The sequence below is a fragment of the Ambystoma mexicanum genome, chromosome 11, assembly GCF_040938575.1.
Source record: "Ambystoma mexicanum isolate Mex_15411 chromosome 11, UKY_AmexF1_1, whole genome shotgun sequence".
NCBI lineage: Eukaryota > Metazoa > Chordata > Amphibia > Caudata > Ambystomatidae > Ambystoma > Ambystoma mexicanum.
In genome coordinates this window covers 1,231,292,603-1,231,436,781 of record NC_090934.1, presented here as the reverse complement: position 1 = coordinate 1,231,436,781, position 144,179 = coordinate 1,231,292,603, and positions in this window count along the sequence as shown.

Here is a 144,179-nt window from a genome sequence, read left to right as displayed (position 1 = left end):
CTTTGAGGCTCTGCTGAGGCCTGAGACCTGCAGGATGCCACACTAGCCCCTGTCCTGGCTGACACTCTCAAGTGTTGAGAAACCACACTTGTCCACCGGCGGGATGATTGGCGAGAAACACTGCTCATGAGGTCGTCCTCGTAATTTACTGCCTCGGAAAGGGCTTGTCCGTTCGGGTACACATGGCCCAGCCCATCTCCTGGGGTCTTCTCTCCAACCGCCCTCGCTTCTACCCAAGATTGCAGGCTGGACAGCAACTCAGGTCTATTAACCTTAGTGCTGTGTGTTTCTTGACATAAGACGTGCATGACATCCTTCATCATGCTGTAAAAGCAAGGAAATATCGAGGCTGAGTACCACAAAAGGAAATACACCAAACACGGGCTATAAAGATTCACAGATCTTTAATATTGCGCAGTTACAAAGAAACACAGATCTGATACAGATAGCTATCTGGCTCTCGACATCCCGCAATGAGTACCAACCCGTCAGAGTGAGGAGGGAGAGTGCTGGACATCTAAACATTTACATTTTTGTACATTTCCTACAATATTGTCCAGCCCCTCTACAGGTTAATAATCTGCGGTCTAGAGTTTGTGCTGAGTTCACATATAGCTCTTACAATAATATGCACATGGATTACATAGATTTGTGTCCCCAACAAGTTACAATGGCGAAGTGTATTCCTGGATTTAGCAGTGAGCCTTAGTGCATATCCCTTCACAATGTAGTTCTGCCAGTGTCCACTCCTCGGCATTTACATAGTATTGTCCTCGATGTGTATTCGTGGACTAAGTTTGTTAATACAGACGATACTAGGACAAGTCAAACTTGGTGCAAGGTCGCATTACCTAGCCTAAACAGTCGGCCCTCGGACAGTCTAACCATTAACAAGGCTCAAAGGTCGGGAAGGCTCGGTTGCAAGTTGGAAAACACAGTCCACCAATTTAGAACAGAGAATTCACATACAAACAGAAATCAAAATGGCAGATGATTCTAAAATGGCGGCGAAGTCGATCCAAAATCGGAACCTTGCAACGCGGTTTTCTTCGCAGAGCGACTAGGCGTAGGCCAATATAAATCAGAAGGAAGCACGATACGATTTCCCATTTAACAATGCGTTTTATAGTCTCCATGTCAAGCTCCATGACTTTTACAATTACCTAGCAGTGACTAAACGTTGTCTGCAACAGTACTTTTATCGTTCGGTGACTAAGCTGTGCGCAGGGCTCCAACTGATCCGACCGCTTTCCACCAATGTGACAAATCAACTTCTGTGGCATCAGTGGTGCAGGGATGAATATCGGTTTTTAAACCATCAATCAACCCCACACCTCTAGTACACCAGAAGGTATCCAAACAGATTGGAATACAAGTAAATTATAAGACCCCCTTGTCCAATTTTGGTAACATGGGCGGAATGGCAGGCTTATCTCTGCAAGGTGGTGGATCATTGGTTAGTTGCAACACAGGGAAAATACAATTATTACCCAATGATAAAAGGGACTGTCCAGTCAAGGTTGTATAAAAATATGTACTTTATTATTACTACAACAGACAGTTTTAGCCCACTACAATTAAACCCCACACTTTAAAGGAACACAGAGGACAGGCAGTTTCACAAAGGAAAGGGATGCACTCTGGATACTGACAGGAGGGTAGTTGGTAATGTAATCAGTTTTATAGTTCAAGATTATTTGGTTCCAGCACCAAAGGGACGTAACTGTCTCTAGGGCCCTTCGAAGAAGGACCATGGGAGGCAGAACCACAATGTACCTGGTGCTGAAGAAGTTCTTGGTGCCCGACAGCATTGAGATGGTTCCAGGTGACTTTGCAGCCCTTTAGACAGAGTTAGTGGAGTTATTATTACTACAACAGACAGTTTTAGCCCACTACAATTAAACCACCCACTTTAAAGGAACACAGAGGACAGGCAGTTTCACAAAGGAAAGGGATGCACTCTGGATACTGACAGGAGGGTAGTTGGTAATGTAATCAGTTTTATAGTTCAAGATTATTTGGTTCCAGCACCAAAGGGGCGTAACTGTCTCTAGGGCCCTTCGAAGAAGGACCACGGGAGGCAGAACCACAATGTACCTGGTGCTGAAGAAGTTATTGGTGCCCGACAGCATTGAGACGTTTCCAGGTGACTTTGCAGCCCTTTAGACAGAGTTAGTGGTGGGAATCAGCTGCGGGTACCAGGCGGCAGGTAGTTCGGAAAGTGAGGCTGGACAGATGTCTGCAGGCTGTCCGACGCGGTGGCAAAGGGCCAATAATCATTGGCTCTGTGCTGTTTGGTGGATCTGGAATGCTGGTGGAGGTGTCCCTGATGGCTCTGGCGACTGCGCGTGACAACAGTCAGCGGTGCAGCTGGATGTGGTTTGAGGACTCGACTGGATCGAAATTGTCCTTAAAAAGATGGATGCTGAATGATGCTTGTGTGGCATTCCTCTTAGCTTCTTCGCATGGCTCGTGTCCTTTCAAGACAGACGGCATAAAGCTCAGGAGGGTGTTAGCAGGCACTTTGTCCTTTGTCCAGAGACACTCTGGCACTTCCCACCTAGGAAGCTTGATGTCAGACCTAGCAGGGCACGCTTTGTGCTGGCTGGGTACCTGTTCTGGAGCTGCTGGACGGGCCCTTTGAGTCCGATGTCTCCCTCTGTTCCCTGGGAGTTTAGGGAGGGATCTGGCTTCCCCCTTGGAACTCGTGGCCTTCCTTCACTGGCAGAAGATGTAAGGTAGACTGTACCTTCAGCTCGGGTCCAAATGAGTCCTTCTTCTTACTCCTTGCAAAGTCTTCAGATGATCTGATGAGTGAGGGGCGCAGCTCTCTTTTGAAGCCAAACAGGGCCCAGGGATTGATGTAGGCCTTAAGTGAGCAAATCCTGGGTCTCCGCCAAAAATCTTTAGTGGTGCTTCAGGTCAGAACCAGGGCACTTGGCACAGACAGGGGAAAGATGACAACATATACTTCTAAGTCCCACCCATCTTCCTGTTTGCAGTACATCAAAGTTTCTCCCTAATTAACTGAGCCCTATGCGGCGCTTGATCACAACATGGACCTCCTTTGAAGTAGGGGATTGCAGGCAGAATTTCGTCTCCTACAATTCACATACTTTACTGCTCTGAAAGGAGTGGTTCCAGACAGGACATTCACTGCCCTTTCATACCAAGGAGGGGTGTTAGTACCAAGTTGACACATTGCATTACAAAGAGGTGTTGGTGTCTGGTCTCCATTGTCACTTCCTACACCCAAGCCTTCCCTGAGGCCTGCTAATTAACATTCTTCAGTATTTGCCGCCACCAGCAAGGTTTGACAATGGAGATGCAAATCCTTGGTGAATTGAAATTCTAATTAGGCTGCCCATGTCCAAAGGCTTTTGATGTACCCACGCTCTCAGGTGTCAGCTACACAAGACAGGGGAGGGCGGCGCTGTTAAGCTGTGTCTTCCTAGAGGACATGACTATTTTTCTGCTGTGTGGTGAGCGTGGAAAATGTGCGCGGGCATGGCTCAATCATTCCTTCTTTTAAACAAGCAAAAAAATCCCAGGTGAGCACACACTTCCCGTGCAGACGGTCGAATTCCTCACAAAAGCATTGTGTTTAAAAGTGGTTGCCATGACAACACCCACCGCCTGGGGCGACTACTTTATTGAAGCTATGCAAAAATGTTACCTGTTGTGAAATACCATGTTGGATTGGCCACTTCAGTTGCAAATGGCACCCGGATCCAGAGGTGTGAAAAGGGTAGGGCCTGAGTGGGCAAGGCCCACCCAAAATCTGTAAATGCCCACTCAGCAGCGCTATGTGGGAATTTACAGATGTCAATGTCGCTGTGGCGGAGCCAATTAGATTAGCTTCATGCCCCACTTGTTAGATAATCCTGGCTACGCCTCTGCCCTCATCTTGCTTGAAAAATCTGTTTTGGGATGAGGCTCAGAGGGGCTATAAATCTCCCCATCAGCTTCCATGCGCTCCTCCAATTGTACATGCATTGTTGTTTGAGCACGAGCCCCCCAATGCCAGCTGCAATGTCCACAGGGACAGTTCCTCGTGCTCCCAGATGCCAGATACTGGGGCTTGCCCTATGAAAAGTTATGGCATGGTACAAGATTTTATACTGTGCAAAAACACCACTCCAGTATTACCAGAGTGCCCAGGCTTGTACATGGAGTGGCGAGCTGTGACCCTGCCAAGAATTTACAAATCTCCACACTAGATTGAAGTTCATTTAAAGAATGCTGCAGCACCGTGGTCCAAATGATGAGGTTTTTAACTTAGTTTAGAAATCAGCAAACCCCACTCTTTTCTTAAGAATCTTAAGCAATCCTAGTTCTCCAAGGAAGTTTTCCATCCCAACATTGACTATCGATATAAAGTGTCTTTAGATACCAGTCAAAACATTTTGGAATGAATGCCATTTCTGGTGTGGCCCGAGGGCAACAGACAGGACAGAGCCCAGAGTTGTGCCAACTCATAGCGCCTATATATCTGCGTTAAAAAAAAACACGCTGTCATACCCGACAGCCAAACAAATGACATGTCAAGGACGGTGGCGTGTCTAGGGAGTGGCCTGGGGTGGCAGGTGCTACCCCCGGAATCTGATTGGCCACCCCAGGTGCACTCCATTATTTATTTATTTTTCATTTTTACAGCGCTCACACAGCCCGCGGGCATCAAGGCGCTGTTACAGGAATTGTTTGTTTTTAGTCGTGTAATTTAACGTGTGTTGCTTCGTGTCATCTTGCTTCCAAGGTGAGCACGTTGCTGCTGAGCTATCGTCTATCACCATTGTGTGTGTGCGCTCGTTCTTCATGCCACACCTCCATAAGTCAGTGCACCACTTCACCCCATTCAAAAGTCTGGACACGCCACTGGCCAAATAGTTGCATGCATATCTGACCCGGGTGGGCGTGTGTGGCAAGTTCCGCATCAGTCACTCTGGCCTTCTGTGGCAGTACTGCCAGCACTGCTTGCACGCATTCTTTTTAGGAGGAAACCGGGCCTGGCGCTTGCTGAGTGTTCCCGTCACTCTGCGCCAGCCGTCGCTGGGCCTCACCCGCTGATCACATCATCCCTGACTCTCTCGGCGCGAAACGACACACTCCGTCTCTCGTGGATACGTGAGGGGAATGGGGAACGGGTGGGGAGCTGGTCGGAATACCAATGTCTCCCGCAGCTGCCATGGCGTGGGAGGAGAGGGTGCGGGGTAACGCGGCTGCCAGTTCCAGGCCTTCTATCCACTTCTTACTTATGACACTTTGACAAATTCCTGCTATCGCTGGCGTAATTATGGGCATAAAAGACAGACAGCCCTTCCATCACTGGCACTCACTGCCGCCATGTTGCACTCTGCGGAGGGCTAATGAGCGCCCCCTGGCAGTGGGAGTCGGCACTGTAGTTTGGGATTAACCCTTTGGGGAGGCCAGGACCATTCTGACACATCTTCTTTGAGGTAAACATGGGCATTGCAGAGTGCACCCAATACTTCAGCTCTTCTTCACGTGGCGAAAACACTCAAATCACGTGAGCTACACATGCAATGTTATGTAAAGTGCCGCGTCCCCAATTTTCGTGGCCTCGTGGCGCTAAAATACACTGCAGACACCGTGTTAGTAATGTCCATATCTCCTGTGAAGGGCTGAACTCTCAGATGTGCTTCAGACTCATAGCAGAAGCAACTCATGTGCACTGGTACATGTAAGATGGGATTCCAGACGGCACTAGGACACAATCAAGGGCCTCACGTGCAGTCGATCATGTGATGTAAACCAATGCCCAAATGCAATCGTTTGTTCAATGAAAAACCCCAGACTGTAAAAGTGGTTTCCTGTTGGCATGTAGCCATCTGGTCATGCCACATACAAGCAATATGTATCTTCTTCATGTGCAGATATCACACACAGGACGCATGCCATCTGCATATGCTAACATAGAAAGGACACACATGCACAATCATTTATGTGCAAGCACAAAGGACGCACGTCTTCTACATGTGCAGATAACACATACAAAAGACACATGGTGAATACATCTTTTTTTATGTTCATTGGCGTTTATTTTTTAAATAATACACACCTGCCCCTGGTGTGAGTGTGCCCTCGTTCCGCCTGGAGGCTGGGAGCGCAGGCCTAAGAGTGCATGCTTAGAATCGCTCCTGTGTGGGTCATGCTGGTTGTCATGTGTGGCCCGGAGAAATGTTTCAATCGTGGTGCTGCATTCTTGTTGTATTGTATTGTATTGTTCTTTTATATAGCGCCTATACACACGAGAGTGTTTCAGAGCGCTCACAGCTGGTTGTTGCTGCATCTAATGCATGACTTTGCAGTCGCAAAAGATTTTCTGCACATATTAGAAATGCGATGCAACAATCTAACCAGATGGATCACGCAGAGAAAGCCTGGGGTGCACGTAGATGCGCATTCTATGTGGCGTCCGAGGGTGTCATCTGGGTACACCAACACAAAGGACACATGTAGAATGCATGAGTTATGTTGATTTTCATTTGTAAAATAGTTCCGCTCTACACTGGTGTGATCTTTTTGTACTGTGAGCTGTATAGTAGGTGAGCTCCACACTGGTGTGATCGTCTTGTACTGTGAGCTGTATAGTAGCTCAGCTCTACAGCTTCTTGTACTGTGAGCTGTATAGTAGCTCAGCACTACTACACTGGTGTGGGCGTCTTGTACTGTGAGCTGTATAGTAGCTCAGCTCTACACTGGTGTGATCTTCTTGTACTGTGAGCTGTGTAATAGCTCAGCTCTACACTGGTGTGGACTTCTTGTACTTTGAACTGTATAGTAGCTCAGCTCTACCACTGGTGTGGTCTTCATGTACTGTTAGCTGTATAGCAGCTCAGCTCCACACTGGTGTAGGCTTCCTTTACTATGAGCTGTATAGTAGCTCAGCTCTATAGCTTCTTGTACTGTGAGCTGTATAGTAGTTCAGCTCTACACTGGTGAGAGTTTCCTGTACCGTGAGTTGTACAGTAGCTCATCTCTACCACTTCACTCTTGTGATCTTTTTGTACTGTAAGCTGCATAGTAGCTCAGCTCTACACTGGTGTGTACTTCTTGTACTGTTAGCTATATAGTAGCTCAGCTCTACACTGGTGTGGGCTTCCTGCACTGTGAGCTGTATAATAGCTCATCTCTACCACTGGTGTGATCTTTTTGTACTGTGAGCTGTATAGTAGCTCAGCTCTATACTGGTGTGGGCTTCATGTAATGTGAGCTGTATAGTAGCTCATCTCTACACTGGTGTGAACTTCTTGTCCTGTGAGCTGTATAGTAGCTCAGCTCTACACTGGTGTGGGCTTCTTGTACTGTGAGCTGTATAGTAGCTCAGCTCTATCACTGGCGTGTATTTCTTGTACCGGGAGCTGTATAATAGCTCAGCACAACACTGGTGTGGAGTAGACTTCTTGTACTTGAGCTGTATAGTAGCTCAGCTCTACACTGGTGTAGACTTTCTTGTAATGGAGGTTTCCCGATATTCAAGGTAAGTTTATTGAGTCTTTATTGTCCAGGTCCAGCTCCTCCATCAAACATTAGGATTGTAGGGGAAACACGGAAGACAAGTAGAAGGGAGAAACAGACAAGTAGAAGGGAGAAACACTGGGACAGCCCCACACCCCATTAACACCTTCGCTCACTAACCAGCCCAACCGTCACTACTAGAACTGCTGAGCATCCACATTCCACAAGATGATACCCTCAACATTCCACCAGCCTAGTTATGAGCCAATGCTCATAAACATACATTATAATACTTCCCCCTCCCTTGGGAAACAAACAAAGAGACGAGGGAACATGACCAGCATTGTACCCGAAATTTACCGGATAAACTAGTAAAGGCTGAGAGACCACCCAAAGAGAAACAACAATTCTTAACAACAAAAAAAGCCACTTTTCCTTGTTTGACTTGTTCACATTGTAACAACTTTGTTAAAGGTGACTTTCTTAATCATCCACAGACCGTGAAAAAAATTAAAGTAAATAATTATGCAACATGCCTCACCTCGGGAGTAATTTACTCCATTAAATGCCCATGTGGACTTTTGTATATTGGCCAAACAACCAGACCAGCCAAGGAGAGGTGGTCCGAACATAAATCAACAATCCAATGCAAAAAAACTAAGTCACCACTAGCAAGACACTTTTTGGAAAACCACCACTCTATAGCTCAACTCAAATTCCAGATTCTGGAAGTGGTGAAGCACCCCCACAGGGGAGGAGATTATCAATCCATCCTATCAAGACGTGAGAAGTATTGGATTCACTACTTGGACACACTAGATCCAAGAGGCCTAAATGAAGAATTCTCACTGATATGTTTTATCTGAGTTAAATGTCCATTTGGGGACATACCACATAAATGTCGCGTGGTGATATTTGAGAGATATTGCCACTCTCTTTTGTACATAATCTTTTCTCTACACATTTTTCACTACTTAAACTCAGCCCCCTTTCCGTCTATATCATGAATTGTAATCTTTAACATTAGCAGACTCCTCAGTAGGTCAGGCAACTGCACAGTGGCACAACCTCAGTAACATCATTACACATTCTCGAAGAGAGTGGCATGATACACTTTGGGTGATTTACTTTCTTTCTCTTTTTAAAAAAAAATGTTCTCTACTAAGTCAAATAAAATCTTTTTTTGATATTGCATTAACCGCAATGAGTGATCAATGATAAGGTTTTGGTCACAATTATATATTTTTACATTTTGATGAATTGTCAATATAGAATGAGTTTGCCAATGAAGCTTCCATTTTCCACTCTGTATAGATTTTGTCTCGTCACAACATTAAGAAACATTGCCACAGTCAGCCTGTTATTATGTGAGATGACTGGTGTAGTAGAATCATAAGATGTGTAATTACGGTTTATTGTGAAAGGGCACCCGCTCCACACCAATAAAGAACATTAATCTGACGTTCATATAATATATCACCATTTACTTTAGAGTTCCTCCTCCAATATGGAACCCATTATAGTAATCCATATAGTAATCCATAACATTTATTCTGCTGTTAGTAACCCTTGAGCCACTTACTTTTCCAATCTAACATGGCCGCCATCACCTCGGGATAGACCGAGCAGAATCACTGTGGCAACCGTTACGCTAGCCACAGTTCAAGCTGCATCAGGCACAGCGTACGCCGCTTTGAGACAGGTAGATGTCCCGCTTACATGTATTTTTTAGAAACTTTTGTTTCGTGATTGGCACAGCATCTGAAATCCCTCGTTCTCTCGTTTCCCCGTTCTTCCTTATAGAAAGCTACGAAGGATTACGGCAAGAAAGTGATTTAGCTACACGGGAGAATGCAATCTAAATTTTAACTACTTTAAGATGCCTTCTGTAATCGTACATGCAGCAGCTAGCACGTTCTGTGCCACTACCCTCGCTGAGTCTGAATCAACTTATATCAGGTACCGTTATGGACAAATAGACATTCTCTCCATATTTCCATTTGCCTGATTGGGAGGCTATGACATACATTTGTTCTGCTTTTCAATTAGAATACGACGACTGGTACGGATTTATATGAACATATAGGAACCCTGGGTCACGTCGCCCAAAAAACATTCTCATCTACGTACTCTTTCCACATTTGAGTACCCGTGGGGTGATGTACACGAGTGAGTTTCATTTCTTAATTTTAGTTGAACCGGCATCTCGTATAAAAAATATTTTGTACACTCATCAGTTACTGGATAAAATGTAAGTTTCCCTTTACATATATTTCCACAGATGTAGTTAGGTTTTCCTAACACAGTTGAATATACTGAAACTACAATCCTTCGGTATAGTAGCTCATCTCTACAGCTTCTAGCTGTATAATAGCTCAGCTCTACCACTGGTGTGGGCTTCTTGTACTGTGAGCTGTATAGTAGCTCAGCTCTACAGCTTCTTGTACTGTGAGCTGTATAATAGCTCAGCTCTACCACTGGTGTGCGCTTCTTGTACTGTGAGCTGTATAGTAGCTGAGCTCCACACTGGTGTGGGCTTCTTTTACTATGAGCTGTATAGTAGCTCAGCTCTACAGCTTCTTGTACTGTGAGCTGTATATTATCTCAGCTCTACCACTGGTGTGGGCTTCTTGTACTGTGTGCTGTACAGTAGCTCAGCTCTACCACTTGTGTGGGCTTCTTGTACTGTGAGCTGTATAGTAGCTGAGCTCTACTACTGGGCTTCTTGTACCGTGAGCTTTTCTGCTGCGGTGGAGGCAGGTTTTGGTGCTAAGGGCAAAAAGCACTGGTCAATACCATTTTACTACTGTGCACACAGGTAGGTGCATGGGTGGGCTGCCCCCAACTCCTCCCCTAGCTCTTCCACTGTCTGAAGGCCTAAGTGCGTGGTTGAAGTGTGTTATGTGGATTTGGGCCAGAGATGTGGTCTGATTGGGGCGCAGTGTTGTTGTCGCTGTGTCTCACCCTGCCTTTGTAAATTATGTAAATATGTATACTTGTAAAACTGTTCTTCACTACATTTACTGCAACTGCCTTAACCCATGTACTCTCTGTAAATTACTGTACAGCACTGTAACCAAGCTGAGAATAACCTTGGTGCTCCTGCGCCTTTATACCCTCGGGTCTGGTGCGCATTATAAATAAACAAGCAATAATGTGCGGTGGTGCAGCTGTGAAAGGTATTAGGGGCAAGCCCTGTGTATCCTGCCAGAAAGGTCACATGGGAGAGGTGTCCAGGCATGAGGTGTGGGGTATGGGAATTTCCTATAGTTGAGAAGTTGTTGAACTCCCAAATAGCCACTAATGTTCTCCGACTGTGGTGATGTGATTGCGTAAATGCAGGCTATGTATGCAGGAGTGGTAGCAGTGTGACCCTTTGATATTTTAGGTTTGCCAGAGATTGTTCATGCCTACAAGTTGCTGTGCACCTCGCCTGACTGCCCAGCTTGCAGTAAATTGCCTGTAGTGGGGGGTGCTGCTGGTTGGTTTGCCTGATAATGGACCATTACCAAGTGTCAAGGAACATTGATTGGCCATTCATATTTCTAAGTGCCCGTGGAATAGCCAGGTATTTAGCGCTGTATGAAAAGTGAAGTGGTGCTGAAAGTTGCACATTTTAGATGGAAGAGAGATTTTCCGAGCTTGCTGGGACTGGAAAGGAATTACTGCTCAGCCGAGATTTTGCAAATATCCACATTACGAACAGATGCTGCATTTTGGGTGGGCACTGGGTGGTATGTACACTAGGGAATAGAGCCATGACCCGCATTGCCTGGTGTGTCCTGCATAGGGCCTAGAAGAGCATGCACGGATAACACAAGAGGTAGTGGGACTCATTACGAGTACGCTGGTGTGGGAAGAAATGTGGTAATCCAGTGGTAACTCCATTATCACCACATTACTACCCATACACACACACACACACACACACACACACACCCCAAATGTAACTTCTACATGCAAGGATGACACACGCTATGAATGCACGTCCAGTACACATGCAGATATTGCAAACCATGGACACGTGTTAAATGAATGTGAAGAGATCACACATCAGGGTTACGTGCTGCCCGGACTACTGAGAATGCACAGAAGAATACCTCAGATGATAAGATCATGAGCAGAAGCTTTTTATTGATTTATATCATCTCAATAAATCGGGAAAGGAAAGTAAGATAACCTACCCAAGTCCCTCACAATGGGTGTGATGACTTCTCACTTCCTGTTGGGATGCGATTGGTTTTCCTAACCTTTTTTTTCCAACCTCATTCCTTAAGTGTTTAGTGTCTCTCGGTCAAGTATTGAGTCTCTTTTATCAGTTGTTCATATGTTCTCATGATCTCTTTTGGGATAGCAACAATCTCAGGGTCATCGCCGCCGTTTCTCTGTTTTGAGGTGCTCCTCTCGCATATCTCACTCAAAACCTCATTCCTCCACCGCTTACACCCTCTCAAGGGGAGACGGTTCTGTGCCTCCCTTAAAGGGGCAGTAGGTACACAGACCCCAGTTTCAGTGCATTTGGAAGAACCTGGTTTCCCCTCTTCCATATAGTCTATGTTTCCCACGTGTATACAGCTGATTGGTCTGTTCAAGTCCCCAAAGCAGGTGCAATGGGGGCCCTGTAGAGACAGGATACCGCTAACAGTCTTAATCCTTGGCCCCTCTAAGAATCCCGTAGGGGAACATCCCTTTCCAAAGAGGAGGGTGTTACATCAGGCCTGCTGTGAATGACCCCTGTTTTGGGATGGGAGTCCAGTGGAAGTTACCACGAGACCCTCCCCATACCACCCCTCAGGCATATCATTCACTAGCTTGGGGATAAATTCGTCCCACTTGTTCACCCCACTATAGGAAGCGCCAGAAATTGAAAAGGAACTTTGACACAACATTGAAAAAAACAAAATGTTTGGGAGTTGAGGTTTTACAATGTTTGTATTCATGTGTATTTGCCTCTAGGTTTTAATTTAAAAGCGTGGTTTAAAACTCAAGAAAAATAAACAAGAGACCATAAAAATAGCAGCTGGGCGCGCGGTATGGAACCCAGTAACATAACCACATATAATATCTCCTATTTAGAACATGACAACGTTAACACTGGTAAGAGGGTAAAACACATTCTAAAGCATTTTTCCTGAATTAAAATGTGCCATATTTCCACTAAAAAGACTTTTTGTCATCCCTCATTGGCATATGCAGCTGCCACTAGGTAAGATCGGATGAAGGTATGAAAAAACTGTTACCGGGTTCTCTCGAAGAAGAGATCATGTCCAGTTGGAGATCCTTTTCTTCTAGACACTTGACAGTGGGCACAATGCTACAGATGGACTTAGTACCTCACAAATCCCTAAAGATGAATCAAGTTTTTTAAAAAAGATTTTCAAATAATTAGGCTTCAGGACGTTTTCTAAAACACATCTCTCTCTCTCACTCGTCTTCCCATGGGCTCCCTCCACCCTGGTCCAAACTCCCCCAATCCCCAGGACGATGGCCACAAGAGACCGGCAACCCCTACTATCTAAACTTGCTGGCCGTGGTTGGAGACCTAAAGTCCAGAGCCTTATCTACCTTTCTCCCTCCGAGTCTTCCTAAGGGTACCCCTAACCTTTTCCCGATATCAAATGATGTCATCAAAATTGTGCCAGTAACGCACGCCCTGGTCCGTTCACTCTCATCTTACTGTCTTCTCCTATTTTCCCTGATCTTACTACCCCTCTTTCCTCCCTCTGTTACTCTATTCCAATACCCCCCTCCTATCTCTGTCTCCCCTTCTCACTGTCTCCCCCTCTCTCCTGTTGCTTTGATGTTGCACACTCTCATCCTTTTCCCCTTACTCCTCCTTGCTCGTTTCATCTCACCACTCCTCACTCCTCTATCTCACCTTTCCCCGCTCCTCTACCCTCACCCCTCCTCAATCAACTAATCTCACTCCACCTCACTCCACTACTCTTATCCATCCTCACTCTGCTCCTTGTACTCCTCCCCACTCTACTTCTTTCACCCCTGCTTACTCCCCTACTCTGGGCCTGCTGCCCAGTTCACCCTCCAGTAATATGGTTCCCTCCTCACCCATCTCTACTAACCTCACTCTCTCCCATCACCCATGTCCTTTCACTCTATCTACTACTGTCACTTACCCACTCTTTTCTCCCATTCTCCCCTCACTACTACCCTCATTCACTGATTCACTTTTACCATAATTGTACCACTCTTCCTCATACTCAGTAACTTACCTACACTCTGCTCTAACTCTGCCACCTCTGTTTTTTGCTTTTGGTCCTGTATTGCATTTCCATTCTTTACTTTCCGGTTCCCTGTTGTGCTTTGTGCTTTGCCGTTGTTCTGTACTGCATCTGATTTGTAGGTCCGTTGTTCTTCTTCTTTGTTGACCAACCCTTACCAACATACTCTTTCTCATTCCCTCTCCAGGCCTTTGGACCCCACCATATGGTCTCTGTTCTCTCTCATTTTTCCTCTTCCCCCATTAATGGTGGCCCACTCCCCTGTCTGGGCTCCCCTCTCCCTATCCCCCTCTTACCTCCCGGCAACCCCTATTGTGCTCTCTCTCTCACCTATCTTTTCAAACTGCTTTTCTCTCAACTATCCTATACATCTCGCTAAGTCTGGCAGGAAGAAGCTCGAAAGTGACATCCTGGTCTCCAACCCAGGCCTCCTCATCGCTGAAGCCTATACCAGTGCTTCCTTCAGACAGACCCTTGCCAACATAATCTTTGTCATTCCCTCTCCAGGCCTATGGCCCCCCATATGGTCTCTGTTCTCTCGCTTTTTCCTCTTTTCCCATTAATGGTGGCACCCGGGTTGGAGTCCTTTATGGCCCCTTTCCACTCCTCTAAAACCATCATTAATGTCTACTTAAATGGCACCGACTTGGTCCAGGACCCTCAGGCCAATCTCCTCCTCTTTGATAGATGCTTCCCGCACCCTATCAACTTCCGTTCCTTTCCTGCTATCCCTTCTTACTCCTCTCTGGCTCCTCTGCTGCTTCCTTCCTCTGACACCTATTCGGCACCCCTGCTGCTTCTCTGGCCACCCTGTTGCCTCCCTCCTCCACCACCCCTCTGGCACTCTCTTCTCCCTCTCTGACTACCCTGCCTGCACTTCCTTCCTCCTCTGCCCATCCTTTGGCACCTCCAACACTTCTGTAGGGTGCACCTCTGGCCTTCACCCTTCCCCAGAAGTCCTTCAAATGTGGCAACGTGCTCCACATCGCTACTCTCATCTCTTGTTCAGCTGTCAAACACTCCTCTACATCTGCCGTCTCCTGGAAGAGGTTGAAAGCTTGATTTGGGTGTACTCAGTCTCACCAAGACTTTTTTATAGCCAGCACTGTTACGAGATTCAACACTCTCCTTCCGATGCCTACAAGATCCTCCCCGAACCCAGAACCAACCATCTCGGTGGGGGTGTAGCCTTGATTTTCCCAGAGTAAATCCCTGCTTCTATCATTCCAATGCAGGACTACTCAGCTGAACCTTTCAAAATCTGCAAGGAGCTGGCCAATCCTCTGCAGTCTCTATCTCCTGTTCCCTCCCAGGTCCTCTGCACAGCCTTGGCCTCTCATTTCACCACTAAAACTCAGGACATCCTGTCCACCCTCTCTTCCTCTACATCCTTTTCCTCCTCCTCTATCACTTCTGGCCCATCTGAGGCCGTCTCCTCCTTTCTCCTGTTCACCCCTGACGATGTTTCTAGACGGACAAGTCCGATCTATGAAAGTATCGTCAAAGCAGGCTCTCCCCTGCACATCCAGAACCATCAAGGACCACATCAACACCCTTGCTCCAGCTTTGGCTGATTTCTACAATCATGTAAAAGTGTGGTTGTTCCCAAGTGGCTTTGGGAACTCCCGTCCCCTGCACACTGTCGAATATCTGTAAATACAGACCAATAACTAAAAGGGGGTTTTAGATACCTGTTTTATACATTATTTCAGGAGATATTTAGCATAAGGTGATCATAGCAGACAATTTTCGTGGTACATACACCATTTTCATTCATCCAAATAAATATTTTGAAGAGCAAATATTTGTAGAGAATATCGTTTTCATTATTTCGCATAGTACATGATGGTGCCCAACGCGTTTCGAGTTAATCAACTCTTCTTCAGGGGCAAATGGCAACATTTTTCAATTTTTCTAAAAAAATGGAGAAGACATAAATCATATTTTAGCCCATTATATGGATTAATAAAAACTGTACATGTTTTTTCATATCACAATGAATTCCCTGGAAACGGCATGGTGGTAATCATTATTTGGACAAAGGATTAATATGCAGGTCTTATTAAGCCCACATTGTCTTATATAAAACAATTGTCATATTTGTTCTTAGATCAACGTATGGAAAAAGTGCTTACTCAACAAGTTCAAACATTGTGTAAGGGTAGGTTTTTTTGGAAGGGTGCCTCGGGATAGAGTGTCAAACTTTCTTTCTTTAAATCTCTATAAGATATATATAAAAAAATAGAGAAAAGGAGTGTCAGAGGAAAAACTCTTAAGTACCAAAAACGGAAAAAAAGGGGGGTCAATGGCCACTTACATGTCATTAAGGAATCGAAAATGCAATTAATGCATATTCCATCTGGTGGCTGTCTCCCAAAATGGAATGGCCGCAGGAAATGCACAGAGGGCGGCAGACGGCTGAATAGTAGAAAGGAGAAGTGAAGGTAATGGTAAGTATCTAGAGTGGCCGATAGACCAGAATGCAAGTATTAAGTACTTAAAAGGAAAAAAAGTACTTACTAAAATCTGTAGACAAGGAGCTGCACGGTGGGTCGCGTCTGCCGGGTTGGAGATCGACTTCACTGTGTGGATCTCCTTTTATACTGTAATCACACGGTTGTTAACACGAGTCATGCGCGGCAGATCGCCGTAATGCGCATGTGTGAATTTCCATCGTCATGTTTATTGGCGGAACAAAATACTGCTACGTGATGTGCGTCAAGGAAGTGACGTCATAATCACGTCTTAGGTGAAAAAAATAAATCAATAAACAACCGCGAACGTAATTTACTTGAAAGTGAGCTGATATGTGACATTATATATTCACTAAAGAATTTCTATCGTCATGTTTATTGACGGACATAAGATGCTTGAAAGTGAGTTAACATGTGACATTATATATTCACTAAAGTAGTCCGAGTAAAAAGCAACAAGCATGAGATGCTCGAAAGTGAACTGTCAGTGTGGCGATGTTCTTATAAGACCTAAAGATATCAAGGTGATTTACATATTCGGATACTATAAATGTCTGTACAGTGTTATGTAATGAACAGTCAACCTGGGTGTATTGTTAATAAAAATAGAGGAAAACGAGTAGGGATACTCAGAATAAATAAAGATGTTAAAAGGGATAGATAAAGGAAAGGTGGTCATCAGTATGGTAGCACTGGTGTAATGTACTCTAAAACAAGGGAGTATAGGTACAGACGTTGAATGATCAGACAATCTGAGTTAAATTAGTCCAGATAATAGACATTGATTTGCCTGTACATTTCAGAATTACATGTTGATATACATCAGGCTACATTACATCAGTAAAGGCTAAGTATATAGTCTCACATTTCCTGTTCCGAATTGGATGCACATTCTTTAAAAATAAGACCTAGTCTTTCCCACAGATGGTAGATGCTGAACGAAGCCAGAGGGGTATTTTGGCAATCTATCTTGTGAAGACACAGTTTAAAAAAAAAAAAAGTAGAAAAAGAGGGAGTACAGGCAATGACTGAAGATGGTAAATTATAAGAAAGGGCCTAAGTAATATCTTCATTCATCCCCAACGGGGTAAGTGAGTCAAGACAATGTATCCAATACAGTTCTCTTCGTGACAGAACATTTTGTAGGTCACCACCTCTTGGAAGTGGGTGCACAATTTCAAGGATTACAACTCTCATTTGGCCCACAGTGTGTTTGTGGTCTCTATAGTGTCTGTAGACTGGAGATTTTGTATTTTTGGTACGGATATTTGATTTATGCTCCGTCCAACGTTCTTTTGCTTTTCTCGCTGTTTTCCCAACGTAGTATAGCCTGCAAGGGCAGCGTATAGCATAAATGACATTTTTTGAATCACAGGTGGCATACTGTCTTAGTGGTATTTTTTGCCAGTGTTAGCATGTCCAATATGGTCTCCCTTTATCACATTGGAGCAATGCTGGCAGTTTAGGCAAGGACAAGTGCCATTTTTTGGTTTGTTTAAAAAGGTCTGGCTAGGAATCTTCCGTTTTTCTGCTTTGATTAGCTTGTCTCGAAATTTCCTACCCCTTTTGTAGGCCAACATAGGTGGTTCTGGGAACAGTCGATTAAGTTGTGGATCTAATTTAATAATGTCCCAGTTTTTATAGATTATCCGTTTTATCTGAAAACTCTGGCTGGAGTATTTCAGTGAGTGTATCAAGTTGGATTTGACTTCCTTAGGTTTAGTATCCAGTAGATCAGTTCTGCTCTGTGCTTCTGTTCTGAGTATGGCTTTGTCGATGAGTTCCATTGGAAAATGTCGATCCTCAAATCTAGACCTCATGATTGAGTATTCCTCTTGAAGTTTGTCAGCCTCTGAGGTGATTCTCTTAAGGCGGAGGAGTTGACTATATGGTAAGTTCTCTTTTAGATTTTTCGGATGAGAACTATAGAAATGTAGGGTACTGTTAACATCTGTGGGTGTTCTGTAGATTTGTGTCTTTAGAGCTGAGTTGGAAATTTCTACAGTTACATCCAAGAAATTGACGGATGGTTTTCCAATTTCAATTGTCAACTTGATTCTGTCGTTGCATTGGTTTAAGTAGTCCCAAAAGGTCAGTAGTTCAGATTCTGTGCCCTTGAAAATGCCAAATATATCATCGATATAACTGTATCATTTTTTGATTTTTTCTTTCCATGTTGGATTCTCCAAAACATAGGTGTATTAAAAAAAATACATAAATATATTGGCATAAGAAGGTGCCACAGAAGACCCCATAGATGTCCCAGAGGTTTGTAAAAAGTATTGTCCGTTGAACCTGAAGTAGTTATTGAATAAGATGATATTGATTAGTTCAATTGCAAAGGTCTTTTGTATCTTGATTTTGTGATGTTTAAGGAGGAACCATTCTAATGCGTCAATTCCTTGGTTGTGTGGGATTGAAGTATATAAAATACTCACATCCATTGTGAATAGTATGAGGTCAGGTTTGTTCATGTCCAGGTCTCCTGTGGCACCTTCTTATGCCAATATATTTATGTATGCAATGCAACGACAGAATGTTAACAGTACCCTACATTTCTATAGATCTCATCCAAAACATCTAAAAGAGAATTTACCTTATAGTCAACTCCTCCGCCTTAAGAGAATCACCTCAGAGGCTGACAAACTTCAAGAGGAATACTCAATCATGAGGTCTAGATTTGAAGATCGACATTTTCCAACGGAACTCATTGTTAGGAAAGATTTCTTAATTGTGGGTAATTTTCCTTCCATGTGGCAACCCCTAAACTTTTTGCTGTTGTTTTCACCATGATCTAGACTTTGCCAGAGAAGTGCAGCCTTCTGCCGCACTCCTCTGGGCTTTCGCTCCATTCTTACGGGGAAACTGACATGCTCTTAAGACAGTCAGTACCGGGAAACGCTGTTTTCCGTAGTTTCTTTATCATGTTGCGGCTTTCGTGCAACATGACACAAGAGGGCACTGTAAGCTAAGTTACTGCTCTCTTGGGTCTCTAGTCTTCTACAGGCCCTAGATACTCTTTTTGGATTGTAACTGATCGGTGCAAGTGAATCACGGACGGGAATGGTGGCAGCGATCGTTTCTTGTGTTTTCAAGCTCCTTTTGGCGTTTTAAGCGCGTTTCTCGCGCTTAGCCCAAAATGGTGGCCTGGCTCCCAAAATGGCCAGACCACGAGGCTCTGTCCTGTCTGCTGACCGTCTTGCCCCCTTCACCTTCCCCAGGTCGAGCCCACCCGGGGCCTTCCTTATTTGGGCATGTACTTTCCCGCGAAACACAGATGCTTTCGTGGGCTTCTACAGGCCTTGTGTGTGCCTTCAGGATGTGGGCTGGGATGTCTGGTCCCAATACACATCCTGGGTGCCAGAGAGTCTAGTGTGGTATGAATGCCTGGGAACACCGTGGTCCGTGATAGGTCCACGTATGGTGTGAGTGTTTGATGAGCGGATCTCCCATTGGGTCCCCTCCGTTTTGGCGCGAAGGGAACCGTGGATAAGAGGGGGCTGGAAACGCCACTAGCATGTCGATCTCCTGAATTCTCACGAACAAAGGAATACAGGAGCCAAGTATCCTGCAACCACGAGGCTGAACCAAGGAATCGCTGGTGACCCGCTGAAGGACTGCTCCTCTGCACTGCTGTCGCTTTGTGAAACCCTTTCTACCTCTGATCGAACCAGAAGGCCTGTACTGGTTCTTCGACCCTTGGAATAGCGGGGACAGCTATTCTCGGCATCTTCACCATCTTCTGCACCTAAACCTTTGGAAGTGTCTCTGGGCCATCCAGCAGACTGACCAGCCTACCCAGGAGTCTTGCTCTGTAACCGCCGCCAGGTTGTGTTGTATTTCGAGTCCTTGTCACTCTCACACGATTCGTACACTTTGCATTCCCAGGTCTGAAGTGAGTAGTGTACATTTGGCTGAGATACACACGGCCGCTCCGTTGCACTGCTGTGGTAACAAACTCTGCGGGTTCACTTCGTTTGGGACATCTTTAACTCAACTCTGCTGCTGCAGAATCTACACGACGACGAGACGTCCCCTGCTCCCCTGAACCTGCCAGCACTGAAACTGACGCGGAGAAGCCTGGGTCTGCTTGCATTGGGGACCGGTGAGTAGCATAGCTAGGAACTGGTCGCCCTCCTGCAGGAGCCAATAGCTTTTCCCCGCTGTGTCAAACAGCACGTCTTTCCGTACTCGCGCTCTGCTTCTGCCCACAGTGGAGGCTGCGCTTGAGTCGCAGAACTCTGTTCTTCTTCATTTGTGCACCAAACTGAACTGCCTGATTCCCTCGAAGAGACTCCCCTTTTTGCCCGTTGGCACCAGCGTGTGCAGGTACTTTTGAGCACAAGGCTCCACTCTTCGTAGGGCTTGGACTTCCTTTCAGTTAGGTGCCTCTGAAGGCGGCCTGGGTCTAATCATTATTTTGCACTGCCTGTTTTCTTCCCCTTCTAGGTGGACTACACATTTCGTGCATCTAACGCTTTAGACACGTTTGTATTTGTATATATATATTGTGTTGGTTTGGTATGTGTTGGTTTACTAGAGTTTTATTGTGATTTCTCGCTACGGTCATTGTTGCAAAGGCCTTGGAATAAATGTGTATATTTTTTTAATATAACACCTGTTTAGAGTAATTTGTAAGTGTCCTTGCTTTGTGTGCTCATTGCGGGCTTTCAGTCACCCTCACCCCTCTAGAGACCTAGTGTTGACCGCCGCGATCGCTACCCTGATTGGTCTGGCTTGTCCAGAGGTTACCCTGTTCCAAGTAATTAGGTTGGCCTTCTGAACTTATGCGCCGCCAGGACAGAGTTCAGAAATCCGTCTTAACACTCATCGACAAAGCCATACTCAGAACAGAAGCACAGAGCAGAGCTGATCTACTGGATACTAAACCTAAGGAAGTCAAATCCAACTTGATACACTCACTGAAATACTCCAGCCAGAGTTTTCAGATAAAACGTATAATCTATAAAAACTGGTACATTATTAAATCAGATCCACAACTTAATCGACTGTTCCCAGAACCACCTATGTTGGCCTACAAAAGGGGTAGGAATTTTCGAGACAATCTAATCAAAGCAGAAAAACAGAAGATTTCTAACCAGACCTTTTTAAACAACCCAAAAAATGGCACCTTTCCTTGCCTAAACTGCCAGTATTGCTCCAATGTGATAAAGGGAGACCATATTAGACATGCTAACACTGGCAAAAAAATACCACTAAGACAGTATGCCACCTGTGATTCAAAAAATTTCATTTATGCTATATGCTGCCCTTGCGGGCTATACTATGTTGGGAAAACAGCGAGAAAAGCAAAAGAACGTTGGACGGAGCATAATTCAAATATCTGTACCAAAAATACAAAATCTCCAGTCTACAGGCACTTTAGAGACCACAAACACATTGTGGCCCAAATGAGAGTTGTAATCCTTGAAATTGTGCACCCACTTCCAAAAAGTTCTGTCACAAAGAGAACTGTATTGTATACATTGGGCCTCATTACAGGTTGGGCAGTCTGGAATTAACAGTGGCGGTAAACCCGCCGCCACTGTCAATTCTGGACTTGCCGATCCCGAGTCCTGCAGGCGGGAGGTGATCTTCCCACCAGGTCTGACCTGGCGGGTTGAACACCTGCCGCCTGTAGGCGGACGTGGAAACACCAGCACCATCACGAGTTGGTGCCGGTGTTTCCACTTCCCCATTCCCATTGAGTCCTATCGGACTGGTGTTTCCGGGAGTCACGGAGGCGGAATGGTAATACGAGTCTGGCGGTAACCAGGCAGTTTTACTGCCGCGGTTACCGCCGGACTCGTAATGAGGCCCATTGTCTTGACTCACTTACCCCGTTGGGGATGAATGAAGACTATTACTTAGGCCCTTTCTTATAATTTACCATCTTCAGTCATTGTACTGTACTCCCTCTTTTTCTCCTTTTTTTTTTTTTGAAAACTGTGTTTTCACAAGATAGATTGCCAAAATACCCCTCTGGCTTCGTTCAGCATCTACCATCTGTGGTAAAGACTAGGTCTTATTTTTAAAGAATGTGCATCCAATTCGGAACAGGAAATGTGAGACTATATACTTAGCCTTTACTGATGTAATGTAGCCTGATGTATATCAACATGTAATTCTGAAATGTACAGGCAAATCAATGTCTATTCATGTTCTTTATCTGGACTAATTTAACTCAAATTGTCTGATCATTCAACGTCTGTACCTATACTCACTTGTTTTAGAGTACATTACACCAGTGCTACCATACTGATGATCACCTTTCCTTTATTTATCCCTTTTAACATATTTATTTATTCTGAGTATCCCTACTCGTTTTCCTCTATTTTTATTAACAATACACCGAGGTTGACTGTTCGTTACATAACACTGTTGTTGTGGCCTCGAAGGACGACAGGACGCTGTAGTGAGTCTACTCTACTTTATTAAATAACAACTGGGTTGGACTGGTATATGTCCAAGTTCTCATCAAGCACGTACTTACAGTTCAGTTAAGTCCAGGGCTTCCCCAGTTGAGTCACTGAGGGAAATGGGTGCACTGGGATGGCACGCTGTAAGCTTCTAGGGCCCCCAGGTAACCTCCTGTGGCTGTGGTGTTACACCCTAGAAGCTGTGCTGTACGGCTGCTGGAAGTTCTTACTTTCTTGGCTCCTCATCAGGAGCAGCGCTGTGGTGCGACCGCTTCATCTGGCGGGCTGCCAGCTCTGAAGCGGGAAACGTTTTCCCACGGAGCGTGGGCTCGCGAGATCACGTTCCGTGCGATCTCGCGAGAACACGCTCCCGCGATTGTGTGATATCCCCACAACTGTACAGACATTCATAGTATCCGAATGTGTAAATCACCTTTATATCTTTAGGTCTTATAAGAACATCGCCACACTGACAGTTCACTTTCGAGCATCTCTTGCTCGTTGCTTTTTACTCGGACTTTAGTGAATATATAATGTCACATGTTAATGCACTTTCAAGCATCTTATGTCCGTCAATAAACATGACGATATAAATTCTTTAGTGAATATATAATGTCACATATCACCTCACTTTCAAGTAAATTACGCTCACGGTTGTTTATTGATTTATTTTTTTTACGTAAAACGTGATTGTGACGTCACTTCCTTGACGCACATCACGTAGCAGTATTTTGATCGGTCAATAAACATGATGATAGAAATTCACACATGCACGTTATGGCGATCTGCCGCGCATGACTCGTGTTAACAACCGTATGATTACAATATAAAAGGAGATCCACACGGTGAAGTCGCATCTCCAGCTCTGCAGACGCGACCCACCGTGCAGCTCCTTGTCTACAGATTTGAGTAAGTACTTTTTTTTTCCTTTTAGGTACTTAATACTTGCATTCTGGTCTATCGGCCACTCTCGATACTTACCTTTACCTTCACTTCTCCTTTCTACTATTCACCTATCTGCCACCCTCTGAGCATTTCCTGCGGCCATTCCATTTTGGGAGACAGCCACCAGATGGAATATGCATTAATTGCATTTTCGATTCCTTAATGACATGTAAGTGGCCATTGACCCCCCTTTTTTCCGTTTTTGGTACTTAAGAGTTTTTCCTCTGACACTCCTTTTCTCTATTTTTTTATATATATCCATAGCTCTCAACTCACCCGCATTTGGCGGGTGTCACCCGCCTTGAAAGCAGATGAATCACCCGCCAATTCCCTCAGGCGCCCATTCACTTCTATGGGCCTCTCACCCGCCAAAAAGAAAATTGGGTGTTTTCACCCGCCTTGGAGACAAAAAAGGTTGGGAGCTATGTATATCTTAGAGATTTAAAGAAAGAAAGTTGGACACTCTATCCCGAGGCATCCTTCCAAAAAAAACCTACCCTTACACAACATTTGATCTTGTTGAGTAAGTACTTTTTCCATTCGTTGATCTAAGAACAAATATGACAATTGTTTTATATAAGACAATTTGGACATAATAAGACCTACATATTAATCCTTTGTCCAAATAATAATTACCACCATGCCGTTTCCAGGGAATTCCTTGTGAATCTTTATTTGTATTCCAACACTACTTTTCAAGTTGGTATCACCTCTCAAATTGTTAGTACCAGTTAAACTGTTGGCTACATTGTCACTTGTTTAGAGTTCCTTATATATATATGAAAAAAACATGTACAGATTTTATGAATCCATATAATGGGCTAAAATATGATTTATGCCTTCTCCATTTTTTTAGAAAAATTGAAAAATTGTGCCATTTGCCTCTGAAGAAGAGTTGATTAACTCGAAACGTGTTGGGCACCATCATGTACTATGTGAAATAAAGAAAACGATATTCTCTACAAATATTTGCTCTTCAAAATATTTATTTTGATTAATGAAAATGGTGTATGTACCACGAAAAATTGTCTGCTATGATCACCTTATGCTAAATATCTCCTGAAATAATGTATAAAATAGGTATCTAAAACCCCCTTTTAGTTATTGGTCTGTATTTACAGATATTCGACAGTGTGCAGAGGACGGGAGTTCCCAAAGCCACTTTGGGAACAACCACACTTTTACATATATGAACCTAACCTAGATGCCAAGGTTGAGCCTTTCTCTCCCCGCACTTCAAATTTATCTCCGAAACCTTTACTTCCATTGATCACTTTACTAAATAACATCATACAAAGGTGTGCTTCTAGGTTCTATATACCTTTCTTATGATTTCTACAATCACTCCTTTGCCACTGGAACTTTCCCCTTCCCCTTAAGCACTCCCTTGTGCCCCCCCTTTTAAAGAAGCACTCGGCTAACTATCGCCGGATCTCCATCACTCCTTTCCTGGGAGAACTCTTGGAACAGCTGGTCATCTCCCAGCTTAATGTACATACTGAATCTGTTGGTTGCCTTGAGGACCACCAGTCTGGCTTCAGAGCTGCCAGAAGCATGGAAACTGCTCTCCTGAACACCCGTGAAGACTTGCTCTCCAATCTTGACTCAAATCACCCTTCTGTCCTCATTCTCCTCTATCTATCATCTGCTTTTGACACAGTCAACCATGCCATCCTGCTCAATCCCCTCCGTGACAACCTTGGTATTACTGATCAGGCCCTGACCTGGTTGACCTCCTTTCTCACTGACCGACCCTCTCAGGTCTAAATGGGGTCTTTCCTCTCTTCTATCTCTCTCTCTACTTATGGTGTTCCCCCGGGGTCTATCCTCTCTCCCTGTCTCTTCAATCACTACCTGGCACCTCTTGCCACCACATCGCTACTTTCTGCCCAAATTTCCAATGTTATGCAGATGACACTCAGCTCTATTTCAGGCTCCCCTCCACCACCTCTGCTTCTTCTCTCATACCAAACTGTCTGGCTGCAATTCAGGAATGGTGTGCCTTAATGATCTCTGCCTTAATGTCAGTAAGACTGAGTTCCTCCTCATTGGGAAATCTTCTCCCTCCTTTCCTCTCTCTCTCTTTCTCTCTGGCCACCAACCCTGGGCCCTCTTCCTGCTCCTTCCTGTGAGGCTAAGAACCTTGGTGTCATCTTCGACTCAACCCTCTTCCTCTCTCCTCACATCTCTGATATCTGTAAGAAGTCAGACTATCAGCTTCAGCTCCTCAGATGTATTCTTGCTTTCCTCACTTCCCCCCAGAAGCTCTTTGTCTCCAGAGCTCTGGTCCTCTCTAGGCTTAACTATTGCAACAGCCTCTTTCTAAATCTTCCTGCCTCGACTGTTCTACCTTTACGACGTATCCAGAACAGGACTGCAAGACTTGTCCTTGGCCTCAAACCCATGTATCGTATCTCCCCAGCTCTGAAATCTCTTCACTGGCTCCCTGTGGCTGCAAGGATCGAATTCAAGACCCTCTGCATCGTCCACAAGGCTTTCTGGGACCTGGGACCGCTCTACCTCCAACTTTCTATTCCAAACATCTTCCTTCTCAAGCTCTCCGCTCATCCACTTCCAACTCTCTGAGGGTCAGACGCTTCTCCAAGCAGAGAGTTGGGGGCAGATCTATCTCCTCAGCTGGGGCCTCCCTCTGGAATAGCGTCCCTGCCTCTCTCAATCATGAGTAGAACCACTCCTACTTCTGGAAGCAACTCAAGACCTTCCTTTTCGCTTCCGCTTTCTCTCTTCCTCTCCCCCTGCTGATGCACCTGACTACTCTGCGCACTGGCCACCTGGTCACCCTCTGAACTCGGACCCAGGCTTCTGCATATTCAGTTGCCTTTGCACTGCCTCCGGGCTCCCCAGCACTTAAGGGTCTGCATCTGCAACCCTACAGTCCCTTCTCTGTGCACTTATGATCCACCCGCTGGTTGCACTTGTGAATTAGCTGCACTTCTTTCTTACCCTCCCCTTACCACTTCTCCCCTTCCATCTTCCCCGCACATGTGCGATCTGAATGATACAAGGCCCAGTAAGATTGTTATTTTGTCCTCCCTTTGTTTCCCCCTCCTTGTCTTGTCGCCCCTAGAAACACTTGTGTAGATGCGCGTTATAAATGCCATATCATATCATATCATATCATAACAGAGGGAGGTAATGTTAATGACATTCATGGCATATAATGGTGGCAGGTTAAGGATTGGGCCCCTTCCCCCAGTGACCCCTCTCACCTCTGGGACAGGGCTAGCTAGCCCTGGTTTATGTCCAGGTATCCCCCCTGTCCCAGGTTGGAAAGGGTCCAAGGTCCTCCCTGACAGGGTCAGGTCTCGACCCTGTCACAACAATCAAGTGCAAGCATTTTACTTTATACATGTCAGAGCGTCATAGGCTTAAAGCATATTAAGTACCCGGTGAGGGACAATCAGATTGTTTCAAACAATATGATAGGCCCTCGCCGGATCCTTACCTGCCCGACAAGGCTCCGCTCACCACCGCAGCCCGGGGTTCGTTCCGCCAGTGGCCGCCATGGAAAGGGAGAAGTGACTACATGTAGTCCCTTTTCCCTTTCCATGGCACTCTTTTTTTTCAATGGTCACCATTGTTCCGTGGCAGGCGTTTTCTATTTTTCTTTTTTTTTAAGTTGAGAAACGCTGACAGCGTGTCGCAACTGAAAAATAGACTATTAGTACTCCGGAGTACTAATAGCAATCAGCCCCTCGCAGGGTGGGCATTGCTGCTTCAGGTAATGCCCTGGGGCCTACGTTAAGACCCCTGCTTCACTCAGGCCTGTAACTATGGGCCCCGGGGTATTATCTGAAGCGGTAATGCCCCCCTGCTTGGGGGTATTGCTTAATTAGATCATTTCATGTGTTGCCTTTATAAGAAGCTCATACTGCATTTCCATTATTTCAGAGTGCTTCATGAGAAGTGAGGTAAGTGGAATGTAGAGAGGAGATGAAGGTCTGATGAGAGAAGACTCTGGGGGAAGAACTGTACACTTTAATGAAGAGGATGTTTGAAGTTACTCCCAAGATGAGGGCTAGTAGCAAAAAGGTTCCAGAGGGCATGAGTCTTGTGAGTGAAAAATTCTACCCCTAAATTGGTTGCATGCAGGTACCGTGGAGTAACTCTGTTTTGCAGTTGGGGCTGTATAAATAAAAATAAAAAAATAAAAAAGGATGCAATTCAAGTCTGCCTTCGGAGGTTGGCCTTTACTCTCTGGTCAGGGATCGTCTCTGCCATCGTTCATAAAAAGTGAGTCGATAATGCCTCCCATGATTTGAACAATCCAAATCCCTGTTAATTTGTGTTTGGAAAATCATCTGAAGGTTAACTGTATCAGCATCAGGGATGTCATTTGGGGGTTGCCAGGGGTCGCACCTGTGACCCCTGAGGTCTCCCTTGCTACCCCTGTGGATTCCCTTGCTAACCCTAAAAAAGAAAAGTGTAAGCTCCTGGGCAGTGGCCAGAACCATGTGGCTCTCTGTTTCTCGAGTGGCTGGCTTCCTTGTTCAGGCCTCTTTAAAAAACAGGGGATTCTACAAGTGTTACACTTGGAACCATGACCTTCAATAAGAAAGAATGACAATAACAAATAATTTGTCTTTCTGAAATTCTATACAATAACTGCTAGGCTCATTAAATGTTTATGGAGCATTTAGAGTAGAATAAGCATCCATTTTGGACTATGTATTTTGTTTTTCGCAAGTTGCAGTTATAGCATGTTTTTTTTTCTGCCGTTATCTCTGTTATGATCATCACAAGACATTCCAGCTTGGTGACCTCGGTCGCTTGATAAAATCCTTACGCCTAAAAGCTTGTGTACAGTGTAGAAATATTTGACCATAGCACATAAAGTGGCCCTTGAATTCATTGGCCCTCATTACGACCCTGGCGCTAAGTGAAACACGATGGCAGTAAATGATTACCGCCATCGTTTTCCGCTAGGTCCGATTATGACCCGTGACCGTTAACTACGATGCCATTAGCGGCATCGTAGTTAACGCTGCCGCTAACTGCTCCAAGGACGCGCGCACGCGACCTCCCACACCGTAATTACCGGCATAGCGGAAAGGTACGCGAATGCCGACCCAAGCGGACATGCACCTAACGCCATCACCCAGCCCGTTAAGTACCTTACCGCCATGGTGCTAATTACGCCATCGCGAACCAACCATAAATGGCCATGTAAAGTGAATCCAGCTGCCACAGGTGCACAGAAACAGCACAGGTGGAGGCAATACAGACTCAGGAAGTACAAAAAGAGCACACCCCACCCCTTCCCACACCCAGTCACACTCCACAATGATACCAATAGGACTAGCAATGTTGGGGCTGGAGGACCTGATAGCAATGCAAGTGCTACAACAACAACAACAACAACAACAACAACAACAACAACAACAACAACAACAACAGGCAGCACAGAGGAGACGCAGGAGGAGAAGGAGGGTAAGGCAGGGCCAGCAAGCCCCACAAGCACAGCCAGTGCCACCACGCAGGCAGCCCCCAATCCCACGCATCAGAGCCAGTCCATTCAACCTCACTGCTGAGCAGATCCACACCCTGTACCGTTTGGACCGGGGCACCATCACCGCCATCGTAGACATGACACACAACGACATCGTCAGCATGATAGAAACACCAACCGCCATCCCACCCCTACTGAAGGTAGTGTCTGTACTCCACTTCCTGGCCACAGGCACCTACCAGCACACAGTGGGGCACTTGCATGGCATTTCACAACCATTATTCTCACGTACACTTATCCAAGTGCTCGATGCCCTCCTCAAGCACACAGACGACCACATCTCATTACCATGGACTGCCCAGGAGATTGCAAACACCAAAGTGGGTTTCCATGCACTAGCCGGCATACCTGGTTGCATTGGTGCCATCGACTGCACCCATGTGGAATTGGTGGTTCCACATGCCATGGAGGTACCGTACCGCAACCGGAAACAATTCCACTCAATCAACGTGCAAATGGTCTGTGACTCCAACAGGATCATCACACATTGTTGTGCCCGATTCCCCGGAGCAACCTATGATTCAATGGTCCTGAGGAACTCCACAATACCACGCTACATGGAGCGAAATGCAGGCCCAAGATCCTGGCTACTACTCCTCCTGGCTGAAAGGGGGTGGAATGATGCATACTCCACCTGGCTGAAAGGGGGGGGCAATGATGCATACTCCACCTGGCTGAAATGGGGGGGAATGATGCATACTCCACCTTGCTGAAAGGGGGGGGGTGATGCATACTCCACCTGGCTGAAAGGAGGGGGGGGAATGATGCATACTTCACCTGGCTGAAAGGGGAGGGGATGATGCATACTCCACCTGGCTGAAAGGGGGGGGGATGATGCATACTCCACCTGGCTGAAAGGCGGCGGGGGTGATGCATACTCCACCTGGCTGAAAGGGGGGGAATGATGCATACTCCACCTGGCTGAAAGGGTGGGGGGATGATGCATACTCCACCTGGCTGAAAGGGGGGGGGAATGATGCATACTCCACCTGGCTGTGAGTAGCAGAGACAACGGAGCCAGATCATACCCTAAAGCAACCCAAACTTCACCCAACACCAGTAAACCCAATACATGATGTATGCAGCCCTACCATGTGAATGAGGTTGTGTCCCAACCATGACACAACCATCTGCAAGTGCATTGTACCAATTCAGACCACATTGACTACAACGAAATGCACCTACATGCACGTCACCAAACACCATCAACCGAAAGGCCTGTCCCCCATAACTGCGCACGAAGGAGGCACATGACGGACAGAAACATCAACACACCATTACACAGACAGCAGGGCCCCCAAAATGTCCCTATCAACATCAGTATTGCTCACTGGGGTCATGATGAGGCCGACAGCAATGTTGCAATGATGTGCGCATTGACATCACAGGACACGTGCCAGGCCACCAAAACAAACGGCATGACCGAACACAGTGGATGGGCACTCACAAGGCACTCGACTACTGAATGCATGCAAAACAGGCCATGAGAGCCATGAGCATATACCGGTCGCATAGTGTGAATCAATGAGTGCATTTAGAAGTGGTCCAAAGTAACAGTTGGATGCAAGCCATGGTGGCACATCATGTTCTGAATTAGACGCCATGACTGACACATACATTCTCGCCCACATACAGGTGTGCAGGCTATCCCCCGAAGAGGTGGCTCCTTACACCAGTCCGGAACCCACAGAACCAGCACGAGGAGGACTTCAACCGTGAACATACACGTACCCGTGTGGTCATTGAGCAGGCATTCGGCCTATTGAAGGCACGGTTTCGCTGCCTCAGCAGGTCTGGTGGGGCACTCCTGTACCGCCATGAGAAGATGGCAAAGATGGTCATGGCATGTGTCATGCTACACAATATGTGCGTCAGACGAAATGTGTCCCTGCCCCCTGACGCAGAACTGCAACCACCTGACGATGAGGATGAGGAGGGTGCAGATGGGACCGCACCTCATGGAGGAGGCAATGCACAGGAGGGGCGTGAAATGCGTCAACATATTATCAACCAATGCTTCTAGCACACACGGCTGGTGTGTATCACATGGAGACGGCACTTGGGGCACTGTGTGTCTCTGGGTCATGCACACTGTGGACTGTACACCAATAAAGCACACATACGCAATGAAAATGTCCACACATTTGATTTGGGAAAAAGGAAAATGTGTATTTCAATTTTAAATTGTTGTGACACACCCCCTCCCCCCTCCCCTCTGAACACCCCAACACACCCCCTCCCCCTGAACACCCCAACACACCCCCTCCCCCTTCCCCCCTGAACACCCCAACACACCCCGTCCCCCCTCCCCCATGAACAACCAAACACACACCCTGTGAGTGGCTAAAGATGCCTGTAACAGTGGGCACACGCTATTGCAAGCCCCCCCTCCCGGCCCCCGGGGCACCCCTGCCTGTGGAGCGCAGGTTCCGTCCTGATCGTCGGACGGGGCTGCTTTGGGCAGAACTGGCAGCGGAGGATGTCCCTGGCTGCTCACGTGCATGCATGTCCTGAAGGGTGTGGGACAGCTTTGAGAGCACACGGCGCACGGCGGCAAGTTCCCCACAAATGTCCCTTGAGGTGGACTGCATTGCAGCCCTCAGGGTCTCCGTGCTCCGCTCAATTTCGGCCCTTAGGATCTCCGTAGATTGTTCTATGGCTGCCCTAGCCCTCCCACATTCCGCAGCATGCTCATTGAGGAGCGTGGACAGCTGTTGCTGACGTGCAATGACATCCTCAAGGGACTGTTGCCTCTGCTGGGCCATGCCCATTGCAGGTGGTGTCACGGAGGGGCTGCTCCCCTCCTGTGGACTTTCAGCGGGGCATGGGGTGGATGGCCAGTCCCCTTCCTCTGGGTGCCCCTGTGTGGGATCCTCATGGGGGCTGGTATGGGACGGACAGGGGGAATGAGGCAGGTCAGTGGGGCGTCCAACACCGGGCTCCTCTGTATCGGAGTCAGAGCATGCTGCAATGGCAGCTGTTTCCCCTATGGTGCTGCTGCCTGCAGAACCAGTGCCTTCTGTGGCGGACAATGTGGGGACGTGTGGTGCTGCTGCTGCTGGCCTGCTGGGGTGCCTGTCGGTGGCCCGTCCTGTGTGTTGGCAGAGGATTTTGCCTGCTGCGGTGTCTGGCTCACTGCAGCTGAGGTGGAGGGTCTGTGCACGGTGGTCTTGGCCCTCTTGGCTTTTTTTGTGGCAGGGGTGTCCTCATCCTCGGGGTTGGATTCTGAGCCTGTGGTGGAGCAAAGGAGGGAGAGCATTATTGATGGGTCTGCGGACATTGGAATGGCAATGATTGACATGATTTTGGTCACTAGATGAGGCACATTTGAGGCAGGGGCATGCAGGTTGTCTCCTTTTTGTATGGAATAAGGATGGAGGTATGTGGGTGCCTGCAGTTAGGGTGTGCCTGCTACATGTATACAGGGTGGAGGTTGCATGTGGCTGTGGGCAGTGTCCAGCTGATGTGTTGCATTTACACTCTAGGGCAACATAACATTGTGCTACACAATGGATGGACTTCAGTGACTATAGCATGTCTTGATTTGAGGCACCTACCTTCATCGCCTGATGTCGGCGCTCCTCTTTCCATCCCTCCTACACCTTCGATGCCTTCCATGCCTATTGTGCTGGCACATATTTCCTCCCATGGTTGGAGTTTGATTGGGGAGTCAGATCCTCCCCCGGTAGCCAGGCCCAGGTTGCGATTAGCAGAGATGATGCTTCTGACGCGGAGCCTCAGGTCATCCCACCGCTTTCTGCACTGCTGTGGGTTGCGGGGTACGGTCCCCACCGCACTGACACGCTCTGCCACCAGGGACCATATGGCCTTCTTTTTGGCTATTGCCGGCCTGGTCTTTTGCGTGGAAAATACTATGGCAGCATTGTCCTGAAGAGTCTCAGCAAGCATGGTCAGTTCCTCCCGAGAAAATCGTTCCTGGCGCTGCCGATTGCATGCCTTCTTCACAACTTTGGGCATTTTTAGGTAGGTAATTGGGTCGGTGATGGGTTGGGACAGGTCTCAGGGCTGGATCTGGTATGGTTGGGGAGGATGGCAATGGATTGTGTTATTCAAGATGGCCGCCGTGCTGTTTCCCGTTCCGCCGCGATGAAGCTACTTCCGGTTCTGCTTATTTACGGTGACCGCTAATTACGGTCACCGCTAACTACGGTCGCCGCTAAGATGGGTGGCGGTAGTGCACCTTGCGCGGCGTACGATGCCGGTAGGGGCCGTTTCCGCCATGGCGTAATTTACATTACCACCATGGCGTAATGCTCGTGCACGATGGGTCGGAATGTGACGCTCTTTCCGCCATCGGTCCACGGCGTAAACGTTCATTACGCCATGGCGGTAATGTCAGATACTTACCGCCTGGGTCGTAATGACCTCCATTGTGCCACAATTAATGCTTAGTTGTAATGTGTCTATCGTTCCTATCTCCATGGCATGCTGTTCAGGATGTTTGTTTGCATGTGTGAAGTAACGAGTGCCCAGAGTTCGGGATGCTGTGTGAGAGTGTGCTGCTCTCCCTGCGCTACTCTAAATTCTTTCATACACAGTTATGAACCCTCCCAATGGTTTGTAATTTGCCATCCTCTGAAGCCTGCAAAGTAGATCCATGCAGGCTTGACATGTGGCCAATTTTGCACCAGACCTGCAGATGAAGTGGCCAACTGTTAAAATCTCAGTTACCACTTTAATGGTATCCACTACAGAGTGTTATTTACTTTCTGACTTTGAGAACTTTCAGACATGTAATTGCTCATTTTACTATAGCCGGTAAGATGGCTAGAGCTGGTAAGACAGCTCAGTGGGTTTAGCGCTCGCTGCTGCGATGTGTGTGTGATCTGCAGGTTGGAGGTTCAAATCCTGGCAAGGCCAACTCTGTCATGCATCCATCTGAGGTTGATAAATGAGTACCAACACAGGTTGGCTGGCATTGTATGTATATTTGTTCTATATAAAGCGCTTAAGCTTAGTGCTATATAATAACACATCTTTATTATTTGGCATTGGACGTCTGCTTGCATTCACAGTCATTTGGTGATATGGTTCTATACACACTGATAATAACTATACATATGGTGATCCATTCTTGTATGAAAAGTATATTACATTACAGTGATATTGCAACCGTATTTTTTGCAGTGTAGTTAGGAACAATACTATGTGATGCTACTTCCTTTTTTGTCAACTGGTGAAAGGTCGTGTTCCATCGCTTCCCATGATGTCACTTCAGGGTGGTGTAAAATTACAGCACTTCCTGTGATGTCATCAGAGGTCAAGGGTCGTGTGATGTCACTTCCGCGACCCCTGGCATTTTGGTGAAATGACCTCCCTAATCAGCACCAATCAAGTTGTTTGATTTTAGCAATGATCTTCCCGGATTGGACCTCAGTTCCAGGCAACCTGAGGTGCTCAGCGCACCTTCCATCTTTTTTTGTTGTATATATGGTAAATTTTCCCAGAGCTCCTCTTTGTTGGTGACCCTCTCTCTTCCCTCTTGCCCTTTTCACCATTGCATTAAGACCCACTGAAAATAGAAAAGGGGATCTGCCATTTGCAAAGGAGCACCGCTTTCAATTCCAGTGCTGGCTATGTTTGCTTTTTTTACATTGAGGGACACATGTTTGCGGTCTGAGCGGATAGCGGCCATGGCCAGAGCAACATGCCCACAGTGGTAACAAATCAGCCTAGGTGCTAGTAACCTTGCACTGCCTCCGGGCTCCCCAGAAAACAGTGCCATATCCCAGCATTTTAAGGCACTTATCTCTCGTTATCCGCCCTCACTTTACTTGGCACATTGACATGGACATGGACTTCATACTTTATCACCTGCGTATATAACAGATAAAGTACCCCCTACCATACACTATAATATTGCAAGTCACCAAGGAGTTCTGTGACCAAAAAGAGCAATGAGGAAGAGGGGATATAGTAGGGAGTATTTTATTACTATAATACATGGCCACACACTGTCAGCCCCTTTAGTACCTGGCCTCATGATTAATCAAGTGTAAGAGGTCTTCTATTTGCTGATCCGTATAACCAATGGAGAATGTGTTTGGCTAAAAAAAATGAAAAAAAATAATAATATGCAGCTTTGAATGTGTTGCACAAAAATAGTTTGAACATTTTAATAAAATGCATTGACATTTCTTTTTCATGTTGTACTTTGAGATAAGTGATAACATGCAGCTTCTTGCTCACATGTGCTAAACCTCAGCAGTGCACACATTTAGAATTCTACCATAAACAGTTCCTTGGCAATTAATCACTGTAAAGTGTTGCGGAAAACTATTTTACAAGCAAGGAATTTGAAAAGCTGTAATGGCTTTAATTTACTGCTGCAGTGAGAACTAGAATTTTTCCATTTGATGACTCGGGCAGCAGGCATTGTGACGTCACAACTGAAGAACAATAAGTGACTAAGGAGCAGTTGTGATGTCATTTTTCTATTACACGCCAGTTGTGATGTCACAATCAGCCTGTAATAAGAACATTATTTCTGGGCTTTCATCCGGATATTGCAAACTGCCATGTGTATAAGGCTATTTTATTTGTTTTCTCTAACCAAGCTGAGATTTAAGGAGAAACGAGGAACTCCTTTGGATCATGGGACATTCCCTTGGCGAGGTAATAATATTCCTAATTCTGTGTGTAAAAAAAGTTGCCAAGGCTGTTTTGTGTCTTTAACATTAATCGCTTTTGTTTGCCTTTTCCAGAGTGCACACTTGTATTGTATTGTAGTTGTCATTTACATAGCACCTTTTACCATCATTATAGTCTCAATGCACTAGTGGTGGAAACGCCCTCGGGGACCCAATTCCAGAGTCTTGGAGATCACGGAGGTGGATTAGAATGCATGTGTGCATTTGGCCATGATAAGGCTTAGCAGGGCTGGCCAGACTGGTAGGAAGCAGGTATATCCTCCTTGGTTGTGCCTTATCCTGTTTTTTTCTTGCTAAAAGATATCGACCCTAGCATTATAGGCTTCCCCCGTTCAGGTATCGTTTATTTCAATCCCGGCTTTGCATTCTTACACTTCATATCAAGCTTCGTCGGTATTATTCTTTGACAGCTTAAGTGGGCGAAGTTTCATTCCGCTTGCTCGCCAATTAAACACGTTCCATTATCTTTTCACAACATTTGATTACTTCGCTTGGCTCATTTCCATTAGGCGCATTATTCTTAAGGCCCCTAAAGCTTTCGACGCTTAGACAAGTTCACTAAGTTCTGAGCATCCGCTGGAGACACCTTTAGAAGCCTGGAGGTTCTCGTCTCCGTGGACTCTGATGCAAATGACTCATTAAAGTTCTCAACGTGCGTGAATGTGTCAATTTTCAAGGAGCACGTAAAAGGTCGACCGTCGCTTTGCTCCAGCGAGCCACTTTCGTAGTCGTGACCTTTTTCCCAAAAATATGGAAAAGTCCATAATAAAACTGTTCTAAATGGCTTGTTGCTAGTCTCCAGGCTTCTTGATCACTATTAAATGTACCTTTGGGAAACACCCAGATGTTTGCCCCTTTGCTTCTAGTGGTCTCCTGACCCTGGTTGTCGTGTGGATAAGGAACACTTCCGTCCCCAAGTACCAGCCAGAGAGAGAGGAAGACCACTCACTAGTCGGGTATTGAGGCCACCGGTAACAGGAAATGGCAGCGGCGGTGCCCCAGGTGGCCGAAAAGAAGAACAGAACAGGTAAGGCAAAATTCAGGGGAATATACAAAGCAAACGGGCAATCAATCTGCAACCTACCAAAAGGAGGACTGGAGTATATATGGAAGCGGGGAAGGATACCAATCTCCAGTAGAAATGGAGGTGCTTCCCCACCCAAAAGCGCTGTGTGAAGTGACGAGGTTCCAGATAGCTGTGAGGATACAGGCAGGGTTGAGTGCAAGGCAGTGCCAACAGAGCTTGATGATTCGGATTCTAATTAGCAGGGTTTTCCTGTAGCAACCGGTGCCGGCAAAATCCAGGAAGTGCGTGGTATACAAAGGGGCAATCCAGTAGCAATCCGTGAACAGACCGAGGTCAGGCACCAGTAGTATTCCAAAAGTGAACAAATCTAACGTGATCCAAAAGGCAGTCCGAAAAACAAAGCCAAGGAGAAAAAAAAACAGATTATCCAAAACGAGAGTCAGAACGAGTAGAGCCGAACGCCGCACTAGCTGGTCCACAAACACAGCTGAGAAGCAGCGCGCGCTTGTTCTTCTTCTTGCTGATAGATTTTTATCCATCAGCGGTGATTTTTGGATACCGAGGCTTGAGCCTCATTACTCCATCTTCTCGGGTTGATTGTGTAGTCGTGGGTTTGTATTCTTCTTGGTCTGTGTGGTCTTGTCACAGTAGGGCTGGTTTCACAGGGTCTTCGCAGTGATGGGCCGCGGGTAGCGGTCGAAGGGGTTTGCAGTGGTGGCAGTGAGTCTTCTGATCAGAGGGTTCGGGTTCTGATCCAGTTCTTGGCAGAAGTTCTTACTCAGCTTCGCTAGATGTTCATCCAACATCTCGATGTCCAGGTCTCTGTGAAGGTCTGCTATCCTTGTGAAGATTGGAGCTCCAGATGATATCCGCAGGGCCTTGTTCTGGACTATCTGAAGACTCTTCCGGTGTCGCTCATGGCAGGTCATCCATGCTGGTGAGGCATAAGTCAGGGTTGGTCTGATGATCGCCTTGTAGACGTTGATCTTTGTCCGGAGGGGCATGGACTTGCTCTTCAGGAGTGGGTACAGCGCTGCCATCTTTCCTGTTGCCTTCTGCTGAGTATTCTCGATGTGGCTTTCCCAGTTGAGTTTGCTGTCCAGGGTCACACCGAGGTAGCGGCTGCTGCTCTCCCATTTGATGGTCTCCCCGTTGAGGCTGATGTGTGGGTGCTCCTTGATCTTCTTTCTGGTGAACAGCGTTGCAGTTGTCTTGCTGGTGTTGAGTTCTATCCGCCAGTCGCTGTACCACTTTGCGATGGTATCCAATGAAGCTTGCAGGTTCTTCGCCACTTCCTTTTCGCTGAAAGACTGGGAGATTACTGCAACATCGTCTGCATACAGCGCCAGGTTCGTCTTGTGGAGATCTGTCGGGATGTCGTTGGTGAAGAGGTTGAACAGGAAGGGTCCGAGGTTCGATCCCTGTGGCACGCCTGCTCGGATGGGATGTGAAGAGGACATCTCAGACCGCATGGCGACATGGAAGGTGCGGCCTCCCAGGTAGCTTGCAATCGTCTTCACTAGGTAGTTCGGAAATCCCAGGCCAATCATCTTGTGCAGCAGTCCCTTGTGCCAGACTCGGTCGAATGCTTTGGCTACATCCAGGAAGACGATTCCTGTGGACTTCTTGATGTTGAATCCGTGGCTGATGGTGTCCACCTCTTTCAGTAGCTGATGAGTCGTTGCATGCTCCTTTCGAAATCCAAACTGTTCCTTTGCTAGTAGATTTCTTTCGGAGGTGAAGTTGCTGAGTCGAGCGAGGAGGACCTTCTCCAGGAGCTTCGATAATCCAGAAAGCAGGCTGATGGGGCGGTAGTTTGCTGGATCCCTCAGTGGTTTGCCGGCCTTTGGAAAAACGATGACCCTTGCTTCTTTCCAGGAACTCGGGAAGTGCTGGAGCCTCATGCATGCATTGAAGATCTCTGTGAGATGTTCCATTGATGCCGGTGGGAGGTTCTTGATTGCCAGGTTGGTTATTCCGTCGCTCCCCGGTGCCTTGCCGTTCGCCAGCTTTTCTGCAAGTCCTGCTACCTCAGAGCTTGTGCACTCCTTGATGTCTTCTGCTCCCAGCCCGGTTCCGTGATCTGTGAGGTACTTCTCAACGGCTTCCTCCACTCCGTCTGAGAGCCTACTTACCTTGTTCGGGGTGAACGAAGCCTCCAGTGTCTCGGCAAGGACCTCTGCCTTATCCTTGTTGCTGCATGCAAGGTGGGTTCGTCCCTGGATTGGTGGGCTTGGCTCCTTCTTGCATTGCCTTCTGGTTGTTTTTAAGTGAGTTGCAACGGCAACAAATCACGTGGTGCCCTACGTTGCCCGTGCAAGCGTCCTGCAGTCGCCAGGGCAACTGCCAGCAAGCTAGCGACAGACGCTGCAAGGGCCATGTTTCCCACAGCCGAGGACTATGCCCCCCAACTTGAGCGGCTGGGTTGGGGGCTGCAAGGGCATCCCTGTGAACGCGGCGGCCGTCAGTGGCACAGCGAGGGTTGAGTGCAATCTGCATTCTCAACCAGGACGGTGTGACATCTCCTGCCTCTGGCATCTCCTTGGTTATTCAATACTTAATGGAACACTCATGACAATGATCTGCTCTTCTTCAGGCACTCCAGGCATTCCTTTGAGTTCACTCGCCATTGAAGTATTCATCCGCACGAAGAAGAGTAGAATCGCTGCAGGTCTCCGATAGGGTCTCAAATTATCCTCTTTATTTTGTGATCTCCATCTTCTAGGGGCAGATGGACATTTATCTAAATAATCACGGCCACCGCCTCTTTCGTACCTTTTAATTGATTAGCCTTAGACTACCTCCAAACAGAAATTTGAGATTCACAGTAGAATGTATCCTGCCCATACTATACTCCGTGAGGTCCCACTTGGTCTGGCTGTACTTCAATATTACTTAATGTCTGATTCCTGGAATCGGTACTTTCGATCTTGTGGATGTTTGTCTCTGTAAGTAACATGCGATCGTGATCATTAACATGCTCTATCACGTTGGGATCGGACATTGTTTATTCTAGATAACTTATGTTCCACAGCAGCATTTTCAATTTTGCAGATTCACAATCAAATCTTAAATCTCTTTTTGTGGTGATATGAGTATCCCAACTATTGGGTAACCCTTACATTTGCCACTGTAGATTTGCATGCTATGCTGGATCTTATGTCTACTTTGAAACCCATGGTGCTGTTGAGATCCAACCGTTCATACCACGTGTTTTAGTTTCCATACCATACGAATTTCACAGTAGGGTCCAGCAACAACGTCTACTTCTGCTGTTCACGTGCTCCCACATCCATCGCCGCACCGCTCTTATTTTTAACTTACTACTATCAGCGCACTGCAAATGCCTCTCCTTCTCTGGTGTTGCCTATTGGCCATACCACGTCCTGTGCATCCAGACAAAGTTAACAGGAGAATGAGACTTCAGCACGCAGGCAGGTAGGATGGAACACCTTAAAGACCAACCTCAGGGTAGAAAGCATCATGTGTGCAGCTCACACTAGGAAGGGAATACAAGCAATAGTGGAGGCACTGAGGGAAAAGGTGAGGATTGCAGAAACCCCTAATGCAGAGACCCCTAATGCAGCGACAAGGTGGGGTGAGCTGGGTGACGAGATTGCCAGTGCTTCAAAGCAACTTGGCCTACAAAAAGGCACACAACAAAATAACAACAAAACAAAAAAGTAACATGCCATAGGCATTCTTCGTCCCTGTAAAGTTCATGATTTTTGACATACCCCTGACAATTCTAAGTTGGGCATTGCCCATGGCTTGGAATGGAGATGCCCTTCTTATGAGTCTGGATCAAGAGCCCCTGCACTGCTGTTAAAGGCCCCGGCAGGTTGATAGGCATCTCATAGGACCGAGAATCTATTTGAAAGAGGTAAAATGGGAAAATAAAAAGTCCAACACATCTTAGAATCTCAAACCTGTAACTGGAGGAGGAACACACTGGTGTCTTTCTTGCTTTTTCCCGGGTGCTATGTGGCCACATCTGTCCCAGTGTGCGCATGTGCATTCTCTACATCTGTCGACATTGCAGTTTATAATTGTATGGCCATCCTAGGAGGGAGATGGGGCATTTGCATTGTGTTTACCGACGGTCCAGATAGGTTATGGTTTCTGGCCTCGTTGGCTATCGCCTCTTTAGAAAAGCCATTTGTAGTCAAAAGGAAGCCTCACTTAAATGTGTGGTCATGGTATGAGAATTAATTAAGTCACTATGGCTTAATGGAACATGAAGGGGATGGATGGGCCTGTGAAGAGGAGGAAAGTGCTGATGCGCCAACACAGAGGCTGATTTAATTCTACTTCAGAAAAAACTACTTTTGGAGATTGAATCACTGTCCATCCTAGAGATGAAATACCCACCTTAGTTCTCCAGATGCCATGTATCGAAGTCACGAAGGGTTGCATTTTTAGATAGGCCGGCCTTGAGTTTTAAGACCAGTGTTGTATTGAGGGAGGGTCAAGAGAGGTTTGTATTGGTGTTTATAAATAAGGTAGAATACACAAATGTATATGTCTATGTACCTAATGTTTCAACTAGAAAAATGTTTGACGCGCTAACGCCCACTTGGTCTAAACTAAATTGTTTCAATGTAATTTTAGGGGGAATGTTTAACTTAGTTCTTAACAGTATTCTGGACCAGTCAAGTGGCAAACACCACTGTCAAGTTGGTAGCTCCCGCTCCTTGCAAAAATGCTAGGCAGGTCTAATCTATGCAAGATATGGTGGATTTTTCATCCCTCGGAATGGAAATGCTCTTTCTACATGTGACATGTGCATGATTAGTTTATAAGGATTTATTATACTTTTGTCTCTAGCTCTAGGAGGTATCATTGATATCTCAATATCTGATCATGCAAATGTCAATTTGGATCGACTCCAATCAGGGCAGTCTGGGTAGGTGGACCTTTCCCCCTTTGCTGGCGGGAGATTTGGTAATTGAGAAATGAATTGCTGAGCATATCAAGCTCTTCTTAGAGGAGAATGAGAACTCACCTCTAGGCAGGTGCTGTAGGACATCTTGAAGACCAATCCCAGGGGATTACTCATCCTTGATGTAGCTCACATGGGAAGACGAGAATAACAAGAATTGAGGGACTGAGGGAAAAGGTAAGGATAACAGAAGTTCATGGTGTAGTGGCAAAGACATGCATGATAAGGTGGGTTTGATAAGATTGAAGGATGAGTTACTCTGTATTTCCCTCGCTTACTGAGAAGATTGAATGGTGAGTTACACCCCGTAATTCCTAAGAGTGCTGAGAGGTCGGTTTTATTCAAACAGCAAATTTACTTTTATCAACCTCAGCGTCAATGGGGTAAGGTTTGTCCTTCCTCCTCGGCAAACTATCTTTTGGCAAGTACAAACCACCTGACATGACAGATAAGCAAGAGCCCTGTACTACTGTTCCTAATGCTCTGGTAAACGAGGCTGATACTTTTGTCCCTGCTAAGATCAGCGTTAATGATCTAAACCTTTGGCTCCATACTTTTTTGCAGACCTCGGGGCACTCAAACAAGCATGCCGCCGCTCAGAACGTAAATGGAGATTTAACTGTGATTCTGAAGCTAAGCAGATTTATAAACAGGTCCTGTCTCACTATCATGATGCAACTAAAGCAGCAAAATCTCCTTTTGGCGCACACCGTATCATATCAGCATCATGCTCTCCACGAGAAGAGTTGCCAAGGAACTATCTGCCCCACCCCCGCCTGCAATTGACTCTTCTCGCTCACAAGCCCAGTGTGATTCCATTAGATCGTACTTCGTAGAGAAAATCCACAAGATATGGCAATCTATTGCCAGTGGTGCTCAGGTTCTTCTGACCTTAAACAATTGGTGCAACCTTTTAATGTGGAGAACTTCTCGGAGCCGTTTCAACTTGAACCGGTACTGATGACGCAGTCCTGGCTGCTTTACGTAAGCTTAAATCAGCCTCTCCAGTTGATCTGATCTCTTTATATGTTATTCAATCCTTCCCTTTAAGATCTATTTCTTTGTTCACTGCAGCTCTTCACCATTCTTTTACCACTGGTACAATACCTGCTCCTTGAAAACATGCCATGGTTACCCCGCTTCTGAAGAAGCCTCATTTGGATCCAGCTTTAGCAGCCAACTATCGGCCTATATCTCTTATTCCGATTCTCATGAAGCATATGGAAGCTATCATTACTCCTCAAATCTCTAATTTTCTTGAATCTAAGCATCTTTTGCATCCTTTTTAATCTGGTTTCAGTCCACTCATGGGCACGGAATCTGTCAGGATCTCCATCTTGGATGATCTTGCTTTGCTTCAGAACCATGGGGATGCCAGTGTTCTGTTTGCCCATGACCTCTCCACAGCCTTTGCTACTATCGATCAAGGCATTCTTCTGGACTGCCTTGAAAAGGCTGGTGTATCTGGTCTTTCTCTTGCATGGTTTTCTTCTTTCCTTAAGTGATTGTACTGAAACAGTATCTCATTTTCTTTTTGAGTCTGCTTCCGTAGCTTTGCCATGTTGTGTTCTTTGAGGACCCTCCGTTTACCCTCTTCTTTTTAATCTTTATCCTCGTCCCCTGGCTGATCTTATTGCTGAACATGAGGTGCGTTTTTACACCTGTGCAGATAACACTCAGCTTCTTTTCCATCTTGATTCACCTGTATCCGAGCCCCCATCTCAACTGAGGAATTGTCTGTTTGCAATTGGTGACTGGATGGCCAGTAATTGGTTGACATTAAACAGAACAAAACTGAGATCCTTGTGATTGGCTCCTCCAGCTCTAGCTCAGCCTGGGGCTCATATTATTGGCCGGATTGTCTGGGTCCTTGTCCTGCCCTTATTGAATCAGTTAAGAGTCTTGGTGTCAAACCTTCAGGCTCAAGAGAAGCCCAAATCTCCTCGGTATGCACTGCAGGCTTCTTTAAACTTAAAATCTTGAAGAAGACTCTCCCTTTCCTTCCGACTGAGTTTCACACCAAAGTAGTGACTTCTGCGGTTGTCCTCGAGGGCCCCTAGACTCTCTCATTCCCATCATCTCTTAGAGCAGCTCCACTGGCTTCTGGTGAAAAGCCGTATTAAGTTTAGATTGTATGCATCATGCTTTGTGCAATCTATAAATCTGGAGTTGACTATATTCAATCTAAATGAGCTCACTACAATCCATCTAGAGTTCTGCTCTCGACCTCACAAACTCTATTGAGAATCCCAAGGTATCGCAGAGCTCAGGCTGAAAGGCGGTCTTTTTCTGTCTTTGCCCCTTCTTTGTGAAATTATATACCTGCCTTTCTTTGAGAAATTACTGACCATCTCTGTTTCCACAAAGATCTCAGAACATACTTATTGTAAACTCCTATTGCTTTCATGATGGCCTCCTTTTTGCCATAGTTAGCACTTTATAAATATAATACATGCATACATACATAGTGGGAGAAGAGAGGGTGTGTCAAAAGCACACACTGTCCTCCTTTATATGTGGAAAACCAAGTCACTGTATGGTTTGACATCCAGAAGTGGCGAGAGCAGGACTCGCTGGACTCAGAATGCCACCAGAGGTGTGGCATAGACCCAAACCTGGGGGTAATACCTTGGATAGAGACATCTGAAAGAGACTACATATCCCTGCATTCTTGCAGTATGAACATCATAAACCGTGAGACGGGTTATCAAAAAGGGAGAGATGCATCAGAGAAACCACACTTAGGTTTTGCCGAGCAGAAAGAAATCACCTGTTCTCTCACTGCATGAACCTGAAAAATCACCAGCACCATACAGCAGACAGCCGCCAGAGAATGGTGCAGTGCCGCAGGTACACACCAAAGAATTTCCAGGATGGTGCTGAGGACTGTGCATACCTTCAAAGCCTCCAAGACAGTTAAACAGGGAATCTAAGTGACCATACACCCTGTGTCCCAAGGCTCATCCAATCCCAGGCTACATTTAATAATCTCTTATGGGAGGAATTATTGGGACACTATCCATGGGCCAATGAATAACAGGGAAACAGAGTACAAGAGCCAATCCGGGGTCAGCCTGCAAACAACCCCACAGCCTTGTGGGTATATAAATGGCTGCAGCAGGTCATTTGATGCCTCGAGCTTGAGGAGGTTGATATGCCAACCACAGCTCCCTGCCAAGAATGGGAGATGGATGCCTGAGGTAAGGAAGCTTTGGAGAATTGCTGATTCAGAGGAAGGGGACAGGGGTATTTCCTCTGCAACCCTGAGAGACGAGGATGACCCCACCTGGGTGAAGGCGGCCATGTTGCTGGCGCTGGTGAAGCACAGTCTTTTGCACCTGAGACTTAGGACGGAAGGCTCTGAAGTAGGTGCATACTGAAACTCTGAGTAAGGAGTGAACATTTTAGAAAGAAGTGGAACAATGAAGAGGGTGCAAGTAGAGACCCAAGACTTGTGAAAGTGATACCTTGTAGAAAGGATGTCAAGGAAATTTGAAAGACTGTGAAAGTGAGATCTAGTGGGAAGGATGATAAGGGAAAATCAGAAATGTGTAATACCTGGCAAACAAAACCAGTGAAAGAAGAAACCTGGTGAAAATGATGTTAGAATCCTCTGTAAAGTTGAGGCAGTAAAAGGCTGGTGGGAGAGATGCCAGTGAGAACTTGAGAGTGGTGAAGAAGACACCTGGTGAGAAAGGCGCCATGACGGCGAGAAGAAGCCGACGTCAGAGAATCCCCTCGGTACTGTCAGTACTCCTGAAGGAAGACCAGAACATGCATTTTGGTGGAATGTTTTGTAGTTTAGGGTTGGTCATTAAAGTAAATGTGAGTCGATCTCTCTGTTGGCTGAACTTTTGGATTCTGTGTTGTTTAGACTAGGGTTAGCCAGCTTAAAGTAGGTTGATGGAACATTTTAGCTGACCATCCCAGTGGAAAATGTATTTGGATGGCATAGGGCATCTCAGGTGGGACAATGATTGATTAAGAATAGTTTAGATTCTCTTGATTTAAATTTCATTTTCGAGGTTCGGGCTGTCTCAGTTCCTTCACTTTGTGTTGGCCCATCCCTGACACATTTTCCATAGCCATTCCTTTTTGGTTTTTAGTCATTTCACTCCAGGATCTATAGGCATTTTACAAACTCCACCGCTCTGAGACTCTCTCTGAGAAAAGGATTGGTCGGACCCCATTTAGAGTTGTTTCCATTGTATGGTTGCTCTGCTCTTCAAAGGGGATAGAGGTAGAACACTGTTTGCCAGGTGATTGTCAATACTAAGCGATGACAAAATTATAGTTGGCATATAGCCAATGGGAGTTTGGTTTCGACAAATTGTTCTATTAATTTAGCCTTTCAACACTTCTATAGCAATCTGAACAAAGAATCCTTCATGCCGGACTGTAGGTCAAACGATAACCTTTTGTTTAGGGAATACATGTGCCATCTCTTAGTAAATTTAACAGGATCAGTCTGGAAGGGTCCTTTAGCGTGGGTAAGTCTGGAAGGGACCTTTAGCGTGGGTGAGTCTCGTAGGGTCCTTTAGCGTGGAGGAAGCTTGTTAAGCAATTGATGTTATACAACTTGGTAACGCGTCAAGGCTGAATGAGTATACAGTGAACTTTTATTGGTTGCTCAAACATGGCCTGGCTGCTTTTATGACAACATTATTCAATAATAGCGGAAGCTATTGGAGTCCAAGCAAGAAGTAGTAATTTTTTTTTATAAGGTTTTCCTGACAGCTGAATTCCGTTTTTGCCACATTTCCGATGCATTAATAGGCAGGTATCAGATAGGCTTTATGCTGGGTCAGCATAGTAATGTATACATCTGGACGATATTAGCTCCAATTTGTGTCTAAATGAAAGATTTGTCTCATCAGGCATCCATAAGTGTTGATGGTCAGAAAGCATTTGACAAAGAGGTATAACCTATTTAAAGTACACTCTACGAAGGTTTGGGGACGGAGATTGGTTTATTAACCACCCACCCTGTACTCTAAAGGTGTAGTCTATTGGCTAATGGGCTACGTTCAGAATGGTTTTGGTTAGAGACAGGAACCAGACATGAACTAGACAGGGATGCCCTCTGTCATCTCTCCTGTTTTACCTGGTGATGTAGTCTTTGGAAGATATGAGGGATGGGAAAGTAAGTGGGGAAGACTATATATGCATGAAACCTTTCAAGTCCAACCCAAGAGACTTCACATGCAGAGTACCACAAGGATCATCTTTCTCCCCACTTTCATTCAACATCTACCCATTTCTATTAATCAAAATGAACCCAGGCAAAACAGAGATAATGATTGTCACAAAAAACATAGGAGACATCGACTACATTCCCTGGCCAAGAGAACTCGGCACAACCCCAGTGCCATTGTTGATTGTAAAAATCCTTGGGGTCCTGATGGACAACAATCTCTCTCTAGAGCCACAAGTAAACACTCTACTCAAGAAATGCTTTTTTCTCTTGCAAGCGGCAAAAAGAATCCTACCGTTCATGTCATTCGCCAACAAAACACTTACCATCATCGCTGTGGTCATGTCCAGATAGATTATGCCAATAGCCTATACCTGGATATGCCTCAGCGACTTCTAAAAAAACTACAACACATACAAAATGCAGCAGCCAGACTTCTGCTGAAACTACCCCAAAATGAACACATCACACCTGTGCTAAAAATGCTAAATTGGCTACCAATTTACCAAAACAATGAATACAATTTAAATCAATGTGCATCACACACAGAGCAATACACAACCAAGGCGCAGAATTCCTGAGAGATAAATTACGCCTACACCAGCCAACAAGAATGCTCAGATCAAGCAACGACATCTGCATGGAACCGAAACCCTATAACAGAAGAAAACTCAGAGGATCCTCTTTCTCTCACCAGGCACCAAAAATCTGGAATGACCTACCAAAGAATATACGGAACACAAGAAACCACCTAGTATTCAGGAAACTGCTAAAATCCTGGCTCTTCACTGCATAACTAGAAGACCACAAACAAGAACGCCCACACTGCTAAAACAACAATGAATAAAGATAACGATCCCGGTTCCCACCAAACAACCAAACACAAACAGAATCCAAGGAACGCACTCCACGACATACCATAAGACATAATGAGAAATAGCCACAATAGGAGGACACTAAAGACTGCACACATAGACAGACCAAGACGGAAGCACTTAGACGACTCACCCACAATGTCCACAACACCACACCTGAAGTTCCGGTAGACATATTCACATAGATAGTAGGGAAGATGAGACCACAACTCCTGCTCCGACTCCCAAGGAGGAGAATAGACACTCGGGCCTCACTAAACATAGCTCACCAGAATATAACACTATACAAAGTTCATTAGAATACTACAGGGAGTGTGCTGTGCTAAAACCAACATTTTTGTGAGGTGTAGGCCTCTCTCCCACAATACAGGACCCTCAAATCTAGCTGTGCTTTAAGATTGTACTGAATTATTCAATTGTTTCTCGAATCCAGCTGTGTATGGTATTATACTCAATCGTTCTGTTAGGCGTAGGCCTCTCTCCCACTGTACAGGACTCTCAAATCTAGCTGTTTTTCGCACCATGCAGGATTCCCGAAATTCAGGCATTTAGCCATACTGTGAAGTTTAGCTGCAAAAAATATAACCCACTAACCAAAAACCTCAAACTTTCTTCATACTTAACTCACTCAAAAAACTCACACAACCACCTCTCACACTGCAAACCGAAAGTGCACGGTATATACTGAGATGAAGCTGCCAACAGAACACCACTCCTCTCACTATCCTACTCCCTCCTCACCCTACTAACTCATCCCACCTTCTCGTTTGCAGATCCACCAGAGCACCTGGGGACCACCTCAGTTGCTGATGGTGCGAGGTACAAATACCTTTAACATTTAACATATATTCCTGGTGTATGCAGACCACTTGACTGTACTTACTGTAGACCCTTCTAGCAACAGGGCATCAATGATGGCTTCGATCCAAAAGTACTCTGCGGTTTCTGGAAATAGAATATATTGAGGAAAATCAGAAGCCTTACATATTTCAAAAGCCTGCAACAGGTGTCATTATGAATGTGGTTGCGGAATGATGGCTCATAGCAGCAGTAGTAGTAGTAGTCATTTATATAGAGCCTTTTCGAATCCCCATGGTCTCAAGGCACTAATGGAGGGAAGGCCCACGGGGACCACAGTCCAGAGTATGGGAACATTATTAGAAAAGGATATGAATGCGTGTGTGCATTTGGCCAATTTAAGGAATTAAGTGAACGGCCAGCTGGGCTCAAGTAAGTAACCCAAGAAATCAGGCATGTGATGGGTGCTGAGGGAGGTCAGGAGAGGGCCCGGGTGAAACAGACTCTTTGTGTGTCCAGCTGGACCAATTTTTGCTGTAGGTCTTCACTGTATTCTGATGGCAGAGGTGTTGAGGCTTCATCTGGAGTAAGGAGGCGAAAGCGTTATGTGCCCAGCTAGACTGAACAGAGGTTGTGCTGCATTCTGATGAATGCATGTGGGTCGACATGCCTGTGGCAGATGTCAACCGAAGTGGTGCTTTTATACGTACCTTGAGGCTCAGACAGAGTTTTGTTATTGACGCCACTGTTTGAGCAGGTTGTCCATGTGAGAGAGCCCTCTAGGTACACTAGCCGCGTTGCCATAATTGGTCTTCTAAGCGTCATGAACAAGCTATCATAATGCATCTTCTAAGCGTAATAGACCAGTTGCCCTTCTGTCTTCTAGGTGCGATATCGAGGCTACTTGCTTATCTTTAATTGCAATTCGCTGGCAATCCTCATACATACACGTGGAGTAGATGGGTTAAAATCATGGATCTTCTAGGTGTATTGACATAAGTGTGGAGGACAGGCTATCTTAATACTGGGTTCCAGGTAAAGGAAGGATGTCTTTAGGCTTAGAATGTGTGTGAGCTTATGCTGAGATAAGCAGTTAGGCGGGCTGGCTCTTCTACCAGGAGCCTTCTACCAGGTCAGGCATGTGGAAGGGTGCTGAGGAGGCCGGGAGTGTGTGCAATAGTACCGGGTTTGTTTATACGTCTATTTTACTTGTGGACATATCAGTAGTTTATAGTCTGTAGATGGATAATGTGCACTTGTGTATTTATTAGGAAGCAGGTGTCGCTAGACAGGGCCTCCATGATTACGGTCAGCTTCTGCCTTGTTGAGCATGACCATGTTCCTGATTGGGGGATTGCATTAGGCCTTTCCGCGTCCAAATGGCTTGTAGAAATGTCCTTAGTCTGTGAATGACTGATGTGAGTTGTGTGATTAGAGGTCTATGGTTGTCAGTTTGCGAGGGCGAGACTCTACGATTACGCCCGGCACCGCCTGGTGGTGTCAGATCACGTACATTGGTGGCGTTTTGCAATGGTGTTGCTAGCGGGATGGAAATGACCAGACTGATCTGTGTTATGCTACACCTTGCAGAGGGACAGGTTTGGATATGTACGCAGCTGTGGCTGGATGGATGATGTCATCATGATCGTGATGTTTTAGAGTGCTGCAGGAAATAGCCACATTTTGGGGTCCTTTCTAAAGGCGAGATAGTTTTCATTGCAGTGGATGTGTATTGAAAAGGAGATCCAGATGGAAGGGGCCTGGATGGAGAAGGCGGATCCTCCCATCCTGATGGATTTGTGGGTGGGATTAAGCGAAGGATTGCCAAGCCTGATCGGAGGATTCTGGTAGCGAGTGATCTTGTCTTGGAGGAACTCTGGTCCAGTATTATGGAAGGGCGCATTGTGTGATGCATATGGCTTTAAAGGTGGCCCATCGGCTGATAGGGAGCCAGTGTAGTATTCTGAGTTTGGGGGTGTTATGTTCTCTGGGTGAGAGTGCAATGAGGAGTCTGGACAGAGAGTTTTGAATTTGTTGGGGTTTCCTGAGCTGATGTGCTGGGGCGCCTAGATAGAGGGAGCTTGCATAGTCGAGACGGGAGAGAATGATGGCAAGTGTTGCAGAGAGTCTGTGTTGGTTGGAGAGGTAAGGGAAGATTCGCCTTAGAATGCGTAAGTAGAAGTGGCAAGTTCTGGACATGGAGTTGATGTGTTGGGAGAGTTATATCTCTAAGTTCAGTGTATATCCAAGATTTTGTACCTAAGTGGAAGCTGCAGGTCGGGATCCATGGGAGTGTGGCTATGGTATCGGTTGGGCGATGAGAACGGTTTTGCCACATATTAGGATTTCAGTTTTGCCTGGGTTGAGGAGAAGGTGGCTAGCTGTCATCGAGTGGTTGATTGCATAGAGGCAGGAGGAGATGTCGGGTCAGGGGGAGGCTGGGGTCTTGTAGATCCTGAAAGTGATCTGGGTGTCTTCTGCATAGTTATAGCATGAAAGGCTATGAGAGTGTATGAGTGCCGGCAGTGGGCTAAGGTAGAAATGTAAGAGCAGGGATGACAGGGAGGCTCACTGTGGGACCCCTTTCAGAACAGATTGAGGGGCAGAGGTGAAAGGTGCAAGGAGCATGATTTGCGATCAATTAGAAAGGAATGACGAGATCCATTTTAGAGTGGAGTCTCTGATGCCTAGTGTGTAGCACCTGTCCATGACTATTGTATGCTCAGTGGTGTCAAAAGCAGCAGATGGATCGAAGAGGATGAGTGCAGTGCATCCTTACGAGTCTGCTGTTCTCTTTAGATCGTCCCAAAAGGACACAAGAGAGGATTTGGTGCCTCAAAGGGGACTGAAGCATACCTGGAGATCAAAGTGGCACATGATGTCCTGTATGTGAATCTTGTGGCTGTGTACGGTAAGATAAAAATTAGCATTATTGCACGGAAAAATATTAATCTGACATTTATGGCCAAAATTAACAATATTTATATGTGCCTTTTCTCAAAAATCCTTTATGTGATACACATTTTCCCATCACGTTTTCTGAAAAAGGTTGAGAGTAAAGTGTTGCCGGTGTTTAAGCGAGTGTTGTGGGGTGAAGGGAAATGTTCTAGGTTCCCAGATTGGATACTACGGTAAACAGTCAAGGAGTGGATTTGGGGGCATCATCTTTTGGAGATACCACCAGGCTTTTGTCCTGAGGGATTCCAGACTCTAGCTGGTCCAAGAAGGGACGTATACCCGAGATGGCTGTCCCGGGAAAGAGTCATGTGCTCCATACGTGCCAGATGTGTTGGTTGTCACAGCCTCAAGAAACCCAAAACTGAAGTAAACAATTCCAAGAGTTTGTTATTACATTTCTCAACTTGGCAGACAATGGATTTCAAGAAGGACAGATTAAGGGGAGTCCCTGGTCTACTCTTCAATTCCTGTTGGCTCCCTCAACCCAGCCCATGCTCCACTACTCCAGAGTTGGTTGTAAATCAGGACTAGAGATAGGTAACCCCCTACTGTCTATTTCTAACCTGCTCTTCAAATGAGGGTCTAAAGGCCATAGGCTTCTCTATCTTACTACCTCCGGGAATTGCTAAAGATATCCTGCTCTGATGATCCTCAAGACAATGATGGTTAAGGTGTGCGTTCTCGCTCTGTCTCTCTCTTGCACACTCTCTTTCACTGTATTTCTCTCCTCTCCCTATTCTTTCCCTTTTTTCTTTCTCTCCTTCTCTTCCACCTACTCCCATATCTCCCCTGTTTGTCTTATTCTCTCCCTTCTTCCCTCTCTCTTCTCTCTCTCTCTCTTACTACTACTCCCTTCTCTCTTTATCCCACTCCAGCTACTTCCTCCTGTTCTCCCCCTGTTTCTCCCTGCCTCTCCCCTGGGCTTTCTCACTGTTCACCCTACTCCTACTCGCTCTCTCCCCTCTCCCTTTACCTCCCTGATGTTTCTGACTCTCCTCCTTGCTCCCTCTCTCCGTCTACTGTTCCCTCCTAGTCACCAACCACTCCCTCTACACCTGTCTCCCCTCTCGTTCACAATCGCTTCCACTCTCTGTCTCTCTTTATCTCACTGTCTCTCAACTGCTAACTGCCTTCTACTCTCACTATCTCATATCATGCACCTCTCTCTCTACTATCACCCATTCCAGCACTCACTCTAAAAACAACTATTCCACTATCTCATGCTTGGTATCTCTCTCTCTCTCTCTCTCTCTTTCTCTCTCTCTCTCTGTCTCTCTCTCTCTGTCTCTGTCTCTCTCTCTCTCTCTCTCTCTCTCTCTCTCTCTCTCTCTCTGTCTTGCTCTCTCCCTCTCTCTCTCTTTCTCGCTCTCTCTCTCTGTCTCTCTCTCTCTGTCTCTGTCTCTCTCTCTCCCTCTCTCTCTGTCTCGCTCTCTCCCTCTCTCTCTCTTTCTCGCTCTCTCTCTGTCTCTCTCTCTCCTTTTCTCTCTTTCTCGCTCTCTCTCTCTTGCACACACAATACCTAACCTGCGCTCACCTGCACTCCACAATCTCCAACAAGTCTTTAATACTCTACCACCACTCCCACTGACCTCGACCAAACACCTTTCATTCATTCTTGCGAGGGCAGGTCTGACCTGCACTTGACCTCTTGGGCCAATTTCATTTTTTCCTTTTCCCAAGGGGCCACATTACAATTCCCCCATGCTTTCAAACACCCCTCTCTCTTGACCCTGCAAGTGTTCTACTCATGTGCATATATGGGGCTCTAGCGGCCAGGTCCCACTTGTGTTGGCCATTCTCTCGCCTTCCTGTTGCCCAGGGAAGTTGTTGTTCTTGCAATTAATCTGGACGTGACAGGGTGGGAGAGACTCATGTTAAGCACCAGTGCTTCTGCTCACAGGGTTCCCTGCTGTGGATGAACTGCATTTTGGAGCCGGTGGTTCTGCAAGAAATAAGACAGAAGTCTGTCCAGATACGCGGCAGGAAGGCATGATGCGACTGAAAACGGTACAGCGGTTACAGGTATTGCAGTCAAATTCAGGGGGTTTAGCGACTGGAACCCTCCCAACTCCCTCACCCTGCCCTTGGGGTTGGGTCATCTCTGGCGTGCATGTTGGCAGGCTGTCTACTCCAGGTTCGAAGAGTTCCTCTACCCCCTGGAAGGGTCAGGTGCCTGACCCTATCAAATAGTGTTCACAGAGACAATGCCAAAATGGGCTGGTATCCTGCTATTGCTTTCATCTAATGTCTACTTGTAGAAGAATTACCCTCACGTCTTGGGTCTACATTCATGAAGAGGCGTTCCTATCGGGTTACCCGATTAAAACAAGCAGGAATCTGAAGCTTTTCCTGTCCAGTTAGGTTAAGGCAGGGATATTGGGTGTATGTGATATTTGGAGATGGCAAAGTATGATAGATTTTGAGCATCTCAAATTGAAGTATAAGCTAGCTCAAAGGGAGATGTGTAAGTATCAATAACTCCAAAAGTTAGTCGAAGTAGAGTGGGAATGTTACGTAGAAAATTAAATGGAGCTCCGTCATTCCTCTGGCTTCTTATGCCTCTACTGCTTTGACTTGAACTATGGCAGCATTGACTGAGGTGAGACCACAAGTGTTTGAGGAAGAAGGAAGAGGAGGGAGGAATGATCAGCAGAAAAAGGTGTACCCTTAAAAGATTCGCAATGACAAATAGTTTGTGGTTCAGCCAGTGCAGCAAAATTAGATCTTCGTTTTACATACACTCAACAACGTATAGTATGGAGGTGTTATTGGTCTCCAGTTCAAATTCATCGTTTTTGGCCTTGCATATGACGGTCTGTTGGAATTGTGAGAGGACGGGGGTGTCCTTTCATCACATCCTATGGGCTTATCCGAGACTTTTGCAATCATGGGACAATGTGCTGCAAAGCATCAATCTTCTGCTCTGTGGGGATTTACCTCCAATCTAAATGATGGTCTTGCTGCGCATGTTTGGCAGTGGCAGCTCGTCCATGATGGATGATGGGGCATCGACCCCCTGTCCCCCTCGCCCATTATGGAGGAGCCGAGGAGGCAGCCCAGTGAAACACTGTCTCTCAGCTGCTTTTTCCAGCTGAGGGAGTGCTCCTGGGCTGGCTGAACAGTCAAAGGGAAACACGGTTTCTATTTGACAGCTCAGTTTCCCAGCCGCGCATGCTCAATGAGCCATGCAAGGCTGGGGCTGTTTTACTTCCCCACCCTTGCGTAGCTCATTGAAAATGCTGGCTGGGGAACTGCATTTCTGTATGTGCAAGGGGGTGCTCCTATGCCTCCTCGCACATACAGACAGGGCAGGCTGCAGTGGGACGTTTCATCTCCCACTCTAACCCCCCTGCGCGCATGTGCAGGAATCTCTTCCGTCCTGATTCCTGTTCATGCTATGCAGGAGCTGGAGCAATGGGGAGGAAACTTCAGGACCGGGGCAGAAGGTGAGTTTATGTTAATTTATTTATTATTTAAATATACGCATGGGTCCGTGTATGCTTGTGTTATGAGTGAGTGTATGATGATGGGTGCCTGTGTGAATGATCAAGTGCTTGCTGTGTGAATGTTATGTGTGAATGTGTGTGTGTTTGTGCTGGTCCGTGGAGTTGCTTTTGGCAAGTGGAGGGGGGGAGGGTTGTATGTTGCACAATCCCCCTACCCACATGCCAAAATCAGCTCTCATTTTAAGGCGCTTTGGGTCACAGGGGACAGCAATGGTATTTTTTTACTGGATATCTATGATAGATGTCTAGTAAAAAATACCATTCCTGCCCTCTGGGCCCCCCCCAACGCCTTGCACACACACACATAATCATGTTGATTGATTGTGTGCGTGTGTTAGACACTGTGGGGCCCAGGGGACAGGGATGACATTTTTTTACTGGACATCTATGATCGATGTCTAGTAAAAAGTACCATGCCAGTACCCTGGGCCCCCTAGTGCCTTGAATACACACATAATCACTTTGATTGTGTGTGCGTGTTAGGTGCTGTGGGGCCCAGGTGCCCTGGAATGTATTTTTTGTATGGACATCTATGATAGATGTCTAGTAAAAGGTACCATGCCAGGCCCCTGTGCGCCACAGTGCCTAGCATACACACAATCACTTTCATCACATGTGTGTGAGGCACTGGGGCCCAGCAGGTAGGTATGGCATTTTGACTGGGTATGCCCAGTAAAGAATGCCAACCCAGTTTGCTGGGATTCCTAGCACCTCACATGCAATGTTATGCCAGAGTCCTAAGCCCTTCAGTGCCTTGCATGCACACATAATTGATAATGTGTGCATGTGAGGCTCTGGAGAGCCCAGTCGAAGGCATGCCAGTTATTAATGGAGATCTGTGATAGATGCCCAGTACAAAATGCCATGCTCGAGCCCTCCAGCACCTTGAATGCACACAATTGATTGTGTACCTGTGAGGTGGTTTGGTCCCCAGGGGCGGGCATTGAAAATGCCATGGCTGTACCCTGGGGCCCCAGTATCTGACACACATCTTCACCCTGGACCCCTAGTGCTTCACACTCACACATAATCACATTCGTAATTAATGTGATTATTTCTGAGTGCAAGGTGCTGGAGCACCAGGGGGAAGACATGGTATTTTTTATTGGGCATGGATTATAAAGCATGATAAGTGTTGTTATGTAGCTAGGCTGACATTTTAATGCAGCCAGACTAGTTATTTCCTATTGTGGTATGACATTTTGTACTGGGAAGCTTTGACAAAGCAAGCATGATCAATGCAATTATTCTTACTATGTCATGACATTTTGTATTGGGCATCTTTTATAAAGCAAGCATGTTAAGTGGTATAATGAAGCTAGACTGGCATTTCAATGCAGCCAGTCTAGCCATTTCTAATTGTGGCATGACATTTTGTATTGGTCATCGTTGGTAAAAACAAGCATGATACATTTTATTATAAAGCAAGCCTGACATTTTAATACAACCAGTCTAGCCATTTCTTACTGTGGGATGGCATTGTGTATTGGACATCTTGGAAAAAACAAGCATGATTAGTGGCATTATTCTTACTGTGGCATGACATTTTGTATTTAACATCTTTGATAAAAAAAACAAGCATGATAAGTGTTATGTAGCTAGACTGGCATTTTGGTGCAGCCAGTTTGGACATTTTTTCATACTGTGGGGTGCATTTTTATTGGCAAAGCCAACTGTAGTATGTTCTTATGTGGGGATACTGACATATATTTGCAGAACAAACGTGGACACCCCCACAAACTCTCCTTGATTGGTTTGGGCTCCCTCGCTATGCTAAGTCGATATGGCATATCTGGGAGAAATACTTACGCCCCTCAATTTAAATAATTCACCAGCCGCCGCTGTTCTCAGCATTTGTGCACCCCTGCTTTGGCTTCTCCACAGTCCCACATGCCCTCAGCCTTACATGCTCTCCAGCATTGCATGACAGTCATACTGCATGAACCTAATCCCTGAATGATGATGCAAAGCCTTGCACCCCCTCGCAGCACTGCATGCCCCAATTCTCCACCAGTCCACAGCATGAGATGCCCATTGCAGAATATCCTAAATCCTTAGATCCTGTATTCCCTGAAAAGCCCACTCCTGAATGCCCGGATTTGGCAAATGCCTCATCCCTGGTTTCTTCGAGGCCTCAAATTCCTCAAGCCCCAAATGGACTCAGATACTACCTGCGGCTCATGCAGCATGACCCGCAGACCTGAGTGCACACCATCACCCTGCATGCACTCACCCTCAGATATCTCTCCATGGTACAGATGCTGCCCAGCACTGTGCAGTATGCCCCATCTCTGCGTGCACCCAATACTGCCATGCCTTACAGTCTGAAACGCTGCCGCTCCTTCATGGCCCTTCCAATGGGCCGGAGCCCCACAACTCAGGGTGACCCCAGTCATCGCCCTCCACAGTCTTAAATCCTTCCTATTTGTCCACACACCTCACCCGGAGAGACCACCTCACATCCGCGTCTCCCAAGCCCTGCACGGCGGGAGCTCTGTTATCCCATGTCATGTGTGAGTAGCTCATCCAGGCCTGGTTTTATTCTTTACATTTTGATACTTGTGGATTCGCTTTTTCCTTTAGAAAGGCAGAGGTACAGGCTCTAAGCAGGTCATTGGAGGTCCTTGCCAGTCTCAGGCCCCTCTTGAGCGCCCATGTAATCAGCAGGCTCTCCCAGCAGCCCCCTGACCATTACCAGGGGCCAAACTGCCGCCACTGCACTGGGTGGTGAACATGAAGATTGTTGCGTTAGAATGAAAGTAAGCACAGCAGTCTTCGTGTGCATCAGTCAGTGCAGTGTATCTAAGGAGGTGCACGTGAGATGCGGTAGGAGAGATGAGAGTGTGGCAAGAGCAGCTCTGAGGTGGGATGTGGTGCCAGCTCATGGCTGCATGGGAAGCTACTGGATAGAGGTAGACAGACAGTCAGTGCCAGCAGTATAGGCGCCTGGAAAATCCCCAATACACCAGTGGGAGAGCAGAATCAGGTCTCGGGACAATAGCTCACGGGCAACGCGCTCTACTTGGAAGCAACACAGGTTCGATCCCCGGGTCCTCGCTTAGAAACCTCTGGGTATTAAGCGCGTTATAAATAACAAATCATTATCATAATCTCCCACTACCAGATAGGAACCTCATGCTTCACCCTCCTAGATCGTTTACCCTTTACAGTAAATTAATAATTAACACATACACATTTAGTTGGACAGCATCCATGACCTACGTTTCCTGCAGTCCCAGACACTGGATTATGACTGTCAGTGGAACAGCAGTTTCCATTCTTCCTCGCCATTTGGTGCAGGGATAATTCGCAGGTGAAGAGCAGTCGTGTCTGTATGCATCTGCATGACACGTACTTCCGCCACTGGTTAATTCAGTGTTTTTGCTTCCTTTTTTGGACCCCTTCTGAACTAAACTGATGGATGGGCCTGTATACCTGACCTCTTCCTTTAAAGGTCCACTGATGCTGTTAAACCCATTAGCAACCTGGTGTAATGCTGAAACGAGTGGCTCTACCTCGCTGTCTCCAGGCATTTCAGCACCACAAACAGTAGAGTGTCACTCACCTTCCCAGCTGTCGCCATGCACTCTCCCTCCTACCTGGCAGACAGAGTCACCATCTCTGGTGACCAGCGCGTCACCGGAAGTCAACACATAGCCAGGTCACAGGATCAGAACCGAGGAAAAGAAAGCGCCAGGAACTGAGGATTCTTGGTCTGAGCCCCCAGACCGTTGGACCTCATGCCTGTCAAAATGACACCCGCACCCCCCATAATAGAAACCCAGAACAACACTCAAGTGCACACACACACTCTTCACACCCCGTACAATACCCCAGTGGAACTCACACAGCCCAGTATCTTTCCCAATGACTACGCTTTGCAAGGTCCAGTCCCCTTCACTGCACTGTTACATGCCCCCACTGTCAATATTAATTATTCCCAGCTACCCTCAATGGTGTGCCAGTAATGCACGCTATGTTGTAAGGACTGTCCCTCCTCTCATCATATAATGTATATCTGTAACCCCTACTGATGTACAGCACCCCCTTGCTTCACAACGCTGCCTGCGTGCTCAATAGTTACCCATAATAAAAGAAACAATGTCCCCTGCTTTTCTTTCAACCCAGCAGGAGGCATTGTGTGCAGGGTTCTATGCGCGAACGCACCGTGGAGCAGTGTGGTGAAGTTACTGAAAATGCGGCAGTTGCCATGTACCCACTGCACACCGCTGTGTATGTGCTCTGTGCCGTGTGAGCCTTTACTGTGGGAGAGGTGCGACTGAACGCTGCGTAACCTCAGTGGTAGAAGTGTACTGGAAAAAGTAGTGGAACTGTGGTCTCGGCAGGGGAGAGGGTAGGTGGAGCCACAGTGCAACATGTGACAAGTTTTGTGGCCGGGGCATTCCAATAGTCTAAGTGACTAGTGTCTAAGGATCCTATTACAACTTTACACTTGCACACTGACATGAATGGACAATTCCTCTATATAAAATGGTGAATATGGTCGTATAAAGTATAGGAATGGTAAACAGGAAAAATTCAAAGTAGTGGAACACCGTTCCCGACCGTTCCCGCTCACTTTGATCACTGCGTAACCTGAGGGATAACTCTGCCTTCTCAGTGCTGAGATTATTTTCATATGTTTATATTATTATTATTATTATTATTTTTATTTTTTTATTATTATTTTTTTTATTTTTTTATTATTATTCTTATTAAGGTTTATTCGGAAAAGAAACATACAACAACAGGACCCAGCAATACAATTAAGGTGTGAACAGGAGTGTCCAAAGCAAAATGGAAATCAATAGATCATGGCTTGGCAATCGAACCAATGCAACCCTCAGGGGTTAATTTCTGTGGGAGAAAATAAACTGGGGACGGACAAAAATGGGAAGAAGAGAGGCATGGGGTGGTAGAACGACATGTAGACAACTATTTTATGCAATAGACTGGTCCTGATGAAGGAGATTGATCTCCGAAATGCATTGGCATATTGAGTCTGTATTCTAAGGATGTGTTGGCCGCTTCCTCACTAAGATGTTATTAGTGACCATTTATGAAAATGTTTCCTTTTTTGGATATAAACTACTTATAAAGAAACAAGGCACAGACTCATTTTTTGAGGATTTATACCAATTTCGATACCTTATTTGAACATGTAATGAGCATTTAGTTAAATCTCAGAGATTTTTTTAAATTTAACATCCCTGGTTGGGATTACAGAGAGCGACTGTCTGGCTAGGTTATTTTACCCAGCCTTCTGCTACATGTGTATTTTGAGTCAGGGTGTCTCCAGACTTGTCGCAGTCAGCTCCTGAACACTCCATCATGAAATTTAAGAACTATATTTGTTTCGATTTATTGAACTCAAAGGTGATTACTACAAAGTGGTGCCCACTTATGTTTGCTTTTCTACTTCTCTCGTCCTTCTGAGTTGTCCCAGCGTTGGAGCGCAGGCTTCTCCAGTTTGGACTGTAATAGCAGACCCTCAACCCACATAGCAGACCCTCAACCCACACATCAGCAGCTGGGTCGGACTCACACTTCCAGTCTTGTAATACTTTCAACCCTAGCAGCCAGCACGGTCTACCCCAGTCCCAGGGACTCCACTGCCTTGGCCACACCATAGAAGCATGCATGATGGAAGGCATGCTGCGCTGGCGGCACGTGCGGATCAGGTGCACGTGAAGCTGAGGAATCTTGGGAGTGGCCATAGAGGGTGGCAGGGAATGCAGGGCTGGGGGACTGCAGCTCTGAGGTCACACAGTCCTGAGGCGATGCAGTGTGGAGGTCATGCTGCAATGGCAGGACGCCCGAGGGTTACAGGCCTGCAGGATTGTGGGGGACGGTAGAGATGGAGACCCTTGATATCAGGGGCTTTCTGTGCAGGAAGATCAGGCTGTGCTGGTGGGGGGTGGGTGAGCAAATTGGGGGAACACCTGAGGCTGTGGGGCCCTTAGGATTGAATGCATCTAGGACTGGAGTGGCAGACAGTGCTGGTGAGACATGGACTGGAGAGGCAGGCAGTGCTGGTGAGGCATGGACTGGAGAGTCAGGCAGTGCTGGTGAGACATGGACTGGAGAGGCAGGCAGTGCTGGTGAGGCATGGACTGGAGAGGCAGGCAGTGCTGGTGAGGCATGGACTGGAGAGGCAGGCAGTGCTGATGAGGCATGGTCTGGAGAGGCAGGCAGTGCTGGTGAGGCATGGACTGTAGAGGCAGTCAGTGCTGGTGAGGCATGGGATGGAGAGGCAGGCAGTGCTGGTGAGGCATGGACTGGAGAGTCAGGCAGTGCTGGTGAGGCATGGACTGGAGAGGCAGGCAGTGCTGGTGAGGCATGGACTGCAGAGGCAGTCAGTGCTGGTGAGGCATGGGATGGAGAGGCAGGCAGTGCTGGTGAGGCTTGAAAGCCTGTGTGGGCCATGCATGGTGAGGGATGGGGTGGCCTCTGAGCCATAACAACAAATTAAATAAGGGATCTCCTAACCCTCATTTGTTAATTCAAGAGGAGATTCCCCCCCTTTAACCATTCAATTGTTGGTGACGCTGCTAGATTAGTGTGCCATCTCATAAGGGGTAATCGGTGACAATCTATTTGGCCCAGGCTCCACAAAAAACCTGAGCAAACCCTGGCCTCAATGCTGCTCTTAATTTGATTTAGACTCCAGTCTGCTCTCTACCTCCATCATCTGCTTGATTGGTGTCTTCAGCTTCGCTGAAGCTTCCTCATTTGTAGTCACTGCGACAGTCAGTGGCGGCTCTCCTCCTCCAGTGCGCAGCGACCTCTGTGGAACTCTGAGTGCAGGGAACCTGGTAATTACCAGAGAATTAATTAGCCGGCCCTCGTTCATTCTCTTCTTGTGCATGGCGTGTTTCCTTTTTATTTCAGCGTCCATTTCCTCATGAGAATTGGGAACCAGGGAAACGGTAGAATCAGTGCAACAGGGCTTGACTGTATGAGATGGGGGGACCACCGCCTGACGCCTTCTTGAAAGCCCTGTTCTTGGGACATCTGCAAAGAGTCAAGCAATTTGCCAGGCCATTGACTGCAGATCGCTTGTGTGTAGCGAATCTGGACCCATGTCTGCTCACAACTCACCGACACAAAGACTCAATTCATCTCATTTTAGGCGTAAGATATTCTGCCAGTTCTAGGCCAGGCTTTTCGCTCAATACACTTTCTATTCTGGAAATTGAAATTTTGCCTTTACTGCCACAAATGCAGGACTACAAATAAAGGAATGTGTAGCTATGTGAGTAATACATTGAGAAATCACTAAACAACTAAAATCACTTCCCCTTCACACAACTCACGGTCCTTCCTTGCCCTTACCTACTACTTCTGTACCTGCTATGCTGGCGACTCCCTTGTATTCTTCTGATCACTCTTGACTTCCCTTTCCTATTTTCTCTCCTTTACTCCCATCTCCCTCCACCAACTCATCACCCTAACATAGTTTAGAGTGATATTCAGTTAGTAGCGAGTTCAGAGATAGAGCAAAGCAGTTCAGTGGAATGTAAACAATGAAAACAAGATTGGGGTAGGGGCTGGAGAGAATGGTGGTCAAGGTCAGTGGAACCTTGAGAGTAGACAATGCACACGGGAGCTTTAGATTGGGTACGTGCTTGAACAACGCACCCCTTCCCAACCCCCCCTCGCATCCCCAAATCCTCTGATTTGGAGGTGTGTGGCGAGGCAGTGGCGGCTGGTGAATTAACTGTAATTTCGCATTTATTTATATAGCGCTACGAACCCTCGGGTATCTGAGCGCTGCTTATTATTACCCACGGTGTGTGTGCTGATCATTTATCGACCTCGGAAGGATGAAAGGCTGAGTTTGGCCCTGCTGGGATTCGAACCTGTGTCAGCAGGCTCTACAGGGATGTCAAAGCGAGCACTCCTACTCGCTGTGCTATCGGACCGGCATACGCATGCTCCCTGTAGGGGCATAAGCATTTGCCACAAATAAGCGCAAGTGACCGAGCGTAGCGAGCAAGCCCAAAACAACCGATGGATGTTTCGGGGTGTCCCCCTACCCCCAGAACATTTTTTGAATAATGAGTTAAAATAGTGCATTCATTATAAGGTAGACTTTCTGTGAAACATTGGGTAAAACACCGAACAGTTTTCAATTGGTTTTCATAGTCAAGTATGGGAAAAAAATCAGATAGATGCAAGTCACCAACAGTGTACAAGAGCATTTCCCAACACATTTTCATGATGCTTATCCCACAATATATGCCAGCATAAAAACATGTTAACACTGACTGTCCCCATACATTTCCAAGCTTGCTCCATCTATATGCCAGTATTGCCAAATAAGAAAATACACATTGTTGCTTTGTGCATAATGCCAGTAGTGAATGATACTAGAAGAAAACATGTCCAAGCTGACTCTGTCACTACATGCCATGACTTGCACGTAAGAAAATATTGCTGTTGGCTTTGCCATTAACAATGACATGCCACAATAAAAAAACATGCTTAACATCTAATAACTCATCAGGCTTGCCTTGTCATAGGTGCCCAGAAAAAAGTCATGCCATTGGAACAACTGGCTAGACTGGTTGCATGATAATGCCAGTCTAGCCACGTAATAACACTTATCATGCTTGCTTTATCATAACTGCCCAGAAAACAATGTCATACCACAGTAAGAAATGGCAAGACTAGCTGCTAGCAAGTTTAGCCATTTCTTAATGTGGCTAGTGGCTACAACAAAATGCCAATCTAGCTAAGGAATAACACTTATCAGGTATGATAAGTGTTGTTACATAGATAGGTTGAACTGCATTAATGCAGCGAGACTTGCATTTTTTAATGGACATTAATGTTAAGGCAAATATCATGTTTGTTTTAACATTGAATTCCATTTGAAAATGCACCTCCTCCTCAAATCGGAGGCCCATTGGTTATAATCAGGGGAAGGGGGTGCCAGCAAATCAGTGGCCCATTCACCAGAATGGTGTGTGCCACGTGAACTGGCCTCTCTGATTCATCACAATATGCCAGTAGCCCCACGTAAATACATACACTTATTGACTTTGTGATAAAAAATGTCATGTCACAAAACGAACACTTGTCCAAACAGGCTGCACCAATGTGGTCCAGTCTAGACACTTAATAACACTTATCATTCTTGCTTTATCATAGATGTTCAGTAAATAATGTCATGCCACAGTAAGAAATAGCTAGGCTGGTTACAACAAAATGCCTGTCTAGCCATCTAATAACACTCATCAAGTTGGCTTTGGCCACAAATGCCAGTAAGACATGCCAGGTCACTTTAAGGAAATGTCAACAATGCTCCAGTGCTCCCGCCCACCCCAGCGCCTTGCACGCATACTTATCCACATTCACCCACAGTCACTCACTCATACACCTTTTCTCACATTCACTCAACCACGCGCCCAGAACATTAACACTCCATTTGTGCACCCACACAGAACCTTCATAAATACTGCATTCTAATTGATTTATTATAAGCAAATATTATTTGTTATTATGTGAAGAGTGCTAAGTTAGGGACCCCTTAGAAGAACCACAGAGATTGTCAGATAGGTAAGGCTTTTTCCTTTAGGCCATTACTGGTACTTACTTTTAAGTGGTAGGGATTACTGATCGCTGGTTGCCAAACCTGACACTGGGAATCCTAGTGCAGGGAAGAGGAATCCCATGGGAGGTTGAGGGAGAAGTCTGTAAGTGTACCCTACCCGCACCCTGACCAGAATAAAAGCACTACGTATAACTAGTTGGAAAATAGAAACCCTTGACCTATCTTTTGGAGTATGGGAGTTAGTGTGGCCATCTGTGACAGTAAGCAAACATCTCTGATTCTTATTTGTTGGGTTCTGTGAAGAGATCCCCTTCTTTTTCAAATGTATTTATTTGTAATTGGTTAAAACCATCAAGCTTTACAAATGTATAGAAGAAAAGACAATAACAATATAATAAAATAATAGAATTCATCATTACATTAATGCTTTCCGCATTAACCACACATTTCTATACAACTAAAACATCTTAAAATTATTTCCGCTGTTTAAGCCTATTATATATAACACGTACAAATATTCAAGTTCTTAATAAAAAACTCAAATAGCAATTGCAACTGATGTTGTGGTATGACCCACTAATATATACCACAAAGTCTCATTATCAGCATAATCAATGTTATGCACAAATTGCCTAAAATACAACATTCTAAAGAAAAATGAGTGCAGGACAGGATAAAACAGATGTCTCCATGTCTCGGTTGTATTCAAATTCTTACAGTGATGACAATACTATATATCTTTCAGTATGAACCCTCTGTTTGCTAACCCCTTCCTAGTCAGTAGTAAGTTAGCTCAAAATCTTATCAGAATTTTCAGAGCAAAAGCATTTGGAAAGCAGGCTAGATAAAGAGTTAAGCAACCCAATTGATAAATGAAATAGAGAACTGTCCCCATTCATTTCCTCCATGGTTGTAATCCAGTCTTCTCTACATAAGGCTATTTTCACACTCCCTGGCCTTTCAGCCAGGTCATTTATGGTAAGACTCAAACCACTCAATAACTCTGAACAATAATCTACCAGATAATGTATTGATTCATTACTACTCCTTAATCTTTAAAACAGCTAATTCACCATATGTTCCCTCGGAAGACATCATTATTTTCTGCATAAAGTTTAGAAGTTTTCAATTTGCTCTTGCAATTAAGGATTTCAGACCCAATTCATAACATATGTATATATATGCTCCAGGTGTGCAATTTAGCAGACATGGAGCTCTCCTCCAAATCAATGCCCACAATTTTGCCAACCTATTTAATATCCAGAATTGCATCATCTCAATCCCGTACTGGAGTTTTGGTATCATTTCCCCCCACAGAAATCAGCCAATGGCTTCAGGGAGAACTTTACATATTTAGGGGCTGATTCGTGGAAGTTGTGTGCCGAAACACAGGGATTTCTGTGCCATTCTGCCTGCAAATCCCCATTTGTTAAACAAGGATTTGTGGGCAGAATGGTGCACAAATCCCCGTTTTTGGTGCACAAATTCCATGAATCAGCCCCTTGGTGTTGATTTTCTTTAACAGCCCAGACAATAAAAATGCATTCTTTTCTAAGAAATTCCATAAATTATATTTTACCAGCTTATTCATAATTTGGAATCCCAAATAGATCAAATTGTCGGCCTTCGTTAAGCGTTTGTCATTCATCAACCATGAGAAACTGATAACCTTTTCGCTCATCATGAATTGTAAAATTTCATTTTTTTGTGGATTCATTTGTAGACGAATAGCATGAAATCAACAGCATATGGGATCCAATTTATTCACTGCTCCTGCAGATTTGGCGCTACAAAGGAGGCCTGCCCCACCGTTTCATCCAGATCCTCCACATACAAGTTAAAGAGGCAGGGTGCAAGAACACACCCCGGCGACAAACTTAAGGATTTCTCAATTTTGTTTGATTGGTACCCTTCAAAATCTAGTTTAACTTGTAGGTTCAACTGTTCGTGGAGTCTAACCAATATCAACAATCCCTCCGAGATACCCCAGTCGGCTAGTTTTCTCCACCACCGCTCATGCATCACAAGATCAAAGACAAATGTAAGGTCCACATATGCCAAAAAAAATTACTCATATTTACATTTCCAAGCAAGTCCCTGTACACATTTCAAAATGTATCAATTTAGCTCTGTTCCATTGCCTTGCCTGTATCCAGTTTGATTTTTCTTAATACTACCCTGGTTCAAGGCCCAACTTTCTATATGCGACAGTGCTATGGATTTTACTGTCAGCATCCATTAGCATAACGGGCCTACAATTCCTGCGATCTGAATGTATCCACTTTTTAAAAACCTATAAGAGGTTTTCCGGGACTGAGTGAAAATATTCAACCACAAAATTTGCTTTAAAAAAAAATCTAATATTATCGCGCAGACCTCTGGCCAGATTGAAAGAGGGACTTTGTAAGCATATTGGTCTCCATGGCCCAGGAGGCACTAGCCCTCTGTATTCTAATCAAGACATCATCACTATCAAAGGTCATACAGCAATTACCTTTACCTAAATTATGACAGTCTGATATACCTTGATTTGTGAGTCTTTTAGCAAATTTGCCCTTAACATATTGCACCCACTCCTGTTCTGGAATTATGTTGGCCTGCACTATTGCCTGTTTAGTTTACATACTGTTAATTATATGTCAAAAACTGTTGCCATACTTATTTTTTTATTATATTCAATGTGGCCTCACTATCATTTTGTACTAGTATCACTCTCTAGTTTTTTACACAATTATGGTGCTGTAGTTTAACCTTCTTAATAGGAGTTTGAAGAAAATCCACTTCAGTCAGAGACTTAGCCAACTTCCTTATGTCTTGTCGCATAGCTCTTTGCCTATCTTTTATTTGTTGACCGCACTCATGTGTATAACCTGCAACCTTACTTCTTGCAAGATTCTTCAATAGTCCTAATGATGTCAAGTACGTCATCCACATCCACCCATACACCAATGTCTGTGAAAGTATATTGTAAGGACACATACCAAAAGGAGCTTCCTCTGCACTTTCCTCATTTACACAAGTTGAATTGAAATCACCCACTATAAGCGTATGGACTCCTGGATGACACTAGCACCATTCTTCTACAAATTTACTTAATGTCTCCAAAAAACCCGGAAGTGGAGCTATCCCTTGATGCCAGTAAATATTCACTAATAGTGATCAATATGAATCTCCCCATGCCTTTATTCCCAATTCGATGCCCAACTCCCCTAGTTGGATATCATATGATTTAATCATTGTTATGGAGGGATTATGTTTCACTGCTATTAATAGCCCACCGATGGGCAACCTCCTCTAGCAGATTGAAAAGCAGACTCATGCCAATCTATTACTGACATCTTTATCAACCATATCTACTGTAGTATGATTAGAACAAATAATTTCAGCTGTATACACAATTCAGCATTCTCAAACAAGTGACTGTGAGCTCTTGAATTCCAGGAGATCAATTTCAGCATATTGTTGACGAGATTGATCCAGTGTTCCTCTCCTGCTACAGCCATACATAACACCCTTGAGAAAGACTCACAACCAGTCTTGCTCAGCTGATTTTTCAGGGTGTTCACTGGATCTCACACGCACTTCAAGTGTGTATCTTTCCCATTATTTAGGACCTTTGCCAATCCTTTTGAATATAATGAGGTGGACTTAGACCCTACAACCGACTCAAATCTTGATAACGTTACGTATGGTGTAATATCATACTCCAACTGTCTTTTATAAAGCTGGATTCCCTCAATATCACATCATACATAACCTTTGATTTTAGATCCAGGGTGAACAAATCCACCCGATCGTCACACAATATCCTTTGTGGATGTTGCTCTCAGGTTTGGTTTCTCTGCAAATAACCAAAGGATATTTTGACGATTCATTGTTACAGGTAGATCTTCTCTAAACATACATTCTAGTCTCAACCTATTCTCTCGTATCATGCCGCATGTAGAAAAGTTATCACTGTTAGTTACTGAAGGACCTCCATTATTTTGTGGAGCTGCCGCCTGATGGTGGCCAACTTGATTGTCCTATGATATAGCTCTCTTCAAAATACCATATACTTCTTGGAACGGTGGTCTTGGCAGGCCCCCTGCTGCCTCGACCCTATTAGCTAACTTGTGACTGTTTGAGTTGGCCTCTGACCTAGACCTCCTAGATTCCCTAGTGAAACCAATTCCTTGGCCTAGAACTTCAGCATCGCCTTCACTAGGCCATTTCAAGTGTCATATACTACCCGTCATTGTTGCCGTTTCTTGAGGTTTACACTGAGCATGGAGTCCATTCAGCACAGTTTGTATTAATGATTGCTGCTCCTTATGTTTATGCTGGAGTATTAATGGCAAGTCATTCTGCATTTTCTCGTCCAGTGCAGCGACCATATCTTCGGTGCCCTCTCCCTATCCTCCTCCACCCCCGTGTTGATAATAATATTACTGGAAGAGACATGATTTACCACCTGACTTGTTTGTATCTCCTCAGTCTCACAGTTCACAGTGGGAAGCTCAGACTTGCTCTCCTTCCGAATCGCCTGTAAAGGTCCTCCCTTTTTCCTAGTCGGTGGAACTGTATGTGGAGGAATGAGCTGCAGTAGGATCCTTAAGAACAATCTCGATCTCTTCTTGTTGTTACTTCTTGATTTTATATTTTGTATCTTCTTTTCCTGCCTCCTACTGCTTGACTTACTCCTCCGCCCCTTCTCCTTGCAACCTCCTATAATATGATTAGGGCTTCCACCTGCTGATACTTCCAACTCGGATTCAACCGATATTACTGGTGGAACCCGTTCCACCCTATTCTTCTTTGTTGTCCCATTTAGGTCAGTAGCTACCCCCAGAACACTCCTCTTGTGCCTTATTAATGGGTGGTATTTCTGCAAGTATGGGAAGCGGTCCAGGTACAGATATTCCAGCTAGCACTGACACATGTCAGTATCAGGTAATAATGTCCCCGTACATAATGTCCCCATACATAATGTCCCCGTACATAATGTCCCCATACATAATGTCGCCGGGAAGAGCCATTGACAACATTATATATGGTGACATTGTGTATGGGGACGGGTTGCAGGGATGTCCCTTGTTCCCCTTTTAAAAACAAAAAAAAATCAGGGTTGCGGGGGTGTCCCTGCATTTTCAATGTAATAATGTCTCCGAAAAAAATGCGACTTTTTTGTCAGGAGACATTTTTGCAGGGACTGTAAGAGGATTCAATTCAACACTACAGCTAAGTCAATGCCTAGTCTGGGATACTGAATGGAAACCCTTATTGATATATCTTTATGTCCAGTTCCTGAGTTCTGGATGACTACCCCTATTTAACACCCCTCTCTTGGAATCCCCCTGACCCCACTGAGCCAAGAAGTAGTTCTGTTTTGCAAGTTAAAAGGTTTATTTGAGAATTTAAACAATATATATATATATATCACACTTTATAATAAATTAATAATTGAGTATCACACTTAATCTGAGCAGTAATCAATAATGGATAGTCTGGCACTAGCACACTTCTTTATAATCAATGATGAGTGGTTACAGGATGGATAAGATAGCAACAATACTTTTATGGTTTCAAATGGATGCAAGGTGGAATGAAAATGCAGTACGGAAAATAACTTGATATGATTTCAACAAAACAATGTAATCACTTTCCTCTGGCAATCCACTCCCCCCCTTTATGCAATGCAAGGAAATGGAAGGAAAGCACACAGTTCTCAGAAATGCAATCAAATATAATTCAGTTCACCCCAGCAAGCTTAGACTACAGAAGTTTGAAACACAGGCCCAAAATGCTTTTATATGTGCTGGCAATGAAGTGAGGAATATGCTGAAAATGGTTTTAATTCCCTTTAGGAGGTTCAGGGTGAGTGAAATATACTTGGGATGAGTTCAGGCTCACTTTAGCAAGGATCTAGGAGTAACTAGCAGGTTAAACAAATTTTTGGCAAAGGAAAGCAAGGAAGCTGCTGTTTTCACACGTGGCTGGATTTTTAACCAAATCGCAAATCGCGGCAAAATTCGCGAATGCGTGAATCACGATTACGGCAAAAGTATGAGGAGTAGCAAGTCGGTTCTAAGCTATATTTTGAAATAGGCCTCCCCAAGGATCTGGTCAGGTTTTGGACTGGACTCCGGTTCTGGTCTCGGCACTTCACAGTGATCTGGGTCAGCTCTCTGGTTCTGCTAACAGCGGTCTGGGTCACTCTGGATCTCTGGCCTCTGGTTCTGGATACTGCTCTGCTTTCTCTGGGTACAGCACTGCTTCTGGATCTTTCTGCACAGCTTTCTCTGGACCCAGCGCTGATCTGCACGGCTCCTGGATGCTACTACCGCTGTTAGGTTTGCTGGATGCTGAGGCCTACTAAGAAGAGTTCTCAGTTTGTGGGTTTAGGCCCTTGCTTTGAGTTCTGAATCAAGTCCCTTGGAGTTTTAAAGTCTAAGTGTTGAATCTGGTATCTTCTGGATGGTGTATGGTCCGGCAGAGCGCGTTGCAGCAACGGGATTTGAATGTCTCTACCTGTCCCAGCAGTCTCTTTTTATGTGTTTTGAAAGTGGGTGTGTGCCTGGGCCTAGCTAAGCATGCCCCTTTCTACTTGTCATTGGCCCAATTCTCCCCTCTCCCATGATTGGGGAAGGACCTGTGAGTCAGAGTGATGCTGTAGGTTTTATGGGTCAGAGGATCCTCCCCTGGTCAGTTTGCCCACAAATCTATATTTGATCAAAATACACATTTCTCAAATACATAGTGGTTTGTCATTGCATGTACATATTACCTATCGCATGAGGTATACTCTGTTCAAACTCTGCTCTTCCTAAGGGCTTGCATTCAAAAATGGCAACTAATTTTCGATTTTAGTGGGTTATGCAACCTTGGTTCTTCATTAAAAGTTATACACATATACACGGCCTGTCCATACATACTCCAGTAAATTCCCATGTCTCTAGCTTAAACACAAAGTCTGTAGTTAACACAAATAGCAGGGTTTTGCCCCAGAACATGACACATATTGGAGTTTGGGCTTGAATCGAAGGTACATTTTTTAAATGAAGGCTCTCAAAGTTATACATTCCTGTCATTTGATTACAAAGAGTTATCAGTGTTTCTGTAAATATATATTTTGCTTTCATTCAGTTCTCAGAGTGTTGGAGTCCGCCTCCAAGACTTGGGTGGGTCAGTGATCACATGTGTCTTCTGGCAGGCAGGCCTTTGTTGACAGGAAACAGTCAAAATCCACATATCCTATTCAAGTGCAAGAGCCTATTGTGTGGTGTCCAGGAGGCTCCCAGCCAGTATGCCTTCTATCAATCAAGAGGTCATGTGAGATTCTAACTCCTGGTGTGAATCTCTGGAGGTGAGAGGTTTCCCAGCCTTTGGCCTGTTAATTAAATCAGATTGTCTTCTGGGAACAGCATGTGGTTAAGATTTTAATTAACTCCCAGCCTTTGATGTAAAGGCCTCTCCTGCAACTCCTGACAGGCAGTTTCCCTGTCAGAGTTTAGACTGCTAGCGCCGCCCTCAGTCAAAAGCGGGTACTGCATGCAGTTTTGGGATCTTTCTTGGATTAATGCATTCTAAACAGGAATGGTTCTTACATGGTAGTAAATCCTTGCTTAACATTGTTTTGATGGGGCTCCTTACAGTAAAATGGTTATGTGGAACCCCACAAAAGGGTTAAATCTTTAAAGTGGTCCGATGAGCCACGATTTCAGCAACTTTTTGACATCCGTAACAGTGGACTTTGTTAACAAAGATCTTTCTTTACACTGGTGGGTGGCAAGTTAGGTAACCATTTTGGTGTGCGCATAAACTGCGTGGTTCTCCTGGATTCTGGTGCACATGTGGGATTTTTGGCCATCTTGGATTTTCTAAGCCCATAGCACCAAATGTTGCAGCATGATAGCTCAAACGTGGGTCAGGACACCCAACAAAGCCCCCCCACCCGACTGCACTTTAAATTTGAGTCAATGGGGAGTCGGGTGCACAAAAGGTGATGACCCACGCACTGGTATGTCCGCATAGTCTTCTTTCAATTCTGCAAATGGCACAGTTCAGCATCTTTTCCTCCATCCGGTACTGATCGATCGGTTCTCCTCGCCGGTCCTGATGGGAATATTGGGCGGTACCCTGGGCCCCTTGCGTCTCTGCTCCCGGTCTCCGGATCGTCCTCCTTGGCCAGTCTCCAGGTTTTCTTTCTCCTAGGACGGCAAAGGAAGAGCGGCAATACCTATTCATGGACATTTCTCCCCCACCATTGATATAGTGGGGTGGCATATATATTTTAGAACTCAACAGATATGAACATGCACATTTTTTTTAAATTAAGAGACAGGAACACATAAACTTGAGAAACACAGAATTTGATAGGCTATATGTAGGATCTTTTAGGGTTGGAATTGAATTACTCTGGAGCGGTACCCTCTGGGATTGCAGAGGACTCCTCCAGTTGTTGCAGAGTGTGCCTGGGATTGCAACACTTCAGTGTGCCTGGGATGGCAACACTTCAACTGGTTTATGTGGACCCACTTGTCTTTCCCCTCTGCCAACCCGCCTTTGGGGATGCGGATCTTGTAGGCCACAGGGGAGATCTTGTCTATAATCTCAAACGGTCCCTTCCATGTAGGCAAACATTTTCGCTGTTTGGCCTGGTTCCTTTGGAAATTGTATAAATTGACCCGGTCCCCCACCTGATATTCCTTCCTGGAAGTTTTCAGGTCATAGTGGGTCTTCATACTCTCAGCTGATCTTTCTAGATTCCGCTGAGCATAGGCAAAAGCATGTTGAAGGTGTTTCCTTAAATTCTCCACATACTCATGAGTTGTGGAGGCATTTATTAGTGTCTGCTCTTGGGTCCTGTAGAGCAAATGCTGCGGAAGCACCATCTTGCGTCCAGTCATCAACTCAAATGGTGACAATTTGGTTGCAGATGAAGGGGTAGATCTGATGGCCATTAGGACCAGAGGTAATCGGATATCCCAACTTGGCCCAGAATCTGCCACAAACTTCTTTAATATGCTCACAACGGTTCGGTGATATCTCTCTACTGCCCCAGAAGAAGCTGGCCTGTAAGCAATGTGTAGCTTTCTCTTGACCCCCAGTATCTCCCACATCTTTGTCATTACTTCACTGGTGAAGTGGCTACCCCTGTCTGACTCAATCCTTTGAGGTAGACCAAAACGGGAAAAGATGTGGTTAATCATCAGGGCAGCTGCTGTTTCTGCCTTGCAATTTGGGGCTGGGAGACATTCCACCCACTTGGTAAACAAGCATGTCACAGTCAACATGTACTTATTCCCCCTAGCGGAGCGAATCACGGGGCCTACAATGTCGATTTGTAAATCTGACCATGGGAGTGTCATTCCCCTCTTTTGGAGGGGCGCACGGTGCGTGAGGGATGATGGCTGAAATTGTGCACACACAAGACACCCCTTCAAGTATTGGTCAAGGTCCTGCCCCATGTGTGGCCAGTATGCAACCTCTCTTAAGATTTCCAGTGTTGTGTGAAACCCCCTATGACCGGCGGTGGCCGCATCATGGGCGTGACTTAACATCAGGCTTCGGAATGAGGTAGGAACCACCCACTGATCGTGGCCAGCTTTGGATTTCCTTACCAGCAAACCGTCTTGGATTCGGAACATTTTTGGACATTTCATCAACACTCTTAGGTCCTCTTTCCCAATGTAATCGGTATCCGTCAGGAGAAAGTTCTCAGGGTCCTCAAGGTGTTGGTAAAACTTACCAATAATTGGATCCCCCTTCTGAGCTGTAATCAAATCAGCATCAGAGGTCTCCTTGCTCCATTGGGCAGTTGAAAGATCATTGTGAGCATTTGTCTGGGACCTAGTGATAGCAGTGACCTGGATTTCCCCCAACAGGGACTCAATCTCAATTAGATCCCCTTGGATGGCCCCGGTATTGGCCAGCTGATCAGCTAAGTCATTTCCAGTTTTGTCTGGTCCCTCTACTTTGGAATGACCCTTGATCTTTTTCCAGTAGATGGTCATCCCATTCGATGTGACCAGATCATCAATGTTTTGGATCAACTTCCCATGTTTCAAGGGTTTGTTGTTAGCACATAACATGCCTCTGGTTTTCCAATTAACCAGGTGCTCCACGAACCCGTTCCGTACATAATCCGAATCTGTGATTATGACCAGTTCATGGAGTTGATGCTGGACAGCAGTGAGGATGGCCTGATGCACAGCCATCAATTCTGCCACCTGACTACTTCGGGGACCAATTTTGTATCCAGCGGAGGGTTCTGGGGACTCATTCACCCATGCATTCCCTACGCCGGCCACCAGTTCTTTCTCCCCGTTGTTGTCAACATGGTAAGAGCATCCATCCACATAGACAGTGGGCATTCCCTCACACTTGTCCTCTTCAAAGACTTTGTGTGGGGAATTAAGGTATGCCTCCGTGTTGTCCTTGATTTTTAGACTTTCGTCCTCGAGACAGTTTTCTCTGGCACAATCATGCAAGTCAGCCAGACCTTGCGCGAGGGGACTATTCTTGTTTTGGCCATATCTGACCTCCACAGGAAAGCCTTGCATTGACAGAATCCAGGAAGTAATTCGGGAATTACTCACATTTCCGGCCCGGATTCTGTCACTTTGGAGATATTGCAGAGGCTGGTGTGGAGTCTCCACTATGATGTGTTCCCCATGGATGAACGGGCGGTAATTCTTCAATGCCCACACCGTTGCCAGGAGTGCCTTCTCACAATCGTTGAATTTTTCCTCCACAAAGGATAAAGTTTTGCTCGCATAGGAGATTACTTTATTGACCTTGTCATGCTTTTGGTATAATACTGCCGTCAAGCACGTATTAGAGAACCCTGTCTCCAGGAACAACTCCTTGTTTCTGACAGGGTAAGCTAGGCAGGGCGCTTGTGAGAGGCTTCTTTTGAGTTGTCTTACCGCCTCGGCTTGTTCTGGAGCCCATTCCCACTTGACCCCCCCTTCAGGAGATGAATCAGGGGTCTGGTGATCTCTGCGTAGCCCTCAATGAACTTTCTGCTGTAATTAGTCAGTCCAAGGAGGCTCCTTAGTTCCCGCAGAGTTGTGGGGTCTTTCAGTTTCTGAAGTGCTTCCACTTTCTTTTCCTGGGGACAGAGACCCTGAGGAGTAATCTCATGCCCCAAGAAATTAACACGGGTTCTACACCACTGTGCTTTCTGAAAGGAAAGTTTTGCTCCGGCGGCCCTCAACTGGGTCAGAACATAACGGATCTCCGCTATGTGTTCCTCCACAGATGAACTTTTGATGAGGACATCATCTACATAAGCCAGGTTACCCCTTGCACCCAGGTCGGGCATGGCCTTGTGTAGGAAAATGTTGAATTCATTGCCGGAGTTGAGGTATCCGAAGGGAGTCCGGGTCCATGTGTACTGCTGGCCCCCAAAGGTAAAAGCCAGTTTGTATTGGTCCTCCCTACTGACAGGCACGGTCCAGTATCCATTGGTCAGGTCTATTGCAGTGAATACCTGTGACCCCTGGATCTGGGCCAGCCCTTGGTCAATGTAGGGCAGAGGCCATCGGGAAGTATGGACCCGTTTGTTGAGCTCCCTAAGGTCGGCGCAGAGTCTCCACTGGCCGTTCGGCTTCAATATTCCCAGCACCGGATTATTGAAGGTGCTGTGTATTGGACGAATTATCCCCCGGGACTCAAGGTTCTTAATTATTTCAGTAAGGGACTCCATGGATGCGAGAGGCAAACGATATTGCTTCACAAACACTGGAGTCATTCCAGGGTCCGTGGGAATTGTTGTTGTGTGGATGTCGGTGCGACCACAGTCATATGAGTCTACCGCAAAGAGATCTTGGAAATCCAAGAAAACTTGTTTCAACTTTTGCTTTTGTTCCAGAGTCACACAGGCATCAGCTAGGTTGACTCTCTCTTCCGCCATCTGCCTGAAGCCTGGAAAGACTTCTGGTTTGGCTATCTCAGCGGCCTCCTCCAGCTGGGTGGAGAAGTCCCTGGTCAGAGCGCTGATTTGGACTGGAGGCCCCAGGTGGGAAAGGCAGCCTTCATGAACCTGGAAAATCACCTCCTCCCTCCTGAAGTCACAAGTCACATCTTCCTTACCATAGGGGCAGGAAGTGTACACCAGGAAGTTCCCCCTATGCCGGGTAAACATCCTGTCTGGTGTTGTATTGTCCTCACTGTCACTGTCAAAACAGTCCTTGGGGATTGGTCCTAACAGTTCATTTCCTAGATCAATGGAAAAATGTCGGTCATCAACCGCCATTCCAATAATGGTGCCTGCGGCTAGAGTAATACTCTTTAAGTCGCTGTTATCCACCTCTATTGGAATGGTGTCATGTTCTATGTTGACTAATGGAGTTGGGTTTACCCCCAACCCTTGCTGTTGGAGAGAAGCATTTAGATGTATATAAGCATCAGGGTTTTGCAAATATTGTCCTCTTTTAACTTTCACTTCCAGGGAGAATTGTCGGGTCCTTTCTGGGATGGTGACTTCCTCTTTAATCTGAATTTCAACTGCATAAGGTAGCAATTGAGCTGACCTAAATGCTTTTTCTGGATCATCAAAGCCCATGGGATTATCCGCTAATCGGGACCAAGCTTTGAAGTTTATTAGGTCCAAACTAATGGCAAAGCGATTGAGAATGTCACTGCCTAAGTAAAAAGCAGCAGTGACGTCTCGCACGACCCAACAATTGTGGACTATGCTCTTGTTGTCAATGGAGATTTTGAGCATACACCTGCTTGGCAGGAGATGTTTGGAATTGGGTGCTTCCAGGTCCATTTCCCATTTGTCTATCAATTTGAATGTGGGAATGGCTGGATCTTTTGGGAGTTGGCGGAACATGGCTTCGCTGATGAAGCTCTTACCGTTGTTCACACACACTCGAGCGAGAACAGAGTCCTTCCCATCATTTAACTGAACAGGGATGAACAACTGATCTCCAATTTGCTGAATATCAGCCAGGTTCTGAGCTGATTTCACATCTTTCTGGACTATAGGAGTGGGAGTGTCTGATTGTGGATTGGTAAAGAATTTCAGAGTGTTTCCTTCCAGCGTGGAGTACCCCTTTAAACTGGAAGGAAGGTTGATTTTCAGAAATAGAGAGGACCCCCCCATCACCAGTCTGTTGTCCTACTGCTATTACTGTCATGTCTGGAGTTTGGTTGTTCTGGAAGTGAAATTCTACTTGGTCAGATTTTTGTTCAACCATGTGGAAGGTGCCGTTTAAACTAACATGGTTGACACTCTGTTTTAATTTTATTGGTCGGCTAGTCTGGGTCCAGAGGACCTTGTTTACACAATCTATTAGGGGTGACAACCTTCTCAGGAGGTCATTCCCTAGTAAACAAGGGGTGCCCTCTGGAGTCACTACTATGACCGGGTGTTTCACCTTGTGTCGCCCAATTTTTATGTCCAAGTCTGCAGTCCCCTCAACGGGAATTTCCTTCCCGTCAAAGTTCTGCAGTTGTCCAGGAAGAGAGGTGAGAGGAATACGGTAATTCTCCCCCCTTCCTGCATTTAGTTCATCAAAGGCCCTTTTGGACAGAAGGGTAGCTTGGGATCCAGTGTCCACCAGTGCCAAAATTGTACCCTGCCCCTGTACTTGTACCGGGGCATAGTATCTTCCCTCCTTCTCCTCAAGGGGGCACAGATAATGCACATTTTTGGACAACTGGTGGGCTAACTTTCTGGTTTTGGACATTGCTAGAGAAGAGATTTGGGCAGAATTCTGTGGAGAGTCTTGGGAATCTGAAAGAAAAAGTTGGCAACTGTAGATCAGAGCCATTGTGGGTTCCCCTGGTTCCGGTTTTGGGCCGCCCCCCCCTTTTTGGAGGCAGTCACCAGGATGGGTTTGAACCAGGAGATTTTGGTATTGTGGGTTCTGGGATGAGATGATGGGCGGCGGTAGCTCAGTCTCCATATCTCCCCAGTCTGGATTGGAATCCCTTGGGACCCATTTTTCTTTGGGAGGAGTTCCCCCATCTCTGAAGGAGAAGGTCCTTTCCCCAGGATCCTCTGAGGATCCCTCTCCCTCAAATTGGAAGATCAGTACCTCCTCCCCAAAGTTTGTCTGTTTGGGTCCTTTTTTTCTCCTACTTCCCTCTGCTACTTGGGAGGCATGTTTTTCGGGGTAGGAGATTTTGTTTCCCGTTCCTGGTTTTCCAGGGGCTGTTTACAAGTTGGGAAGGAAGCTTCCTCCAAGGCTTTACACCCCCCTTCCCCTTGTGCCTCCTCCCTGGGAACCGGTGTGTTATCGGGGTTCTGCCCCTGTCATTGTTCTGGAGCACCAGGTCCAGAGTTTGGGGCATTCTGCGGTGGCATGCTCATCTGAGGGTTCTGTTCAGCCCTCAGTATGTGACCCAGATCCCGTGCCATATTTTGGACCTGGCGCTCTAACTGGGAAACCCGCTCAGGCTGATACGGGGCTCTATTTTCTCCCCTGGGCTGATCCCGGGAAGGGTAGCTATCCCTTCTCTGGTAGTACCCCTGGTTGGGAAGATTTTGGTACCCCTCCACCCTTGGCCTCCCCTCTCCCGGATTAGGTTGTCTGGGCTCAGGGAATTGGGGAAAGAAGGGTGGAGGATTTTGGGGCTGGAAATTGGGCGGATACCTGGGGAAAAAGTTCTGCCCAGGATTTGGAGAATTTCTGCCCTCCTGGGGGAAGTTAGGAGGGAAGTTCCCCGGGTCAGGTGCTTGGCTGGACCCCCCCCTTGGGCTGGAGGAGTCCACACATAACCCAGGATTGGTCGGTTTCCCTTGTAGCGGGGACTTACATAGTCAGGGGAGCGGGGGACCCCATTTGTGGGACTACCTCCTCGACTCCCTGTCTCTGACTGGCCCGAGGGCCTTCTGGGCTGTGAATTATTAGGTGCAGGTAGGTTTTTAGGCCCCCCCATCTCCAAATCCGAAACGGGGGTTCCTTTACCTCTGCCACCTTGGCAGCAGCAGGGGTGCTGTTGGTTTTGGGATTTTTCTGGGTATTGCTTTTATTTTCTATGGGCTTCTGCACCTCATAGATCCGGGTAGCCTGTTCAATGACCCAGTCTAAAGATCTTTTCTCATGAAAATCTCTCACGAGCTGGGTCATTATATATTTGGGCAAGGCATGGAAAAATGTATTGACAAATTCTCTGCTGTCTGTGCGCACCCTTCTGGTGGTCTGCGCAAAGGCACGTTTCAGTTCTTGCACAAATTCTTGTGGGGCCTGATCCTCCCCACATTGCAAATTGTAGGCTGCCTTGAGAGCCTCTTGAGGATTTCTGTGAACAGAAAAATGTTTCAAGATGGCCGCCTTATAGGTGGACCATCTTAAATGATTTCGGTCCTCCAGCCCCGCAAAGAAACTGGAGTATTTAGGTGAGAAGGTCCACTTTACATATTGAATACAGCTTTGGCTGTCCTTCAAATGGAAAGTCTCCATCATTTGCTCGTAAAGCTCCAAGTGTTCCCAAACAGAATACTTGGCGTTCTTGTGATAAGGCGTGATGACACTCCTTATTGCCTTTATTTGCTTCAATGGGTCCTTAAGCAAGGCCCTTTTTGCCTTATTGGCCTTTTTGGTTCGGGTAACCCTGGTCCATTCATCCTCTGACTCAGAGGCACTGCTCCCAGAGATTCCTGTCTGATCTTCCAGGTTTTCCCGGATTCTGCGAGCCTGGGATTGGCTGGCAGAATGTGGGGACCTGGTCTCCTGTGTCCTGCGCCGTACAGAGGAGTCTTCAGATTCCTCCTTGCTGCCAGGATTTGATGGGCACCCCCCCCTACTGACCTAACTGGGCAGAAGTTTTCAGGATGCCCTTAATGGGCCTATTCTCCTGGGGTTCCCCACTAAATTGCACTGTGCTTGGGTGCCCATACCCGGATACCCGCCCATCCATTCCTGGGAGGTACTGGCCTATGAGCCCCATGCTTCTGGCTGGATAGTAATCTGCCATCCTTGTGGCCCAGTGCTCATGTGCGCCAGGGGACATGGGGGTGGCAGAGTCCAGGGACTGAGAGAGATAAAGGCCTCTGGTACTAGGGCTCCTGAGGTTATGCTCAGGAGTTTCCCTTTCCCAGCGAACCTGGTCTCTATCCGACCCTGCTCCCTGTTGCAATGCAAGAGCCTGCGCTTTCAGTTCCTCAGTTAAGGCCTTACTAGACTCTATCAGTCGCTCCTGCATCGCTACCTGTTGTTGGAGCCTATCATTGTGCTGACAGAGAGCCTCATTTTCTCTCTGTGCCTCCTGATTGGTCCTGGAGTACTGGGCCAGTCTCTGCTGCAGGAGGGTTACCTCCTGAGCTGTGTCCCTATTGGCCTGCTCCTTTCTTGCCAGAGCTTCCTCCACCCTCCCGGTGTGCTCTAACAAGTTCTGGTATTCTTTTTGGAGGTCACCCAGTCCCTGGAGGGCCAGGTGATTTTCTTCCATTTTCCTTTTTAAGTGGCAGACTTCCTGGCCTAAGGTATCCCTTTCCTGACTAAGAGCCTGCATCTGTGCCGCCAGGTCGTCCCTTTGCCTTTGGAAGGCACCAGTTTTCTGGCGCTCCTGGTCAATCGCTGCCTGGGTATCCAGGTCTTTGAAAATCAGTTTATTGCTCTCTGCCTTCTCCCTATCTAGGTGGATTTGCAGGGTGACTACCTGCTCAGCACATGCCCTATTGAAGTCTAACTGTTGCTCCAGCTATTTCTGGCTCTGCAGTAGGGAGTCCAAACCTTCTTGGTACTCCTTCTGCAAGGCCAGAAATCTGGTATCCTGGTCCGCCTTCTCCTGTTGCAGCACATCCATATCCTCCTTTATTTTAGTGATGTACCGTCTGCTGTCATTTTCTGACTCCTGGCTCCTGAGCAGCCTCTGCTCAGAAGAGTCCAGATCAGATTGGGCCTTCTGTAGTGCCAGCAGTTGCCTACTCGCCAGATCTTGGCCTTCAGCACATTTGTCCTGCATGGCTCCCATATGTAAATATAAATATGCCGCTACCCTGGCAATCTTGTGGTGCTCATCCTTGGCCTTAGGGGCCATATATAGTTCACTCAGGGCCACATGTAGGGGACCCTGATCTCCCCATATATCTGACCCTGTTTCAGTGACCTGTTGCGCGATTGCCTGCAACCAGACCGTTTGGTCCTGATGAGTGTAAAGACTGGTAAAACCAAAAGAGAGAGCTGCACTGCCAGGAGTCCCACATGGACTCCTGGGCAGAAAACATGACAGAACACACGATAAAAAGCAGTAAAGGACAAGGATTCAGAGGCCCTGTCCCTCTGATGCATTTCCAGCATCACAGTGAGTCCACTCACCTCTCACAAATAGCTTATGTAAGAAGTGTTCTCTGGCTATTTTCATATCTACCAAGGTCGTCATTCTGGAATTTGAGTTCCTTCCTGACTTACAGAAGTTTGCATTTTATTTTTGCAAAACAGACCTTTTCCTTAGAGCGTTCCTTTGAGGAGTGCTTTACAGCGTAACACAGCGTGGTGATCCGACCGGATATGTGTATCTGGTCAGCTGGCACACTGTATTAATCTGCACAAGTGATAGATCTAACCCAAACGTCCGGCTCGAGCCCCCACTTTGTAAGAGGATTCAATTCAACACTACAGCTAAGTCAATGCCTAGTCTGGGATACTGAATGGAAACCCTTATTGATATATCTTTATGTCCAGTTCATGAGTTCTGGATGACTACCCCTATATAACACCCCTCTCTTGGAATCCCCCTGACCCCACTGAGCCAAGAAGTAGTTCTGTTTTGCAAGTTAAAAGGTTTATTTGAGAATTTAAACAATATGTATATATATATATATCACACTTTATAATAAATTAATAATTGAATATCACACTTAATCTGAGCAGTAATCAATAATGGATAGTCTGGCACTAGCACACTTCTTTATAATCAATGATGAGTGGTTACAGGATGGATAAGATAGCAACAATACTTTTATGGTTTCAAATGGATGCAAGGTGGAATGAAAATGCAGTACGGAAAATAACTTGATATGATTTCAACAAAACAATGTAATCATTTTCCTCTGGCAATCCACTCTCCCCCTTTATGCAATGCAAGGAAATGGAAGGAAAGCACACAGTTCTCAGAAATGCAATCAAATGTAATTCAGTTCACCCCAGCAAGCTTAGACTACAGAAGTTTGAAACACAGGCCCAAAATGCTTTTATATGTGCTGGCAATGAAGTGAGGAATATGCTGAAAATGGTTTTAATTCCCTTTAGGAGGTTCAGGGTGAGTGAAATATACTTGGCATGAGTTCACGCTCACTTTAGCAAGGATCTAGGGGTAACTAGCAGGTTAAACAAATTTTTGGCAAAGGAAAGCAAGGAAGCTGCTGTTTTCACACGTGGCTGGATTTTTAACTAAATCGCGAATCGCGGCAAAATTTGCGAATGCGTGAATCACGATTATGGCAAAAGTATGAGGAGTAGCAAGTCGGTTCTAAGCTTGTTGAAAGGCGGAGATTCTAAGCTTTCAGGGGAAAGTTAGACCAAGTTCATAGCCCAAACGGTTCCAGAGATACGGACGATTAAATAAAGGTAGTTTTTCGGATTTGAATTTTTAAAAGTTCAAAGGGACAGGTTACAGCTTGCAGCTAGAAAATGACAGGTGACAGCTTTGCAAATGACAGGTGACAGCTAGGAGGCAGTTCTGGTTAGATTTAAAATAGATTGAATTATATTATTTTAACTAAGAGATTGGTTCTGCACAGTTCTGCTAGGTACTCACAATATATTTTGAAATAGGCCTCCCCACGGATCTGGTCAGGTTTTGGACTGGGCTCCGGTTCTGGTCTCGGCACTTCACAGTGATCTGGGTCAGCTCTCTGGTTCTGCTAACAGCGGTCTGGGTCACTCTGGATCTCTGGCCTCTGGTTCTGGATACTGCTCTGCTTTCTCTGGGTACAGCACTGCTTCTGGATCTTTCTGCACAGCTTTCTCTGGACCCAGCGCTGATCTGCACGGCTCCTGCATGCTGCTACCGCTGTTAGGTTTGCTGGATGCTGAGGCCTACTGAGAAGAGTTCTCAGTTTGTGGGTTTAGGCCCTTGCTTTGAGTTCTGAATCAAGTTCTTTGGAGTTTTAAAGTCTAAGTGTTGAATCTGGTATCTTCTGGATGGTGTATGGTCCGGCAGAGCGCGTTGCAGCAACGGGATTTGAATGTCTCTACCTGTCCCAGCAGTCTCTTTTTATGTGTTTTGAAAGTGGGTGTGTGCCTGGGCCTAGCTAAGCCTGCCCCTTTCTACTTGTCATTGGCCTAATTCTCCCCTCCCCCATGATTGGGGAAGGAACTGTGAGTCAGAGTGATGCTGTAGGTTTTATGGGTCAGAGGATCCTCCCCTGGTCAGTTTGCCCACAAATCTATATTTGATCAAAATACACATTTCTCAAATACATAGTGGTTTGTCATTGCATGTACATATTACCTATCGCACGAGGTATACTCTGTTCAAACTCTGCTCTTCCTAAGGGCTTGCATTCAAAAATGGCAACTTATTTTCGATTTTAGTGGGTTATGCAACCTTGGTTCTTCATTAAAAGTTATACACATATACACGGCCTGTCCATACATACTCCAGTAAATTCCCATGTCTCTAGCTTAAACACAGAGTCTGTAGTACACATAAATAGCAGGGTTTTGCCCCAGAACATCACACAAATTGGAGTTTGGGCTTGAATCGAAGGTACATTTTTTAAATGAAGGCTCTCAAAGTTATACATTCCTGTCATTTGATTACAAAGAGTTATCAGTGTTTCTGTAAATATATATTTTGCTTTCAATTCAGTTCTCAGAGTGTTGGAGTCCGTCTCCAAGACTTGGGTGGGTCAGTGATCACATGTGTCTTCTGGCAGGCAGGCCTTTGTTGACAGGAAACAGTCAAAATCAACATATCCTATTCAAGTGCAAGAGCCTATTGTGTGGTCTCCAGGAGGCTCCCAGCCAGTCTGCCTTCTATCAATCAAGAGGTCATGTGAAATTCTAACTCCTGGTGTGAATCTCTGGAGGTGAGAGGTTTCCCAGCCTTTGGCCTGTTAATTAAATCAGATTGTCTTCTGGGAACAGCATGTGGTTAAGATTTTAATTAACTCCCAGCCTTTGATGTAAAGGCCTCTCCTGCAACTCCTGACATGCAGTTTCCCTGTCAGAGTTTAGACCGCTAGCGCCGCCCTCAGTCAAAAGTGGGTACTGCATGCAATTTTGGGATCTTTCTTGGATTAATGCATTCTAAACAGGAATGGTTCTACATGGTAGTAAATCCTTGCTTAACATTGTTTTGATGGGGCTCCTTACAGTAAAATGGTTATGTGGAACCCCACAAAAGGGTTGAATCTTTAAAGTGGTCCGATGAGCCACGATTTCAGCAACTTTTTGACATCCGTAACAGTGGATTTTGTTAACAAAGATCTTTCTTTACACTGGTGGGTGGCAAGTTAGGTAACCATTTTGGTGTGCGCACAAACTGCGTGGTTCTCCTGGATTCTGCGCACATGTGGGCTTTTTGGCCATCTTGGATTTTCTAAGCCCACAGCACCAAATGTTGCAGCATGATAGCTCAAACGTGGGTCAGGACACCCAACAGGACATTATCACATGGAACCCACATGTCCGGGCCCTACATTGTACCCATAACTATTAATTGTCTCTCTTGCTGGAGATTTGAACCGCTCACAGAATTCATCTGTCTGTATTAAAATGTCCAGCTTTTTAGTGACCGTCTCGAGTATCACCGTGTGTAACCTTACCTCCAACTTAATATTCTCATAGAGGCTGACGAACGAGGACAGGACATAGGTCAGAGCATGTAAAACAGATTGGCCCTGCTCTTCTCCACCTGGCTCTAACTGCTTAAGCAATTAACTGCCCTCTGCCCTCCTGATAGAGCGTGGTGTTGAGCCCTCCAAACTCAAATTGATGTCTGAATCATCCTCGCGCATAGGGGGCAGCGTATCAGGTGATGACAAGGAACCCATCTCGCCGCCCTCCTGCGCCTCTTCCTCTTGCAGTCGGTTCAGGCTTAGATTGAACAATTCCATGTCAGAAACCCACTGCCTTCAGGCTGTCTCCGACCTTGTTTTATCAATTCCATTGTTCTTATTAAAGAAGGATGTTATCTTCCGCTTTTGTTTTTCGCCGACTCTCCTTACTCAGGCCACTCATAGAAGCTATGGCTGCCGCAGGTGCCTGTAGATTGGCTAATGCTCCTGCTGGGTTATTCTCGAGTGGTGAATTCCACAGCCTCCCCCACTGGGGACACGGGAAGAGGGAGTGGTATACTCCTACTGCTTTGCAGATCATACATTCAGCAGTCGTCGTTGAATCACTTACCGCCCCCTGCAGGTCTGACTTGTCTGCTGTGCGTTCACCCTACACTATACGCCTCTCTGCCGGCCTGTCTGCAGTGCTGTCTGCACTCGTCTGCACTCTGTGGCGCTCTGCATCTGCCCAGAGTTTTTAAAGCCACAGGGTGTTGCCATCAACAATGTCCATGTTGTAACACGTTACTCCATGCCAAAAAGAGCCTTCTGCAGTCCTGTCTGCACTTGTCGGCACTCCGCGGCGCTCTGCGCCCACCCAGAGTTATTAAAGCCACAGGGTGTCGCCACCAACAAGGTCAGTGTAGCAACACGAAAAAAGAGCCTCCTTCAGAGCTGTGTGCAAATCCCCTCCTTTGCTCTGTGGGCATACACCTTGGGTGACCTGGGGTGTCACGTGCTCCCTTAAGCCAGATGATGATATGCCAAGGGTGGAATGCGGCAGACACTGGTTACCCCGACTTATCCCCCATTGGCAAGTTCCCAACTCAAATATATGAAGCTGTTTGAAAATTGTCAAATGAGTGTTCAACAACCCTAGGGTCCCTGTGAGCATTCCTGAACTGACTACAACATGAACCACGCAGTTACTGATACTATGATGTACTACTCAGTGACCATCGGATAGTGCGTTGTACTGCTCAGTGAGCATCACTCCAGTAGTCTTCTGAACAAAGTAATGCGACAAACACTTCTCAGTAGCACCATCTGCCCGTGCTGGTGAATGGAAGAGACCGCAGACTAAAAAGTGTCTTGTCTATGCTACCTTCAGCAAATTCCACAGAGAACAGTGAACACCTACTCCAAGGGGCTCAGTGAAATACAGGTATGGGCCCAGAAAGAAAAGTAACCTTCAAAATGGCGGTTTAGTCTTTTAAAGGCTTGCACAAATAAAGCCAAATTGAACCCAGTAAAACTTGTAACCAATTACAGCCCGCTGTCCATTTGCACTCACAGATGCAGATCCTCAGAAAACGGCCAGCCCAGTCTAGCCCAGCTCAGTCCAGGGCGGGGGGGGGAGGTGTGTAAGACTATAAAAACTCAGTGCCACAGTGAAGCTGCATGGGATATTGAAGTAGGAGCTGGCAGCAGGAGTATGGGAGTGAATGGAGCATGGACAGAGAAGAAGGCTGGAGAGAAAGACACGAGCTTGGAGAAGGTTGCAGAAAGAGAAAGACTTTCGGACACGGTGGGAGGCAAGAGTTTGGAGGTGGATGGAGATTAGAGGCATGGGAAGGAACAAGAGGTGATGCAAGGAGGTAAACATCAACTTGCGCAAAGAGGAGAGAATCAGGAGGAGGTGGTGGAAGCCAAACAGGATGAAGTGGTAGTAGCCCATCAGGCGGGGGTGGTAACAAACTATCAGGAAAATGAGGAAGAAAACTTAACAGGTCAGATGTGGATGGTTCAAGTTGGCAGGATTAGGTTAGGGTCGAACCCCTATTTGGAGGGATCAAGCAGACGGCGGGTGTGTTCGAGTTCCACGCTTTCATGGGATCCTGCCTAGATTACCTCATGGTATACATTCTGAACTGGGCTAACCAGGAGACACCTATACCCGGTCACCAAAAGCCCAACCCAGCCAAGTGCCACGTGGAAGAGGGATGGTTCAGCCACAAGAGGCAGAGGTAAAAAGCATCCTAAGAATACTAACCCCCAAGATAGAACTGGATGGTTTCTGGACCTAGTGGGGTACTGCTGGTATTGTATTCCCAACTAATCGACCACCAGGGGGCATACTGGTGGATAAAGCCACTCACTTCACCACCAGACCGCCCCAACATCTCCATAAATTGAGTGAATGATAATGGCACTGTACATGACACAGGGAGAGAGAGGAAGTCAGATGTCTCCACCTGAACAAAGTGTGAGCATCCTCAAAGCAAAGTTAAAAAACATTCCAGGACCTTTACTTCTATGCCCATCTGACTCTACTGTGCCCATAAGAGTTCCTCATGGTCAATAGGTCTAGTAACACCAGAAGGCAGGGTTCACTGCCACCCAATGCTTGTCTTGGGGGGATAGCTCAGGGGCAACATGCTAACCTTGGAATCAAGACGACACAGAGCAACACAGGTTCGATCCCCTGGTCTGCGCTTAGAAACCTCTGGATATTAAGCATGTTATAAATAACCTATCATATCGTAATGCTTGTAGGAGATTGTCCACCACCGGGAGAGTTTCAGTTCCATACCTACGTCTAAACCCGGATTGATACGCCTGTAATACATTGGCCTCCCCAATGTAGCCTTTACGCTGAAACGCAACCACCATTTCAACACTTTTTCCTAGAACGGAGAGATGAGTTTTTGGTCTAACAGTTGCCCAGCCTGAAGCATCCAAATAAGCTTTCTTCAGAAGGGGAAGAATTCATGCAATCTGTAAATATGATGAAAATGAACCTTGTTTCAAGAGGTCCTTTGCAATACTCAATGGAGACTATCGCCTCACACGTCAATTCTTTAATAATGATTGAGGGCACAATATGATCAATAGAGCTAGCCTTTAATGACTGAATGATTCATGTAAGGTCATTAATTTCAATCCAATTTTAAAAAGTGCCACTCTAAAACAGATCCTTCAGGTATATCATGAACACCTCACATTTTCCCTTGTTGTTGCAGCTGTAGTTTAGATTTTGTCAATAAAGTATTGCACTCCCTCCATTTTTAACAGAATGTTAAACCCTCACTACTGGCAATGCTGGACTGCTTTGAAAGGGACTGGAGATTGGTTACCTGCCTGATTCATAGTGTCACATTAAAACCTTGCTTTTGCTGCTGTAATTTCGGACTTCTTTTTTTTCCATTGCATCTCTAGCTGATCTAGCTATTCTACCTTTATGCAGAAAATACACTGGGGCACCAGCATCATGAACGCATTTTAAAGTGTCAATGAGGGCATATATTGTGAGCACAAACATCACAAACCTGGGCTTTACAGTGGCAGTGCTGGCATATATTGTAAATGCTCATGTGTGCTGTTGATGATCTGGCATTCATTGGATTTCTATTGGATTTTGTGTCTGTTATGCCACAGAAATAATTGTAAATTGTAAGTTGTTTTTATCCAGTTTTTTAGCAAAAAATATGCTGTACAATTGTACCAGATCAACCCTTTATTTTACGTTCAACATTTTTATTTTAAAAAACGACGGATAAGAACATAATACAGTGGCAACCAATTAAATATACAACTAATCAATTAAAATCTGAGCATACTAAACAAACAGTTGTCCAACCACCTCTAAATAAAGAAACTAAAGAAACGAATAGAAGTATAGAAGGAAGGAAAGAAATGAAAGGAGAAAAGAAAAGGATTCTCAGATAGGAGATCACCCCAAGTTCTGAACACCCCTCGGTCACTGTGGAATCCGCCAGTAAAGTATTTCCATTTCTGGCACTGGAGCCCTGATCTTTTCATTTGCCTTTGCTTCCTGTTGTGTTGTGCTCTGGTTCCTTGCCTGGGGTGCCATCAGTCAGGAAACACTGAGATGTCTTCTGCCGGAGAATTTGATGAGCTGGAATCGATGAGCTGCTGGGCCTGTGGCTCTCTGTGTATAGTTTAACATGCATTACGGGGCACATGACGCCGTTTACACTTCACATGCCGCGCTCATTGCTTGCACTTCATTGCCAATCGATGCATAATGTAGTATAATTTCTCATGAATTGAAAAGGCATTCTAGATTAACAGTGCAACTAAAACACAATAAACTGCGAAAATGAGAAGCACGGATCAATGTCCTCTAGTGCATCCGGTTACATTTTACCATCAATAATGTGCATTAGATTATTCTTCATTTTTTTTATTGATGTGTATTCATTGTGCTCAGACAATGAGAATGAGCCGCAGCTCCATGGAAGTGACAGGCCAGATACATAACCATCAATACACATGCACCCTTCATTCCGCAGTGAACAATGCATAGGAAATTGCTTGATTGGTGGATTTCCTAAACACTTCTGAATTGGTGGCTGTCTCGGGAGGATAGCTCAGGGGCAACGTGCTCGTCTTGGAAACAAGGCAACACGAAGCAGCAGAGATTTGATCCCTGGGTCTGCGCTTAGAAAGCTCTGGGTATTAAGCGTGTTATAAATAACCAATTACAATTACTGCTAATCCCCATCATCCACATAAATTGGTGGCTGTCTCGGGAGGATAGCTCAGGGGCAACGTGCTCGTCTTGGAAACAAGGCAACACGAAGCAGCACAGATTTGATCCCTGGGTCTGCGCTTAGAAAGCTCTGGGTATTAAGCGTGTTATAAATAACCAATTACAATTACTGCTAATCCCCATCATCCACATAAATTGGTGGCTGTCTCGGGAGGATAGCTCAGGGGCAACGTGCTCGTCTTGGAAACAAGGCAACACGAAGCAGCACAGATTTGATCCCTGGGTCTGCGCTTAGAAAGCTCTGGGTATTAAGCGTGTTATAAATAACCAATTACAATTACTGCTAATCCCCATCATCCACATAAATTGGTGGCTGTCTCGGGAGGATAGCTCAGGGGCAACGTGCTCGTCTTGGAAACAAGGCAACACGAAGCAGCACAGATTTGATCCCTGGGTCTGCGCTTAGAAAGCTCTAGGTATTAAGCGTGTTATAAATAACCAATTACAATTACTGCTAATCCCCATCATCCACATAAATTGGTGGCTGTCTCGGGAGGATAGCTCAGGGGCAACGTGCTCGTCTTGGAAACAAGGCAACACGAAGCAGCACAGATTTGATCCCTGGGTCTGCGCTTAGAAAGCTCTGGGTATTAAGCGTGTTATAAATAACCAATTACAATTACTGCTAATCCCCATCATCCACATAAATTGGTGGCTGTCTCGGGAGGATAGCTCAGGGGCAACGTGCTCGTCTTGGAAACAAGGCAACACGAAGCAGCACAGATTTGATCCCTGGGTCTGCGCTTAGAAAGCTCTGGGTATTAAGCGTGTTATAAATAACCAATTACAATTACTGCTAATCCTCATCATCCACATAAATTGGTGGCTGTCTCGGGAGGATAGCTCAGGGGCAACGTGCTCGTCTTGGAAACAAGGCAACACGAAGCAGCACAGATTTGATCCCTGGGTCTGCGCTTAGAAAGCTCTGGGTATTAAGCGTGTTATAAATAACCAATTACAATTACTGCTAATCCCCATCATCCACATAAATTGGTGGCTGTCTCGGGAGGATAGCTCAGGGGCAACGTGCTCGTCTTGGAAACAAGGCAACACGAAGCAGCACAGATTTGATCCCTGGGTCTGCGCTTAGAAAGCTCTGGGTATTAAGCGTGTTATAAATAACCAATTACAATTACTGCTAATCCCCATCATCCACATAAATTGGTGGCTGTCTCGGGAGGATAGCTCAGTTGCAACGTGCTCGTCTTGGAAACAAGGCAACACGAAGCAGCACAGATTTGATCCCTGGGTCTGCGCTTAGAAAGCTCTGGGTATTAAGCGTGTTATAAATAACCAATTACAATTACTGCTAATCTCCATCATCCACATAAATTCACACCGGCAATCTCACCCAGGGACTCACCACTTGTGTACCGTTCACAGCCAACCTGTGTGGATTCTCTGATCCAGCTCTGCCTGGTGCAGGCATAGCTCTAAATAAAACAAGGGAGACCCTGTTGCTGCTTCAGGAACATGGGCCACCAAACTCAAATATAAAGGAATTTCTCATGGGGATTACCCGTAAAGCACCATTCACTTATTTGAAACATTTTCAACCTGAGTAGAAACTACTGTACTAATAGCAGCATTTGGATAACGGTCTTTCTTATCGCACGAAATGGCTTTCATCAGTGCATATGTTCACTAATTCGGCCCCAAAATATCCTGTATGATTTCTCATCTTTTCATCGCAAAGTGTCTCCATGTCATTCAACAGGTGCTTGCACATGCATGCTACATCCACAATGCACAAGGGACAATGTTCTCTGGCACATACAATTTCGGATTTGCTTCACAGCCTGAGCATTGGTTGACTAAAGGTTTCGAACACTCACCCTGGAGAGGCAAGCATCCAAGATTCACGGGTTTCAAGCTCATCACATTTTATATTTATGTTTCAGCCCTTTAACAAAGGCACTTGCACAGGGATACTTCTTGCTCCCTTGGTTCATTATTAATACATCTTAACATGCTGGCATTCGTAATGTTCTTTCTCAGTAGCAGACTCTACATTGCCTAGGCTCTTCTTTAAAAAATGTGTGTCCAGGCCAAGTGATTTAACTGGTTCTTCCTGCATACAGACATCTCGTCATCTGTAAACATAAATGAGACAGTAGATACTGAAAATAAGACATACATATTTGGGGAGGGCAGAGTTGATCTAAGGGAAATGGTTGAGTCTAGCGATATTCATCATTAGTCAAAATTCAAAGATTTGAAATATGGCCCTAGTTCGATCCCTCCTAAACAACCAATGTTTATAGGGCCATGGGCCAAAGAAGGCTATAATCCTAAGTCAAAATTCATAGATGTTTCCTCTTTTCAGACAACTTTGATCAAAAATGCTCTTTTACACCTGTGTCTTTGGACAAACACATTAGTTAACACAGACCATTTGAACATTCTCCTAGCATTACAATTTGCTTTACTTCGCCTGTTACGAATAATACATTTTGCTATGTTGGTATTCAGAATAATCTTTGTCAAGATCTAAGTTAAGTCCAGGAAAGTGTTGAACACGCACATCATTACCAGATCATTGACAGAGCCGAAAACTCTGGCCTGGACACCAAGCAGCCCCAAGAGCTGTGGGTTCACTCAGCTGCAACAACCTGTAATGATAATACTTATTTTTGCAATGTAAACAGCTGTTTCGTTTCCGTTTTCCCCTGTTTTTCTAGGAGATGATTGACGGATCAATCAACAAGATATAAAATAAGGACGCCATTAGACTGAACGTTGTTTTTCAGAGCACGCATCTTACATATAGACTGACTGATGCAAACTCAGACAGAAGTGGAAGAAATCAGAGAGCGCAGGCCTAATAATCACTCAATCTGCCAAATTCAACACTTCAAACTTCAGTCACCCCTCGATGACCAATGCTCATTTACTTTAATTTTGTGCACTCTGCTACTCGACCCTTATCAAAAAGATATTTCTTTGTGCATGCAGCATGCCATCACTACTGGCTCCTGTACAGTAACTCCACAAATCTCATGATTTTACAACACCTTCTCTTCCGTGCTTCCGGACCGTAGCCAACAAGGGTATTTGTGCCTGAATTTCATCCCAAATAGACTGGAAGGGCTGGCCTGCAAGGTGTTAATCTATTCCTACAAGTTAAACCCCCATAGCTTGCCACTGCAGGAGAGGTGTTTTGCATAGTCACAGCTGAACAGTACACTCAGTAAAAGTCATTGATAACGTGGGGCTCCCTTCCATGCATTCCTTATACAAGAAGTCTTTTTAGTATTTCTTAATTCAAGGGGAGGGACTTCGCCACAGCAACAAACCAGTGCCATGAGTATTCACCTATGGCACTGTATATTCACAGTCATTTAACACCACTTAACAGGTGGTCACTTTACATATAAGAAACATATAGAAAAATGTGGAGAACTGGTACAGAGGTCCACATTTGGCCAACATTGGTTACACTTTTGTCTTTAAAATCCCTTCCTACAACTGTTCATATAATGTTTTTTAAAACATATTAAAAATAAAAAAAACATTATTAAAACCTTGCACTTGGGCAGTGTGGTACCAAGAAGCCACATAGCCTCAGTGCGTACAGAAAGTTAACACAGTACTCCATGTCTTTGGAGCACTACATTGGTATTACAGTAGCATGTAATTGTAATTGGTTATTTATAATGTGCTTAATACCCAGAGGTTTTAAGTACGGACCCAGGGATCAAACCTGTGTTGCTCCGCGTCGTCTTGTTTCCAAGGCGAGCGTGTTGCCCCTGAGCTATCCTCCCGAGGTAAAGCATGCCAGAAAGACATCACCACAAGGCAACTCAGGCCGGACACAAGACATCACTCATAACCAATTACGTGGGCCATTGGGTCTAATCTTATGAAATAAAAGAAAAACAGTTGAGTACTGGTGGAGAGGTTGCAACCAGATCCCCTGACTTCTCCTCTTTAGTTCCTCCCACTGTCACAGATGTCCTCAAGAACATTTATATTTTCAGAACAGGAAAAGGGCCTGCTAAGGGCCGTCTCACTCTCCCTCCTCTAATGTGGACCATTGCATCCCTACGGCATGCACCCTTAAACCCCAGTATTGAATCTAGAGATCAGTAACCCTTACCATCTAAGAAGGTGCCTGTCTTTTTGTGATGGTCTAAAGTCAAATGTCTTCTCTCCATGACTCTCTCTTGGAACAATCATGGTGGTCCCTGACTTTAGATCTCTAAGGCAGTATAAAGTAAGTATTAATGCCTTCCAGACACTGAAGCCACACTTGGTCCTTTGCTTCCACATCCATCCTCTCCCTATCTCTCTATCCCTCACCCATTCCACCTACGCTACTATCCACTACTCCACCCACCCCCTCTCCAATATCTCTCTCACTCCCCTACTTCCATCCCCCCAATGTTCCTCTCTCTACAACCTACCACCACTCTACAATTTCACTCTCTACTACTTTCTCTCTTCCTCCCCAACACCAGGGCTACTCTCTCCTCTCCACACGACTACTACCCTGTCCTCCCTACACTACTACTCTTCCCTCTCCTACCTAATAGTTTCCCCTCTCCACACCACTTAGGTCCACTGACACATTCCCTCACACCCACTCTCCTTTCTCTTCCACAGCCACCATCTTGTTCACTCCCTACTCTCCCTATTAGCTCTACTCACATTCCTAGCAAGCCCACCACTTTCTCCAAACAACTAATACCTCACCTTGCACACTCTTTTAGCAATGGTCCTCCACCCTCTTCTACACCATCCTTCCTACGGTTGGTGTGCTGGTCCTCATTGTCCTATATTGACCTCACCCAAATAACCCACACCTTCCTGTTTCCTGTCTCCCTTCTTATCCTCCGCATTCCTCTCCATTAGCTCTCTCCCTCACCTGGCTCTCCAGGCCAACGACTCGTGTTTCTTTCCCCTACTGAGGTATTTCAGGTGAGCAAAAGCAGAAAAGGAGTCTTTCTTGTAAGCAGGTGTAACAAATCTAGTCACTGGTGTTCCACTTAAGTGAGAATCAATTTCAATATCCCAGTTCATGTGAAGGCTTCCGCTGTGTGTGGTGTGGGGGGAAAACTAAGAACTTAAAATATCGAGTGAGACTCAGACACTTTGCTGTCTCCCTAATGATAATGAGTCTAAGCTATCTGCCATGTTTAACAGTGCCTTATTGCCATGCTGTGTAAACCCTATGTTCTAATGCCCATGTCTTAACCACAAAGGCTTTCCTATCTACTGCCTCACACTGCTCGCATCCGTAGTTCTCACTTCTGACGTGTTTCCCCTTTGGGATACCTAAGCATGTTTTAATGAGATGCCTTTCTAGGTAAGGCGGCTTCAGCAGACGGAAGTAGTTGTAAGTAAGCAAGCCTGTATATCCCGAACCATGTGAGAAGTGAAGAAATAGCTTGCACTGCAGGATTTGTATTGTATCATGATATGCCTCACACGGACAGCCCAACTGTGCCTTTCCACGGAGTGAGAACCAGGCCTCTGCCTATGAATGTATGCTGGGATAGTAAACAGTCAGCTGAAACATTGTTGCTTGATGATCTCATGCCATGGCTGAACCTCCCTTTCCATTGGAATGCATGTGTGCCCTTCTGTATAAAAGCTCTGTGCCTGGACCAACGGAGGGAGGGTATGCTGCACCGAGTCTCAATCTGTCATTGGGTTGCTGTTGTCCTGTGTATGGAGGCTTTGCTAATTGCTATTAAAGACGTACACCAATCCACCTGGAGAGTCTGTGGTTGATTTTCACAACACTGGGGTGTGTGGCGGGTCAGAAGATGGACACAGACTCTGCTCTGCCATTTCAGTGTAGGTTTATTATATACAAATTTCAAAAACCTCCTAACTTTCCCTCTACTAAGGGTGTCCCTGCCTAACCAAACTAACTAGGGTGCTTGTCCGTTGTCAGTGATAGTCCAAAATCCGTCTCAGCACACTGCCCAAAATCTACCCTACTCTGACCCTGCCACTATTAGAACACCATAAAGCACAGGAAAATGACTCCCTTCTCCCGTGAGCTGGTTCTTCACCACGTTCAGATCGAACTGCAAGTAGTTCTTGGTAACTACTTTTATCAAGTCCCACAGTTCTGACACTGGATCTTAATAGGTTTCACGTATCCTTTCTCTTTGATTATTCCTTTTCTACTTTGCACACTTGTCTTGACTTATTCCTGGATTCTTTATCTGTTTCCCTTAATTCTGACTTAAAGGGCCTCATTGCAAGTGTGCCGGTCCGTTAACACCGGTGCCTGTAAGCCTACCAGCACCGTTGTTACTGGACCGGCACACTACGGGTCTGCTTGTCTGAACTGCTGTGCCCACCAGGTCGGACCCTGCCGGACACAGCAGCCATGGTAAGCTGACCTACACAGAAGCGCCAGCACCGTTCTTAATGGTGCCGGTGCATCCGTGTTCCCCATTCCCATAGAGTACTATGGGACTCTATGGCAATGGGGAATACCATTTTTCCAGCGCCTGACTTTCCGGACCGGCAGGGTTAGAATCCCCCGCTGTTACCGGGAAGCCAGGCAGTGGAAACATTTGCAAGTCCGTGGCAGCCTGCCGGTTTTACCGGCACGGCTACCACCGGACTTGTAATGAGGCCCAAAGGCTTAGTGTTACTCAGTTTCCACACTTTTCCTTGACTGGGTTGAATAAGAATACTCCAATAATGATTCTCACTTTCTTTACTTATTCTTGATACTCTGCCTTGACTGGGATGAGTACGAGTGTTTAAAAAATGAGCCTGACTCTCTTCATCTGTTCTTAATCTCTTATCTTGACTGAGACGTGTAGGAGCACTCCCGTAATGATTCTCATTCTCTTCATGTAGTTGTAACACTTTATCTTTGCCTGGATGAGCATATGCATTCCAGTAATGCTCCTTATTCTCTTCATGCACTCGCAATGTTTTATCTTGATGGGGACAAGTATGAGCATCCCAATGATAAATTTCTTTTTTCTCACACATTCCCGATAAGTTACCTGGACTGGGACGAGCGTGAATGCATCAATCATTATCTTCGGTCCCTCTCCCAGGTTTCCTGTTTCCTTGTTACCTGTGCTCTTCAGGGACAACGTCACTGGGTGGTACACCCTTGTGGGACCCTTCTGATCAACTGTCAGGTTGGCTCTTTGGTTTCTCTGCAATTTCTCATTCGGGCTTCCTGACGCTTTTTTCCCTCAGTTCGCTTTGCTCTCGCTCAGCAAAAGTGGTGTCAGCATAGTGAATGGATGGACTACTCCACCAGGGCTTGTTCATGGTCACGCCACCACTTATTCCTTGTTCCAGGTAGGGATGCCTTGTTCCCTCTCAGTACTTTGATTATCTTCTCCTGTATGTTGCCAGGCTTTGACTGCTGTACCCAGGCTTTCTTTCAGCATTGGACACTGTACAAGTAATCTTCCCTCCATTTCTCATTAGGAGCTAAAATGAAACTTGCAGGAGATCCCTCTCTCTAAGTCTCGGCCTCCTCCCCTTATTATGCGATCGTGGGACTTCCCCAGCATAAGTTTGAAGTCCTTCATTTTTTTTGATACATGATCATTACTCTTCCCGAAAGATGGAAGAATATTGAGGCTTAATACCACATAATAGAATTAAGCCGGTCACAAGGTCAAAGTATAATGTACATTTATTTTTTTCATTTTTTTAAATTAATTTTATTGGTTTAAAATCAAACCTTTAAAATATTACACAACCAAAATCAACAGAAGTAAAAATGTACATTTATTAACAGGCAGCTGTCTGGCCCTCAACACCCGCAATGTGTGCAAGCAGACACAGTGAGATGAGAGAGTGCTGGCATCTCAAAAACACAAGTATTTATACAGGCTTTCCACAATCCCAGACACATCGTCCAGCCCCTCTTCGTGTAAAACATTTCCATAGGGTTCATAGCCTTTCCACATAACTAATTCATGTTTAAACATCTTTACATAGTTCATTGTTTTCCCTTAAACATTTCACAAGTTTTCCAAACATAAAACACAAAGGTAACATTCCTTATTTTACTCACTTATATTTGTCTACCATTTGATCTTGAGTTTGAAGTCAACTTCGTTTCAAGTCACAAAAACAAAGATTTCTGCAAAAGCTCATGTTCAGCTATTCATCATTCTACTTTGCTCTTTGAATGGGGAAGACACTATTGATACGGATGGTATCTAAATGACTGATTAGTACGGCTTTTGTTTAGCTCCAAGGTTCTTTCAGCATAGGACAAACAATCCACCTTAGCAGCTTCAACATGCTTATCTACGTTGACATCATGGAAACAGTACAAAGTTAATTTTGCTCCTCTGAAGCCGAAAACACAAATTCTCACTTGGGACAGAAAGCAAGAGGTGATCAAATGGTGGATAACTCAAAATGGCGGCGTAGTCAGCCTGTTTCAGGTTCATTCAATGCGATTTACAGTGTGATGCGAATGTGCTTAGGCCAATGTTTACTATCAAGTGGTATTCATGTAAAATATACTTTTACATTCCACTGGTTTTCTTTGTCTCAGTATGAGTTAAGTTTTCCTTTACAGGGACCGTTATGTTATTTGGATAACAATAACAAATTCTGAGTGGTTCTTCTTCCCTTTCTTCACATGATGTTCAGCAAGGAGGTTTTGTGGGATGTGGTTTAGGATGTTTTTCCTTGGAATGGGAGTCCTTGTCCCCACAGGGGGAGTCTCTCCCAGTTAGGTCCCGCTTGCCTCTACACCTAACAAGGGTATTCCATAGTGGGCTCAACCTCCCTAGCTCACAGGGAAAGGCTCCCCCCTGGAGAGTGGTGACAGAATCCCACAATTCGTTGAATTCCCTTTCGTTTAGTTTACTGGCTTCCCCTTCTTCATTGAGAGGAAATCGTCAAAGGAAGTCTACATTTCCCTGTTCTCTTTCCTTTCGATGTTCATTGGTGAAGCAGAAGTGCTGCAAGTCTGAGAACCATCTTGTGATGCAAGCATTGGTGTCCTTTCTTATACTCATCCTTGTTAATGGAGAATGATCTGTGATCAGTCAGAATTTTCTGCCCGTTAAGTAGTACTTGTGATGTGTTACAGCCCACATGATCGCCAATGCTTCTAACTCAACAGTGGCAATGGCGTAGCACAAAATGTGGGCCCCACCTGCGAACCATGCTGAGGGGCCCCCTCCCCCCAGCCCTGAAACAATTTGCAGGTTGCGCCACACTCTGGGCCAGCTAAATTACCATGCTTGCAAAATACGCATAAACGTGCTGCTGCAGGCGAGTATCGCAACAAAATCTTGTAAATAAAAAGCCAAATGCGCTTTTATTCCGCATTCGGCTCGTAAAAAAAACATAGCCCATAATGCCGAACAAGGGGTGTGGGGGTTGCGGATTTGTCCCCCTCTCCCCTAGTTTGGCATTATGGGCCCACTCTCCCCTAGTGTGGCATTATGGGCTTTGGGGGAACCCCCATTAGATCAAATGTAAAGCTGGGGACAAAAGGGCACATTCGGAAAAGCTTGAGTTGCAAGTCGGCTCCACTATTTTGTAAGGCTATTTTCCAATACAGTCTTTTAACGTAGATTCCTGTAGGGGTACACCGCACACTGCACTAGGGGAAAGATATAAATATGTGTTTTAATGCATTATACAGCACACTTTCTGATAAAAATTGGCTAAAACGCCAGAGCGTTGGCAATTGTTTTGTAGGGTAACACCAATCCAAAAATCCAACAAATGCAAGTCGCCAACAGTGCCCAGGAACATTAATGCTTTAATTACTGTAATGCTTTGCTATTAAAATGCCATGACACAATGAAAACATGTCCATCTGGTGGCTCACGTCGACCAGTCTAGACACATAGGGCCCCATTCCGAGATTGGAGGTAGTCATGGCGCTATTTGTGCCATGACTGCCTACAATAACGGGTCTGGCACCAGTATGGTTCAATGGGGACTTACCGGTGTAGTCCAACCTTTGCGAAACCGGTGAGTCCCCATTGAAAAAGCCATTCCCCATTCCCATTTGAGCCCCCATAGGGCTCAATAGGAATGGGGAAGGTGCTAATAACGGTACCACAAATTGCGGTACCGTTATTGGCTCTGAATTCCCTTAACGGGTCCCATCCATAACGCCTGGTCAGACCAGGCGTTAAAGGAGGGACGCGCTAAGGGAACTCGTAGTATGGCAGTAAGGGATTACTGGCACCGGTCTCCTTACCGGTGGCCGGTATCCCTTACCGCCCCACTCAGAATGAGGGCCATAATAACATATTACAGTAAAGCATGCCAGGCCACATTTAGACATACCTAGATTAGCTGCACCAAAATGCCAGTTGAAGCAATACCACTTATCATGGTTATTTTATCACGGATGCCCAGAAAAATATACAATGCCTCAGTAAGAAACGGCTAGACTGGCAGCACTCAAATGCCAGTCTAGGCAGGAAACTACACTTAGCAGGACTGCTTTATCAGAGATGCCCAGTTAAAAAAAAGTCAAGCCAAATTAAGAAATTGTTGGGAAGTGGGGGCGATCGTCCCATGCTTCCAAGAGGTTCAGGGTGAGGCATATGCCTTAAAGTGTGCTTTGGAGGTTTGGGCAGGCTATAGGGGGCCGGGGTGTTGCTAAAACCCGCATCAAGAGCAAGTCAGTGCATGCGTTGGTATAGGGTGTAGTCACAGTGATACGCCATCTTAGAAATAGCAGTCATATGGAAATTTAGGCCTAATGCTGCACTGCAGCAAGGGCGGGAGACCCAGGCCGCGTACGTAGAATTATATGTGTGCATGCAGGAATAGGTTGTAACATGGGCAGCAGTGAGAAAGGCCAGAGCTGCAGAGATTCATAAACCTTCCATTTTCTATTTATTTATATTACGACACCAGCACCAATTGAGTAGAAACTAACACCAAGCTACCAGGACGCACACATTAGGCACCATGAGCATAGGCCTTCTAGTTTCTACCTACAGACTGCCGGTGAAATCAAGATTAGTAACAACGAATAGGCGCAGCAACCCACAGTTCCTAGTGCTCAAGAATTCCCCCATTCACTTCCATTTTCTCATATTGCCAGCATTCATATTCTAGGAGGAATGTGCCCTGCAATGCCATGAGGGGGCTGAGAGCTCCCTGCCAAAAGTTACCCACGAGGATGAAGCCACAAGCCTCCTACCTTTCCCAGTCCCCGCATTAAAATATAATGCTCAGATGCCCCTGTCCCACGACCCCAGAATTCCAAGGTATCAGCCAGTTCCAGACCACCGACCATAAAAACTGTTAGATCTCCAATCGATCAGAAAAAGATCAGAAAGCAAGAATGGCTGCACCCACCACTAAGTCATGTGATTTGTGCTGTGAGGTGCTGGGAGGGGCAAATCAACAAACCAAAAAATCAGGGTGTGGAGCTTTGGAAGGGTGCCAACGTGTCTGGGATTGAGCTGGGATTTGCAAATTATAGTGACCCTGAAAGTATCCTCCAAGCCCATGTCTGCAGTACCGGGAGCTCGTTGTAATAGAGAAAGGGAATGCATTATTTTTCTGCTCATAATTAACAATTAACTGTAGCTTCATGCCCAATGACGTACCAGGTGGAGCCCACGTTAAAGAAGACGAACAGAAGGGGCTGCGGACAATGGCCATTCAGATTTGTGCCCTATGTAACTTACGTAATTGATGACGCTGTGCGCCCTTTTCACGTGTTACTTGTCCTAATCTTGCCAGAGTGCTCTGTGGCAGCAGAGTCCTTTACTAGTGCGTCTTTATCTTTTGGTGGAAATAAAACTTGTTCTCCTTGCAAGAGGTGTGCTGAGCCTTTTTTCCTAGTGGGTTGTATTTTTTCTGGTGTGAGCGTTGAGGGGCTTGTCTACATTTTTGGTGACCCTGACATGATCCCAGTGACCCCCGCAAAGATGGAGGCTTCTAGGCCACATCTCTGGAGGGGCCGTGCCCACCTGCAGTGACCAGTCCCAAGCGCGCAATCGGTAGTGGTGTGCAGGAGCCATTTGAACAGAATTCCTATCTGCTCTTTGAAGCGGGGTGCGTCTCCTAGGAAGGTGCAGGCCACTATTGGGACCCTGTGATGGAGGAGCCCGGGTGAACATGCAGATGTAAGTACATCTGTTGCAGGCAACAACAATGGGGGCAAGAGTGAATGGGGAGATGTGGTATGATTAAGTGAAAGGAGAGTGCGAAAGACCACGTTCGGTTTTGTATTTTTTCATATTATTAATGTCACAAGGATGAAGAGGAGAGAAACAGAAGTGTGGGATCCTTTCCGAGCTACGAGAGCAGGTGGCACCATATTTTATTTTGTGATAAGGGGATACAAAAGTAGGAGCTCTGTATTAGAGAGCTTGGATTTCTGTGCCCAAAATATTTTGGGTGGGGGGAAGGAGACAAAGTAGTGGTTGTTATTTTGGCTTATTATTTTCGTTTTTTTTATTGTATTGAAATATTATTGTGTATTAGGTGAAGTCTGAGGGGGGCCTGCAGAAGAAGTGTGGGTGTTGGGTGCGAAGAGTAAGAGAGATTCTGCGCGGGTGGGAGTGTGGACAGGGGGTGACTGGGAAGCAGGAGCAGAGGACTGTTAATGACGCTTAAGACACAATTGTTGTGGGTGTATAACTTAAGAGTTTTTGAGCATAAATATTATCAATATGGGGCTAATGTCCCCATTGGAGTATATGTACAGTGCATTGCCATTGTATAAGGACAAGATAGAGAAGTATCATAAGCAGTGGGCAGCGGAAACCCGGGGAAGGATGTCCTGTCCATGGCCAGAGCAGGGAACGAATGACAGGGGGATATTAAACACATGTCCACATTTCTGGTGGCCAAATACAACCTTAAACAACTTCAGAAAAGGAAAGAGATTCTAGATCTATGGAAGATGGTAGAGGAGATACTGATGGGTGCAAGCCCCAGTGCGATGACAGTGCCGCCCCAAATGTATTGAATGCAACAGTGTTGGAGGAAGCACCACAACCCTCACCTCGGGGAGGGCTGCACACGCTCACCACCAGCCAACCACAAACCCAAAATATGTGCCTACACCTGCCACTGCCCCATCTGCATATCCCCGTATCGACTGACATCTAGCACTGCTATGCCACGGGGTAACAAATCACAGAAGGAGTTAGAGGAGGCATCAGAGGCGGCGCAAGTGGAGTTGGTATGTTTGAGGACATTAAGGGAAAGAGAGAGCAAACTGGGGTGTGGTTTGGATGAGTAGAGGGCTGGGACATTCCCTTTAGATTAGACTGCCCCACAATAAAGAATGTGCATATTGAAAAAGGGAATAGTGGCAATCGAGGAGCAGAAAGTGTAGGTTATGTGACAGATAGGGACCCAAACAGATACTAGCAGGGAGGAGGATGGGATGCCATGGATGAGCTAGAAGATGAGGAGGAGGAGGCACAGGAGGCTCCAGAAATCACAGCAAGGGTTGAGAGCTTGTTTGGTCTGTGAGTTTGGAACAGATTTGGGTGGGTGGCAGTGGCTAGGAAAAAGGGAAGTCACAGAAGGAAAGCGAGGCAAGGATTTGGCACACAGCTGCCGTTATTACATAAAGACCCTTGGAGGGCGCATTAGGTCCCTTGGGCCCAGATGGACAAAAATAACCTGATCAAAGTGCTCCCTCCCCTCACTGCGGGGGCTGGGAAATGTATATATGCATTTCAGAAACAGACAGCCGGGATCCCTTTTGCTGTGGGGGATATGGAAAGCCTTCTTGTTGCAACTGTGGGAGATCAGGCTGGGTAAGTTCCGTTTAAGGATGGGTATCCAGGAGTGAAGCTAGATGATGATGCACACGATAAGGCCCCCTTCAACAATATTGTAGTGCAAGTGTGGGACGCACTGTGGCTGGTGTATCCCAACACGCTGGGCTTACAGTCCATAATGCAGTAAACCATTCGGGATGATAAAGACCCTACTCAGTACATTTTAAAAATGCAGGAGATGTGGCGAACGGAGACAGCAGACCAGTGGGCCCAATAAGTTCCTCTTTTCTATTTTATTATTAAAGGAGAGTTACCCAAAGAGGTGCAGAAGGAGCTCAGGAAGATAATGGGTATTGAAGCGAAGGGTTGGGCTGAGATACAGACTATAATTATACACCACTGTAAATGGATAAAAGAGAGAGAGATTGAAATGGCAGAGAGGTTTCAGGCAGAGGAAGCGTAACTGGTACAGTAAAAGCTGGTGAAAATAGCAGTTGAAAGGGCGGTGGCTACAGCTATTCAGACCGAGGCAGCGGAGCAGGTAGCTGCGCGAGCAAAGGCAAGAATAGAGGCAAGGCAGAGGACAGGGGCAATGCAGCAGTGGACCTCAGCCCCAATATTCTGAGTGCCACCAAGGAGGTTAGCAGCGGGGAAGAGGGAGGTTATAAGGGGGCAAAGGGTTCAGGAGGACTTGGAGGAATGGGACCAAGAGGGGGAGCTGGACCTAATCAGTGCTGGAGCTGCGGGAAGTGGAGGCACTTTGCAAGGGATTGTAGAAGTAGAATGGGAGGAGGATATAATCTGTATGACCCTGCCAGTCCATTACAAAACAACTGCAGCCCTTCCGTGCACCCCCAATGGCCACTTCCATCCTTATGAAATATACCAGGCATACACACAGTTGCCACGGCGGCCCATACATATACAACAGCAGGCCCCACCCAACACCCCAAACCAGACCACATTAACAAACCAATCGTATGGCCGTCCAGTGCCTGGAGGCAATACTGTCCTGAATGGAACGGTGGCTCCATACCGAGGTGTGAGCGTCATGGGAGGTACCTCTTTCACCTTCCTAGAAACCAACACATATCCTGATTAGGACAGCCCACAGAGAGCTTGTGTGTGCCCGGTCCTGTCCATGACTACCCACCCTGACAAGGAACCCTTGGTGGGTGCTGAGATAGGAAATAAACAATTCATCTTTGTGGTCGACACAGGTGCCACCAAATCATGTATCAGTGAAGGAAATTTCCCATTATTAGGTGAAACGCTTGACATGCAGGGATTCTATGGGGCTGCTGCAACAGTTCCATATATACAGGAGAGGTAGATATCAAGTTAGGAGGGAAAGTGGTGCGTGCACCTTTACTATACTCAGAATACTTCCCAGTCAACTTCCTTGGGTGTGACCTCCTCAGCAAGTTGTAAGTGACCATTTCTTTTACAGACCAGGGAGTAGTCTCTGCTACTCCAGGGATGTGTGCCATGAGGGTGATAGTAGTAGATTAAAAAAAAAAAAAAAAGATTATACCTGCGATGGGGGAGAAATGGTGGTTTGCAATATTCCCCATTGACCCTGACATGTTTGTGTATGGAATCACAGTTTTGCTTGAAGCAGTGCCCCAGATTGGTAAGTCATGCGGGAGGGTACCACCTGATTACATCTTTAAGTCCATTGTGACCCCAGAGCTTGTGGCAGGGACAATTCTATCATTGTATCTGCAAGGGTTGGTGGTGTCTACAAACAGGATTGTTGCCGTGGTAACAGATTCAAATGGGTGTGAGTGGCACACTTTATTGTGTATTACCCTACCATGCCCCTAAAAGAAGTGACAGATGCAGAGTTGTTTAAGGATAGAGCTGATGACGGAGAAATTGTGTTGACGATTTGCATCCCCTGTACGATAATGGTGCAGTATCGTAAGGTGCAGTGTTCATCGATGGTCCTTGCCACTGCACTCTCCTTTACTGAAAACGATCTAGAGCAGGTCCCAGAGATGTTGGGGACAGCCAGTGCCCACAATGTGGACCTCCTGCAGGGAGTGACCCCTGTACAAATAACACTCAAACCTGGGGCAGTGCTGCCCAGAGCAAAAAAATACCCACTGTAGAAAGAAGCAGAGGAGGGCATACGAGACACCATTTTCATGCTTTTGCAGTAGCAAATTATTGTGCCCTTCACCTCCCCATATAACACAGTGATTTATCTGATAAAAAAGGCAAAAGGGGGGGTGGAGAATGATACATGATCTCCACCCCCTAACTGACATTGTACAGGCCGAATTTTCCCTGGTTCCTAATCCCATGGCAATTCTGTGTAGCATCTCCAAACAAGCAACACATTTTACAGTGGGGAATTTGAAGAATGCCTTCTGCTCCATACCCATGCACCTAGACTCACAGTATCTCACTGCGTTCCCACATGGCAGACGGCGGTTCGAACACACAAGTCTGCCACAAGGGTACTGTGAATCCCCTAGTATTTTTAACAGAATACTGCATGCTGACTTGGGAAACATCCAAGTGCAGGGACTATCATTCAGTATGTTGACGACTTGCAAGTTTGTAGTGACAACGAACAGCAGTGCTGGCAGGACTTCTGCAGCTGTTAGCATACAAATGCTACATGGTCAACAAAGCTCAGCTACAGTATTGTTTCCAAGAAGTGCTTTACTTTGGCCAACTGATATCTGTCCATGGTAAGAAAATCATACCAGAACGCGTCACATCGGTGCGCAATGCCCCACAGCTAACCACTGTTAAGGAAATGCATAAATTCACTAGGCCCCTACTACAAGGCCTGAAAGAAGCACAAAAGGCAGACAAAAAGGTAACATTGACAGAAGACATGCTGATGAGTTTCAATGACCTAAAGGAAGTCATATGCACTGCCTCAGTGTTAGCAACTCCCAACTAAACGCAAGAGTTTGATTTGTTTTTCCATTCTAATGGACAGTTGATGACTGCGGTGCTCATGCAGAAGAGCACGATGGGCCACAAGCCATTGGCCTACTACAGTGGCGTGCTAGATGTAGTGATGCAGGACCAGTTCCCATGTGAACAGGCCCTTGCTGGTGCTACATTTGCAATTGAGAAAAGCTCCACGATTGTCATGGGGGATCTGTTACGCTGTATGTGGAGCGTGCTGTATTGTGTCATACTTGAGTAATCTAAATCCAACCTGACTATGCATAGAGCATCAGCATATGTGCTACGCTCACCTGGCTCCCACGGGGGCATCGATCTGAACTGGCCAGCTGTTGTTTCCACCAGTGAGATGCGTAGTGCCGAGATGAAGGACTGGACTGGCCCACCCTGCTTCGTCTGTTTGGCTCGTAGGAATATCCTTCTGTAATGGAGAAGGGGAATAAACCACCTGTGGAGTTCGAGCGCTAACCCCACCTTCCCCTCTCCCGTAGTTCTTCCCACAGGTCACTTCTGGATTCCCTCTATGCTCTCACCTGATGGTTTGGAAAGATGAGCTCTCCATCCTGCTTCGAGCGCAGGGGCGCGTAGATGACCAGTTTCTTCACTGGCGTGGAGGAGTTGGAGAGTTCCAGAACGGTATTGACTCAAAGAATTGCCGGCGAGACGCCGTAAGTCTGTAGTTCGTAAGAGTTCAAAAAACGTCTGACTTTCACTCTGTCCAATTCCTTTTGGTTGCTGAATTGCCTTATGAAGAGTTCCACGTGGCAACCGGTGAGATGCAGGTAAGGGTTTATATTATCCGGCTCAGTTTGATAAAAAATGGTGTCAATGTATAACATGTGGTTTTTCCCCCATTCAGGTGCTGATGTGGTATGAGGTCTTGGGGATTGATGTCTCCTGCGGTAAAACCAGGTAAGTCTATTGGGGAAAATCGGTTTCCCCTTATTGCGCCTTGTTGTTCTATTGTTTCCCCATAGGGGCCGGGGCACGGCGGAGATGCAGCGGAGGCTGCGCCGACCCGAAATGAGATGAGTACCCCGTGTGGTAAATCAGGTAAGTCTTGGGGGGGGGGTAGCTTGTACAGTCTTTGAATAATCCCTTGGCTCACCTTGCTGTTTTTGTCTCCTTAGGTGTCGGAGAGCGGCCGCGAGATGGAGAAGAGCGTGATGGAATGCTAAGTGCTGCAAGGTAGGTGAGTACAGCACGGCGCTGCAGGATGCGAAGTTAGGCGACTTCTTCTTCAGCTCCGTGGCGTGATGGATCAGGATTCAGGTAAGGATTAAAGGTAAACTCCAGTTCTGACCTTTCCTCCTTCTTTCTTCTTGTTTCCAGGAGCTCCGGTACTCAAGGTGAGCGAGGCTGAAGACTGGAAGCTGCTGCAGGCACGGTGAGCGTTATGCTGCTGGATGCAGAATAATGCGAAACGTGTGCTGCTGTCCGGGCGTGGTTTAAATAGCCTTGGAAGTAGTTCCAGGTAAGTATTCTTCCACAACCCCACCGAGTAAAAAGTAGTCCCTTAGGTAAAATAGTCCCTCCTAAGCCTCATTTGACTTGTGGCTTCTTGCATCATGGTCTGCATCAGGTAAGTTTGCAGCATGGTCTGCATCAGGTAGGTTTTCTACTATGAGCCTGGCGCCCATGGCGCCAGGACTGACACTATTCCTATGAGCCTGGCACCATAGGCGCCAGGACTGCACCCAAACAGCCCCTAGCTGGAGTTTTTGGGCTTGCTCCAAATGGCATGATGCCCGCTTCTGGGGTTGCTGGGCCTGGTCTGGTTTCCCGGGGGCAGGCATCATGACAATATGAGATGATCTTATCCAGCCCAAACATCCATATAGTATGATGTAAAACAGTAAATCCTGCTATTTTTTTAACAGAAATGTGCACTGACGAAGACCTTGCAAGGCATGACTGTGTAACATTTGAAGGGGAGGAGGACGGCATACCAAAAGTCAAAGACAGCCTGCTCAAAGGGGGGAGGTTCTTTTTGTTGACAGGTCATTAACTATCAACCAGGGGACTGGTTTGAGGCATACTGGTACAGCAGTTGTTCGAAGATGGGGTGTATGAGACACTGGTATAAAAAAAGACTGCCCATGCACTTATTGAGGTGCTCCAAGCATCCCAGGGGTGCCGTGAGACCATTTATTCTGATTCGGCCTATGTCACCACCAAAGTGCACTTAGGGCTGGCACGGTGGAAAAGAAGAGAGTTAAGGAGAGCAGATGGATCCCCAGTACAGCATGCAGCACTATTGGACAAGCTGCTTGAAGCACTGTCCCAGCCCTCACTGACGGCGGTGGTGAAATGCACCACCCATGCTAATGATATAGATGAGGTCCCACTCGGTAACGCCACCACAAACGTGGCAGCTAAACAAGCAGCATATCTCCCGGTGCCAAATGTTTCAGAATATCTGGTAGTAGCACAGGGCCGAGAGCAGTTGCCATCATCTCACAGCTCATTACCAATTTCTCAACTAATTGAATTACAGGGCTGGGCCCCACAGGAAGAGAAGTACTTGTGGTTAAAGAGAGGGTGTTATCAGTCTCCCACAGATTTATTGTGGTGGCAGGAAACTACAGGCAAAGAAGTCATGTCGTACAAATTGGTGCTGGTCTCCTTCGGCCTGCTGCAGCACCCCTCCCATGTGTCAAAACAACATATTGCCGCAGACATACAGGAGGACTGGTTCATCCCCAATCTGCAGGAGACATTGACTAAAATGGTTATTCACTACACTAGGTACAGCACTGGCCTTACGTTAAGAACTATTCGAAGTACCCTGCCCCACCTGAAAGGGCCATTCCACAAATTGCATATCGATTACACGGACATGGGAGAGAGGTGGAATGGGTCTTGTTACATCATCTTGGTCATGTGTCCCTTCTCCCAATGGGTGGAGGCAGGTTCTTGTGCACATCAAGACGCTAAGTGTGCTGCTAACTTTTTGGTCCGAGAGTTTTTTCCTCGCTGGGGAGTGTGCAATATAATAAGATCTAATAAGAGCACTCACTTGTTCAACTAGCTGTTTAAGGAAATAACTCGCCATCAAGCATCAAATGTGCACAATTTACCACCCCCAGGCCAACAGGATCGTAGAACAGATAAGCAGCCTTTTGAAAAGCAAACAGTCAAAGCTCTGCACCATGTTGAAGAAGAACTGGGTGCACTCATTGCCCCTAGCATTGTTTAGCATGTGCACACAGCCCTGTAAGCATACAATTTGTCGCCCCATGAAGTGGTGACAGGGCGGTGAATGCATATGCTGTATCTCCCAATAGTACAACATGAGATGCTCACAGGGCTGTGGCCGTTCTAGAAGACGAATTTAAAAGTTACCTTCTTGCCTTGACAAAGCAATAAAATATCTCAACAGATAGCGCCACCGCGGATGAAAGAAAGAACCAGCACTGCATCCGATTTGCTGACATCACTTCCTCTCCAGCTGCTTCCAGGAGACCCTCTGTATAATAGGAATTGTGTCCGCCAGTGGAGTGAGCCTAGATAAAACAGCCCCTTTGAGGTTGTCTGTGCCACTCCACTTGTGGTAAAGGTTCGGGAGCTGCGTTACTGGGTACACCTTTCTAATGTCAAAGAAGCACCTCATGCCGCACCCCCGCTCAAGTTGAGTAAATGCAGAAGGTTTATTGATTATAACAGACAATGGGCCTCATTACCAGCATGGAGGTAAAAACGGAGTCATTACCGGCATGGTGGTAATAGCGCGTCCGTGCACCCTTGACGCCGCTAATAACAGCTGATTACGAGTGTGCGAGCACGTGTGTACCGCCATGCCGTTAATGGGTGCACTGCCATGCCGATAAAGGCTCTCCAACCCCCCCGATAGCGCCATCACAGGACCCGCTGATACCTCCTCCGCCAAGGAACAACTACTTAATAACGACCCGGTAATAACATCTTGCAAATACCGGGCTCCTACTACTGGACCCGGAAGTAACGTCATCGCATCGGAATGGGAAATGTGACGGTGGCCATCTTTAAAAACACAATCCATTGCAACCCTCTCAATCCAGCAGTGCTACAGAGTTGAGAGCAGGGCCATACCATCCAGCATGTCCAAGGCAAACTGCAAGACCACCCCCGCCTGCGCAAGAAGCGCTTCTCCGACAAGGAGCTCAACATGCTTGCCGATACGCTTGCAGCCCATGCAGATGAGGTGTTCGCCAACAACCTCAAAAGGGAAGTTCAACTCAGAAAAAAAGAAATATGGGAGGAGGTTGCACATAAGGTGAAAGTGGTTGGCACCACCCCCCGCACGGTTAAAAACTACAAGAAGCAATGTGATGATCTACGTCTCCGGGTGTGTAACATCCTGGCATCAAATCGCAGGGAGGCCATGGCCACAGGCGGGGGTGCCCACTCACCTGTAAAATTGATGCGATGGGAAGAGACCTGCAGCACCACCATAAATATGGAGTCCATTGAGGGCTTTGGTGAAATGGAGACGGGTGCGCTGACATCGGGAGATGGAGGTGAGTGACCCTATAAACCCCAGTAAACTAAAGCATGATGCAGTACAACAGATGTGAAAGTGAACCAAGCCAATGCATGGGCCATCAAACACATATACACATAAATACCCAGATGGTTGCCCAGACCCGGGCACAATGAAATGCATGCTGCGTGCCAATAACATTACCAACAGACACCCAACAGACAGGGATCAATCACATGACACACATCACGCAAACCGCAATACAACTGTATGACACCTAGGACACAACACACCAGAAATGAGAGTGCAAATGGCACCCCCACATTGCAAGTACCTTGAGCGTCACACCTACAAGAAAGCAATGCATGAAATGTGAAATACTGAACAGCACCACATCATGAATCTTGCACGTACCACCATCACTGATGCCCGGCATCTCTTGTACTCCCACAGGCAAAGGCACAGAAGCAGAAAGTGATGGCCAGGAGTCTGCCCCAAAGGCCACCACATCCACTAAGGGTACCAGGGCGACACAAGAAGCCAGTGGAGCTTCCACCTCCAGGGCAACAACAATGCCCAGAGTCCAACAAAGGCCAGTAGTACAGGCCAGGGCAGCTGTGGAGGCGACAACACCAGGCAACAAGACATCCACAATGAAGTTGACCACACCTGCAGAGGCAGAGGGTGATGGAACCCAGTCAGCTACCGCAAGTTCCATTGAGGAAGTAGCAGCCATTGCCCCCCTCGGAGGGCCACGCAGAGGAATTCTTTGACATAGAGGACAATATCCATGTCCGCATACACACAGTCCCCTGCCCACCCCCCTGCACTCCATGCAGGGCACACCTGTATGCCTCATGCGAGAACATCCCACATTACTGGCCAGTCCACATCTGTCCACAACATCTGAGGGCAGTCCAGCATTGGGCTACCCTGCCACAGCACCATCCACCTCCGCAGCCCCCACAGACATGGAGGCCCGCCTTATGAGGGTTGAGGCCCGGCAGGACTGTTTGATCGAGCTGGACCGCCCGTATGTTGCGGAGGGACAACAGACCCGTCACGAGATTCGGGAGGCAAAGGCGGCCTCCATCACTGCCCTGAATGCCAACACCATAGTATGTTGGCATATCAGGGGCAGCTTAGCTGAGGTCACAGACGCCCTTGGCAGGTTCTTGGAGAACATGCAGCAACAACAAACAGCGGCGGCAGTGGCACACCCATCCACCTCCACCCATCCACCACACCTGTCAGTTCGACTCCCTCTAGTCCTGTGCACATGGTCAGGCGCAGCACACGCCATATGGACATGCCGCCTCCAGACCCGAAGAGAGGCCGGAAGTAGCAGGCCCACCCTGCATGTGGCAAGGGCCACCTTGCAAAACTCTTGAATAGAACATTGTGTGTGTGCTGACAATGGGTGAGGGGGGAGGTGGTGTTGGCGGTGTTTGGGTTGTTGGGGGGCATGGCTTGTTGGGGGGCTATGGGTTGTTGGGGGGTATGGGTTGTTGGGGGGTATGGGATGTTGGGGGGTATGGGTTGTTGGGGGTGTTGAAGGTGGGGAAGTGGGGAGGGGGTGTGTGAGGTGGAGGGTTCTAGCACTGGATTGTTAATATTCCAATACACCCGTTGTGTTAAAAATCATTTTATGACTGGACATCGTGTGTGTTTATTAAATTCTTGACTGCGCACAGTGCCCAACTGCCAACACACCCTGTGTCCATATCCACATGATCCCAGTGCCCAGTGTAGGGCTAACAGAGACCCATCTGCATCCCTGCGGTTCAGAAGAAATCATCAACCAGTGATCGGAGCACAGCACAGCCATCCTGTGCATCGCAAACTGGCAGGGGTGCTGATCCTCCTCCATCATCCCCATCATCCTCCTCACCTGGTGCATGCAGGTCAATGTCAGGTGGCATTGATATGTTTCTCCGGATGTACATGTTGTGCATCATGGCATAGACCATGGTGATCTTTGCCACCTTCTCAGGCCTGTAAATGAGTGCTCCACTAGACCTGCTGAGACAGCGGAACCGTGCCTTCAAATGGCCAAAGGTCTGCTCGATCACAGCACGAGTACGGGTATGAACACGATTTTATTCCTCTTCGTGCCTATTCTGCGAGTTCCGTACAAGGGTAAGTAGCCACGGCTTCAAGGGTTAGCCACCATCACCTGCATGGGGGCACAATGAGGTATGTGTTAGTCGATATCAGACCTGTCGCCTTAGTGATCACTATCATGGCTGCAGCTATTCGGTGTTGACATGCACATGTCCCTGGATGCATGCACGCAGGGTTATTTCACACAATGTGTATGGTAATATGTTCTGCTGTTGTGCATTGCGCTGTCCAGCTGATGTAGGGCGTTCACTTGCATGCTGATGCAGATTTACTGTGCATGCAGGACAATGTTTATACACCCATGTTGATGATGTGTGGTATTCTGTATGTATTCCCAATGGCAGCATTGCCGCAGGTGTGATCATGTTCTATCATCCATCGCTTGACATTCCCATGGTGGCCTGCTTGTACATCTGACATACTGTTGTTGCTGTGCTGCATTGGTCTCATGTGTGGCATTGATGTGTTATGTTCTGGTTGGCATGTTCAGGGCTACAGTGTTTTGCTGTATGTGCATTGTCCACTCACCACACAATCCCACCCAGGTGAAGTATGCACCCCCACCAATCTCACCCAGGTGGAGTATGCATCCCCCCCAATCTCACCCCCCACTGCACTGCCATGGGCCAGTCAGGCAACTTACCAAGCAGCCAGGCACGTCGTCCAGCATGTTGCTCCATGTAGTGGGGTAGCGTGGAGTTCTGCAACACCATGGCATCATGTGTGGATCCGGGATATCGGGCACAACGATGTGTGATGACCTTGCTGGAGTCACATACCATCTGCACATTGATGGAGTGGTATTGCTTGCGATTGCAGTACACCGCCTCTATGACATGAGGGACAACCAATTTGACATGGGTTCAATCGAGGGCACCAACGCAATTGGGCATGCCTGCCAGTGCGTGGAAGCCTACTTTAGTGTCAGCAAGCTCCTGGGCAGTCTGTGGTAGGGATATGTGGGTGCTTGCATGCTTCAGGAGGGCATCCAGCACTTGGGTCAGCATGCGTGAAAAGAGAGGTTGTGATATGCCATGTAGCTGGCCCACTGTGTGCTGGTAGGTGCATATGGCCAGGAAGTGGAGCACAGTCACTTCCTTCAGAAGAGGGGGGATGGCAGTGCGTATTTCAATTTGGCTGACAATGTTGTCATGTATCATGTCCACTATGTGGGTGATGGTGTCACGGTCCAACCTGTACAGGGTGTGGATCTGCTCAGGGGTTAGATTGAATGGTCTGGCTCTGACGCGAGGGATTGGTGGCTGCCTACGTGGTACCACTGGCTGCACTGGTGGGACTTGCTGGGCCTGTCTCACCCTCCTTCTCCTCCTGCGTCTCCTCTGTGCTGCCTGTTGTTGTTGTTGTAGTTGTTGTTGCTGTTGTAGCAGTAGAGGCATGTCCTCCAGCCCCAGGATTTCAACAGCTAGTGGGATCATTTTGGAGTGGGAAGGGGTGTGGTATGTGGGTGTGCACCTTTTGTACTGGGACATGCTCCATTGACTCCACCTGTGCACCTGTGGCAGTTGGCTTCACTGCACGTTGCTATTTGCGGGTGGTCCGCGATGCCTGTATTGCCATCATTTTGCAGGCCCTAATTAGTACCTTCGAGATGCCAGTAAGTGCATGCCCACGTAACTTGTGATGTCCTCCTGTTAGCGGCATACCAGTATTTCCACTGCGAAGGGGCGCGTGTACGCACGCATGCTGGTAAGAAGGGGCACGGTACGGGCGGTGGCGGTATTGCCGGGTTGTCGGCACGTAATGGCCCGGACCCACTAACGATGCCGGTAATACCATTCCGCCTTCCTTTTTTCATTACCTCCATGCTCGTAATGAGGCGCAATGTCCGTTGACCTGATTAATGTTTTTGACAAAACATTTATGTATACATATAATGTGCAATTGAACATTGGTTTATCCTTCCATTTTTTTATTTTCCCCTGCAACTTATCTACCTCCTCCATATGCATCATTTGCAAAAAAAGTGCTGGTCTCTTTCTTTCATCTTGCTATCATTGTTTCCTAATGTTTTATCTGACATTATTGCACATGTTAGTTCTTTTCCTATTGGTTCAAATGTGAATGCATCAAAACGTTTTAAAAGACAGGTGGGAAGAGCGAAGTACGACGAGTGCAGAGGGCTCGGTCCGCACCACCCAGAAGATGTGCACCACCCAGAGTTAAGCAATAGTTGGTACGCAGACATGAGCTCGGTGGGGAAAAAGAGGGTTAATGCGAGTTGTTATATTTGGTCCTGGGTCGGGGCCCCCAGCACTGTGCCTGGAAGCCCAGGAGTGTACAATGCTTACATAGTCCATACACAAAGAAAGAAGGGGTGAAGTTTGTGGCAAACAGGTGGCAGGAGACTACAATAAGTTGCATGGCAGAAGGCATCATGGGATTCAATGTAGAAGAAGTTAATGAAAGGGTAAACAATGTGTTCCGAGGATACTGGAATGAGCATGAGGCAAAACTCACATGGAATGAGGCGGTGGAAAAGCTGGTGAAGGTGAAAAAGCATGAAGAATACGAACTGTGTTTCTATAATGAAGGAAGCGCCTTTGTGAGGGCCAAGAGCAACAAAACATTGTATGTTCCAGAGCTCAAGAAAGGCCAAGCTGCTGTGTTGGATAACTACTGGATCTGTGGTCAGCAAGCGTTTCTGCACCTCCTGCCACTATGGAGGGGCACAGGCTCACTGGCTATGTTGCCCTCAGCTCTCCACGTAGTCCCTGAAGAACACCTAATAGTGGGGCCTTAGGACTTTGCCACCCCAGCAACAGCACCAGTGACAGATACCCCAGCAATGACACTGTAACAGAAATCATTTCTTTATGAAGGCAGAGTGAGGAAACAAAAAGTGACTTCAAAAGGAAACACCGGGTGTTTTATGCCATCATATTCCTAGGATAAGACTGTCCCTAGCCATATTTTGGAGACATCCATTTGTAAAAATGAACTCACGATTAAAATCGGTACCTTCAATACAGGTTCACCACAGAGAATGTACTTTAAGCCATTGAAACTAGCTTTATCTTTAGGGCTCTGTATTAACTTTTGGGGTTGTGAATTTCTGATTTTTTGATTGTGAGGCCAGCGTCTATGCTGGAGCAGTTTGGTGTGAACTGCTGGTAATGGCCGGTTAGCCCCAGAAAAGCATGAGGCTCTCTCTTAGTTTTGGGCAAGGGTGTTGACTGGACTGCTTAAATTTTTCACTTTGGGGTTGAGCCAGACCGTAACCTATGAAAAAAAAACTGATATTTCACAGCCAGTTGTGCTAAATGGCCCTTTTGGGGATTAGCAGGTAATACATAGTTTTGTAGGGCTTTGGTGATTTCTTAGAGGTGTAAACTGTGATCTGTCCAACTCTCGCTATGGATGACAAAATTGTCAAGATATGCACCACAAACGTGAGTAAAGGACCTCAACACCCTATTCATCAGACATTGGAACGTAGCGGACGCCGAATGAATGCCCTTAATCTGAAATAAACCCTAAGGAGCCGAGAAAGCTATTTTCTTATGGTATATAGGGTTTAAAGGGACCTGTCAATAGCCTTTTGTGAGGTTGATCGTAGGGATATATTTTGCTTTCCCTAGCTTATTAATTATATCATTGTGAAGACTGGAGGGGGTGTCTGTACTCCTGCTCTCTTAATGGTAGAGGAAAGGCACAGAGGACCCCAGCCAAGATTCTCTATTATTGGTAACATAGTCAAGCAATCAAGGCCTAGTTTCTCAGGAGGTGATGCAGGCTAGTTTGTAAGTACAGTGTAGTCCCCAAGCACCCACAAAGGAATGTCCACACACTGTATTAGTTAAAACACAGTCTTTATATAATTAATGTTCAAGGTTATGTACAATATCACAATAACTCACTTTGTACTCGGTTATCTACAATGGCAAATCTATACAGTTCTACGTGGTACCACAATCACTATTCAATCTCTTTAAAGTGCATCAACTGTACGGTTAAATGTCACACAAATCAGTTCGTAAAGGAAACTAACAATAGATATAAGAGAAAAGCAATCGGTTAGAACAATTGGCAGAATACTGGCCCAGTTCTGTGTGGAGATCCCCCACCTGGGCAACCTGTATAATAGAGATATATGACAAGCCCAGTCCATATATTGTTCACAAGAGTCTTTCCAATAGTTCCTCAATACCAAAGTACCTGGTGTTGTAGAGTTTCTCGTCGGGAAATTGACGGCCCTTCTTGAGTGCACTCCCTTTAAGGTAGGAGCCACGGGTTGTCGAACGTCTGGCGATGAACAGGGTGAACTACGGTGGAGAAGTGGCAGCTTCGTTCTTAGCGGTGCTTGCCGACGACGTAGCATGGACGTCCTGCAAGGAAGAGGCATACGGGGCCTCGATAGTTCAGGACTGCAAAGAGTTTGAAGAACCGTGGCCCAGCAAGGGCGTCGAGCCGTCCAGCATCTCTGTGGTCTTTAGGTGGCGGTAAACCCACCGGGAAGACGCTCCTTGGCACATTGATGGCCTGGCCCTTCTCCGGTGGGACAAGGTTGGGCGACGGTGCAGACGAGAGCGTCCTTGGATCAAATGTTCTTAGGCAAAGGATGCTCTGCGGCTCCAGTCGGAGACTTCTCCTTGGGATTCCACGGCAGTCCCCGTCTCCGGTTGGCAGCCTTTCGTAGGTCTGTCTACCAGGGAGCTTTGGCAAAGATCAGCTGGTACACAATGGTCCCTTGTAGCTCGGGAAGAGGGCGCCTAACCATGTCTTCTCTTGGATCAGTTATTGAAGACACAGCAGCTTTCGGATTACACGGAAGGGACCATTGGTTCACCTTCTTCTTCTTCTGGCTCAGCTTCGAGAGTAAGCATCAAGTATCAACTTCAGCTTCTGAATGATTTCTAGCAGTGAGAGGCCCCCCAGATATTCTAGTTGATCTCCCATTCATTCAGCTGGGTCACACTCAGGGAACCAATCACTCAGCAGGGCATTCAGCAGTCAGTCAGCCAGCCAAACAGGCGCACGGTGCATTCAGGCCATTTTTCTCCATCCAGACACTCATAACACAGAATGTGGATTCGGACAAGTACCACGCCATTCAACACTACACAATGCATTCATACCAGTTTCAGGCAGGGCTGTCTCAGTCATTGTGTCAAACACCAGATACCAGACATCCACAACAAAAAGTGTACATTTGTCACACACTCCATTCACCCAGGTCCCACCCACAGGTGTACCCACAACATCAGTCGTTGGGAAGGCTCCAGCCAGTCTGGTCGGCACTTCCCCACATTACCATATATGGAACTTCCACCAAACAGCCGGTCAGGGGGGAGGGACAGAGTCAGGGCTTCCCGGGACTTTGGGAAAACAAGGTAACAGGTGATGGAAGGCAAAATGCCACAGGGGCCATCTTGTCTCCATCAGGAATCTACCGATCCCAATGACAGGGCCTGGCCATCCCAAAATGGAGGATGCTCAGGGCACCTGCCAATTCAGCACAGAGCTGCCACCAGCCGTACCTTGCTCTGTTGGCCACACACAGGTGCCCAAAAACATACAGTAGGGCATAGGGTTGTACCCCCACCCATGGGTGCCATAAGGGTATCCCATGGGTCTGTACACCAAACCAAAAGAGTGAGCTGCTCCACCAGGAGTCCCACATGAACTCCTGCATGGAAGACACGACAGAACACACGATAAAAAGCAGTAAAGGACAAGGACATGGAGGCCCTGACCCTCCGATGCATTTCCAGCATCACAGTCGCCCCTCCCAAACTGAGGTTAGGGTGCCTAATCTCCCACGAGATAGACACCTTCATCCAGACGGTCAACATACCTTCTGGAAAGGCCATCTGCATTATCGTGACTCTTCCCTGGTGTATGCTCTATCGTGAAGTCTAGCCTTTGCATGCCAGTGGACCACCTGAGCAGTTTCGGTGTCTCACCCTTCTTCTGCATAATCCACTTCAGGGGCTTATGATCTGTTTGGACCTTGAAGTTAGACCCCGTAAGGTAGGGCCTAAAATGCCTAAGGCTCCAGACTATGCTAAAACATTAATTTTCAACAGTAGCCCACCTAAGTTCTCTACCCTTGAGTTGTCTACTGATGAATATGATAGGATGTTCCCTCCCTTTGTCATCTAACTGGGACAAGACAGCTCCAATTCCGATGTCGTAGGCATCCGTCTGGACGATAAAAGGTTTGCTGCAGTCAGGTGCACACAACACAGGTGCCCTGCACAGACTTTCTTTCAAGCCATCAAAGGCCCTCTGACAGTCTTCAGTCCAATTAACCTTCCTAGGCTGTTTGGGTGAAGTCAGAGCTGTCAGGGGTGCAGCTATGGTTCCATAGTCCGCCATGAAATTGCGATAATACCCAGTGAGGCCCAAAAAGGCTCTAACCTGGGTTTGAGTAGTGGGAGTCTCCCAGTCATGTATATCCTGTAATTTACTGGGGAGAGCTTGGATTTGACCCCCTCCTACCTCATGACAAGTTACGTGACTTTCCCCTGAGCTATCTAGCACTTGGTGGCCTTGATAGTGAGGTTAGCCCTTTTCAAGGCCTGCAACACCTTATCCAGATGTGTCAAATACTCTTCCCAGGTGGAACTGTAGATGGCAATGTCGTCTAAGTAGGCCACACAAAAGGCCTCCAGCCCACTGAGCGCATGATTGACCAATGTCTGGAAGGTGGCAGGGGCATTCTTCAACCCAAAAGGCATGACCCTAAACTGGTAGTGTCCCTCAGGTGTTGAGAACAATGTTTTTTCCTTGGCATGGTCCGTCAGAGCTATTTGCCAATAGTGTGAGGTAAGGTCAAAGGTGCTCACAAATTTGGCAGCACCTATGGTGTCCACAAGCTCATCAGCCCTGGGTATTGGGTGTGCGTCAGTTTTGGTGATGGAATTGACTCCTCGGTAGTCCACACAGAACCTCCAATCCTTGGTACCTGCCTGGGAACTTGCCTTATGGACAAGGACCACAGGACTGGACCAGTGACTGGTTGAGGGTTCAATAACACCCAGATCCAACATCTTGGTGACCTCAGCCTGGATGTGGTTCTTAACGGTATCTGACATACAGTAGCACCTGCTTTTGACCGGCACACTGTCACCAGTGTCAATTTTGTGCCTACACCACGGTTTAAGGCCTGGTGTCAGTAAAAACAGAGAGGCACACTGCCGGAGCAAAGCCCTGCAGGCCCTCTGCTGCTCTGTCGTCAGACCTGGAGAGAGATGTACTCCCTCCACTGAGCCATCCTGAGGGTTGCTATGCAGCAAATCAGGAAAGTGCTCACTCTCATCCTCTTTTTGCTTAAGAGCTAGCAAGAGTCATGACACTTCCGCTCGCCTATGGAAAGGCTTGAGCCTGTTGACGTGGAATACTTGAGGGGCTACCTCAGGGACTCCCATGTCAACCAGATAATTGACTTCGCCCATCTTGGAGATTATCCTGAAGGGTCCAGTCCATTTGTCTGCCAAAGCCTGAGGCTTGGTAGGCTCCATCACAAGGATATCCTGTCCCGGAGTCCAATTCACTTGCAATGCTTTAAGGTCATGCCAGTACTTATTCAATTCCTGGCTGGCCTTGAGATTCGCTGTTGCCTGACCCATCATCTGTGTCATCCTCCATCTGAGGCCTAACCCATAGTCCCCTACTTGCTTGGCGGGACCGGGAGGGGCGGCTTCCAAACCTTCTCTGATCAAGGCCGGGGCCCCCTCACGGGATGTCCAAAGAGTAACTAAAAGGGGCTGAAACCAACACCTTCTTGAGGTACCTCTCTGTAAGCGAACAGCAGGCATGGCAAGAGAAGATCCCATTTCCTCCTTAGGGGCTCTTCCAAAGCACCTAGCATGGTCTTGAGAGTTTTATTAAATCTCTCAACCAGACCATTGGTCTGGGCATGGTAAGAGGTGGAGAACTTGTAGGTTACCCCACACTCTTTCCACATGGTTTTCATGTAACTAGACATGAAGTTGGATCCTCTGTCAGAGACAACCTCCTTAGGGAATCCAACACAGGTGAAAATGCCCAGGAGAGCCCTGGCAATCACCTTGGCAGTAATAGTCCGAAGGGTTATAGCCTCAGGGTACCTGGTGGCATGATCGACCAAGACCAGGATGAACTGATGTCCACCTGAAGTGGGAGGGTCAAGGGGGCCGACAATGTCGATGCCCACCCTCTCAAATGGTGTGCCAACCACTGGCAATGGCTGCAGTGGGCTAATGACACTGCCTCCAGTCTTGCCAGACAACTGACAAGTTGGGCAGGTCCTGCAGTGGGACTCCACTTCTACTCCCATCCGGGGCCAGTAGAAATGGGCAGAGAGCCTCTGCTTAGTCTTCTTGGTACCAAGATGGCCAGCTAAGGGAACCTCATGCGCCAACTGCAGCAGGAAGGGCCTGTAAACCTGGGGTACCACCAACCTCTTGAGGGCACCAGGTTCAGGCTTAGTGGGCTCACTAACAAGGAGCTCACCCTCCCAATAAATCTGGAATGTCCTAGGCACTTCTCCTTGTTCCGGGGACAGGGCCTGTTCCCTCAGACCCTTGAGAGAGTGGTACTCTCTCTTTCCCTTACAGAAGTCCACCCGGGAGGGTCCCTCTTCAGCTAACGAGCATTGAAGGTCGGGATGATCCTCCGGGTCGAGAGCCTCTCCCACAGGAAAGTCTTCTGGCTCTTCTCCCACAGGAGTTGAGACAGGATTCACCACTGGACCCAGCTCGTCCGGAGCCTAGATCCCAATGGGTGCTGTCGGAGCAGCAGGAAGAGCAGGGGCTTCCTCCACAGAGGTGGCCTTATTACTCTTCTGTTTCCTTCGTGCCTTGGGTTTCCCAATCGGCAAGGGTACCGGGCTTGCAGCCGGACTCTGTGTGACCTGTCATCGGGTGACCGCCACAGCAGCCATGGGTAGACCATCTGTGATCATCAACTCGACCAAATTGTTGCCTAACAAAAAGTTTGCAGGCAAGTTGTCCTGAACCAGGACCAGAAGCTTCACTGTCTTGTTTCCAATCGTGATGTGGACTAAGGATACTGGTGATAATTTGGGAGGCCCACCAGCTAACCTAGTAGTTCTCAGAGGAGCACCTACATAGTCCTCTGGCTTGAGCAGGGTCCTGTCCACCACTGTCATGCTTGCCCCAGTGTCTCTCAAACCAGTAGAAGGCTGGCCATTCAAGAGGACACTTCTCAAAAACCTATGGGTGTTCTGTGGGATAGTTGCCAGTACTTCTGCGTACTGGTCCCAGACCCCAAGGGACACTAGGAAAATCTCTACGGGGCACTGAATGCAATCCCGGTAGAGGAGGGGAGGACAGTGGCATTCACCTCAGGCACAGAGTAGGGGTAGGTCAGGCTGACAGCCTGGACTCCAAGTGCCTTACCGTTACACTTGGGGCCACCCCTTCTGTGACCCAGAGTCCACAATCCCAACAAGTCCCGGGAGGGCGGGGTATGGTACTGGAACCACTGGGACCCTGCTTTACAGCAGGCAGACCACTACTCTTACTCCCACCCACAACAGACTTATCAGCACTAGGTTTATGGGTCTTAGGAGAGGAGGGTTTTAGTTTACCCGACTGTGATTGCTTTTGGGACTCCTCTGCTTTCTCAGAGGTCTCCTTTTCTTTGTCCTTGTCTTTCCCACTGGAGTCCTTAGGGGGCACCCAGTGGGAGACCCACTTGTCAGCCAACCTAGCCAGTTTAAAGGGATCCAAAATGTTCTGGTCAGCAACATACTGACACAGCTCTGGTTAACAGGCTTCAGAAAAATGCTCAAAAAACAAAAGTTGGACAATTCAACAAATGTTTTCACCTTGTATCCATCAATCCACCCCACCATGTTCATGTGCGCAGCACTCACCCAGTCAACCCAAGACACATTCTCTCTTTTCTTAAAATCCCTGAACCTTTTAAGGTATTGGGTAGGTGTCTTGCCAAACGTGGCAATCAAAGCAGACTTCATGCACTCATACTGACCCCTTTCGTCCACACGCAGTCATATCCAGTCTGAGGCACTCTGCTTAACAAACACTTAGCCCAATCTCTCTTATCTACATCATGAATTACATGAATTACATAAGCCATTTCAAACGCTTCAATCCATTGGAGCATATCAGAACCTGCCACAAACACACCAACCAAATCTTTCATAAACTTGGTGGCTGGGGACCTGACACTCTCAACTGGTTTTGCTGAGGTCTCCACTCAAGCTTTCGCTAGCTGGATTCGCTGACATTCAGTGTCCCGGTTCTTGAGTTCAAGGTCCTTGTCTTTGAGTTCAAGATCTCTATTCTTGAGCTCCACTTGTTGTGCCAACTCCTCTTTCTTAAGCTCAGCATCTGTTTCCAACCTGCGGTATTCAAAGGCCTGAATAACTCAAGTTCTACAGAATTGCTGGGGGTTGGAACAGAGGCAGCAGGAATAGTGGCATTCCCAGAAGCAGATTCAGCAACAACCCCAGGGGCAGAATCCTCATTGGTTGCATCGCCCCCTTCAAGAGTTTCACCATCAGTCTGGTAGTCCACCAGGGCAGCTATCAGCTCAGCCCTAGACTTATCCACAAGGTTTAGCTCCCTGGCTTCACAAGCACTCTGGAGAGCCTCTAAGATCATCCAAGTCAATTTACCATTCGCAGTAGATTCCACAGCTTGTAATACAGTTATCTTGTACACAACTAAACCTCAATTTAACAAAGTGCAGATATTTTGTAAGTAGCACGGTTATACACTGATTCTTAAAATAAGCATCCCACAGCTGCCACCAGTGTAAAGACTAGAGGGGGTGTCTGTACTCATGCTCTCTATATGGTAGAGGAGAGGCACAGAGGACCTCAGCCAAGATTCTCTATCATTGATAACGTAGTCGAGCAATCAAAGTCTAACATCTCAGGAGGCTGTGTTATGTTATGTAAGTTATGTACAATATCACGACAACTCACTTTGTACTTGGTTATCTACAATGGCAAATCTATACAGTTCTACGTGGTACCACAATGACTATTCGGTCTCTTTAAAGTGTATCAACTGTACGGTTAAATGTCACACAAATCAGTTCGTAAAGGAAACCAACAATAGATATAAGAGGAAAGCAGTTGGTTAGAACAATTGGCAGAATACTGGCCCCTACCGCTAGATACAGTTCTGTGTGGAGATCCCCCCACCTGGGCAACCTGTAGAATAGAGATATATCACAAGCCCAGTCCGTATATTGTTCACAAGAGTCTTTTTAATAGTTTTGCAACCCCAAAGTGCCTGTTGTTGTAGAGTTCCTCATCAGTAAATCGACGGCCCTTCTTGAGTGCACTCCCTTTAAGGCAGGAGCCACGGGTCGTCGAACATCCGGTGATGAACAGGGTGAACTACGGCGGAGAAGTGGCAGCTTCATTCCTAGCGGTGCTCGCCGACGACGGAGCGTGGACATCCTGCAAGGAAGAGGCATGCGGGGCACCTCGATGTTGATAGTTCAGGACCACAAAGAGTTTGAAGAACTGTGGCCCAGCAAGGGCGTCGAGTCGTCCAGTGTCTCTGTGGTCTCTAGGTGGCGGGAAACCCACCAGCGGACGGCTTGCCGACGGCCTGGCCTTTCTCCGGCGGGACAAAGTGGTCCACGGTGCAGACGAGAGCGTCCTTGGATCAAATGTTTTTAGGCAAAGTGTGCAATGCGTCTCCGGTCAGCAACGGTGGTCGTCGACGGTGACGGACAACAGTCCGGGCGTTTCTCCTTGGAATTCTGCGGCAGTCCCCGTCTCCGGTCGGCAGCCTTTCATAGGTCTGTCTACCAGGAAGCTTTGGCAAAGATCCGCTGGTGTACGATGATCCCTTGTAGCTCGGGAAGAGGGCACCTAACCAGGTCCTCTCTTGTATCAGTTCTTGAAAACACAGCAGCTTTCAGGTTACATGGAAGGGACCAGTGGTTCACCACCTTCTTCCGGCTCGGTTTCGAGAGTAAGCATCAAGTATCAACTTCAGCTTCTGAACGATTTCTAGCAGTGAGAGGTCCCCAGATATACTAGTTGATCTCCCATTCATTCTGCTGGGTCACACTCAGGCAACCAATCACTCAGCAGGGCATTCAGCAGTCAGTCAATCAGTCAATCAGGCGCACAGTGCATTCAGGCCATTTTTCTCCATCCAGACACTCATAACACAGAATGTGGATTTGGACAAGTACCATGCCATTCAACACTACACACTGCATTCGCACCAGTTTCGGGCAGGGCTGTCGCAGTCATTTTGTCAAACACCACATACCAGACATCCACAACAAGAAGTGTACATTTGTTACACACTACATTCACCCAGGTCCCACCCACAGGTGTACCCACAACATAAAGTTGTTGAGAAGGCTCCAGCCAGTCTGGTCGCTACTTCCCCACATTATCATATATGGAACTTCCACCCAACAGCCAGTCAGGGGGAAGGGACAGAGTCAGGGCTTCCCGGGACTTCAGGTAAACAAGGTAACAGGAAATGGAAGGCAAGAGGACACGGGGGCATCTTGTCTCCATCAGGAATCTACCGATCCTAATGACAGGGCCTGGGCATCCCAAAATGGAGGATGCTCAGGGCACCTGCCAATTCAGCACAGAGCTGCCACCAGCTTGTACCCTGCTCTGTTGGCCACACACAGGTGCCCAAAACATACCCTAGGGGCACAGGGTTGTACCCCCACCCATGGGTGCCATAAGAGTATCCCATGGGTCTGCACACCAAACCAAAAGAGAGAGCTGCACCGTCAGGAGTCCCCCATGAACTACTGTGCAGAAAACACGACAGAACACACGATAAATAGCAGTAAAGGACAAGGATACGGAGGCCCTGTCCCTCCAATGCATTTCAAGCATCACAATCATCTATCCAGGGCATCAGATAATTATCAAATAGGGAAATTCAGCAAAGTTTTCTGAAATCAATGCAGAATCTACACGATTGATCCGATTTAGCTAGTAATACGATGGGTGAAGACCACACGCTCTCTGATGGCTCTATGATATCGGCTTCTAGCATTTCCTCCACTTCTTTCTTTATTATTTGTATTCTGGATTCAGGGATCCTATGAGGTTTTAAGTTTCTATTTTGCCTTGATGTGTCCTGATAGTGTGGGAAAGGTTTTTAACTCTTCCAGTGTGATCCATGAACACATCAGGAAACTGTGTTATTAAATCCCCTATGTCTGCCCGATGAGATGGAGATATGTCTGAGGAAATTAAGGTGTTTTATTGGCAGAGATCAGTGAGGAGAGTGGTCATTATTACTGTGGAATCCTCTGTGGGGTCTACTCTCCACTCTTTGAGGAGGTTGATATGGTATATTTTTGTCTGTTGCCTCCAATCAGGCTGGGAAATAAGGTAGTCAAAAGGTCCTTTTGTTTTGAGCACTTTATATGGGCTGAACCATTTTGACACCATTTTGTTTTCCGAGGTTGGTAGCAGGACAATGGCTAATTGTTCTACAGAAAAGGTACAGTGAATGGTATTCCTATCATAGTTGGCCTTTCGGTGTTCTTGTGCCTGCCTCAGGTGTTTTCAGGCAATTTCTCTTACCATTGTCATATGTAGAAGTAGGTTCTTTGTGGTTTGGGAAATTGGTAGAATGGTTTCATCCCTTTCTTCCCACGTCTCTTTAAGCATATCCAACACATCCCAGGGCTCTCTCCCCTAACCTAACTCAAAGGGGGAATAGCCAAAGGAGGCCGGGGTGTTTTCCTTATGGCAAATAGGGCCCATGGTATCATGGGATCCCAGTTCTTTCTGTCTGCCTCCACTAACTTGTGTAGGATCTTTTTAGCGTCTGATTAAAATGCTCCACTAGGCCATCAGTCTGAGGGTGATACACTTAGATCTTTAGTGTCTTTATATGAAGGATTTTTTTTACTTCACACAATAGTCGATACATAAAGGTGATACCTTGGTCAGTTAATATCTTCTTAGGGAATCCTACTCAGTAAAGAAACTGGATTAAATTTCAGAATTTGCTGGGTGGTATTATTTTTCAATGGGAAAGGCTCAGGATACTGGGTGGCGTAATCGACAATTACTAAAATAATTTGATTACCAACTTTAGATGCCTCTAAGGGACCTGCTATATCCATCACTATCCTGGAGAAGGAAATGTCAATAATAGGGAGTGGTTGTAAAGGGGCCGGTTGAACTAGGGGCTGCAGTTTTCTGACAGAGACTACACATTAATACGAAGTTCTTAACGTCTGCAAAAACCCCTGACCAAAAGTACTTCGGAATTACTTGGCTCTGGGTCTTTCCGACCCCTTGATGACCGGCGTTCAAGTGAGAATGTGCCACCTCTTATACTACTCTCCTATGACTTCTGGGTATTTCGAATCTGGCCCGAGGGGTACCTTCAGGAGTAACATCCCCTGTATTGTAGTCCTTTTTCAAAAAAGAAAAAATGACTTGCTTGATTCCTTCCTTCTGTCTAAGGGTTTCTTTTGAGAAAGCCTCCACTATTATAGGGTTGTTTCTTTGGGCAAATGCTAAATCTGGGAGCAGATGGTCTGTCCTGGGCTTTTATCTTTCTTAGGATGGTCGCCTTTTCCAAAACCCTGAGAACCTTTGTCTGTGTCTTTAAGGGTTTGCACTTCCTGAGCTTTAGGAAACAGGGCTTTCTCCAATAGGAGAACTCCTTCCTAGGTCAATGCAGACAGGCAGCGATTTTCTCCCTTCTCTGTCCGAATACAAAAGAACTCCTAACATACGCGCATGCGCGCGCCTGGAGCTGCTGGTTCACGGACAGAGAAGGGAGAAAATCGCTGCCTGTCCGCATTGACCTAGGAAGGAGTTTCGCCCTCAGCTGCTAACGTGATTTCAGCACGCTCCCAACAACACTACCGTGTGCGTTTGTAGAATACATCAGATACCATTAAAGAACTCCTATATAGGTCGGCAAAACCATCCAAGAGGTACTTTTGACTTCCTACGCCTACCTGGCTCCAGCCCATGCGTGTGTAACACCACCTCTAATACTGAATGTGCGTCATTTTGTCTCATCAAACTCTTTGAAGAGTTGGATCGAAAAATAGCGCTCCAAACAACTAAAATTTATCAAATTGGGGAGTGGATGCAACGATGCTCGCAAAATTCATCCTCCCCCTCGACCTTAAACCTTATTATGCACAGACTTACTACCTTAAAAAATTTGAGCATTGCGAGCCGGTTGGCCACAGCCCCCCTCAAGTCCACCATTTTGCAGAGTTCGTCAGGTCCGGAATTGAACAATAATTCAAATTCACGGGGCGCTAGAACCGTGTTAACAGTGGTTCCAACATTTGAAAAAATAATTTGCCCTGTGGAGTCCATAGATGCCATAACTAACCAAAAAAATGATTCTTGGATTAGCGTTGATTCCCCTCAGTCTTCTCCACGCACTAATGTCACTAAAATCAGTAATACCAATGAAGGTCAGCCTCTTTCTCAGAAAAACATGAGAAAAACCACAATCTCAAAACGGTCTAAATTGACAACCAAAGTAACAACAATGCGTAAGCCCGCTAAAGAACCTAATCAAAATCCGCAGGTCATATTTCCACCAACCAGTTTGGTGATTGGCACCTCAGCGCCTATAGCGCCTCCCTCTCAAGGCTTAGGAGGTATTTTAGATCTATACCCCCTTAGTGGTAACGGTTGCCTCTGAGGCCGCATCTAGTTCTGCCTCGCAAGTCCCCCAGGGTGACTATGCGCCTTTGAATGAACTGGTGGACCTTTTTGAACGCGAGGCTTTTTCAACCTTGCCCCTTAAGCCTTTTATTCAAGGCAGCACGACTCACTCCATCCCGACCGGTACTGATAGGAGCTCCTCTGGTCCTCAGATACTTCCTATACCATCTGTTGGCTTTGAAGATCGTCTATCCGCCCTGAAAACGGCGGTAGATGCCTATCTTGGCAAAAGACTGTCCGAAGCACTCCCAGCGGCTGAAATTCTAACAGTTCCGAGCTTATCCAATTCTGTCAAAGCTCAAGAAGAGTGTCTCCGCCATGATCCGTCTCTCTGGCCCGCCCAAGTAACGCACAAGGATCAAGGGCCCAATTTAAACCCTCCTCCTCTTGCTCAAACATGAGAGATCCGAATGAGAATTCTGGTATGAAGTCCAAAATTCAAGCTCAGAACCAAAAAGACATCAAAACACAGTGTTTTAATTCATTCCACACCTTAATCTTAAAATGTCGTGAGGGCCCTTTTCCGAAATATGATTTGTGTCGCTCTAGTGTTTTGAATATCTTTGGAGATATCCAGTCCCTGGAGGACTTGTCCTCGAGTGATTTTGACCAGATTGAATTTATTTGCGAAAATAATCTATCAATTGTAAGATTATGGATTAAATCGGGACTGGTCCGGAACGCTCTATGGAAACCAAAAATGGACTTATTCAATCTGGGCTTTTTGCTTGCGTTAGACCCTGCCCGTCCACCTACACATGAAAATACAGTTCAAAATGAAATACCAGTACAGATTCCGACCACAGAATGCTCTTGCATCTTTTGCACGGAGGTTATCTGCCCACAGACCAGATTGACATCAAAAAATATGTTATAACCATCAATAGTTGAGAAGAGAGAAATTATCTCTCTGGCTAGCTGGAATACTAGAGGGCACTCAGATCTACAGTGGTCTGCGAATGTTCAATTAAACAGTTACGATAATATAGCCTTGCAAGAGACGTGGCTGGTATGTGCCCCTACTTGGGATGATCATATTATTTGTTCTCTCCCGGCAGTGTCTCCCAATAAAGGTAGACCAACTGTGGGCTTATTGGTGGCCGTTAAATCTAGCAAAAATTTCCAAATTGAGGAATGGCTGTCGCCGAATAGATTCACCTAGGTGGTCAAAATCACTCATGGTCCGCAAGTATTTCCTCTCATAAACCTTTATCGTAATCCTGCGGGCATTACTGATGATGCTTTTTATCATGCCTTATCATCAGTCTTTGAAACTATTGCCCTACAATCGATTTCTGGCATAATGGTGGTGGGAGACCTAAATTTTGTATGTCTGCCTGCCCCTAATAAGGGGTTATGCAATGCAAGTATGAGATGGAGCACCTTTATTAAAGATCTTAATTTGAAAGTGATGAATGGTTCAATTATGGGCGATATCCCGCCGCAAAACACGTGGGAAAGGGGAAACTGTAGTTCCATCATAGACTACATCTATGCAAGTGAAAGCTTATATGCTAACGCCATTAAGTTCGAAATCATAAAACAAACACATAGTGATCATCACATATTGTCTCTTCAGTGGTTGACTCCCTGTCAGACAGTCTCCACTACTAAACATTGGTTTAAACAATCGCTGTTACTTAACAATGGTAAGAATCGTTTTCATTGGTCACCAGTTTTGCTGTAATCATTAAACACAGCTATTTTACGACACCAAAGCACAAATTCACTATCATCTTATGTTGATGTACTTGACACGTTCAGAAATGGTCAATTTTTACATATTAGATCTTCTCGCTCTCATACTCACGGCTTTGATTTAGCTTTACACCAACGCAAAGCTCAATTAAGAAAAGAGATACGTTATTCCCGCATCCTGCCGCTAAAAGAACAGGTCCAAGCAATCAAAACAGCGAAATGTTCATATCGCAATTGGACGTGTGCTCGAAAAGCACATTTATTTCAAGTTGACAGTGAAAACTTCCTGTCTGCTTGCTTCTCGAAAAACTCAGCACAAGTGTGGCAATTATTGAACAAGTGCACTACCTCTTTCCAACTGGAATCCCAAATAAATGGTGTTGCAGAAACGCAATGGGTAGAACATTTTACCCACCTATATGCTGATCATAACATGTCTAAATATGAATATATACAGAGATCTTCTGGTATTTGGTCCCTGGAATGCTCGTTGGAATCTGTGAGGGTTTTCATTAATAGGTCATCCTCCTCACGAGCGGCTGGGCCGGATGGTCTTACGAATCATACGCTTAAACAGAACCCAGAAGAATGGGCTACTATCTTGTTTAATTCCTTTCATCACATCTTGTCCACCAAGATAATTCCAAAATCTTGGAGCACTTCTTTTATAGTTCCCATCTACAAGAAAGGTGACCGCAAAGACCCAAAATGCTATCGCCCCATTGCCCTCCTAGACGCGCCGGGAAAAATCTTTTCACGGCTGGTGTTGAAGGAATTTAACCAATGGACCACCTAAACAAAACAGCGTGATCCGGCGCAGACAGGCTTTGTGGCAGGTCTAGGTACCTCGGTAAATTTAACAACACTTCATGCCATTAAACATCAGGCACAGTCCGTTAAACAGCCCATGTATTTTGCGTTTGTTGACCTACACTCGGCCTTTGATTCAGTCTCTAGACCCCGACTGATGGATACATTGTTAGAGGCTGGGTGTCCGTCAACTTTAAGTGACATCATTTTCGCATTACACTCGAATACCTCCATTCGGGTACGATTGAACTTTGAGGGGCTTCTATCACCGGATGTTCTTACCTATCGGGGGCTGAAGCAGGGGTGCATTCTCGCCTCGCGTTGTTCAATTTTTTTATTAATGATGTTAGAAGTGCCCTGGAAGAAGTACGTGCAGATGCACCAAAATTGAATAACATCGAGGTGAAAGCGTTATGGTACGCAGATGATTTAGTACTAATATCTAAAACTCCCATTGGCCTGCAAAATCTTTTAACAGCGTTATGTCAATATTTTCGAGTTAATGAGCTGGTAGTGAATGATAAGAAAACCCAAATCGTAGTCTACACTCCGAAAGGCAAGCGCAGTCATCGCATGACTTGGAAAATAGAGCACACAAGTCTAGAGGTGGTTCCCAATTATACATACTTGGGTATCCAATTTGACGGATCGTCGAAAGCTCATTCTCAGTTAATGATAATTAAAGTTAAAATTCTTGCAGCAATTCGCCAGACTCGTCTCATTATGCATAAATTTGGGAAATTCTCCATTAAACCTGCTCTGATCTTCTGGATTCAGAATGTCATCCCTACCATCTTATATGGTCTTGAGACATACAGTGCAATTGATCCAGTATTCCTACATGCCTTGGAAGCAAAATTTTGGCGTGCCATTTTAAATCTGCCACAATGCATTCCAGGCCCGATCATTCGATATGAAGTAGGTTTGACCTCCCTTTTGGCAATGTATAACTGGCGCTTATGCAGCTTATTTAGAAAATGTCTATTATCTGTTCTTGATAAATCAACTTTAGCTACAGTTGCCAGTTACCTGATGTCTTCCTCTCATCTGTTTCCGAAGACATGGTCTAAAAACATCCTCACCATACTACTAAATGCAGACATTTCTATTGAAACCCTTGTCACCCATCCTGATAGAGCTAAGAAAAAACTCTACATGATGGATTGGATTGACACTAGAGATCTGTGTTTGAAGTATAAAGATTTTGATCCAGCTGTTTTTTCAGCAAAGCGCTATAGAGACATGGCCTTCTATTTATGCAAATCTCCTTCTCCTGTTGTTAGGAATGCTTTGTTGCGCATGTGCTTCAATTTATGTCCTGCCCACGAAATTCAAGCCCGTAGGAAAGAAATCCCGTGGGAATCTTCAGGATGCCGTTTTTGCAATAATGCAACAACTATTGAAACTTTGGAGCATGTTATTGTGGACTGTCCTGAACTTATGAACTTAAGACAAAGTCACTTTAGTAAACATTTGCCTTACTTTAGCCAGATGAGACATGAGCATAGATGGCTTGCTATTTCCACTACCAACTGTATGAGCATAAGACTGGCCAAAATTAACTTTCTGCGAGCCTTAAATCTACTAAAATAGTTTGATTTCTAATGATATCTGCTATATGGAACAGTGATTGTCATACTTGTTCATTGCCTTATCAATCGTTTACTAATGCAGAACCCAAATGTAACTATTAGCAATAGAAGTGATGGTGTGACATTTGGGGTGATCTGTAAGGTTTTATGATTGCATGTTTTATAATTCACTGTGTTTTATATGTAATCCTTTTGATAAATGGTTGTCTTAAATTGAAAATAGTTGTTTAAATTCAACTAAATTCATTAAATAAAAAATAAAAAAAAGAATGTGCGTCATTTTTGGCACAAACCAGTTTCCACTATGAAAACAATGAGTCTGTACACGAGGCAGCTTTTCATCTTTTTCTTCTCAAGACGTCTCAAAAACTTTGATAGACAAATAATCCCATCTGTTCCTGCAAGTCTTTCATTACCAACACTCCTCAGTGTCCAGAAGGCAGTTCGGAGCATTACACATCCTGTACAGCTTAGAGAACTGGATGCTTATTCACTTTCCGAACCACAAACACCAATTTTTAGTGTTGACAGCGGAAATGTAATGTTAATGGTCGACAGTACATGAAATATCACCCTTTGTACTACTAACCTCACTATGTACAGTTTTGTATGTTTTACGCCCAGTGATTGACCAAGACCTCTGTTTTTAGTACGCTACTTTAAAGAGAATACATTTTGTTTTATCAGTATTTTGTTCTGTGTGATCAAATGGCTAGATTATAAATAATGTCTAGCTACCTGCGGGTTTTTGCACCCCCTATGCGTCTAAGAGAGGGGTAGCCTTTGACTCTTCACTCTCTAAAGTTTCTTTATGTATAATTCATTCCTAAATCACGATTAGATCCATCTATAATTCCTTAGATCACCAGGCCTGATGCGACTACTCCCAAATTGCCAAAACATGGATTTATTGATCAGTTGAAATATTTTAGACAATGGTATTATTTACTCTAATTGGTCGTTATAAATTTTCGAACTTAATATGGAGGTTTTCAAAGTCTTCTTTCCCCACAAACAAAATCTACATCACGTATGAGCTCCTTTACTTGAAATATATGGCCAATACGATTTATGACTGGAGTAATTTCAGAAATTGAAATTGAAATATGGTCGTCCTTTTTGCATAGACTTGCATAATAGCCTGCCAGTTAAGGGGTATAGAAAACCATTATTTTGTTCTTTTACTGGTGCATTCCTATGCATATTTGCTGTCGTGCCTCTTGTGTGATGTGTTCCCAAACTTCAATCATTGTATTTTGACTGGCTCTTTTGTGTCTTTTAACTTGAAGATGTATTGTTTATATTCCCATGAGTTGTTTAGTGTTTATGGTGTAATGGAAAGACCAGCTTGTAATGATGCAGCCTGTATTTGCTGCCTTGAGTGCCTTCTCTGCAGCTTCGAGGCTCTACCTACATAAAGAACACACCTAAACAGCTGGGAAGGCCTCACTCTCCCTGTCCTTAGCACTTTCATTTTGGTGAAGAATGATTGAGAATAATTAGAGATAGAATTATTACCCTTATACATTTGGTACAGATGGCCGCTATGGCAGGGTACACATTTAGCCATTCCTCCCTCTCTAAAAGGAAGATTGTAGTCTGGAGTTATTTCAAGAAATTGCATTAAATCACCCTATACCAGCCATATTCCACTGAAACTAGCATGCCTCATTTCTTACCATTAGGTAGCCTCTCATACAATCATACCCAGCCATTCCTCCACCAATTATTTGGTAATGGAGTTTACCAAATACAGCTGCAATGCTCTGTTTCGCCACATGTGTACTCATGTACCTCCTGCGAACCCATGTATTTAGCTATAGGAGCTCAAAAACTGTGAGGTGGCCTCAGTGACCCAGCCTGCATTTCTTTTCACACTTCAGAATCCAAACAATGGAGTCCCCACCACACCCCATCAAATGTGTGTGCTCATCCGTAGGCATTACCCACTCGTACCCCATAGTGGTTGTGCCCTTCCAAGCGATACAGTCTGTTGTCTATCCTTTTAAGACCACCCTCTTTAAATAAGGCCCCTATACAATCAATTTACATTCGAGCATGGTCTTAACTCACTCCAAGTAAAGCTTGAAAACATTGCATATGTATGTCTATTCTTTTGGAGATGGAGAAGTGCTGCAACCAGAAACTGTGGACATGGGCATGAATGGTTGACTGGACCATCCCCGGCATGGGTGCCTTAAACTGGTAGATGAGATGTAGGGACAGATACAACAACCAGATCTAATAGGGGGGCATCGGAATATACAAATCAGATCAGATCATGCTTTACGCTTGTTTGATCTCTTTTTTAGCCCTTTCAACCTGTTCCCCACTGCAATCTTCATCAGAAATGGCAGACAAATAGAAAGCCAATCTTCAGCTTATTCAATCATTTTGATATTCTAGGTCTCAACCATATATCCCGTTCATCTTTAGCCCTCACAAAGGCTGCACCTACTGCGGTGCCAATTCAGATTACTATGTGTAAACACAAAAAATCCATATGGTTCACACCAGAACTTATATTACTCAAGTTTAATTGAATGTGCTTGGAAATCTTCTGGTGGAAAAGCATTGGCCAATTCTGAACAGATTTCTTTGAAACAAGCAATTAGCTATCTTTTTGAAACAAAACACTGGTTTATACAGACTACACTCTCTAAAGCATTAAAACACCCCAGGGAAATATTCCAAATTATTCATGACTTTCGGGTATCCCCCTCCCCACCATACAAAGGCAGACTATGCCTCCTGTCAGCTAAACTATGACACTATGGCCCTCATTACGAGTTTGGCGGTACCCATGGAGCCATTAGCTTGTTGGCTGTCACCAAACCGGGCTCATTTTCCAGGTTCCTGCAATGAGGAATAACCAGGTTATTCCAACATTGGAGGACCCGGTCATTCCTCCTTGCAGGAACCATTCCCCATTCCCATTTGAGTCCCCATAGGGTTCAATGGGAATGGGGATGGAGGTAACAATGGGCAGATTACAACTGGCCCGCTGTTACATCCTTCTTCCCCTCGCGGGACCCGGAAAGCACGCCTGGTTTCACCAGGCGTGCGATCCGGGTCCCACGATGGGAACAGGGCTGGACTGCCCAACCAGGACACTGTGACATCCCCCAGTAGGCCTCAGACCTGCATGGCCTCTTTTTGAGCGGAAGGATACAATTCGTTAAGCACACTGATCGCATATTTTGCCTTGGCTCCGCCTGGGTGGTTTACCTTGAATTGGCTGCCACCACAGTGCGACCGAGGCAGGGGCTGCTATTTTTTTTCTTCCCAGAAGCTGTGCTGGGCTGGGCCCATCCTGCGCTTGTGCATGATGGCCTCCTGGGCTGGGCACCAGAGGAACTGCACGTGCCCCTGGCCCCCTGCTGCAGCTCACGCTACGTCACTGAACTGTGGAACAGACAGACTGAACAAGGTAGCGCCCAGTCACTTTCTCACTCTGCCCCCTCTCTTTCTCTCTACACCCCCATCCCCTACCTCTCCCGCTCTCTTTCTCACTCTGTCTCTCTCCCTCTCTCTACGGTTCCATCTCTCTTTGATTCGCACTGTCTCGCGCTCTCCCTTGTCTTGTGTGCTTCTCCTAAGATGTCGCCTCCATGTTCCCTGCGCCGGAGCTCTGCTTCCAAACTCTCCTGCCAAATGTTTTGTTTAAAACCCGAAGATTGTACTGGTCCTCTCCTTCCCCCACCCTGTGTGTGCAGAGCTCAAATTTCACACGAGGTCTGTCTGAGCCAGGCTGCGCTCCCCCAGCAGCACCCCTTCTGCTCTCCCTTAGGCTGTCCACCCCTCCTCTGTCCCTCACACTGGACTACACATTCTCCTGCGCCCGGTGTCGCTCTCGCTTGCTCAATTTCATTCATTCAAGACCTGTGTGGCTGGAGCAGTCAGCAGGCAAACAATCAGCAAGACGCTGGCAGCAAGCACTATATTCCTGGGCATTTCAACGAGCATGCGCCCAGCTGTAATAACCGGAGCACGTTTTACAGAGAACACATGGGCTCATTTTACAAAACATGCATAAGGTGCTGTTGCAACCCCTGCATGCAATTTCCAAACAGAGTCCAAATATAAAGTGTAAAAACAGGCGAACCCCCACCTTTACTCTAAAAACAGGTTTTGTAATAGATGTACAGGCGGCCTGCACATTCCGCCTTGCAGATGGGGTGCAATGGACTGCTACCCGGTTCCATAGGAATGCATTATATTAGGCTAGCATGCAGTATGAGAAGGAAACATATGTGCGATCCTCTTTCTCACTCCACCTGCAGAGCCTTTGTAAAACTTCCAGCAGAGGCATAGCAGGGCATAAATGGCGTTCTGCCTCGTTCTACTGCTCCGCCTCTGACCGTTTATGCAATGGAAGCATTTACGAACACAGCCAGCTGCACACAGAGGTGTCCATTTAAGGACGCGTACAGAAAGGCCGGTGTGCTGGGCTTCGCTAATGGGACACCACGTGACCACATGCGCTGTGTTGTAATGTATCTTGGATGAGGTGATGACATCACTGTACATGGAATGTGGTGAGGTCAGTGTGAGTGGAGTGCTGGTGTGTTGTTATCTGAAGCTGGATTCTATGATTAGCAGTTAGAGGTATGCTGGCTTGGAAAGGACATGCCAATGTTGTTCCTGGCAATTGAACTACAATAAACCTACTTAATATCTTACCTGCTGGTCCGGGTGTTCTTCAGCTACCAAGATAGTACACGCTGCACTTCATTTTTGCATGCTATTATGGTTCTTCTGATCAAGTGCCAACAGTTATAACCCGTGTACACAGGTTGCAAGTTCACCAACATCGCTAGAGGACTAGATCTCCTCCCACCACATAAAAAAAGCTGAAGCTCTTATCTGAAGACTTTGCAAGTTCCTCACACTGAAGCACACACTCTCACACACACTCCAGGTTCACGCTTCTTCCATTAGGGAAGAAGTTAGCATCACTGCAAACTAATCTACAGACATCCTATCACGCGTTTTAAAGGACTTCCCCTTGAAAGTCTGCAGTTTCTTTGTGCACTTTTAGTCGAATCGACCAATTGCATATACATATGTATGCATATGTGGGGGTAGGGGAGCAGGATATGGATGTTGGGGGAGTGTGGGAGGGAGAGGGGATTTAAAGGGCAGGTAGATAACACAACAAAAAAAAGGGTGTAATTCAGGTCGACCAAAAGTGCACAAACACAATGCAGACTTTAAAATGAAAGTCTTTCAAAGCATGTAGAACCCTTTCTCATGATGATGTTATGCTATCTTGTATGGCACCCTTCTGCCATTTTGGTGGCTTGGCTGCGTTTGGCCCTGTAAGGGAGGAGGGTTGTTATTGGGATAGAAGCAGTGGTGGCTGGTGAATTGTTTCATTGGAGGGGTGTTCGTATTTCCCACAAATATGCCAGAGCGACCAAGCATAGCAAGGGTGCCCGAAACAACCAAGGGGGACTTGAGGTTGGGGGTGGCTCTCCCTTCGAGAACACATCTCACAAGCCAGAAAAGATGCACACTGGCTGCCTATAAAAGAATGCATCCTTTTCAAAACACTGGCCATAACACACAGGTGCCTCTCCTCCGATGCCCCACCTTACCTCTCAGAAAGAATCACCCGCAACCCTTCCAACAGACCCACTAGATCTCACCTGGCCAACCAGATCTATGTACTGACTTTTAAGAGAACCAAAGCCGGAGGTTCCAGTTTCCAACACCCGGCCCCCAAAAATTGGAACACATTGCCCACAGGTCTAAGAAATGAGACCTCATACCTTGCCTTACACAAAATGCTAAAAACCTCACTATTCTGCTAAAACATTACTTGTCTTTGATAAGTACACACCTCTATATGTACCCTATGTTCTTTGTCTAATTCTTGCAACTTGAAGTATTATGCACCATATGTTAATTGTCTAACTGCTGTCCAGACAAGCCGAACCCCCTGTAACAGCGCCACGATGCCCACGGGCAGCTGCCGCGCTTTATAAATGCAAATAAATAAATACATAAATAATATTTCATATTTTTATAAGAGTGATGCGGGCCAGACACGAAGCCCCGATGGGAACATATGAATGCATAACCGGTAAAAGTGTTAGAAGTATGCCTTAAAAACAAGCATTGTTAAAGCCAACTGTTTTGGCTTTTGTGTAGGCATCGCATAGGCATTTGCCAGGTAGTGCCATAATGGTACTAGCAGGGCCTGTGCAGGCTGTAACACTGCAAGAATGCAGAGCAACAACAGCAAATGGTTATACATTGATACAGAGAAGGGAGGGCACGCACACTTTGACAAGTTGCCATGTGCTGCCATGGCGCCAGAGCCAGTCGCGCCCGCCACACACTCACGGCTACCACTCGTTATTTATTTATTTTGCAGATATAACGGAGCATATGAATGGCAATGTATCAATGTTGTGGTAGTCCTTATTTACTCTGTTGTGCACGCGGTGCCTTAATTTGCGTGGCCTTGAGTTGGCAAAAAGGATGTGGCAATGCCAGAGCAAGCACATAGATCGATGTTTTAGTGGGAGATGGTATGATTATACATTGGCCTTTTATAGTAGCAATTTTATATTTATTTATATTATTTAATTTTTGATGATGAGAAAGGCATTATAAATGGGTGCACTTTCCTGCTCTGTCACATTCAAGGAATAGCTCAGTCGGTCATGTTGCTGTTTCAGGGTAAGTTAGCCAGGCCACCTATTCCTCTGGCATTTCTTGCAGTGCATTGCTGGATGACCGATTGGTAATTGGGTGGACTCATTTATTATTGTATGGCATTTCTCATCTGTTTTCTTTATGACTCGTTGCTAATACTTGCACTTTATTTATTTTTGGCGTCCTGGTTATTGGTTTTCTCTGTGGCCAATGTATCTATATTGGCAAGGGGCCAGACTTGGCGATTAAAGGGCCGGCTACTGGGGCGATAATCGGCAACCTTTGGACACATTCTACAGGAGCAAGGAATTGGCCCACGCGTTTCAATTGCCAGCGGCAGGCGGGGAACAAAAGGCAATTGGAAACCAATGGGATTTAACGCAAAGCGATTATCAGAGAAGGCGTAGGTACTTTCAACTGCAGTGAAGTGGAAGGACCCCATGCTAGTTATTGGCCTGGTGACACTGCACAATATTCTTGCATGGATGATTTACTTTAAACAGGGAAGAGTCTTCACAGGGAGCGTTGTGTCATGTGCAGGGAATTACAATTCGAGAGTGTGCTGCATGCAATGCACCGATTTGTCTGCTGTGTACAATGCAGGCATAAATCAGTGGGCTGTGGAGATTGATGGAGTGATTTGTGTAATTACCCATTAGAGTGGACCTAGCATCTGTGCACATCTTTTGTATATTGAGTTGTCTGACTAAGTAAATAGTTACGTTTGTGCTAGGCCTAACGTTATCAAAGTATTCTTGTAGCTTCTTGACATCACTGTCCTGTCTCACTGCTGTTTTAGTTGGTGAAATCGCTGCTAAATATAGGTAAAGGCAGAATAGGGTGGACTTGAAGCTAGGACCACAAACCAGGATGTCTTGTGTGACAGTCTGCCAAATTGACCCAGCTAAACATACATTTTTTGTAATGAAAAATGTAGCTATTGTTTGAATGTGGGGTTGGTGGTCAGCAAGTTGTCACACTCTGTGCCATCCACCTGCTGGGAGGTGAGTGTGACCTCGTACCGGTCCTTTTGACTCATCACCTTTTTTTTGTGCATCTGACCTTTCTACAACCACTCGTTCCACCAGAGGTCGGAGCAGCCTTGCACTTTCCCGCTAGTGACAAAATGACTACTGCCCTGCAGAAGTACAAGGATGAGTAGTGTCTAGCCCGCCTACTCAGCCCTCTCACTTCTACAAAACAACAGTGATTCCAATCAAAAAGGTGAAATGGGCACAGGTAAAAACAACACCTCCTTCGCCGCATGTATGGTGCTGAATGAGGCCCCAAACTCTCCAAACACATTGGCATTGGCGAAGTGGAGCCACCGAAAAGCAAACCACTATGGTTGAAGGCACAGGTGCCGAGCCACTTTGTCGAAACATTGTGGGTGCTTCATTGGCATGACTTACTGATCTCATACCAAGTCAACCTTTTAAGTGCCACCTATAAGCTGAAAATATTGCATTAGAGTACAGCTAGGAAGAAATAGCATATGAGGCGGGACACAAAGCTTGTACATCTTGTTTGGTTATTTACATTTACCCACCCATTCACTGCCCATGGTTGTGCTAATCCCTATGGCCATTTCTACCCACCTTCTGCCCCTATTTACCCAAAACACGTCCTCCTATGCTGTATTTGAGCTACCTTTATCAAGCCTTACCATCAAACTGTGTGCCTAAAGTGCCTACCTGTGTTTTCTCAAAGCAGTTTTCTGAGAGTTAATGATTTTATTGGAACTGTAAAAGCGCTACTTGTGAAATAAAAATGTCGACCAGGTCTGCCTTCAGCCACTCGATTTATAAGTATTATGCCTGTCCTTCACTGAAGTCCTGCTAAAAACAAGCATTGGCAAAGCCAACAGTTTGAGCTTGTGTATCAATATTAGGCATTCACCAGGCTGTGCTATTATATGTCCACGTACTCTCACCACTTTGCAGCTGCTACCATCAATAGACAGTAAGTGAGCTTGTGTATCAATACTAGGCTTTCACCAGACTGTGCTATTATATGTCCATGTACTCTCACCACTTTGCAGCTGCTACCATCAATAGACAGTAAGTACCACTACGTAAGTGCCTGGCAAATGCCTTTCCGATGCCTACACAAAAGACAAAACTGATGACATTGCCAATGCTCGTTTAAGAATGTCTTTTATCTGTGTGCACTTACCAGCACGGGAATGGGATGAAATGGATTAGGGATGCATGTTGTCTGGGCACCTTTAATACCAGAATTAGTTTTTCACATCTGCAAAATGTATAATGTCCCAGGCCCCTCTATCATTGAAGATCTCCTTTGAGAGATCACAATCTTATTTAAAACTAAATTTTGTATCCATATATCTTTAAAACATGCTTTAAATGCACTCATTTTGACTAATTTTATTCTACATTTTCTTGGAGGATACTGCCAATACACTCACAGAAGGGTTGGGCTCACACGCTGTGCTTGCTAGTTTAGTGGAATATGGGGCCACCTTGAAAACGTTTTCCAGGGCCTCTTCGTTCCCAGTAGGGCCCTGGTTGGAAGTTTGTAATCAGCCCTGTCGGAATGAAGGGGGCCGGTCCCGTACTGGCCCCCTTCATTCCGACACAGCACGGGTCGTAATGAGGCCCTATAAGTCTTTTCTTTGATAATCAGGTCACAGACACCCAGAATGATATATATATATATCTATATATATATCCTCCACTGGCATCTCTCGAGCCGACTTCAAGTGTATTGGACACCACCTCCGACATTGCAGCCAAAATGAATGCCAGGGGCCTCGCCGCATGGATTTCCAAATGCATTAAAACAAACCACGCTCACTCCTTTGATGAAGAAGCCAAACCTGGTCTCCACCATTTCTTTCACATTTTCGACCCATGGAGATGTATTCTGTGGATTTCCAAAACTTTGAAAAAAGTGGTTACTCTTCAGCTACAGAGGTTTATTTAGAAGAAATGCCTTCATGGACCCTTTTCAGTGAGTCACAAACACGCCGCCAAAATCACCCATCTGACTATTAGGGTAATCGTCTCAAACAATCTACTCCGGCTCTCTTTCCTTACTCATCCTGTAAGACCTCTCCAAGGCCTTTGACAAAATCAATCGCAACCTTATAATTGATTGGATGTCTCAGGTGCCCAATGTCCAAGGGCTCCCCCTGAACTGGTTTGGTTTGTTCCATGCACGGCAGATACATACTGGGCTCCTTTCCGTACACTCCTCTGGCAGTGGAGTGTGGGCTTAAGCATGGCTTCCCCATGTGTGTGATGCCTACAGACTCCCTCTGTGGCAACTCTAGTTCCCCATAGAGCTTCATTACTAACTGACAACATACTGATCTTCCTTCATACTAATGGTCCTTCAGATGATTTCATCAACCTCCCCCCGGCCTGGAACAGGCCACTTGCTGAATGATGACCGTGGCTTGAAGCTCAACCCTCTAAGCCTGAGTTAAATTTTCTTGGGCCTCATAATTTTCCATGTTAATCATTATCCCTCCTGGTCCCTCCTTCCAACATTGGCCATCTAAATCTCTTTCATAAGAAGGTAAAAAAACGAATGCTCTGGTGGGAGGCTAATTGATATTGATATTTTATTTCTATTGCGCTTGTACACAAGTGTTTCAGAGCGCGACAAGGTAAGGGAGGGGAACAGGGGAGAACAAAACAGCGATCTTACTGGGCCCAGTGATGTTGAGAACATGCAAGTGCATGGGAGAGGAGGAGGGGTAAAGTGCATGGAAGGGGGGACAAGTGGAAAGTGCGAAGCAGAGGAGAAACAGATAAAGAATAATAAATAAATAAATAATAAAGGCAACAAACAGTGGTAGTGCAGCCAGCAATTTGCAAGTCCTAGGTTTAAGGCAGCAGACAGGGCAGGTCTGATAAGTGCAGGAAGAAAAAGGGGGGTGCTGTATGGGTACAGATACAGACCTCAGTGCAAGGGGTGGGCCCGAGGCAGTGCGGGAGGGTGGCAGGGTGAGCAGGTACCTGGGCCCGGAGGACAGAGGGTGGCCAGGTGCACAGTGCCAAGAGAGAACAGATCAGCAGGGGATGTGAGAGCGAAGGCAGAAGAAAAGAGAAGGTCTGAGGTGCTTCCGGAACCGGAGATGGTTCTCCTCAGGTTTTAGAGTGGCAGGGAGTCTGATCCAGAGGGAGGCCCCAACCGAAAACAGAGATCTACCCCCAGCTCATTTCTTTGAAAAACAATGGACCCTGAGGGAGTTAGAGGTAGAGGAGAGAAGAGCTCGAGAAGGGAGGTATTTGCGGAGGGATAGATGAAGGTATTTTGCACCCAGGCCCCAGAAAGCCTTGTGGACAATGCAGAGGGTTTTGAATTTAATTCTTGCATCCACTGGGAGCCAATGAAGAGATTTCAGAGCTGGAGAGATACAATCCCAGGGCTTGAAGCCAAGGACAAGTCTCGCAGTCCTGTTCTGGATTAGTTGCAGAGGGCGGAGAGTAGAGGCAGGTAGATTTAGAAAGAGCCT